The 112,213-nt window shown below is 45.7% G+C and overlaps 1 protein-coding gene across 1 annotated transcript; it reads right to left on the bottom strand.

The window, feature by feature from the left end:
- Window positions 1-42,358: 42,358 nt before the first annotated feature.
- LOC122928519 (E3 ubiquitin/ISG15 ligase TRIM25-like) lies at window positions 42,359-95,149 on the bottom strand. The gene is made up of 5 exons (XM_044281441.1): window positions 94,128-95,149; window positions 63,595-63,802; window positions 48,335-48,467; window positions 44,425-44,520; window positions 42,359-42,409 (listed from the first exon to the last, which is right to left on the bottom strand). The coding sequence occupies exons 1-2, from the start codon at window positions 95,023-95,025 to the stop codon at window positions 63,765-63,767; spliced, it is 936 nt and encodes a 311-aa protein (XP_044137376.1). The 5' UTR covers window positions 95,026-95,149; the 3' UTR covers window positions 42,359-42,409; window positions 44,425-44,520; window positions 48,335-48,467; window positions 63,595-63,764.
- Between the last annotated feature and the right edge of the window lie 17,064 nt (window positions 95,150-112,213).

Raw genomic sequence — 112,213 nt, 5'->3', positions numbered from 1 at the left:
TCTGTTATTTCTGTTTGCTGGATCCCAGGTGACCCTGACTCCCTCCGTATCTTGTGTAGGGAGCCGGTGGTCGTGTCCCCTCACTATTGTAGGGTGCTCAGGGCTTTATAGTCAAGGTTCGTGGATATGCAAACCTCCACCATTCGGATCTTTGCATAGGCTGAGCAGCCAGGGAAAGTGCCAGGTCTTCTGCAGGGGTCTCCCTTGGTTCCTTAGTTTTTGGATCCAGCGAGTCGTTTATAAATGTTGCTTTGCCGTGTTTCCTGTACACCGTCCGTGACATTATAAGCCGCCATAACCGTCTCAAGCATGGATCCGGTTTCACTTTTGGCTGAACGCTTCCAGGGTCTTTCATTGGAGGTAGCTGATCTCCGTAAGACTTTTTCTCAGCTTCAAGTGACCGGTTCAGCTTGCGTTCATGGAGTTTGTTCTGAGCCTAAGATCTCGCTCCCGGATACGTTCTCCGGGGGTAGTGAGAATTTTGTGCGTTTTAGAGAGGCTTGCAAACTCCATTTTCGCCTTCTTCCCCACTCCTCTGGTGATGAGGAACGGAGGGTGGGGATCATTATATCGCTGCTCAGAGGTAACGCTCAGTCCTGGGCCTTTTCGCTGCCGGAGGGGGCACGGCCTCTCCGTTCAGTGGATGAATTCTTTTTAGCCCTGGGTCAGATATATGATGATCCGGATCGTATTGCTCTGGCTGAGTCTAAACTATGTCTATTATGCCAGGGTAAACAATCCGCAGAAATATACTGCTCAGAATTTCGGAGATGGGCAGTTGATACTGGTTGGAATGATGCTGCGCTCCGAAGTCAATTTTGCCACGGTCTTTCAGAGGGATTGAAAGATGCATTTGCCTTTCATGAGAGGCCTATTTCTTTGGACTCTGCTATGTCTCAGGCCGTTCGTATTGACAGGCGTCTTAGAGAGAGAGGAGAGATGTCTCCTTCCTGTCATACGCAGTCCCAGGACAGTGCAGCGGTCCCGCTCTGTGCGCAGGGGTCTCAGTCGCTGTCAGCCCCTTCTGAGCAGGAGCCCATGCAGCTGGGGTTGATTGCTTCTGACAATAGAAGATTCAGCTCGCATGGGAGGGTTTGTTTTTGTTGTGGAGGTATAAATCATTTGGCAAATATTTGTCCCTCTAGGAGATTCAGGCAGTTTTCTGGGAGTAATAAAGAAACAAACAGGAAAAAATCTTTTAAAAATGTTCCGTCTGTTACTATTGGCAGGGTTGAGGTGGAAATTGAAGGTTTTCCATTTGCTTGTAGTTCCCGTTTTGTCCTGCCAGCTAGGGTGGCGCTAGAGAGCAAGAACATTTTTTGTGAGATTTTTGTGGATAGTGGAGCAGCGGTTAATCTCATTGATAATCAATTTGCGATAACTCATGGTTTCCAGGTGCGCACTTTGGGAAAGAATATTCCTGTTTTTGCTATCGATTCCGCTCCACTTTCTCAAAAATCATTAAAGGGCATAGTTCACAATATCCGTTTAATTGTGAGTGATGCTCATGTTGAGGATGTGTCATGTTTCGTCCTTAGCGGTTTACCCACCCCTCTGGTGTTGGGGCTGCCCTGGCTCACTAAGCATAACCCCACCATTGATTGGCAAGCGAGGCAAATAAATGGTTGGAGTGACTTTTGCAGAGAGAATTGCCTCATGACATCTGTTTCTGAGGTTGCTACTAAGACTGTACCATCTTTTCTCTCTGAATTTTCGGATGTCTTCTCTGAGAGTGGAGTTCAGGATTTGCCCCCGCACAGGGAGTACGATTGCCCTATTAATCTCATCCCAGACGCCAAGCTGCCTAAATCTCGTTTATACAATCTTTCCCAACCTGAGAGGATCGCTATGCGTGCTTATATCTCTGAGAGTCTGAGAAAAGGACACATACGACCCTCGAAGTCACCTGTTGCCGCTGGTTTTTTCTTTGTTAAGAAAAAAGATGGTTCTTTAAGACCTTGTCTGGATTTCAGGGAGCTGAACAATATCACAATTCGTGACCCTTATCCGCTTCCTCTGATCCCGGACCTATTTAACCAGGTTGTTGGGGCTAAAGTCTTTTCCAAATTAGATTTAAGAGGGGCATACAACCTGGTCAGGGTCAGAGAAGGGGACGAATGGAAGACGGCCTTCAATACCCCTGAGGGCCATTTTGAAAATTTGGTTATGCCTTTTGGTTTGATGAATGCCCCAGCCGTTTTTCAGCATTTCGTGAACAGCATTTTTATCATTTGATGGGAAAATTTGTATTGGTGTATTTGGATGACATTTTGATTTTTTCTCCCGATTTAAAAACTCATAAGGAACATTTACGTCAGGTCTTGCTCATCCTGCGGGAGAATAAATTATATGCGAAACTGGAAAAATGTGTGTTTGCGGTTCCAGAAATTCAATTTCTGGGGTTTCTTCTCTCCGCTTCTGGTTTTCGCATGGACCCCAAGAAGGTCCGCGCTGTGCTTGAGTGGGAGCTTCCTGAGAATCAAAAGGCACTGATGCGTTTTTTGGGCTTTGCCAATTATTACAGGAAGTTCATTTTGAATTATTCTTCTATTGTTAAACCACTCACTGATATGACCAGAAAGGGGGTAGATTTTTCTTCTTGGTCAGTAGAGGCGCGTAAGGCTTTTTCTGATATCAAGGAGAGTTTTGCTTCCGCTCCCATCTTGGTGCAACCTGATGTTTCTTTACCCTTCATAGTTGAGGTTGATGCTTCTGAGGTGGGTGTGGGGGCGGTCTTGTCTCAGGGTTCCTCTCCTGCCAAATGGCGACCGTGTGCCTTTTTCTCAAGAAAACTCTCCTCCGCAGAGAGAAATTACGATGTGGGAGATAGGGAATTGTTGGCCATCAAGTTGGCTTTTGAGGAATGGCGCCATTGGCTAGAGGGAGCCAGACACCCTATTACCGTATTTACTGACCATAAAAATCTGGCCTACTTGGAGTCAGCCAAGCGTCTGAACCCGAGACAGGCCAGATGGTCGTTGTTCTTTTCTAGGTTTAATTTTGTTGTCACGTTCCGTCCTGGAGTTAAGAATGTGAAGGCAGATGCCCTGTCACGTTGTTTTCCGGGAGGCGGGAATTTTGAAGACCCGGGTCCCATTTTGGCTGAAGGTGTGGTGGTCTCTGCTCTTTTTCCTGAATTGGAGGCAGAGGTGCAGGCAGCCCAGTCAGAGGCTCCTGATCTTTGTCCTCCTGGGAGGTTGTTTGTGCCTCTCGCTTTAAGACACAAGATTTTTAAAGAACACCACGATACGGTCCTTGATGGGCACCCGGGGGTAAGAGCCACACTGGATCTCATCGCTCGGAGATTCTGGTGGCCTGCGCTTCGTAAGTCGGTTGAGGGTTTTGTGGCAGCCTGCGAGACTTGCGCTCGTGCCAAAGTCCCTCATTCACGGCCATCAGGTCCTCTCCTTCCCTTACCCATTCCTTCCCGTCCTTGGACACATCTCTCCATGGACTTCATAACGGACCTGCCTCGTTCCTCGGGGAAGACTGTGATTCTGGTGGTGGTGGACCGTTTTAGCAAAATGGTGCATTTCATCCCTTTTCCTGGTTTGCCCAATGCTAAGACGCTGGCGCAGGCATTTGTTGATCACATTGTCAAATTGCACGGTATTCCTTCAGACATAGTCTCTGATAGGGGCACGCAGTTTGTTTCCAGATTCTGGAAGGCTTTCTGTTCTCGCTTGGGGGTTCGGTTGTCATTCTCTTCTGCTTTCCACCCGCAGTCGAATGGCCAGACAGAGCGCGTCAATCAGAATCTGGAGACATATCTGCGCTGTTTTGTGGCGGAGAATCAAGAGGATTGGTGTTCTTTTTTGTCCCTTGCTGAGTTTGCTTTAAATAACCGTCGTCAGGAGTCCTCAGATAAGTCACCATTTTTTGGTGCATATGGGTTTCATCCACAGTTTGGGACTTTCTCGGGAGAGGGGTCTTCTGGTTTACCTGATGAGGACAGATTCTCCTCGTCTTTGTCATCTATTTGGCAAAAGATTCAAGATAATCTAAAGAGCATGAGTGAGAGATATAAGCGTGTGGCTGATAAGAGACGTGTGCTTGGTCCGGACCTGAATGTTGGTGATCTGGTGTAGTTGTCTACCAAGAATATCAAATTGAAGGTTCCCTCCTGGAAGTTGGGTCCTAGGTTTATTGGGCCTTACAAAATCCTGTCTGTCATCAATCCTGTTGCATACCGTCTTGATCTTCCTCAGACTTGGAAGATCCATAATGTTTTTTATAAGTCCTTATTGAAACCTTATGTTCAACCCATTGTACCCTCGCCTTTGCCTCCTCCTCCGATTATGGTTGATGGGAATCTTGAATTTCAGGTCTCTAGAATTGTGGATTCTCGTCTTGTCCGCGGTTCTCTTCAGTACCTTGTTCAGTGGGAGGGGTATGGTCCTGAGGAGAGGATGTGGGTCCCAGTGACGGACATTAAGGCCTCTCGTCTCATCAGGGCTTTCCATAGGTCCCATCCTGAGAAGGTGGGTTCTGAGTGTCCGGAGTCCACTCGTAGAGGGAGGGGTACTGTCACAACCAGACAGCTGAGAAGCTCTGACAGAGGCCTTTCAGAACCTCCTCCTTGAGTTTCTGTGTTGTGGTATTCAGCTCCTCCTCTCGTCAGCCTCTCTCAGCTGTCATGTGTTGGACTAATTGCTTCCCTTTAAATTCTTCCCCAGAAGGCTTTTCTGGGCGGCTTATACTTCTTCCTGGAGTGTGTGTGCACGCTGACTCTGTCCTCCTGTTTGCTTCAAAGCTAAGTATTGTACCTTTATCGGTAATTATCTGTTTGCTGGATCCCAGGTGACCCTGACTCCCTCCGTATCTTGTGTAGGGAGCCGGTGGTCGTGTCCCCTCACTATTGTAGGGTGCTCAGGGCTTTATAGTCAAGGTTCGTGGATATGCAAACCTCCACCATTCGGATCTTTGCATAGGCTGAGCAGCCAGGGAAAGTGCCAGGTCTTCTGCAGGGGTCTCCCTTGGTTCCTTAGTTTTTGGATCCAGCGAGTCGTTTATAAATGTTGCTTTGCCGTGTTTCCTGTACACCGTCCGTGACAATAATAGGCCTCAAATTTATAGTCAGCTAAATCTGTGGTTACTGCTGTGCCTGTATTAGTGTAATACGGTACCTAAATAGATAGCCAGATAGTGTTAGGTGTCTTTAAAAAAAGGCCTGAATTTGAATTCAATACATTGGGCCAAATAATATTTTTGTTGTTGTGGTGAACGATAACAATGAGGTAAACATCTAGTAAAGGACGCGGACATGGTCGTGGTGGTGTTAGTGGACCCTCTGGTGCTGGGAGAGGACGTGGCCATTCTGCCACAGCCACACGTCCTAGTGTACCAACTACCTCAGGTCCCAGTAGCCGCCATAATTTACAGCGATATTTGGTGGGGCCCAATGCCGTTCTAAGGATGGTAAGGCCTGAGCAGGCATTAGTCAATTGGGTGGCCGACAGTGGATCCAGCACGTTCACATTATCTCCCACCCAGTCTTCTGCAGAAAGCGCACAGATGGCGCCTGAAAACCAAGCCCATCAGTCTGTCACATCACCCCCATGCATACCAGGGAAACTGTCTGAGCCTCAAGTTATGCAGCAGTCTCTTATGCTGTTTGAAGACTCCGCTGGCAGGGTTTCCCAAGGGCATCCACCTAGCCCTTCCCCAGCGGTGAAAGACATAGAATGCACTGACGCACAACCACTTATGTTTCCTGATGATGAGGACATGGGAATACCACCTCAGCATGTCTCTGATGATGACGAAACACAGGTGCCAACTGCTGCGTCTTTCTGCAGTGTGCAGACTGAACAGGAGGTCAGGGATCAAGACTGGGTGGAAGACGATGCAGGGGACGATGAGGTCCTAGACCCCACATGGAATGAAGGTCGTGCCACTGACGTTCACAGTTCGGAGGAAGAGGCAGTGGTGAGACCGAGCCAACAGCGTAGCAAAAGAGGGAGCAGTGGGCAAAAGCAGAACACCCGCCACCAAGAGACTCCGCCTGCTACTGACCGCCACTATCTGGGACCGAGCACCCCAAAGGCAGCTTCAAGGAGTTCCCTGGCATGGCACTTCTTCAAACAATGTGCTGACGACAAGACCCGAGTGGTTTGCACGCTGTGCCATCAGAGCCTGAAGCGAGGCATTAACGTTCTGAACCTTAGCACAACCTGCATGACCAGGCACCTGCATGCAAAGCATGAACTGCAGTGGAGTAAACACCTTAAAAACAAGGAAGTCACTCAGGCTCCCCCTGCTACCTCTTCTGCTGCTGCCGCCTCGGCCTCTTCTGCTGCTGCCGCCTCGGCCTCTTCTGTTGCTGCCGCCTCGGCCTCTTCCTCCGCCTCTGGAGGAACATTGGCACCTGCCGTCCAGCAAACAGGGGATGTACCACCAACACCACCACCTCCGTCACCAAGCATCTCAACCATGTCACACGGCAGCGTTCAGCTCTCCATCTCACAAACATTTGAGAGAAAGCGTAAATTCCCACCTAGCCACCCTTGATCCCTGGCCCTGAATGCCAGCATTTCTAAACTACTGGCCTATGAAATGCTGTCATTTAGGCTGGTGGACACAGACAGCTTCAAACAGCTCATGTCGCTTGCTGTCCCACAGTATGTTGTTCCCAGCCGGCACTACTTCTCCAAGAGAGCCGTGCCTTCCCTGCACAACCAAGTATCCGATAAAATCAAGTGTGCACTGCGCAACGCCATCTGTAGCAAGGTCCACCTAACCACAGATACGTGGACCAGTAAGCACGGCCAGGGACGCTATATCTCCCTAACTGCACACTGGGTAAATGTAGTGGCAGCTGGGCCCCAGGCGGAGAGCTGTTTGGCGCACGTCCTTCCGCTGCCAAGGATCGCAGGGCAACATTCTTTGCCTCCTGTTGCCACCTCCTCCTACTCAGCTTCCTCCTCCTCTTCTTCCACCTGCTCATCCAGTCAGCCACACACCTTCACCACCAACTTCAGCACAGCCGGGGGTAAACGTCAGCAGGCCATTCTGAAACTCATATGTTTGGGGGACAGGCCCCACACCGCACAGGAGTTGTGGCGGGGTATAGAACAACAGACCGACGAGTGGTTGCTGCCGGTGAGCCTCAAGCCCGGCCTGGTGGTGTGCGATAATGGGCGAAATCTCGTTGCAGCTCTGGGACTAGCCGGTTTGACTCACATCCCTTGCTTGGCGCATGTGCTGAATTTGGTGGTGCAGAAGTTCATTCACAACTACCCCGACATGTCAGAGCTGCTGCATAAAGTGCGGGCCGTCTGTTCGCGCTTCCGGCGTTCACATCCTGCCGCTGCTCGCCTGTCTGCGCTACAGCGTAACTTCGGCCTTCCCGCTCACCGCCTCATATGCGACGTGCCCACCAGGTGGAACTCCACCTTGCACATGCTGGACAGACTGTGCGAGCAGCAGCAGGCCATAGTGGAGTTTCAGCTGCAGCACGCACGGGTCAGTCGCACTGCGGAACAGCACCACTTCACCACCAATGACTGGGCCTCCATGCGAGACCTGTGTGCCCTGTTGCGCTGTTTCGAGTACTCCACCAACATGGCCAGTGGCGATGACGCCGTTATCAGCGTTACAATACCACTTCTATGTCTCCTTGAGAAAACACTTAGGGCGATGATGGAAGAGGAGGTGGCCCAGGAGGAGGAGGAAGAGGGGTCATTTTTAGCACTTTCAGGCCAGTCTCTTCGAAGTGACTCAGAGGGAGGTTTTTTGCAACAGCAGAGGCCAGGTACAAATGTGGCCAGCCAGGGCCCACTACTGGAGGACGAGGAGGACGAGGATGAGGAGGAGGTGGAGGAGGATGAGGATGAAGCATGGTCACAGCGGGGTGGCACCCAACGCAGCTCGGGCCCATCACTGGTGCGTGGCTGGGGGGAAAGGCAGGACGATGACGATACGCCTCCCACAGAGGACAGCTTGTCCTTACCCCTGGGCAGCCTGGCACACATGAGCGACTACATGCTGCAGTGCCTGCGCAACGACAGCAGAGTTGCCCACATTTTAACGTGTGCGGACTACTGGGTTGCCACCCTGCTGGATCCACGGTACAAAGACAATGTGCCCACCTTACTTCCTGCACTGGAGCGTGATAGGAAGATGCGCGAGTACAAGCGCACGTTGGTAGACGCCAGGGGCTGACTGGCAACTTTTGGCCCAGGGGGCAAGTAACACCCAGAGGCCCACTGAGCCCCCCTCCTGCTTTCCCATTTCCCCTGCCTCCTCCTGACCCCCCCCCCCCTTGCCACTTTCGTCAGCCATGTAAATTACAACACAGGAAAGCTAAATAAACTAGGGATGCTCCGATATATCAGCCGCCGAAACATATCAGCCGAAAATGGCATTTTTGGTATAATGCCGAAAGTGTCATTTTCTGGCTGATACAGTGTTGCATCCGTGTATTCTCTCCTCCCCCCTGGGCGCTGCTCTGTGTCCGAGCAGGGGGGGGGGGGAGAAACTGTGTCAGCCGTCCGAGCGCTACGGGAGGAGAGCGCAGTGAGTGGCCGACGTCTCCTCTCCACAATGCTCAGCCTCCTGTCTCAGATTGGCAGAGTGGTGTGTGGGCAGAGACAGCTTGCAGTGCTGTCCCAGGAGGTTGAGCTCTCCTCTCCGCACCGCCTGCTCAGCCTCCTGTGACATTGTGTCAGGAAGCAGAGTGAGGCACAAACACGCAGTGATCACTGAGTGTTTGTAAATAATTAAGAACCTAACATGTTTACTGTGTTCCCAATTATGAATAAAAAGAAAGTGATATACAGGTGTGTTCATTCATAGTTGTAATTATAGTAAACACACTCTGTCCTCATGTTCTGAATGAACAGAAACTCTCAATATAGAGGGTTCCTGTTCATTTGTAACAGGGGATACAGAAATAGAGATTGAGGACTTTGTGTCCTCAATTGCTTTTTCTATTTTAAAAGGGAAATATCAGGGGTCTGTTTAGACCCCTAATATTTCCCCGAAGCCCCTAAAAGTAAAGTAAAAAATCAAATTATTTAATAAAAAATGAATGAAATTAAAAGTTTATGATGAATGTAATTTAAAAAAAAATTCTGTTTCGGCTTGACTATTTTTGTTTCGTTTTGAAATTTGCTTTTTGGTGCACTTCTAAACAAGTCACACTGTAAGACTTTAAAATAAATAGAGAACTTTAATCCGATATACAGAAGCAAAACATAAATTAAAAGGACATGCATTTCTTGAATTGTTTTTTTTTTTTTCACACTAGCAAACAAACATGAGAACATATTTTTTTTCAAATAGTTAAGTGCATATTACAACTGCTTAGTGCAGAACATATTATGATGTATTGCATACACCATACTAACATTTGGAGAGGTATGTTTTTCTCTAAAATTTCAAACCGTTAGCAAAGACCTCATCAAAGGAGAGGTCTTCCGAATTTTTTCAAGAACATCTGGAAATTGAACAAGTTCCAAAAGATCTCTTTCAACTGACATTATCATAAGGGCATCAAGAAGTTCTTGCCCCATGGTGGCTCTTAGGCGAGTCTTTATAAGTTTTAACTTACTAAATGCTCTTTCACATGCCACTTGAGTATATGATAGTGTTAGCAGGTATTCATAAACAACAGAGAGATTTTCATAAGCAGTTGAAAAAAGATTATATTTTACAAAAAATCGGTGACAGCAAAGAAAACATTTGTTACAGGACTTGCATTTTGTTTCTTGTTCCATGGTATCAACTTTACAGGAGCCCCAGTCCTCATCATCAGCATCAGTATTACGGGATTATTATCCAGATAATCATCATCATCATCATCTTCTTGCTGACAGCTAATAGGAACTATGTTTACCTTCCCGCTCTCATGTTCTCTAAGATGTGGGAACAAGTTGGCAAAACTCTGTAGCTCAGTTTTCCGACCTGATTCATCCACGTTTGCCAATTGAGAAATTCTTTGTAGTGCTCCTGCCTCTAACACATTTGGATCTTTTCTGATTTTGTCAAAGAAACGAGGATCCAAGTATTGGGAGTCCTGAACTAATTGTTTGTTTTCAGAAAATCGCTCATCCAGGCTTCCAATGATCTGATCCAGAATTGGTCTAAAAACTTCAACTCGAAAACGTTGGGTTTCACTAATAGGACGTTCATCAATTGAGGATTCGCCAGGCATACGCTTTTTTCGCCCAATTCTTCTCTCTTGTAGCTCTGACTCAACTTCCAGGGAATCAAGGCCCTCTCTTTCTATGATTAGGTCATTTATTTTTTTGCAAACTGCTTTGCTTTCTCTTTTATATAAGAAAACTCAATTTTTTTTAGTTGGTCAACTGTACTTTCCACCATTCTCCACGCAACCATAAAGTCAAGACCACTTGTTTGAAGATATCATGAAACAGGGCCAATAACATCAAAAATAGCCAAAAATAGATGTGCAGTTAAAATGGTCTTAAACAAACATAGGTTTTCTGACAGAGAAGAAGCCTCTGAAGTAGTCTTTGAATCAGACTGTTTGAACTGTGAAATCAACAATAACACTTCTAAAGTGTCCAAAAATAGTGAGTGTTTTTCTCCAAATAGCCAGTGGAGGGCTTTATCTTTGGCCCACCATCTTGTCTCCCCAATTTTTTGCAACCTGAGAAGTTTCTCATGCCCACATCTCTTATCAAGCTGATCCCTCCAGACATTCATTCTCTTGTGAGAGTCCCCAATAAATGTTGCTAGGCGATGTAGAAGACCAAAAAAAGTTTTTGCCTCTAAAACATCACAGCAGTCAGATATGCACAGGTTTAAAATGTGACTATAGCACCAAATGTAGACAGCATTAGGCACTTCCTTTGCAATCTGAGCACGCAACCCCACATAAGCACTTTTCATGTTTGCTGCTCCATCAAAAGACTCTCCTGCTATTTTTTTGTAATCCAGTCCAAGAATTTTAAAACTTGACATTAAAAGTTCATTGAGTCCTCTTCCAGATGTATCTTTTACCGGTAAAACAGAGATGAGACGTTCCTTAACAGATTCCTCTTTTACATATCTAACAACCACAGTAGCTTGGTCAACTACTCCAACATCTTGTGTAGAATCTACTTGGATGCTAAATCTCTTTTCACCAATTTCAGACACTATTGATGACTTCATGGTCTGAACGATTGCCATAATAACTTTTTTTACTGTGTTATATGACAAAAATGTCACAAGTGATCCACGGCCAGCTGTCTGTTTTCCCAGGAGTCTTCTCTGTTTTTTACTCTTTTCACTTTCAGAAATGCATTTCTGAATGTGATTTTTAAGCGGAACGTCATAATTCGAGAGAAATAAAACCATTTCTAGAAAGTTTCCATGGTTAATTTCAGCATTGTTCAAATTATATAATGATTCATTAGTTCCATGGGCACGAAAAGGTAATCCTTGTTTTGCTAGCAGTTTAACAATATCAAAGATTCGTTTCATTACTTCTATGTTTTGAAGTATCTCCTTCTTTCTTTTTAAAGCATGTGCCTGGTTTATCAATGTATCAATGCCTCTGCTCTTTGTTATAGTAAAATATGTGTTCACAGCTTCACGGTGAGTTTTTGATATCTCATGTTTGTTAGTAACCTGATAACAATGCCTAAAATTTGTACACCCACTAGTGAACGATGAAGTGGAATTTGAAAATGCTATGCAGATACTGCAAAAAAAAGCTTCAAGCTTTCTATTGTTTACTCTGCAAGTAAGCCATGAACGCCTAATACGATCTCCATTTGGATTTCTACGGAAATAAAAATCGATTTCTTTAAAGGGTTTCTACCACTTCGGTTTCACATAATTAGGTGTCAGACACTAGCGATCCGCTAGTGTCTGCTCTGCCCAACCATCCTAATATAATTGCTTTTGGGGCAGCCGTTTTGCTAAAAAAAGAAGTTTTATTAATATGCTAATGAGCCTCTAGGTGCTATGGGGGCGTCATTAGCACCTAGAGGCTCCGTCTACCTTCAGAAACTGCCGCCACCCAGCGCGTCCCTCCAGCCCGCCCATCTCCTCCTGAATGCGATCCTCCTTGTGAGCGCCTGTATTCTGCGCATGCGCAGTGAATGTCTGACCGCTTCCTTGCTGAGACACCTCCACTGCGCCTGCGCGATGACGCCATAGTGCTCCGAGGAACAGGCGCAGTGGAGATGTCTGAGCAGGGTAGCTGTCAGACATTCACTGCGCATGCGCAGAATACAGGCGCTCACAAGGAGGATCGCATTCAGGAGGAGATGGGCAGGCTGGAGGGACGCGCTCGGCGGCGGCAGTTTCTGAAGGTAGACGGAGCCTCTAGGTGCTAATGACGCCCCCATAGCACCTAGAGGCTCATTAGCATATTAATAAAACTTCTTTTTTTAGCAAAACGGCTGCCCCAAAAGCAATTATATTAGGATGGTTGGGCAGAGCAGACACTAGCGGATCGCTAGTGTCTGACACCTAATTATGTGAAACCGAAGTGGTAGAAACCCTTTAAAGGGAAGGCCTTCACAATCGGTAGTGCTTGGTTGCACTGGATGCATTTGCACAAATGTAATTTTTTCTGCCATGGAACATGTAGAAGGAAGACTAAAGAGAGTTTTGGTGGTGTCAAACTGAACATCAGAAGATGCAGACTCTTCTTCTGTTCTACCGCTTTCTAAATCATGAACGCTTGTAGCTTCAGAGCAAGGAATGGGTGATTGTTCTATAATAGTCATTTCAGAACTGCTTTCAAAGTCCAACTCCTTCTCTATTAAGCTACTTGGACTTTGTGTTCTCAACTCCTCTTCAACTAGCACATCTTGCCTCACTGGAAGCCTATCTTGGTCTGTGCAAACCTCTGTTGGTCTTTCTTTTGGTACTGTTGCACCATGACCCTACAAAAAGTCATATCAAAATTATGAACATTATGAGCAGTGCAAAAGGCTGCCTACCCCTGCTTTACAACTTCTAAACTTTCAACTCACCACTGCAAATGATAATTTCATTTGCTTAGGATCGTTTCCTGCTATGTCAAGCTCTTTAGCCCTTTTCTCGCGTATTTTTTGAGCTCCACTTTTTTCCTTGCTTTTTGATGGTATGCTCTCCATATTTATCAATAAGGAATGAACTAAACGGTTTGCTGGACATCAAACAAATAAAAGGGAGTAACAATTAGGACAGGAATAAGGGCTTTATAGTACATATCCAAAATACAAATTAAAGCTTCATATATGCCAATCATCTAAGGTGACCCGAAGGTGAGGGCATGCTATGCCAGTGTGCTCCCACAGGTGTAAGGGCACCACCGCACAAGCATTACTTACTGGAGCGTTGGGCATCCAGAGCAGGCCTTTGCAATGGAACCCTAAAGCTCAACACACACCTTACAATCTAATTGTACAATTTCCTTTAGATCTACTAACAACAAAGTTTGCAAACTAATGTGGCATACAATGTGCGGTGTCACTGAAAAACGTAGGGGGTTCACTAAGGACCCAAAGGATTAAGCTGAACATTCGGCTGTTCACTTTCTGCTGTTTGGCCCCTGAGAGAATAGCCCGTACAAAAGTGAATAAACTGACGAATGTTTGCCTCAGCAGACCCAGATGTTGGATCGGCTGAGCTAACCAGAATACTCCCTTTGGTTCAGCCAAAAGTCCTGAGGCTATTCAGCTTAACTAAAGGGGAAGTGAAGGGAGACAAAGCAATAAAATTAGCCGTACAGGTCTGAAGTGAATAGTCGAAGAAGCTTCAGCTTCCTTCATTTCGGGACAGGTATTTATTTTGCAGCTTATTAAATAACACCCTCAGTGATAAAGGAGTATGATGTAAGTCATGTGGGGATAAAACAAAAAATTAACTCCTTAGGGTGCAAAACAAATCTGCACCTCAGTTGCAGATAATCACCATAAAGGGTTAATTTGTATAGTAATCTACTTTATTTGATTTTGTTTTTCTACATTTTAAAAATACCTCTCTGTCAGTGTTGACCGGAAGAAGGGGTAATGGTAGGGGTGGGCGATATAGACGATACATCGTCAGTAAAGACATCACCAATTAATAAAGTTAAAGTTACTGATTAGTTTATAAATGTATTCCTGTGAGCGTCGGGGGAAGGGGGGGGGGGGAAATCTGTGGATGGCACCGTTTAGGGGAGGGGGGGGATATCTGTGGATGGCACCGTTTAGGGGAGGGGGATCTGTGGATGGCACTGTTTAGGGGAGGGGACTCAGCTCCCTGCTGTTGCGTACACAAAGCACAGGGCAGCAGGGAGAGTGTAAAGTCATATTCACCCTAATAGAGCTCTATTAGGGTGAATATGACAAGGGTTCTAGCCCTTAAGGAGGCTAATAGTTATAAAATAAAAAGTAAAAAAAAAAAAAAAAAAGTTTAAACACAAATATAGAAAACAATATATCGCGATATATATCGCACATGCTTAAAATTATATCGCAATATAGATTTTAGGCCAAATCGCCCACCCCTAGGTAATGGCATGTCAGAGTTTTAACTAGAGGTGCACCGAAATAAAAATTTCAAAACCGAACAGAGGTGTGACGTAGAGATCAGTAAGAAAGTCCAAAGGTCATACAAAAAGAACATGGAGTTACTGTTACTCCTTTTCGTTCTTCATTCAGGTGTTGTTCCCTCTTGTCTTTCTCTCCTGGTAGTTGGGGCCTGGGGGTCAGATGAATGCTTCAGCAGCCTCTAGCAGCCGAGCTAAATGCTCCTGCAGCTTCCTGTGGTGTCACTGTCTCCTCCCTTCAGGTCCCCGGATCACTTCAGAGCCTGCCAATGGTAGGTGGGCAGTCTCCCTCCCAGCCAATAGTAGCAGAAGTGGGCGGAGGGAGCTGCCGTGGCCGCAAAGGAGCCCGATCAGAGACACGCGCATTTGGGAAGGCAGCATGTTCTCGCCAGCCGCTGAAGTAGCAGAGTGGCCGAGAGGAGCTGGGTGACACTAGTGTTTGCACCGACGGGGGCCATTTATAGAGGCAACAGTAGGGTGAGCACATTTCCTAACTGCCATTCAGGGACACTTATTTTCACAAGTGCACGGTCACGCTACTTGGCCGGGGAGGAGCCACACACAGGACAGTACTATGCGATGCCGATCTGATTCGGAGATCGCATAGTATAAAGAAGTGACTATCACCAGGGCCGGTTCTAGGTTAACTGGGGCCCTGGGGTAAAAAACAATAAGGGGGCCCCCACATGACACTTGACTTTTGCAGAAGAAACGGTATATTGTGTGGCACGGTATATGCTATATGTGTATAACAAACATATTTCATATGAAAACTTACAATTACTTGGCTTGACCCTTGGGGATCTTGGACACCTCCACACTTTGGCCGCGGCTCGGCGGAGCTGATGTGTTTTATCCTAATGAGAAAAATTTCATAATGAGGATTTGGAGAAGAGGCAGAGGGATAGCAGAGCAGGGAGAGGCTGGTGCTGTTACTAGGGGGTCATACCATGGGGGAGTAATAAAGCCCACCATAATGCCCCCTCCCCAGTAGTAATAATTCTCCTTATAATAGACAGTGCAAAAAATACCCCCTTGTAATGTCCCCAGTTGAGCCAATGTCCCCATAGTGCCCCCTATAATGTGCCAGTAGCCATAGCCCCCTATAATGTGCCAGTAGCCATAGGCCCCCATATAATGTGCCAGTAGCCATATGCCCCCATATAATGTGCCAGTAGCCATAGGCCCCCATATAATGTGCCAGTAGCCATAGGCCCCCCTATAATGTGCCAGTAGCCATAGGCCCCCCTATAATGTGCCAGTAGCCATAGGCCCCCCTATAATGTGCCAGTAGCCAAAGGCCCCCATATAATGTGCCAGTAGCCATAGGCCCCCATATAATGTGCCAGTAGCCATAGGCCCCCCATATAATGTGCCAGTAGCCATAGGCCCCCCTATATTGTGCCAGTAGCCCATAGGCCCCACTATATTGTGCCAGTAGCCCATAGGCCCCCTATAATGTGCCAGTAGCCCATAGGCCCCCTTTAATCTGCCAGTAGCAAGAGGCCCCCCCTATAATCTGCCAGTAGCCACATAGGGCCCCCCTATAATCTGCCAGTAGCCACATAGGGCCCCCTATAATGTGCCAGTAGCCAATAGGCCCCCCATAATGTGCCATCAGCCCATAGTCCCCCTATAATCTGCCAGTAGCCATAGGCCCCCCTATAATCTGCCAGTAGCCATAGGCCCCCCTATAATCTGCCAGTAGCCATAGGCCTCCATAATGTGCCAGTAGCCATAGCCCCCCCCATAATGTGCCAGTAGCCATAGCCCCCCCTATAATGTGCCAGTAGCCATAGCCCCCCCTATAATGTGCCAGTAGCCATAGGCCCCCCTATAATCTGCCAGTAGCCATAGGCCCCCTATAATCTGCCAGTAGCCATAGCCCCCCATAATGTGCCAGTAGCCATAGGCCCTCCATAATGTGCCAGTAGCCATAGGTCCCCCATAATGTGCCAGTAGCCATAGGTCCCCCATAATGTGCCAGTACCCATAGCCCCCCCCATAATGTGCCAGTAGCCATAGGCCCCCCTATAATCTGACAGTAGCCATAGCCCCCCCTAATGTGCCAGTAGCCAGATAGCCCCCCCTATAATGTGCCAGTAGCCACATGGGGCCCCCCTATAATGTGCCAGTAGCCACATAGGCCCCCCTATAATGTGCCAGTAGCCATAGGCCCCCCATAATGTGCCATCAGCCCATAGTCCCCCTATAATCTGCCAGTAGCCATAGCCCCCCCTATAATCTGCCAGAAGCCATAGCCCCCCTATAATCTGCCAGTAGCCATAGCCCCCCCTATAATCTGCCAGTAGCCATAGCCCCCCTATAATCTGCCAGTAGCCATAGCCCCCCCTATAATCTGCCAGTAGCCATAGGTCCCCCATAATGTGCCAGTAGCCATAGGCCCCCCATAATGTGCCAGTAGCCATAGCCCCCCCCATATAATGTGCAAGTAGCCATAGCCCCCCCTATAATGTGCCAGTAGCCATAGGCCCCCCTATAATGTGCCAGTAGCCATAGGCCCCCCTATAATCTGCCAGTAGCCATAGCCCCCCCTTATAATCTGCCAGTAGCCATAACCCCCCCTATAATCTGCCAGTAGCCATAGCCCCCCCTATAATCTGCCAGTAGCCATAGGTCCCCCATAATGTGCCAGTAGCCATAGGTCCCCCATAATGTGCCAGTAGCCATAGGCCCCCCTATAATCTGCCAGTAGCCATAGGCCCCCCACTAATGTGCCAGTAGCCAGATAGGGCCCCCCCACTAATGTGCCAGGAGTAGTAGCCAGATAGGGGCCCCCCTATAATGTGCCAGGAGTAGCCAGATTGTGCCCCCCACCCCCCTCATAAAGTGCCAGCCCAGTAGCCAGATAGGGGGGGGCCCCCTATAATGTGCCAGGAGTAGCCAGATTGTGCCCCCCTGCCCCCCACCCCCCTCATAAAGTGCCAGCCCAGTAGCCAGATTAGGGGGGCCCCCCTATAATGTGCCAGAAATAGCCACTAGCCAGATTGTGCCCTCCTGCCCCCCACCCCCCTCATAAAGTGCCAGCCCAGTAGCCAGATTAGGGGGGGCCCCCCTATAATGTGCCAGGAGTAGCCACTAGCCAGATTGTGCCCCCTGCCCCCCACCCCCCTCATAAAGTGCCAGCCCAGTAGCCAGATTAGGGGGGGCCCCCTATAATGTGCCAGGAGTCGCCACTAGCCAGATTGTGCCCCTGTGCCCCCCTGCCCCCCACCCCCCTCATAAAGTGCCAGCCCAGTAGTAGCCAGATTAGGGGGGGGGGCCCTATAATGTGCCAGGAGTAGCCACTAGTCAGATTGTGCCCCCCTGCCCCCCTCATAAAGTGCCAGCCCAGTAGCCAGATTAGGGGGGGGCCCCCTATAATGTGCCAGGAGTAGCCACTAGCCACATTGTGCCCCCCTGCCCCCCTCATAAAGTGCCAGCCCAGTAGTAGCCAGATTAGGGGGGGGGGCCCTATAATGTGCCAGGAGTAGCCACTAGCCAGATTGTGCCCCTGCCCCCCACCCCCCTCATAATGTACCAGCCCAGTAGTAGCCAGATAGGGACAGAAATAAAGAAAAAATAAAATAAAATGTCAGTCAGACTTATACTTACCTCCCTGCTTCTCTGGAATACTCCGGTCCCGCCTCCAGCCAGCACAGATGCAATCACTTTACGGCAGCGCAGCGGCTCAGTTAGGCCGCAGGACCGGCGCAGGTGGCGCGATGACGTCATCGTGCCGATGACGTCATCGCGCCGCCTGCGCCGGTCCGGCGGCCTGTCTGATAGGCTGCCGGCAACACGCCTCCCCTGCTCCCCGTCTCCCTGGCTTAAAGTGGCTGTTTATTCCGGCCCGGCCGGCCGGCGGGCCGGGACAGCAAGCCAGGGAGACCCAGGGGGCAATTGCCCCCCTGCCCCCCGGCCCAGTCCGCCCCTGGTAGACGCGCTACTGAGAGCATTCCCAAATGTCACAGGGGAACAAGTGGAAGCCCAAGGCCAAGGCAGAGGAGGAGCAAGAGGTCGCCAAGGCAGCTTTGTCACGGCCAGCTCCTCTGAGGGCAGGGTTAGCATGGCAGAGATGTGGAAAAGTTTTGTCAACACGCCACAGCTAACTGCACCACCACCTGATACGCAACGTGTTAGCAGGAGGCAACATTTCACTAACATGGTGGAACAGTACGTGTGCACACCCCTCCACGTACTGACTGATGGTTCGGCCCCATTCAACTTCTGGGTCTCTAAATTGTCCACGTGGCCAGAGCTAGCCTTTTATGCCTTGGAGGTGCTCGCCTGCCTGGCGGCCAGCGTTTTGTCTGAACGTGTATTCAGCACGGCAGGGGGCGTCATTACAGACAAACGCAGCCGCCTGTCTACAGCCAATGTGGACAAGCTGACGTTCATAAAAATGAACCAGGCATGGATTCCACAGGACCTGTCCATCCCTTGTGCAGATTAGACATTAACTACCTCCCCTTAACCATATATTATTGTACTCCAGGGCACTTCCTCATTCAATCCTATTTTTATTTTCATTTTACCATTATATTGCGAGGCTACCCAAAGTTGAATGAACCTCTCCTCTGTCTGGGTGCCGGGGCCTAAATATATGCCAATGGACTGTTCCAATGTTGGGTGACGTGAAGTCTGATTCTCTGCTATGACATGCAGACTGATTCTCTGCTGACATGAAGCCAGATTCTCTGTTACGGGACCTCTCTCCTCTGCCTGGGTGCTGGGCCTAAATATATGACAATGGACTGTTGCAGTGGTGGCTGACGTGAAGCCTGATTCTCTGCTATGACATGCAGACTGATTCTCTGCTGACATGAAGCCAGATTCTCTGTTACGGGACCTCTCTCCTCTGCCTGGGTGCCTGGGCCTAAATATATGCCAATGGACTGTTCTAATGTTGGGTGACGTGAAGCCTGATTCTCTGCTATGACATGCAGACTGATTCTCTGCTGACATGAAGACAGATTCTCTGTTACGGGACCTCTCTCCTCTGCCTGGGTGCTGGGCCTAAATATATGACAATGGACTGTTGCAGTGGTGGCTGACGTGAAGCCTGATTCTCTGCTATGACATGCAGACTGATTCTCTGCTGACATGAAGCCAGATTCTCTGTTACGGGACCTCTCTCCTCTGCCTGGGTGCTGGGCCTAAATATATGACAATGGACTGTTGCACTGGTGGCTGACGTGAAGCCTGATTCTCTGCTATGACATGCAGACTGATTCTCTGCTGACATGAAGACAGATTCTCTGTTACGGGACCTCTCTCCTCTGCCTGGGTGCTGGGCCTAAATATATGACAATGGACTGTTCCAGTGTTGGGTGACGTAAAGCCTGATTCTCTGCTATGACATGCAGACTGATTCTCTGCTGACACGAAGACAGATTCTCTGTTACGGGACCTCTCTCCTCTGCCTGGGTGCCTGGGCCTAAATATATGCCAATGGACTGTTCCAATGTTGGGTGACGTGAAGCCTGATTCTCTGCTATGACATGCAGACTGATTCTCTGCTGACATGAAGACAGATTCTCTGTTACGGGACCTCTCTCCTCTGCCTGGGTGCTGGGCCTAAATATATGACAATGGACTGTTGCAGTGGTGGCTGACGTGAAGCCTGATTCTCTGCTATGACATGCAGACTGATTCTCTGCTGACATGAAGACAGATTCTCTGTTACGGGACCTCTCTCCTCTGCCTGGGTGCTGGGCCTAAATATATGACAATGGACTGTTGCAGTGGTGGCTGACGTGAAGCCTGATTCTCTGCTATGACATGCAGACTGATTCTCTGCTGACATGAAGCCAGATTCTCTGTTACGGGACCTCTCTCCTCTGCCTGGGTGCTGGGCCTAAATATATGACAATGGACTGTTGCAGTGGTGGGTGACGTGAAGCCAGATTCTCTGCTATGGGACCTCTCTCCAATTGATATTGGTTAATTTTTATTTATTTTATTTTTATTCATTTCCCTATCCACATTTGTTTGCAGGGGATTTACCTACATGTTGCTGCCTTTTGCAGCCCTCTAGCCCTTTCCTGGGCTGTTTTACAGCCTTTTTAGTGCCGAAAAGTTCGGGTCCCCATTGACTTCAATGGGGTTCGGGACGAAGTTCGGATCGGGTTCGGATCCCGAACCCGAACATTTCCGGGAAGTTCGGCCGAACTTCTCGAACCCGAACATCCAGGTGTCCGCTCAACTCTATTTATGAGCTGTCAAGAGTTCAAAGAACAGGGCTACAGACTGGGCAGGCAGCTCAGCAGGGTGACAATACTCCAGGTGAACAGAAACTGACTCAGATGCACTCTCAATTAACCTTTGTGGTAGAACTGCTGACATTTTTTAAATACTAATTAAAAATAAATTATTTTGAGCCCAAACTTAGTATAATGTATTAATCAAAAAATTGGTCCATACATAGTCCATTGTCATGTGCATCATTTTAGCCAATCACAGGATAATATGACTTGTCTGTCATAAGATTGGTAGGATGCCTGATCATCAAGGTGCTTCTGGAGACAATTCTGCATGGTATAGAAGTTTGCCATCCCATAACTAGGGTACATTACCTCTCGCTGACACTGGGATGTGATGAATTAGTCTTCTTTGGGTGAATCTATAAAATTTTTACTTCCTTTCCAGCCTTCGTGTTAAAATATATGAACAATAAAATTGAAGTAAAGGATATCTTTCTCTCTAGTTGGAAAGCAAAAACCTACAAGAAATGTTGTAGATTCTGGAGATATCCGAGGCACCGTGCAATAAATCTGGGTCACATGCTTCTGGTGACAGCAATGTCACTGCTACCTATATATCTCTTATTTGTAATAAAGACCAAGCAATACATAGTCATGTCCCTTTAACCACCTCCGGACCGCCTAACGCACGGATGCGTCCGGAAGGTGGTTGATTCATTCCTCCTGGACGCATCCGTGTGTCATCTCGCGAGACGCGAGATTTCGGTCACAGCCGGCCCGCGCATGCGCATCGCGGGCCGGCAAAAGTTAAAGGAGCATTTCGTCAGCAACCTGCCAGCCAATGATCGCGGCTGGCAGGTTGCTGATTTTTAAAAAATCCAATCAGAAGCCACATAGCAGATCATATTAGTAAATATGATCTGTTATATGGCTGCCCTGCTCCTCTGCTGGTCCTTTTCGTCGGTTGGATCCAGCAGAGCAGCAGGCTTCACAGTGAGTACACCAAACACTACACTTTAGCCCCAGATCACCCCCCTGCACCCCAATTAACCCTTTGATCACCCCTTTGTTCGCCCCTGTCAATCACTAGTGAAAGGAAAAAAGTGATCAGTGCAAACTGTCACTTTTTTTTCCCCACTGGTATTGACTGATAGGTTTTAGTATAGTTTAGGTCCCTTGGTTAGGTAGTTTAGGGATCAGTTAGCGCCCAGCCCACCGCACCGCAGTCCCTTATTCGCCGATTAGCGTATCGCTAATCAGCATTTGTACTTTTATAGTATCTGTAAGTGATCAAAACTGATCACGCTCAGATCTATAATAGTATTAGTGTCACTTTAGTTCGCCCTCCACCCAAAACGCAGTGTTTGCCCGATCAGGTCTGATCGGTCGCCCACACGTGCGTTCGCCCACGCCCGCCCCACCGCAGTTACAAAAAATATATATTTTTTGATCACTGCACATTCACTTTACACGTGATGCGGCAATAAAAAAATCAGTTTTGATATTTTTTATCAACCGCAGCGGCCTCCGGTTCTTCGCTAGCCTCCCATTTGTAAGACAGGCTTGCTTTTTTTCTTGGGTAGTCTCAGGGAATACCCCTAAATTTAGTTGCCCAAATGTCAAACGGGGTATTCCTCTGAAGAGGCCTACAGGCTTCTGACCCAGTCGGATGAGGAATGGGAACCCTCATCTGATGAATCTAGCGGGTCAGAATACGAACCTGTAGAAAGCAGTGGCTCTCTGACCCAAAGTTCGGACGAGGAGGCTGAGGTCCCTGATAGCACCAGGCGTACCCGGCCCCGTGTCGCTAGACCGCAGGTTGCGCAGGATCCGCTTCAAGAGCAGCAGAGTGGGGCTGGTGCTGTCGGATTACGTGGTGAGGCATACACCAGCAGCGCAGCCCTTCCTGGACCTAGTACCAGCACTGCCGTAGAACATGGTGAAGTAGCGAGCACCAGAAGGGCAGTTGAAGCTGGTACGGTGGCATGTGCAGTAGTTACCCCGTCGCAGCCACCGCAAAGACGTGCCCGTAGAGCCCCTAGAATCCCTGAGGTGCTGGCAACCCCTGATTGGCAGTCCCCAACTTCAGCCGCACCTGTAGTTCCCCCTTTCACCGCCCAGTCTGGAGTTCGGGTTGAGACAGCTCAGATCGGTTCGGCCCTGGGATTTTTTGAGCTGTTCTTGACTGCGGAGCTCTTAGACTTAGTTGTGGCAGAAACAAATCGGTATGCCACACAATTTATAACCGCAAACCCGGGAAGCTTTTATGCCCAGCCTTTCCGGTGGAAACCAGTCCAAGTTTCCGAAATTAAATTTTTTTTGGGCCTTCTCCTCAACATGGGTCTAACTAAAAAGCATGAATTGCGGTCATATTGGTCCACGAACCCAATTCATCACATGCCCATGTTCTCTGCTGCTATGTCCAGGACACGATTTGAGACCATCCTGCGTTTCCTGCACTTTAGCGACAACACCACCTCCCGTCCCAGAGGCCACCCAGCTTTTGACCGGCTCCACAAAATTCGGCCCCTCATAGACCATTTCAACCAGAAATTTGCAGATTTGTATACCCCAGAGCAAAACATCTGCGTAGACGAGTCCCTAATACATTGGCTTCAAACAATACATCCCAAGCAAGCGCGCCCGGTATGGGGTCAAATTGTATAAGCTCTGTGAAAGGGCCACAGGCTATACCCACAAATTTTGTGTCTATGAGGGAAAAGATCAGACCCTGGAGCCGGTCGGTGGCCCTGACTACCTGGGGAGCAGTGGGAAGACAGTCTGGGATTTGGTGTTACCCTTATTCGGCAAGGGGTACCATCTTTATGTGGACAATTTCTACACAAGTGTGGCCCTCTTTAGGCATTTGTTTCTAGAACGGATTGGCGCCTGTGGCACCGCGCGAACTAGTCGCGCGGGCTTCCCCCAACGGCTCGTTAGCACCCGTCTTGCAAGGGGGCAGAGAGCCGCATTGTGTAACAAAGAACTGCTCGCGGTGAAATGGAGAGACAAGCGTGACGTTTACATGCTCTCCTCCATTCACGCAGACACGACAATACAAATTGAGCGAGCAACCCGTGTCATTGAAAAGCCCCTCTCAGTCCACGACTATAACCTTCACATGGGAGGGGTGGACTTCAATGACCAGATGTTGTCTCCGTATTTAGTTTCCCGCAGAACCAGACGCTGGTATAAGAAGGTGTCTGTATATTTAATTCAATTGGCGATGTATAATAGTTTTGTTCTCTACAGTAAGGCTGGGAGAACACGATCCTTCCTCAAATTTCAGGAAGAGATCATCGAGAACCTCCTGTATCCAGGAGGTTCCATGGCCCCATCCACCAGTGTAGTTAGCCGTCTACACGAGCAACATTTCCCCAATGTCGTTGCCGGTACCTCAACCCACCCGTCACCCCGAAAAAGATGTCGTGTCTGTAGCAGGAGTGGAATAAGGCGTGACACCCGCTATTTCTGTCCAGACTGCCCTGACCACCCTGCCCTATGCTTAGGGGAGTGTTTCCGGAAGTACCACACACAGGTACACCTAGCATAGGGATCACATCTCACCAGGACAGGCACACAGGGCTATTAGGGCCCATTCACATACAACTGCTGCAAACGTCTCCTTTCACCTGGGACAAAGTGCATAACGCACTTCGCCACATCTTTGGGCGATTTGCGCTTTGCACATTGACCCATGGGGAAGGAGATGTTTGTTCTATAAAGGTAAAAAAAACAAAAAAAAACACCAGTAAGCAAAAAGGTTAATGTTTAGTTCAAAAAGCTAAAGTTTATATGTTCTGTTCCAAAGTTAATAAAATTATTGCGTTGCGGCCTGTTTTTTTTTTTTTTTTTTTTTTTTTACCTTCCAGGTGGACCAACCGATCGACTAGCTGCAGCACTGATGTGCAGTCTGACAGAAGCATTGCGCTGCTGTCAGATTACACGCAAGTCGGTGTATGCGGCGCTGCAAGATGAGATTTCTACTCTGCAGTAAAAGATACGTTTGCCAAGGCATACGAGCTGAGGAAGAGGCGGCGTTCCTATGCTTTGGCAAACACTTTGTATATATATAAAAAAAAAAAATCCCGGGAATGATTTATTCATCCACATCGATTGATGCGAATGGAGAAATCGGGTTTGCCAGGGCATACGAGCTAAGTGGGTATGGATGTTGGGCGGAGCTCCTATGTCCTGGCAGACGCCTTTCCCCTCCTTTTTTTTTTTTGGCAGAGATTTTTTCATCCACATTGATCGATGCGAATGAAGAAATCTGTGCCGTTAATTTTTTTCTTTCAGCCCAGAGGCTGAACGGAAAAAAAAATCTCATTACCTGTATGCTCAATATAAGGAGAATAGCAGAAACTCCTAATGCTGGCCATACATGTAATGATTGTGGAGACCCTCAAATGCCAGGGCAGTACAAACACCCCACAACTGACCCCATTTTGGAAAGAAGACGCCCCAAGGTATTCGCTGAGGAGCATATTGAGTCCATGAAGGATTTAAGTTTTTGTCCCAAGTTAGCGGAAAGTGAGACTTTGTGAGAAAAAAAAAAATCTATTTCCGCTAACTTATGCCAAAAAAAAAAAAAAAAAATTCTATGAACTCGCCAGGCCCCTCATTGAATACCTTGGGGTGTCTTCTTTCCAAAGTGGGGTCACATGTGGGGTATTTATACTGCCCTGGCTTTTTAGGGGCCCTAAAGAGCCAGAAGAAGTCTGGGATCCAAATGTCTAAAAATGCCCCCCTAAAAGGAATTTGGGCACCTTTGCGCAACTAGGCTGCAAAAAAGTGTTACACATGTGGTATCGCCGTACTCAGGAGAAGTTTGGGAATGTGTTTTGGGGTGTCATTTTACATATACCCATGCTGGGTGAGATAAATATTTTGGTCAAATGCCAACTTTGTATAAAAAAATTGGAAAATTTGTCTTTTGCCAAGATATTTCTCTTACCCAGCATGGTTATATGTAAAATGACACCCCAAAACACATTCCCCAACTTCTCCTGAGTACGGCGATACCAGATGTGTGACACTTTTTTGCAGCCTAGGTGGGCAAAGGGACCCACATTCCAAAGTGCACCTTTCGGATTTCACCGGTCATTTTTTACAGATTTTGATTGCAAACTACTTCTCACACATATGGGCCCTTAAATTGCCAGGGCAGTATAACTACGCCACAAGTGACCCCATTTTGGAAAGAAGACACCCCAAGGTATTCCGTGAGGGGCATGGCGAGTTCCTAGAATTTTTTATTTTTTGTCGCAAGTTAGTGGAATATGAGACTTTGTAAGAAAAAAAAAAAAAAAAAATAAAATTTTCCGCTAACTTGTGAAAAAAAAAAAAAATTCTAGGAACTCGCCGTGCCCCTCACGGAATACCTTGGGGTGTCTTCTTTCCAAAATGGGGTCACTTGTGGCGTAGTTATACTGCCCTGGCAATTTAGGGGCCCAAATGTGTGAGAAGTACTTTGCAATCAAAATGTGTAAAAAATGGCCTGCGAAATCCGAAAGGTGCACTTTGGAATATGTGCCCCTTTGGCCACCTTGGCTGCAAAAAAGTGTCACACATGTGGTATCGCCGTACTCAGGAGAAGTTTGGGAATGTGTTTTGGGGTGTCATTTTACATATACCCATGCTGGGTGAGATAAATATTTTGGTCAAATGCCAACTTTGTATAAAAAAATTGGAAAATTTGTCTTTTGCCAAGATATTTCTCTTACCCAGCATGGTTATATGTAAAATGACACCCCAAAACACATTCCCCAACTTCTCCTGAGTACGGCGATACCAGATGTGTGACACTTTTTTGCAGCCTAGGTGGGCAAAGGGACCCACATTCCAAAGTGCACCTTTCGGATTTCACCGGTCATTTTTTACAGATTTTGATTGCAAACTACTTCTCACACATATGGGCCCTTAAATTGCCAGGGCAGTATAACTACGCCACAAGTGACCCCATTTTAGAAAGAAGACACCCCAAGGTATTCCGTGAGGGGCATGGCGAGTTCCTAGAATTTTTTATTTTTTGTCGCAAGTTAGTGGAATATGAGACTTTGTAAGAAAAAAAAAAAAAAAAATCATAATTTTCCGCTAACTTGTGACAAAAAAAAAAAATTCTAGGAACTCGCCGTGCCCCTCACGGAATACCTTGGGGTGTCTTCTTTCCAAAATGGGGTCACTTGTGGCGTAGTTATACTGCCCTGGCAATTTAGGGGCCCAAATGTGTGAGAAGTACTTTGCAATCAAAATGTGTAAAAAATGGCCTGCGAAATCCGAAAGGTGCACTTTGGAATATGTGCCCCTTTGGCCACCTTGGCTGCAAAAAAGTGTCACACATGTGGTATCGCCGTACTCAGGAGAAGTTTGGGAATGTGTTTTGGGGTGTCATTTTACATATACCCATGCTGGGTGAGATAAATATTTTGGTCAAATGCCAACTTTGTATAAAAAAATTGGAAAATTTGTCTTTTGCCAAGATATTTCTCTTACCCAGCATGGTTATATGTAAAATGACACCCCAAAACACATTCCCCAACTTCTCCTGAGTACGGCGATACCAGATGTGTGACACTTTTTTGCAGCCTAGGTGGGCAAAGGGACCCACATTCCAAAGTGCACCTTTCGGATTTCACCGGTCATTTTTTACAGATTTTGATTGCAAACTACTTCTCACACATATGGGCCCTTAAATTGCCAGGGCAGTATAACTACGCCACAAGTGACCCCATTTTAGAAAGAAGACACCCCAAGGTATTCCGTGAGGGGCATGGCGAGTTCCTAGAATTTTTTATTTTTTGTCGCAAGTTAGTGGAATATGAGACTTTGTAAGAAAAAAAAAAAAAAAAATCATAATTTTCCGCTAACTTGTGACAAAAAAAAAAAATTCTAGGAACTCGCCGTGCCCCTCACGGAATACCTTGGGGTGTCTTCTTTCCAAAATGGGGTCACTTGTGGCGTAGTTATACTGCCCTGGCAATTTAGGGGCCCAAATGTGTGAGAAGTACTTTGCAATCAAAATGTGTAAAAAATGGCCTGCGAAATCCGAAAGGTGCACTTTGGAATATGTGCCCCTTTGGCCACCTTGGCTGCAAAAAAGTGTCACACATGTGGTATCGCCGTACTCAGGAGAAGTTGGGGATTGTGTTTTGGGGTGTCATTTTACATATACCCATGCTGGGTGAGAGAAATATCTTGGTCAAATGCCAACTTTGTATAAAAAAATGGGAAAAGATAAAAAATCATCATTTTCCGCTAACTTGTGACAAAAAATAAAAAGTTCTATGAACTCACTATGCCCATCAGCGAATACCTTAGGGTGTCTACTTTCCTAAATGGGGTCATTTGTGGGGGTTTTCTACTGTCTGGGCATTGTAGAACCTCAGGAAACATGACAGGTGCTCAGAAAGTCAGAGCTGCTTCAAAAAGCGGAAATTCACATTTTTGTACCATAGTTTGTAAACGCTATAACTTTTACCCAAACCATTTTTTTTTCCCAAACTTTTTTATTTATCAAACACATGTAGAACAATAAATTTAGTGAAAAATTTATATATGGATGTCGTTTTTTTTGCTAAATTTTACAGCTGAAAGTGAAAAATGTCATTTTTTTGCAAAAAAATCTTTAAATTTCGATTAATAACAAAAAAAGTAAAAATGTCAGCAGCAATAAAATACCACCAAATGAAAGCTCTATTAGTGAGAAGAAAAGGAGGTAAAATTCATTTGGGTGGTAAGTTGCATGACCGAGCAATAAACGGTGAAAGTAGTGTAGTGCAGAAGTGTAAAAAGTGGCCTGGTCATTAAGGGGGTTTTAGCTAGCGGGGTTAAAGTGGTTAACAAAGCCCAACCCCTGCTGATACACTAATTAAACATGGTGGCTATCTAAACCCTACAATTTAGTGCTTTAGTATGAACTCACAATTGTGTCCACAAAAATATTACTACAAAGTGGCATGGAAAAGAAGCACTTCTTGCTTCTTTGGAGTTATAGTGTACCACATGATCCTTTAGCAGCAGGCATAACAGAAAGAACGTATTAGGTGGAGAAACTTCCATTAGAAACATTTTAGAATTTTTGGTTGTTTTTCATTTCAGTAGTACTATAGCATTGAAAATTAAATGCAAAACACTGCCCTTCTAAAAATCCCCATATAGATAGGCAATCTATGTCAGTTTACTGCTGCTGTGAGGAGGAAGATATTATCTGCAAAGTAATCATCGTTATAATAGGAGGTGTAGAACTTAGAATGACAGCTCTAATGTTCTCTTGATAGGACTAGAAAAAGAATCCCACAGATCAGCACTGCATAGATTAGTGTAATGTGTGATGCTCTGATTGAGTCACAAGCCCTTTCCTCCCAGTGATGGCCTGACTGAGACCATCGCTGGAAGAGGAAGTTTAAATGCCAGGACAGGAAGGGCAATACTAAAAAATTATATTCAGAAAACCATACACCTATTTTGTTTTTAAAAAAAATTACCATGTGATAACATAGTAACATAGTTTATAAGGCCGAAAAAAGACATCTGTCCATCCAGTTAAGCCTGTTATCCTGCAAGTTGATCCAGAGGAAGGCAAAAAAGAAATCTCCTTCCCAACTCCAATCAGGCAATCAGAATAACTCCCTGGTCTCTCTTGAACTCTTTTAGTGAACTCACCATCACCACCTCCTCAGGCAGAGAGTTCTATAGTCTTACTGCTCTTACAGTAAATAATACTCTTCTATGTTTGTGTACAAACCTTCTTTCCTACAGACGCAGAGGATGTCCCCTTGTCACAGTCACAGTCCTGGGGATAAATAAATGATGGGAGAGATCTCTGTACTGACCCCTGATGTATTTATACATAGTTTTTAGATCTCCCCTAAGTCGTCTTTTTTCTAACGTGAATAACCCTAATTTTAATAATCTTTCAGGGTACTGTAGTTGCCCCATTCCAGTTATTACTTTAGTTGCCCTCCTCTAAACCCTATCCAGCTCTGCTATGTCTGCCTTGTTTACAGGAGCCCAGAACTGTACACAGTACTCCATGTGTGGTCTGACTAGTGATTTATAAAGTGACAGGACTATGTTATCATCACGGGCATCTATGCCTCTTTTGATGCAACCCATTATGTTATTGGCCTTGGCAGCAGCTGCCTGACACTGTTTTTTACAGCTTAGTTTGCTGTTCACTAAAATTCCTAGGTCCTTTTCCATGTCAACGTTACCCAGTGTTTTACCATTTAGTATGTATGGGTGACTTGCATTATTCCTTCCCATATGCATAACCTTACATTTGTCAGTGTTAAACTTCATCTGCCACTTATCTGCCCAAGCCTACAATCTATCCAGAACCCTCTGTAGCAGTATACTGTCCTCTTCCATGTTAATTACTTTACACAGTTTAGTGTCATCTGCAAAAATTGATATTTTACTGTGCAAGCCTCATTCATGAGTGTGTACCATTAATAATCAACCTCTGTTTTCTATCACTGAGCTAGTTACTTACCCACTGTTGTGGAAAAATAACATCTTCTCCCAGTCCAAGCATTCTCATTTTATATACTAACCTTTCATGCGGTACAGTGTCCAATGCTTTGGAGAAGTCCAGATATACGACATCCATAGATTTGCCGCTGTCAAGTCTAGAACTTACCCCCTCATAGAAACTGATTAAATTAGTTTGACATAACTGATCCCTCATGAAGCCATGCTGATATGGCGTTATTTGCTTATTTTCATTGAGGTACTCCAAGATAGCATCTCTTAAAAAATCTTCAGTTTACCCACGACAGATGTTAAACTTACCTATATTTTCCTGGCTCTGTTTTTGGACCCTTTTTGAATATTGGCACCACATTTGCTATGCGCCAATTCTGTGGAACACTCCCTGTCAGTATGGAGTCCTTAAATATCAGAAATAAGGGTCTGGCTATGACATTACTTAATTCTCTTAGGATACGGGGGTGTATGCCACCTGGTCCTGGCAATTTGTCTATTTTAATCTTTTTAAGACGCCGCTGTACTTCTTCCTGGGTCAGACAGGACACTTTTAATGGGCAATTTACTTTTACATTCTGCATTTCATCTGACAGTTTATTTTCCTCAGTGAATACAGTGGAGAAAAAAATATTTAATAGATTTGCTTTCTCCTCATTGCTCTCTGCAACTCCCCCCACTATAATTGCAGGGCTCGAGTCGAGGGGGAATGGGTGGGAACGGCGTTCCTGCACTTTTTTCACAGCAGGAACGCCGTTCCCATTCACACGGCCGGCGCTTCCATAAGGCAGACCAAGAGGCTTCCTTAGGACGCACTCTGCACAGAGAGAGAAAGGGGTGGGCGGAAAAACAAACCTTTTTTTTTTTAATCACTTACTTGCCAGCAGCGCTGCCGGGCGCCCTCCCCAGCCAGTGTTCACTCTAAGCCACAGATAGGAGCAGGAGGCTGCTGATTGGCCAGTATCAGCTAGCTGCCCTGCCATTGGTCCATCCTTTCACACTCCCTTCTCTCTGGAGCTGAACACAGCAGGAGGCAGGCGTTCTCACAGTGGACCATGTGACCATGAAGGAGCATGTGACCAGTGACGTCACAGACCTCCTTCTAACAAATCCATTCTAGCATCTACCCAGCATGTATGGCAGGGCTCTGCTGAGCAAAGACCATGTGCCCAGGTGAGGTGACCACAGAAGTGCCCTGGCATCTGTCTGCTGCTGGAAGCTCAATGTGGAGCTTTATGAATGTAAAAACTAATACCCAAGAGGCTAAAGAAAACCCTGCTTAAAAACCCTAATCTTAACACATAATGTTCATTTTATTGCAATTTACTCTAACACCTAAAGGGATTTTTTTTAAAGCTTGCTGTTTCTGTAGATGACCTTATGTTGATAGTAGTGTTAATAGAGTCTCAAAAGTCTGTAAAAATAGGGTAACTGCTTTTATAGACCCTTGAGACTCTATTAACACTACTATAAACATAAGGTCACTAGAGAAAGAGCAAGTAAAATTATTTTTTTCATTTAGCTGTTAAAACATAACTTATTTGATTGCTTGAACACCTAAAGGAAAACAAATTAAAAGCCTGCTGTTTCTCAAGATGACCTTATGTTGATAGCAGTGGTAATAGAGTCTGAAAGGTCTATAGAAGCAGTTACCCTATTTTTACAGACCTTTGAGGCTCTAATAACACTACTGTCAACATAAGGTCATTTAGAGACACAGCAGGTTTTTAAAAAGATTTTTCCTTTAGGTGTTACAGCAATCAAATGAAAGTTATGTTTTAACACCTAAAGGAAAAACATAATTAAAAAAACATGCTGTTTCTCTAAATGACCTGATGTTGATAGTAGTGTTAATAGAGTCTCAAAGGTCTGTAAAAATAGGGTACCTGCTTCTATAGACCTTTGAGACTCTATTACCACTACTTTTAGCATAAGATCATCTGGAAAAACATCAGGTTTTTTAAATTATTATTTTTTATTTAGGTGTTAGAGCAATGAAATGGAGGGGGAGAAATGTGACATGGGTGAGGATGGGGTTACATGATGGGCCGGAGACAATGTCTGTAGTCTGTCTGTGCCATGGACGGGGAGAAATATGACATGGAGGGCTGATGGCTGACATGGGGGTCTGATCTGAGGCATTGGGGCTGTGCCTGCGAGCTGAGGTCTAATTAACATTGCGGGTCTGACCTGAGGTGGAATGAAAAATATTGTTTCCTATTATCCTCCTCTAAAACCTAGGTGCGTCTTATGGGCCGGTGCATCTTATAGGGCGAAAAATACGGTACTTGCTTGCTCCTCCTCCCAACCTCCCCTGCCCTTTGCGTACGCCGCGCGCCGTGACGTCACACGGAGGCATTTGGGTGAGTTCCCACACTTTTTTTCCCAGGACTTGACCCCTGTAATTGAAGAACATTTTAGGGTTAGTTTTGCTCTCTTTGGCAATTAATCTCTCGGTCTCTAGTTTGGCTGATGCTTTCTTTTTGTCATTTATTGCTTTCTTTACAGTTCTATTTATCCACAATGGTTTTTTTCTTGTTCCTTAACCTTTTATTCCCATAAGGTATGTACCTCTCACAATTAGAATTTAGGATGTCACAATTTCCCAGGTGTCCACCGACCTGCACATCTGTTGCTCTGTCAGGTCTATTGGTTAATACTAAGTCCAGTTTGGCCGTCCCTCTAGTCGGGTTCAGAACTAGTTGGGAGAGGTAATTGTCTTTGGTTATTGCCAAGAACCTGTTTCCTTTATGAGATATACAGGTTTCAGTTTCCCAGTCTATATCTGGGTAGTTAAAGTCCTCCATAATAGTGACCTCATTATGATTTGCCGCCTCGTCTATTTAGTTTAGTAGTAGATTTTCTGTGGACTCTGGTATATTAGGTGGTTTATAGTAAACTCCTATTAGTATTTAATTATTGTTTTTGCCTCCATGTATTTCTACCCACAGTGACTCCACATGTTCATGTCCCTCACTTATATCTTTCTGGAGTGTGGGCTTTAGACAGGACTTTACATAAAGCCAGACCCCTCCCCCTCTCCGGTTTTGACGATCCTTTCTAAACAGGCTGTAACCCTGTACGTTAACCGCCCAGACATAACGATCATCCAGCCATGTCTCAGTTATTCCCACTATGTCATAGTTCTCCTCACACATCACTAATCCCAGTTCACCAGTTTTATTAGTCAGGCTTCTGCCATTAGTATACATACAATTAAGAGGTTTATGTATATGTTTTACCCTACACCTTTCCTTCTGAACTGTTCTAGTCCCTCCTTCCATTCCTCCCCCATTCCCATTACCTTGCTCCCATCTCTATCTGCACTATCTTCCCCTCCTATAACGTAATTACCCTCCCCCCAGTCCCAGGTTTAAACACTCCTCCAACCTTCTAGCCATCTTCTCTCCCAACAACTTATTATGGAAGTTTACCTTAAAGGGCTCATGCACACGGCCGTATTTTCTTTCTGTGTCCATTCCATATTTTTTTTGCAGCCCGTATGCGGAACCATTCACTTAAATCGGTCCGCAAAATAAAACGGAAATGACTTAGTGTGCATTCTGTTTCCGCATGTCCGCAAGTCCTTTCCGCAAAAAGATAAAACATGTCCTATTCTTGTGCAACACGCCAGACCTGCAGGGTATAGCGACGGTGAGGTCACGGTTATGGGCAATCGAGGGTTGCTCACTGTATTGGAGAACCCTGGGCAGGCATGTGGCAGTGAAGGAGAGGTAGACACGGTTCCTCTGGGGCACACTCTGTATGTAGGGACCAGGCCTGATGGTGAATGAGGTGCCCTGGATGTTACGGGTATTTTGAGTGCCTGGGGCAAGGTCCCTTTAAGGTTCGTGACGCCAGTGCCTTTGACGGTGGCACACCGGTTGATAGTTGGAATAAGTGAGGTACACAGGTGGTGTAGTGAACCAAATGTTGCTTTACTTAACAGTCCAACTTTGTACATACAGATGGTAACACAGTCTTTTAGATCACAGCTTTACAAGCAGGCTTATTCCACAAGATGGCAGGTATTGATCATGCAAGTTACTCAGAGGGTAAATCCACAATGCACTCAGAATCAGGTTGTACCTTTCCTCAGAAATAGCGTACACTGTTCTTTCTAGAACTCCTGTCTGGCTTTCTATCCCAAGGCCCGGATGCCTAAATGGTGGCTTAAATCCTTGGTAAAATATATATATCTTCCTCTCGTATTAAATCCTTGCTTTGCTTCCTAATGCATCTGTCCATCAGTGTTACTTATCTTTGCTTGTAATATCCTTGTAATATCCTGACTTGTCTGGTGAAGGACTGTGGGTTTCTCCCAGGAGGTTCTGTCCTGCTACTGGGGTATCTCAACTGAGCTAAGCTTAGCCTCAGGAGCTTCAGGCTGACGAGGTAACTCCTCTAGTCCCCTGGAATGAACTCGGTCTCCAAGCAGGCTGTACTTCATCTGGTGCAGCTAGAAACCAGGACAGCTCAGCTGCATGTCAGGAGGAGGCCCTCAGCATATCCTGGGCTGGTGCCTTCTCACTTCTGTCTCCACAGACTCCTGACTATGACCTAACCACTCCCTGTCTGGGCCTGGACATTTATACTAGGGGCTCCCTATCTCCCTCTAGTGTCTGGGAGGCTAAATTACACCCAACTAGGCCTGCTATTGCATCATACAGGGGAACATTGCATATAAAAACACATTAGAACATACATTAAATGCACAATTAAATATAACATTTCTGTCCCTTGTGAGTAGGAGTAACGCGCACACCAATTGACCCTTGTGTAGTGCCCACCCCTACCTAGTGGGACACTACATACCCCCACGCTATGACGTTGCCCGCCCTCGGCGCAACATAAAAGGGGCCCTGCCCAGCTGGATACTGCACCTGTAATAGAAAAATAATGCAAAGCAGGAAAACACATCTACATTTGCGAAAAATACATTATATGTATATATCAGGCAGTTCCACTGGCTAAGGAGCAAGTTCGGTGAAAAAGGGGCGTCGTTCTCTTCTCTCAGGATCATGTAAGGGAACAGGGGCGCTGACCTGGCACAGCGTAACAATAAATACCAGGATAGTCCATAATAATACTTTAAGTGCAAAGTGTCCATAATAGAACAGTAGAAGAAATGTAAAACAATTAAAAGTTCTTGGAGGCTCAAAGAACAAACATGAGTCCGTACCCAGGTTCCTTTCTTTAGCAGAAGCAAGTATTAAAGTCAGCTAGGCGAGAGGTATAGGATCACAGAGGCTCGCATATAGTGGAGTCCATCTCTGGGCACATTTCTTTAAAGTAGTAGCAAAATCTCAGAGGCTCTGGTGCATTAGAGTCTATCCCTGGGCGCATTCTTTTCAATTTGAGTTGCACAATAAAATGACAGCACATAAAATAGTCCACATTATTTAAATGGCATATATAAAACTAGTGCTGCAATACCCTTAATCAACCTGACAAGGGGGTGAAAGGGTTAAAGGTGCAACATTCACAAAATAGGCACAACTGGGATTCTTATTCACTCTGAGAAAGCAGGCAGGAGGTCCTGTAAACAAGATGGCCTTGCTGCACTTGGTATTTCAGTGGTTTTCCGCCTCCACTGAGCCGTGGGTAACTGGCAGCAGCAACAGAGGGCCAAAACAACGGACTCCTGTCCTGAAAGGGTTAAATACTCTTCGATAGGGTCCCTTAGCAAAAAGAAATCGAACAAGGGCCTAGCAGGCCAATTCACAGGGGCAAGTCATATCCACTAGGCGTCTCAGTGGTGCTCCCTGGCTCCATTTGTAGACTGGGCCTGTACTGAGGATCAACAGGCGGATGTGCCCACAACACAGTATTGGGGGGCAACTGCAGCATGAATGGACCCCTAATAGGTATTGGCCCCATAGGCCTAGGGGTAATCAGAGTTGCTGACCGCACCGGTGCAGGCATGGCAATTGGAGGTTGCTGCACTGGCCTGGGTACCGCTGCTGCAAGCGGTCCGGTGGGTTCCTGGACGACTGGCTCTGTGCGCCGGTGCACAGCGTAGGAAGACCTCACCGCAGGTGCTGACACTAAAGAGGGCCGGCTGGAAGGGACAGATACTCTCACCTCAGACCCGGAGACGTCCGAGTCCTTAAGTCCTTTCTTTTTCAGGTCAGGTGGAGTCTGGATCCTGGCGGAGGCAATCTGGCGCAGCTCCCGTAGTTTCTTCTCCAGCCGCACAATCTGGTCGTCCAGGCTTTCGGAGTCGGGATCGCTGTCCTCCGCTGTCGCCGCTGGCACTTGTAAGGTGAATGGCACGTGCTGCGCAGCCGCTGCAGGTTCAGGTGAGGCGTCCGCTTTTCTTCCTCTTCGGATGTTGTCCAGGGCAGCACGGAATCTCTCGGCATCCTGCAGTTCACGGACAGTTTTCTCCCTGCGAGGCAGCTCAGGTGAGGGCCATGGGCTTACCCTCTTCTCCACCACTGTTGGTTGCCAAAAGACATTCGGGCCAATGAAGGAGCCCCGTTCTTGGAAGGCATGATGGGCCGGTTCTGGAGAGCGCACAGGTTCGCGCTCGCAGCCAGGGTGGTCCTCATCAATGTCCCAGTCCTCCGTTTTCTTTTTAGGACGGGACACAGCAGTGGCGTAGGGGCCTCGCAGGCCCTCAGCGGGGGTGAACTCGACTCCCTCTCCCTCGCGGAGGTTATGCAGATGCTCTGGGAGGTAGCTCCGCTTGACGGACCTCCGATTAACATATAAGTCTCTGTCGGTAATATAGTCCTTTATGAAACCGAAGCCTCGGTCCTTGTCAAAGGCCACAACCAACCCCATTCTCCTTTCCAGGCGGGGTTGGGTGTCAGTGTGGCATTCGTGAACGGTCTTTGCCAGTTCTTCATAGTATATTTTAGTCTTGGTTGTCTTCTTTATTGCGGCCTCACGGATCTCTGCCATCAACGCTGACCACTTAAACGAGGGCTGGAAAAAGTCTCTCCAGGAGCCATAGTAGGTCTCCGGTTGCGTCCTCGGTGGCGGGCAGGCGGGTCTCTCCGATCCCGGAGAGTAGGCCGGTGGAGCGTCCTCTTGCTCTACACCAGTACAGTTCATTTTTAGCAAATCGGGCGCAGACATCCCAGGAGAGCAGTCTTCACTCTTCAACATGCTCGATCCTTCTCTGGAGAGCGACAGGGTGGCGCCAACAATTTCAGACAGATCCTCCCATTGCACTGGGAGGCCGCCCCCCAGGTACTCCAGTATGGGGGAGTCGGAGTCCATTTCAGCAGACATGCAAATGTCCAGACAGGGCGGTGGCGCCGACATATAGCCTTCCCGCACTTTTCAGCAGAAGGCGCCAATTTTTACCGCCAATTCAGTATGAAGATGACGCAGCAAACAAATCCAATCAAGCTAAGCGGCCATCTTTGTGCAAAATCGCTGTCTATTCACTGACAGCAAGCGGTGGCTTAAATAAGCAGAAAACAGTCCATACAATACAATCTTCACACCGCAATTATCACAGTTCACTTTGGCCCAGCAATTTTCAATAAAGCAATTAGGGCTTGTCACTTTAAGGCAATTAACAGCACACAGTTTTTGTATCCGCAATGGCGCAGGAATGTTCGTATCCTGTTCGTGACGCCAATTTATGCAACACGCCAGACCTGCAGGGTATAGCGACGGTGAGGTCACGGTTATGGGCAATCGAGGGTTGCTCACTGTATTGGAGAACCCTGGGCAGGCATGTGGCAGTGAAGGAGAGGTAGACACGGTTCCTCTGGGGCACACTCTGTATGTAGGGACCAGGCCTGATGGTGGATGAGGTGCCCTGGATGTTACGGGTATTTTGAGTGCCTGGGGCAAGGTCCCTTTAAGGTTCGTGACGCCAGTGCCTTTGACAGTGGCACACCGGTTGATAGTTGGAATAAGTGAGGTACACAGGTGGTGTAGTGAACCAAACGTTGCTTTACTTAACAGTCCAACTTTGTACATACAGATGGTAACACAGTCTTTTAGATCACAGCTTTACAAGCAGGCTTATTCCACAAGATGGCAGGTATTGATCATGCAAGTTACTCAGAGGGTAAATCCACAATGCACTCAGAATCAGGTTGTACCTTTCCTCAGAAATAGCGTACACTGTTCTTTCTAGAACTCCTGTCTGGCTTTCTATCCCAAGGCCCGGATGCCTAAATGGTGGCTTAAATCCTTGGTAAAATATATATATCTTCCTGTATTGTATGGACTGTTTTTACCGCCAATTCAGTATGAAGATGACGCAGCAAACAAATCCAATCAAGCTAAGCGGCCATCTTTGTGCAAAATCGCTGTCTATTCACTGACAGCAAGCGGTGGCTTAAATAAGCAGAAAACAGTCCATACAATACAATCTTCACACCGCAATTATCACAGTTCACTTTGGCCCAGCAATTTTCAATAAAGCAATTAGGGCTTGTCACTTTAAGGCAATTAACAGCACACAGTTTTTGTATCCGCAATGGCGCAGGAATGTTCGTATCCTGTTCGTGACGCCAATTTATGCAACACGCCAGACCTGCAGGGTATAGCGACGGTGAGGTCACGGTTATGGGCAATCGAGGGTTGCTCACTGTATTGGAGAACCCTGGGCAGGCATGTGGCAGTGAAGGAGAGGTAGACACGGTTCCTCTGGGGCACACTCTGTATGTAGGGACCAGGCCTGATGGTGGATGAGGTGCCCTGGATGTTACGGGTATTTTGAGTGCCTGGGGCAAGGTCCCTTTAAGGTTCGTGACGCCAGTGCCTTTGACAGTGGCACACCGGTTGATAGTTGGAATAAGTGAGGTGGTGTAGTGAACCAAACGTTGCTTTACTTAACAGTCCAACTTTGTACATACAGATGGTGACACAGTCTCTTAGTTCACAGATTTACAAGCAGGCTTATTCCACAAGATGGCAGGTATTGATTATGCAAGATACTCAGAGGGTAAATCCACAATGCACTCAGAATCAGGTTGTACCTTTCCTCAGAAATAGCGTACACTGTTCTTTCTAGAACTCCTGTCTGGCTTTCTATCCCAAGGCCCGGATGCCTAAATGGTGGCTTAAATCCTTGGTAAAATATATATATCTTCCTCTCGTATTAAATCCTTGCTTTGCTTCCTAATGCATCTGTCCATCAGTGTTACTTATCTTTGCTTGTAATATCCTGACTTGTCTGGTGAAGGACTGTGGGTTTCTCCCAGGAGGTTCTGTCCTGCTACTGGGGTATCTCAACTGAGCTAAGCTTAGCCTCAGGAGCTTCAGGCTGACGAGGTAACTCCTCTAGTCCCCTGGAATGAACTCGGTCTCCAAGCAGGCTGTACTTCATCTAGCCCCTTGGTGCAGCTAGAAACCAGGACTGCTCAGCTGCATGTCAGGAGGAGGCCCTCAGCATATCCTGGGCTGGTGCCTTCTCACTTCTGTCTCCACAGACTCCTGACTATGACCTAACCACTCCCTGTCTGGGCCTGGACATTTATACTAGGGGCTCCCTATCTCCCTCTAGTGTCTGGGAGGCTAAATTACACCCAACTAGGCCTGCTATTGCATCATACAGGGGAACATTGCATATAAAAACACATTAGAACATACATTAAATGCACAATTAAATATAACATTTCTGTCCCTTGTGAGTAGGAGTAACGTGCACACCAATTGACCCTTGTGTAGTGCCCACCCCTACCTAGTGGGACACTACACTTGTCCGTTTTGTGGACAAGTACAGGCATTGTTACAATGGATCCGCCAAAAAAAAAAACATGGAACGTAACGCGGATGTCTTCCTTTTTTTTTGTAGATCCATGTTTTGCGGAGAGCAAAATACATACGGTCATGTGCATATGCCCTTTCATTATTCTTTATTCATAATTATACTCTGTATGCTTACAGCTTCATACACACAACTTGTTTTGTTATTGTATTTCTTAATTCATTTACATATAAGAAAATCTGTACAAAAAGTCTCTCAGAATGTCTGGAATACTACCGGAAAAAGAGGGCACCTCCCAGAATCTTGGAAGAGTTGGCAAATCTTTTGGGTGCTGCAGATGCCTCCTGGCACCTCCCGGAGATCATCCCTATGTGCGATGCCGGGATACTGCTTCATCACACACAGACCACACACAATGAGGTGTAAATTGAATGTGACCTGTATTAAAATAGGCATGGCATATAAAAAGTGGGCGTATATTGCCAGTACAAATTTGGTGTGTGTGCTGCACACCACTACTTCCCAGTAGCCTCATATGAAAAGTTGTCAAGTATGTGTATGCATTGATAGGATGAAAAAAATATTTACTATGATTTAAAAATGGTTTATTTTACAATAAGTTTTTCATGTGGGAGACAGTAGTTCAGAGGAGGTGCTGTATTTTTTTCTTTTACAGGTAAAGCATGTATATAATACATATAAAAAGACTTTACAAATAAATTTGTGGAGGGGCAAATGCATCTTTCCATTCTTCATAGAACTGTCCTGCAAACCGAACCACAAAAGGTGCAGATTATGCAAATTTGCATAAAAAGAGGCATTTCTGAAAACAGAATGTGTCATAATGTTGAGCTAGTGATTGGTGCCGAACATGTTTTCTCTAGAGGACATGGAGTTCATCTGATTACTCTTTGGTGATTTTTGTATTTCCAAGGTGCCAAGGTCACATTCCAGCATCTCTCGAATCCAGTCATTATCCAGAGAGCCGTCCACAAACTCCTGAAGACTGATGACAGCTGAAAGACAAGAAGACAAGTGAATGGGGTCAAGTTGTCACCACACACCTAGCAAGCCCTGTCTTTCTTCTAAATGTGAGGGAATTTTAGATCTCATAATGGTATGTGGATAAAAGTTGGAGATTAAGTTCTAAAGACTTTTTCCGTGACTTTACAATTGATGACCAATATCAGAGGTGGTCACCCCAAGAAATCTGCTGTTTTCATGAGCTTCGGTATGAGAACCAGGCATGGGAGTGAATGAGCCCTGTACACTATGTAGTGGCCGTGTCTGGTTACTGCAGGTCTGCTCCCATTCAAGTGGCCACAGCTACTACACAGTGTACAGAGCTGTTTAGTTCCAGTGCCAGGTTCTGGCCCACAGCGGCCCTTCAAACAGCTGAATCCTGACATCTCCACCAACCTGATATTAATGACCTATGCTAAGTATTGGTAGAGGAACAAACCAGTTTCTGAGAACAAAACATGCTATACCTTTTAACTTTGTCACAAGAGTAAGTGTTAAAGAGTCTTTACCATTTTGGTCTCTGTCCAGGCTAATAAAGATACGATTTGTGCACTCCTCTGCCGTCAGTGGATTGGCATTTGTTATTGAAGCAGCAACGCTCATTTTATACACTGCCTGTAAGGAAGATGATTTCTTATAAAGCATGATCACCATTGTATACCTATGACATCTGAGAGCACAATTTTATACAAAAAATATCCCCCAAGTTAGGGGAGTAGCTATACATAGGGCAGCGGTAGTGGTAACCCCAGGGTAGGTTGGGGCCCTGTTACAGATATTAAGTTGGGGACCAGGAACTTCAAATTACACCACTGGTTGTGATAAAAGATGTCATGGCCTCTAACCATGCAGGAGCTTAAAAGGGGTATTCAGGTTAGATAAAATCATCCCCTTCTGTTGGGACCCCCACCGATTATTAAAACAGGGTCTTCATACCACGTGGAGCCCCCCAAAATAATCGGAGCAGCCGAACAGGCATCCATGTGGCGGCTTCATTTATTTCTATGAGAGTTCTAGAGATAGTCAAGTGCAGTACTTGGTATCTCCATAACGCCCTATAGAAATTAATGGAGTGGCAACGTGCACTCCTGACCTGCCGCTACATGTATTGTAGGAGCCTCCATGGGGCCCCTGTTCTTGTGATCGGTGGGGGTTCCATCAGTAGGACCCCACCAATCTAAAAGTTATCTTATACTGTGGATACCCTTTTAAATGCAAGCTGGTACAATGCGCAAACAACATAATTTACAAGGTTTCTTTTGATACTTTAAGAGTAGGCAGAGAAGCCACCATTGTTTTGAGGTGTCTTGTATAGGGTCGTTTTGGCACCTCCATATAGTTACATTGAAATGAGACACTAAACCATCAATGATTTTCACAAACCTTCATGATATCTAACATCTCAGATCGAGTGATGGCCCCATCTTTGTCCTTGTCATATAACTTGAAGGACCACTTGAGTTTGTCCTCAGGAGTTCCATGAGCAAGCATACTGATTGCTGTGACATATTCCCGGAAGTCCACTATTCCATCCTGTAACCAATGAAGTGACCGAGCTCATCAACCAAATCGCAAATTATTTAATACAAGGTGGAAATTTAACAGTGTCTACTCAGAGCTTTATTTGCTTTCAGAGCTCTACCCCTTTCAATCACCGATGAACTTCCACAGTCAAAGTGCCTTGCTACCTTTAAGTTAATGTAAATGAGGGTCTTTCCTTTGTTTACATTCCTATAAATGTAATTCCCCTGACCTGCTGAGACTTCCTGCTGTGAAGGGCGAAGGGAGCTGCCTCATAGCTCAACCTCTGGGCTGTACTAGAGACATTACCCTGAGTGATGCCTTGAAACTAAAGCCTGTATTATGCCAGGCGATTGTCGGGTCAATCATCGCTAGCGAGCGTTTGTATGAATGCTAGTTAGTGATGATCTGGCAGTGTAATACTACCAGCGATTATCCGCTGGAGCAAACGCTCATTCATCGGACAATCTAAATCTTTTGACAGGTTTAAAAATTATTGTTTGCTGGCGGCAGATCGTGGTGTCTAATCATGGTCTGCTGCCGCCAAACAACTGCGATGGTATAATGATCGCTCCTCCCCATGCTGTGGAGGAGATCCCTGCCTGTAATAGCAGAGGTGTCCTCTGGTAGCAAGCAGGCGATTTCCAGGAAGGAACACTTCATTCCTGACAATCGCCAGCAGAATTGGACTGTCTAATACAGCCTTTAGACAATAAGTAGATAACAAGCAGCATAGATAATTTAGGTAAGGCAATATTTGGACAGTGGATGATGTTGTTCAATGGCTTTTCCACGGCAACTACCCGTGGAGCAAGAGAGACAGATGCTGAATTTCTTCTGCTTCTCAACCCACACTAAAAGTACTGCATTTAAAGAGGACCTTTCACCTCTCCTGACATGCCTGCTTTACTAGCTTCATGCATTCCCCATGTAGTAACAATTCTGGGGCATCTATTCTTATGGCTCTATGTGCCATTACTTTCTTATTTCTACTAGAAGTTATGAATGGCTAGTCGTCTGCAGTAAGGGTACAGAGGGGAGGTAACCAGTTGGGGGGGTGTACCTGCACAGTCTGACAATGGCAGCACTGATTGGATAGAGTCAGTCTGTGCAGGTACACCCCCACAATTACCTCCCCTCTGTACCCTTACTGCAGACTGCTAGCAATTTATTCATAACTTCTAGAGGAAATGATAGAGGAATAGGACAACATAGAGAGATAAGAATAGATGCCCCAGAATTGTTATTTCATGGGAAATGCATGAATCTAATAAAACAGACATGTCAGGAGAGGTGAAAGTTTCCCATTTGACTGCAGCCTTTGCTAGAAGAAGCCCCCTACATAGAAATATTTAGAGCTCTAGATGAGTTGAGTAGCTATTTAAAGTGAGCTCTATCTAGTGGTGACTGCAAGTAGCCTAAATGTTATTGTTTTCTGTGTGACAAAAATTGGAAGCTCTGTGTGTGAAAAACAAAGCTCTAAGGAGTAAGGCCTCATGCACACGACCGTTTTTTTTTAAGGTCCGCAAAAACGGGGTCCGTAGGTCCGTGATCCGTGACCGTTTTTTCGTCCGTGGGGCTTCCTTGATTTTTGGAGGATCCACGGACATGAAAAATGAAAAAAAAATCTAAGTCAAGTTTGCCATTGAAATGATAGGAAAAAACGGACACGGATCACGGACACGGATCACGGACGTGGATGACAATCTTGTGTGCATCCGTGTTTTTTCACGGATCCATTGACTTGAATGGGTCCGTGAACCGTTGGCCGTGAAAAAAATAGGACAGGTCATATTTTTTTCACGGCCAGGAAAAACGGATCACGGATGCGGCTGCCAAACGGTGCATTTTCCGATTTTTCCACGGACCCATTGAAAGTCAATAAGTCCGCAAAGAAAACGGAAAACGGCACAACGGCCACGGATGCACACAACGGTTGTGTGCATGAGGCCTAAATGTGTGTCTTGTTATGAGGCCCTGCGATTTCTTTACATACACCTGGATGTTACCCATGATGTGATGCTCACCTGAAGACAGCTGTCCAGGGATCAGGGATGAACTCTGTAGCCCTGATTCTGGTTGGCTTTGTAGACCTATTATCGCCCCTTTTTTAGTGTCTGGACCTGTAGGTGATGATAGTATGTTGTATTCAGTGGGAGCTTTAAGAGTGCTTGTGCACTGCTCAGGTAGAATTCAATGTTTTATGCTGTTATTTAATTTTTTATAAACCCTACATTTATTTCTCGTTTACCCTTTTTAACATGTGCTCGCAAATAGTATATCATATTGTCTCTCGGGCTAATCCTGACTAACAACCAGCAGGACTATACACCTAATTTATTATTCTAGTATTGTTATCACATATTGTACATATAGATTAAAAGCTTTTTCCTAAAGAGCATTCATCTCAAGCAATAGAACTTCTATGGCTTTAAAAAAAATGCTAGTGTTATAGATCCATAGATTCTGATTTCCTGTATGATAGCCAGAATTAAGGGTTAATAATTCAGTTTCATCTTCAGTAGTTCTGTGCACCAGAAAATTAAAACCATGCCAGCAAGGGAGCTGGTGTAATGTGCACTAGTTTTCTGGGGTAAATATTGGAAAATGTGTCAGGCCACGGGTGACTGCCCTATGGCCCACTCCTTCCCCTACCACTTTCTGTAAACACGGGTTTATGGAAAAAAGCACAAAGTTGCAAATTTTGGTGCTAAACGGCATTTGCGTCAAAATTTGCGACATTTGTATGCCAGAAAACTGGTGTACAATAATGATACATTCCCCCCAAAGTGAGGAGACAAGCCAAAGTTCATGACCACAAATTTCATAAGGTTCACAAAGTCAAGAGTTGAGTCAAAGGCTGGCATCCATATATTCCTCAGTGTCTGACATTAAAAGTAGCATTGTTTAATGGTCTGGGATTAGGCAAGCAAATGTAGAGTACACAGCGATCTTGGGAGAATAATTTATGGCTGTTACCAATTAGACTCTATCTTGGTATTGTTCATAACTCTGTAGAGAAAAGCAACGTGAAGAGAGGGCAGTGTGTATAAATGGTAGGGTTACCAATTGACTTGACACTGAGGACTCCACATGTATGGAGGAATGCTAGTGGTTTGTAGGAAAAGTAGGGCACACAGCATTTAGAGGGTACCTATTGGCAAGACCTTGTTGAACCAGGCATACTGTCTGATAGGGATGATCCTGCGGCTGCAGAAGAAAACATTACTTAGGTGTTGAAAATCCATTGCATTATTCCAGTGAAAAAATACTTTTATTGTATAAGAAAATTAGGGCTTCAGTACTCTGAGGGACGGGTGCTTAATTCCTCTGTTTTCCACACCCCTTCTCCATGAATCACAGTGCTAGGCACCAGCATCCTCTCCCCTAGTCATTTGTGTGCACCACAGTTTTGGCGCATGCACAGTAAGCATCTGTTCAGCAGAAGCAGATGTACAGTACTGCACATGTACAGAAATTGTGGTGCACAGTGTCAGCGCTCTATTATAGCCTCAGGTGATGCCTGGCCCTGTCAGTCAACTGAAGTTGAGTATGAAAAGCAGAGGACCTGAGGTGTGCCGAGTGGTTGGGAACCACCCCTTGCTGCAATGAACACATAATTTATATATAGAATAAAAGTCTGTTTTCAAAGGAATGGTGCAATGGATTTTGCCATCCAGATATCGTATGCCAAGTTCAATAGGTCTTCTTTAAGTTAATGTTTATTGATCCAATAGGCACCAAAGGTGGTCGGTAGGTTTTTGAAGGTCTTGCCTTGAGCACCAAGAATGTTTGTCATTACCCTGAACCACAGGACTGACTACTAGAGAAGAGCGAATCGAAGCTGACGAAGTGGAATTCATTCTGAATTTCAGGAAAAATTCGATTCGCAATGAATGCTAATTTCCTCGCGCTTCGTGGTAACGAATCGCATTTTTCCTAAAATGGCTTCTGCACGTGTAAAAACATGGGGCAAGGAACTCTGGGAAGGTGGGATCACCCATATTGACATGTCTGCATGCAGCCAATCAGCAGCAAGCCAGCCCTGTGATGTCACAGCCCTATAAATACGGCAGCCATCTTGGATTCAGACATTTTCCAGCGTTCTGAGTGCAGGGACAGACGTGAAGCTGTCCTGCCCGGCCAGTAGTGTGGCATCAGAGTGGGTGTTTAGTGCGGCGGAGGGCATAGTTACCCCAAGGAGAACTCGCCTTTCCACCCAAAATGTGGAGAGACTGACCAATATGAATCAGGCGTGGATGAGCCAGGATTTCCACCCACCAATGCCTGATGCATCTGATTAGATCATTCATGCCGCCTCACCCAAACCTTCAAAAAAGAGACTGGTTTCTTCTGGCTACCTGCCTCAGCTACTACTCTGATGCTGCCATGCGCCTGATGCCACACATCTGATGCCAAGTGCTCCGTCTTTCAGCCACCTTCGTCAGCGGGTACTTGTATTGCCACCCACCGCCCCACTCTGTCACCGGGTCACTTTGTGGTCTCCTGATGCTGCTGCCATCTCTGCACTATGTCACCTTGCCACTCTGTGGTATCCTGATGCTGCTGCCATCTCCACACTATGTCACCTTGCCACTCTGTGGTATCCTGATGCTGCTGCTGCCATATCTACACTTTGTCACCTTGCCACTCTGTGATAACCTCCTGATGCTGCTGCTGTTGCCACCTCCAAACTCGGTCATTGTGCCACTCGGTGGCCTTCTCCTAATGCTGCTGCTGCCACCTCCAGACTCTGTCATTGTGCCACTTGGTGGCCTCCTCCTACTAATGCCACCTCCAGACTCTGTCATTATGCCACTCGGTGGCTTCCTTATACTGCTGCCAACTCCAGACCCTGTCATTGTGCCACTCTGTGATCGCCTCATGCTGCTTCCACCTCACCACTATGTCATAGGTCCACTCTGTGGACTTCTCATGCTGTTCCCACCCTCCCCACTTTATGACTGGTCCACTATTTTGGCTTTTGGCCCGGCTGACATAATCTTTTTTTTGACTTTCCTTCTGATCTGTAAGAAGGAAGGAAACATGAGACGCACAATGGATCCTGTCTGTGTAGCAGCTGTAAGGCCTAAATGGCCCCATCAGAATTGGCTTATGATTTGGTAACCAAAAGCAGTAGTGGGTACAAAACACAGAAGACATGAAAATATTCCATTCACGTGTCATCTCTGTTTTAGATCCACTCCTGTTTTTTTTGGCATTAGCAATACTGATGGATTATTGAGCAAATGCTGACCGAGTGAAGGCGTATGCTTCACAGACAGGATCTGTTTTTTGGGGGGTTACTGTTCTGATGGATCAGAGGAAGGGCAAATTAATCAGTGACATCAACACAAACTTACTACTGACACCCTCTCCACTCTGTCAGGGGGGCTCTACTTGTATAAGCGTTTAATAGAACAGGTTCTGTAGACATCTATGTGGAATCAGCTGACGACGGTGTAAAAGTAGTGCGCTTCCTCTTGTTGCTAACATCGACCTGTAAGGCTGAGTTGATACATCAGTTATTTGGTCAGTTTTGGCCCCGTGACTGCCCAAATAAGTGAAGTATGCAGTGATTCTAAGAGCGACGCCTGTCATCTGCATGTCATACGGACTCACAGTATTATTTCACTACCACAGCAGAATCCCTATGTGTGTTACTGCAAGGCACAGTGTTCCACACCCCTATAAAGGCTCTCTGCAGCCAGGAAATAGCTGTTTTGTAACGTAATTCGCCGCAAATAAATTTGCATCGAAGCAAATCTTTTCGAAAAATTCGGTGAACCGGCCGAATCGAATTTTTTAGAAATTCGCTCAGCTCTACTGACTACCTAGTGACTATTTTGTCTACACATGCAAAGGTCAAAGAGCCTATTTTTCCAAAGTATATAAAACATGTTGTCATGAAACATGTTTGAATTCTATTTCTCTTACCCCATTGTTGTCCAGAGTTCGGAATATCTGTTCAGCATATTCTGAGGATTCATTTCCCACTGTACAATCACAGAAATACTTTCTAAATTCGTGAAGGGTGATGAGACCACTAGGACATTCCTGGACGAATTTTCTACAAATGGACAAAAATGCATATGTTATCTCTAGTGTAAATTCCGGAACTAAAAGACCTGGCCCTGTATCTTTTATAGATACCTAAGGGAACGTGAAGAATTTTAGCTTTGTATCAGAAAAATGGAGCTCCCAGAATGTTATAGAAACCAGCCTCTCCTATACAGTAGGAAAGTTTTAATTTATCATCTCTGGTGGTGAACGTGTAAAACCCTAGAGTGGAGGGAGATGCACACCAACTAGAAGACTAGTATAGACCCATACAGAAGCAGATGTCACAAGCCAGCTTTTTACATTTAACGGGTTTAATCCAGCTTTCACAGGATTTTCTTGGGGAGAGAGCACCTTAATCAGCGTGAGGAGACTTATAGGCCATACATGCTTCGCTGGAATTCTAGAAAGAAAGGAATGCAAATAAGCTCTTAACGAGCTCTGCTTCTCAGATGTAAGGCAGCTATACTATAAGTCAATGTTCAACCCCTTAAAGGGAGTCTGTCACCAGATTGTGACCTTATAGACCGCTTACATAGCGCTCTAGCATAGCAGTCTATGATTCTAATGGTACCTTTGATGTTTGCTTGTGAAGTTCCCCCAAGGCAAAAACAGACTTTTATTCAAGGGATCGCAAGTGCCCAGGGAGGGGTTCACCTCGTTGGAGCCCAGGCTGTTCTGCCTCTTTTCGCCATATCCCCACCCCAGCCTCTTCCTCTGCCCGCCCCGCTCTTCCTTTGTGTCCTCCTTCTCTGCAGCGAGATCCTGCACCTGCGCTATCCATTGCTTGGCCGGGGCATGCGCACTGCGATGCCCATTGTGGGTGTCTCTGGTCCGCCTCCCCGCCGATGTTTCTCACCGTTGGCCGGCGCATGCGTAGTAGCTACTGCGATGCCGTGCCCACAATGGGCATCGCAGTGCGCATGCCCCAGCCAAGCAATGGATAGTGCAGGCGCGGGATCTCGCTGCAGAGAAGGAGGACGCAAAGGAAGAGCGGGGCGGGCAGAGGAAGAGGCTGGGGCGAGGATATGGCGAAAAGAGGCAGAACAGCCTGGGCTCCAACGAGGTGAACCCCTCCCTGGGCACTTGCGAGCCCTTGAATAAAAGTCCGTTTTTGCCTTGGGGGAACTTCACAAGCAAACATCAAAGGTACCATTAGAATCATAGACTGCTATGCTAGAGCGCTATGTAAGCGGTCTATAAGGTCACAATCTGGTGACAGACTCCCTTTAAATAGACCTTGAGACATGACTCTGATATAAAAACAAAAAGCCAGCACCTCATCTGCAGACAGCGGTTTGGGGGGTGATTACCCCTCATCAGTGCAGAGCAGAGAATACTGGTTTAACTGGATGAGAGGCCTAAGTCAGGATTTGGGGGTGATTACCCCTCATCAGTGCAGAGCAGAGAGTACTAAGTCAGGATTTGGGGGTGATTACCCCTCATCAGTGCAGAGCAGAGAGTACTGGCTTAGGCTACTTTCACACTCGTGTTTTGGTTTTCCGTTTGAGAGATCCGTTCAGGGCTCTCACAAGCGGTCCAAAACGGATCAGTTTGCATTCTAATGTATTCTGAATGGAAAAAGAACCGCTCAGAATGCATCAGCTTGGCTCAGTTTGCATCAGTTCAGTCTCCATTCCGCTCTGGAGACGGACACCAAAACGCTGCAGGCAGCGTTTTGGTGTCCGTCTCCAGAGCGGAATGGAGACTGAACTGATCCAAACTGAGCCAAACTGATGCATTCTGAGCGGTTCTTTGGTGTCCGTCTGATGAAACTGAGCCAAACGGATCAGTGTAAGTCAATGGGGACGGATCCGTTTTCACTGACACAATCTAGCACAATAGAAAACGGATCTGTCCTCCATTAACTTTCAAGGGTGTTCAAGACGGATCCATCTTGTTTATGTTAAAGATAATACAAACGGATCCGTTCTGAACGGATGCAGACGGTTGTATTATCTGCACAAAACACGAGTGTGAAAGTAGCCTTAACTGGGTTAGAGGCCTGTCAGGATTTGGGGGGTGCCTTAATCGGCAGGAGGAGACTATCGGCCATCCATACTCCTCTTGAATTCTGGAAAGAAAGGGATGCAAATGAGCTCTTAACAAGCTCTGCCTCTAATGCCACCAGATGTAAGGCAGCTAATCCTATAAGTCTCCTCACTCCGATTAAGGGGCTCTCTCCCCAAGGAGAGATAGAACCCCCCCAAATCCAGACTTAGGCCTTTCACCCAGTTATTTTACATCCTAAAATAAAACCTTAGGCCTGCCATGACTGTATGCATTTCAGGCCGTGCTAAGAAAAGTAGAAATATACCGTATTTTTGAACTATAAGACACACCAAACTATAAGATGTACCCACCATTTAGAGGAAAATAAGAAAAACAGTATTTTTAATCAGACCTCACATCAGACCCCCAATCTTCATCAGATCTCAGAAGAGACCCCCATTCTTCATCAGACCTCAGATTATACCCCAAAATCAGACCCCCAAGCTCAATCAGCCTCAGATCAGACCTCCTAAACTCCATCAGCCTCAGCTCAGACCCGCATTAGCCTCAGATCAAACCCCCATTAGCCTCAGATCAGACCCCTATCAGCCTCAGCTCAGACCCCATCGGCCTCAGCTCAGACCCCCATCGGCCTCAGATCAGACCCCTCTATCAAACTTAGATCGGACACCTCCATCATCCTCAGATTGGACCCCCATGAGACCTCACATCAGACATTAAAATAAATATATTAACTTACCTCTTCTGCTCCGGATGGCGCTGCCACTCTGCAGATACACTCACCCTCCTTAGTCTTCATCCGGACCCCGCTCTGCGCTCTGTCCTGACGTCGCACAGCGTCAGGTCATAGTGCGCGCCTACGTGCGCTATGCCCTGACGCAGTCAGTCAGGACAGAGTGAAGAACAGGGCCCAAGAAGACCAAGTAGGGTGAGTATAGCCAGCGCAGCTTTTCACTCACAACTCCCAGCGCCTCTCGCATGGTGATAACCGCTTCCATAATGGAAGTAGTCATTAACATTCCGACTATAAGACGTCACTTTCCCCACTTTTGAGGGACAAAAATGCGTCCTATTTTTCCATTAAATAAAAAAAAAGTAAAAAACACCCACCCACACATATGTGATATTGCCATAACTGCAGCGTAAAAAATAAATAAAAAATAGCAATGGAATTCCTTTTTTCCATTTCCCTCCTTCAAAAAAAACTAACTTTTAGTTGATAAGTCCTCTCATCCCACAAAATTAACCTATGGCTCTTGAAATGCTGTGATGTACAAAACTATTGTTTTATCATAAAACAAAAAGGTAGTAAAAAACAAAACTGTAATCATACTGACCCATAGAATACCCCTAGAATGCTAGATATTCCGCACAGTAAACATTGTGAATATAAAGTGCAGAAAAACAATAGCGGCAAAAAAAATGAATCAGTAAGTCATTAACCCATAGAGGACCCTCGCTGTACATGTACGGCTCTGGTGGACATGACTTAAGGACCAGCGTCGTACATGTACGGCGGGCTGATCGGGTGGGTGCAGGACCTGCTCCTGCCCGATCAGCAGCACGGATCCGGCAGTCACTGACCTCTGACCGCGGCATGCAGAGGGTTTGCAGAGGGTACGGTTGCTTTCCGCAACCGTACCTTAGGCTGGGTCTCACAGGCAGGCTGTCAGCTTTTATGCATATACAGCAATATACAGTACAGACCAAAAGTTTGGACACACCTTCTCATTCAAAGAGTTTTCTTTATTTTCATGACTATGAAAATTGTAGATTCACACTGAAGGCATCAAAACTATGAATTAGCACATGTGGAATTATATACATAACAAAAAAGTGTAAAACAACTGAAAATATGTCATATTCTAGGTTCTTCAAAGTAGCCACCTTTTGCTTTGATTACTGCTTTGCACACTTTTTGCATTCTCTTGATGAGCTTCAAGAGGTAGTCACCTGAAATGGTTTTCACTTCACAGGTGTGCCCTGTCAGGTTTAATAAGTGGGATTTCTTGCCTTATAAATGGGGTTGGGACCATCAGTTGCGTTGAGGAGAAGTCAGGTGGATACACAGCTGATAGTCCTACTGAATAGACTGTTAGAATTTGTATTATGGCAAGAAAAAAGCAGCTAAGTAAAGAAAAAGGAGTGGCCATCATTACTTTAAGAAATGAAGGTCAGTCAGTCCGGAAAATTGGGAAAACTTTGAAAGTAAGTGCTATTTGACCATGAAGGAGAGTGATGGGGTGCTGCGCCAGATGACCTGGCCTCCACAGTCACCGGACCTGAACCCAATCGAGATGGTTTGGGGTGAGCTGGACCGCAGAGTGAAGGCAAAAGGGCCAACAAGTGCTAAGCATCTCTGGGAACTCCTTCAAGACTGTTGGAAGACCATTTCAGGTGACTACCTCTTGAAGCTCATCAAGAGAATGCCAAGAGTGTGCAAAGCAGTAATCAAAGCAAAAGGTGGCTACTTTGAAGAACCTAGAATATGACATATTTTCAGTTGTTTCACACTTTTTTTGTTATGTATATAATTCCACATGTGTTAATTCATAGTTTTAATGCCTTCATAGTCATGAAAATAAAGAAAACTCTTTGAATGAGAAGGTGTGTCCAAACTTTTGGTCTGTACTGTAGGTTGGATTGTAATGCATTGTAGAGGGGATCAGACCCCAAAAGTTGAAGTTCTAGAGTGGGACAAAAAAAAAAAAAAAAAAAGGTAAAAAAAAAAAAGTTTCAAGTAAAAAAAAGAATTCCCAAAATAGAACACAAAATTGTAAAGACAATAAAAGAAAAAGAAAAAGAAAACCAGACATATTGGGAACCAGACATATTGGGTGTTGCTGCGTCCATAATGACCGGCTCTATATAAATATCACATGATCCACCCCTTCACCTGAACGTTGTAGAAAAAATAAAATAAAAACTGTGCTAAAACAATCATTTTTTTGGTCACCTTACATCACAAAAGTGCAACACCAAGCGATGAAAAAGGCATATGCCCCCCAAAATACTACCAAACAAACGGTCACCTCATTGCACAAAAAATGAGCCCCTACATAAAAAAATTTTAAAAAATATGGCTCTCAGAATATGGAGGCACTAAAACATGATTTTTTTTTGTTGTTTAAAAAATGCTTTTATTGTGTTAAAAGTGAAAAAATTAATAAAAAGTATACATATTAGGTATCGCCGTGTCGGTAACAATCAGGTCTATTAAAATATCACATGATCTAACCCCTCAGGTGAACACCGTAAATTTTTTTTTATAAAAACTGTGCCAAAAAAGCGATCAGAAAGTCAAACGCACCTTAAAATAGTAGCCATCAAATCCATCATCTCATCTCGCAAAAAATGAGACCCTACATAAAACAATCACCCAAAAAATAAAAAAAAATATGGCTCTCAGAATATGGAGACACTAAAATATGATTTTCTTTTTTGTTGAAATTTTTTTTTTATTGTGCAAAATTTAAATAAAATAAAAAGTATACATATTAGGTATTGCCACGTCCGTAATGACCTGCTGTATAAAAATATCACATGATCTAACCCCTCAGGTGAACATTGTAAAAAAAACGCCTACCTAAGAAGACAATCGCCCAAAAAAACAAACAAACTATGGCTTTCAGAATATTGAGACACTAAAAAAAATCAAGGCTTTATTATGTAAAACTGAAACAAACAATCAGAAAAAGTAGTCATGTTTGGTATTATCGTATCCGTAACAACCTACTCTATAAAAATAACACATGAGCTAACCTGTGAGATGAACATTGTATATTACAAAAAAAACTTTTTTTGTTACCTTGCCTCACAAAAAGTGTAGTATAGAGCAACTAAAAATCATATGTAACCTAAAATAGTGCCAACAAAACTCCCATCTTATCCCATAGTCTCCAAAATAGGGTCACTTTTTTGGAGTTTCTACTCTAGGGGTGTATCAGGGGGTCTTCAAATGTGACATGGCAACTTAAAATTATCCCAGTGAAATCTTCCCTCCAAAAACCATACAGCGTTCCTTTCTTCTGCGCCCATCTGTGCGCCCCTACAGCAGTTTATGACCACATATGGGGTGTATCTGTAAACTACAGAATCAGAGTAATAAATATTGAGTTTTGTTTGGCTGTTAACCCTTGCTTTATTACTGGAAAAAAATTTATTAAAATGGAAAATCTGCCATAAAATTGAAATTCTGAAATTTCATCTACATTTTCCTTTAATTCTTGTGGAACATCTAAAGGGTTAACAAAGTTTGTAAAATACGTTTTGAATACCTTGAGAGGTGTAGTTTCTAAAATGGGGACATGTATGGGTGATTTCTATTATGTAAGCCCCCACAAAATGACTTCTGACCTGAACTGGTCCTTAAAAAGTGGAGTTTTGGAAATTGTCTGAAAAATTTCAAGATTTGCTTCTAAACTTCTAAGCCTTCTAACGTCCCCAAAAAATAAAATGATTTTCACAAAATGATCCAAAACATAAAGTAGACATATGGAAAATGTAAATTACTAACTATTATATAAGGTATCAGTATCTGTTTTAAAAACTGAGAAATGTAAATTTGGAAAGTTGCTAATTTTTCCAATTTTTTTGTAAATTTTTATTTTTTTATAAAAATGAAATATATTGACTGAAATTTACCACTCAAGAAGTTCAATGTGTCACAAGAAAACATTCTCATAATGGCTTTGATAAGTAAAAGCGTTCCAAAGTTATTACCACATAAAGTGACATATGTCAAATTTCCCAAAAATTGCCTGGTCCTTAAGGTGAAAAATGGCAGGGTCCTGAAGGGGTTAAAAAATAAAATGTGTCCCGCATAAAAAAAAAGCCTTCATACAATTACATGAACAGAAAAAATAAAGCTTGCGTCTCTTGGAATGCCACAACACAGAAGAAAATAACATTACAAAAATACATATTTGGCATTGCTGTAATCATTCGACCCATAGTTTATAGAATAAAAGTAGCACATCAGTTATGTCTAAATGCAACAACACAAAAACGACCCTAAACCACCAATGCCAATAATAATATCATTAAGTACGGTAAGTGGCCCAGATATTCTATGGGCTGTCCTGACTTATCTGGGCCTTTTATATATTTGTCACGGACATTCCCGCGACAGGTAGCAGGAGATCTGTGAGACTGGCAACACGTGGTTTGATCTGACATGTTTTCCGTTTGGATCAAATGACGTCTGTGTTGTTTCTGGTGCTTGCTACACCTTCTTTCCCCAGGTGTGGCTATTAGGGTCATTTAACCTTCTATATTTATAGTTGTTTCTCCCACAATATCTTTGGATAGATTGTGGTTGGATCTCGGCTGAGTTCCAGATGCTTCCATTGCTCCTTTGAAGTCAAGTCTTTCCTTTCCTCTTTGTATTTTCTTTGGGTTCTGTGTGTTGCATTTCCCTATCGTTTGTATTAGGCCTGAAGGAGACAGCTGTTCACCCTTTCTTTTGGAGGAACAGGTAGTCACTTCCCTGCCATTAGTACCAGGGTCCTATAGGGCTTAATAGGACTCTAGGTATTCCTGCGTATGAACTCACCTACCTTTGGGGTCTGTTCATACTGGTAGTCAGTCAGTATTTTAGTTAGGGTTTTCACTAGGAGGTGTCCATTTTCCTTCCCTAGTTCTCAGGCCTGATTCCCTGTTCCCCCCTTCCCTCCTATGCTCGGAGTGGTGTTTCCCTCCCACACCGAAGCAACAATATTCTGCATGCTGTAAGCAAAATTTATCTGGATGCTGCATTTTTTTGTTTTGTTCATCCAATGGTGTAAACACATATTGTCTGAGCACTGTAAGTGACATTTATCCAGACTACTTATGAAACAATTCTTTTGGGTGCTGTGTTGTTTCTGCTCACCTAGGCCAGGTCCCTAACTGCCCAGCTGACGGGCTACAAAGATTTAGTGGAAACATTGGATGTTGCCTCTTTCATCTCTGCCAAACAGCTTAGAGGGCTCAACAGTTGAATGGCCAAATCAGACAAATCATTTTCCAGCAGAATAAAAACAGACAATGAGGATGACAGCATACAGAACTAGAGAAGTGTACAAAATATCCATACATACAGTATAGTATCCGGAAACCCTTAATTCAAAAGGCTATGACATCCATAATGATAAAGGATCAGCCATTTCTACTGCTGCTTGGCCACACAACATGGACTTCTTTGCAGCTCTGGGGTCCTGGTTCATATATTCGCCAACAGGCAACATTTACACAGAGTTTGTATGCTCTTCCAATGCTGGATTGGGTTACCTACAGGTGCTATGATTTCCTATTAAATTAGCCCATATATATATATATACAGACGTGGACAAAATTGTTGGTACCCTTTGGTCAATGAAAGAAAAAGTCACAATGGTCACAGAAATAACTTTAATCTGACAAAAGTAATAATAAATTAAAATTCTATAAATGTTAACCAATGAAAGTCAGACATTGTTTTTCAACCATGCTTCAACAGAATTATGTAAAAAAATAAACTCATGAAACAGGCATGGACAAAAATGATGGTACCCCTAGAAAACACAGAACATAATGTGACCAAAGGGACATGTTAATTCAAGGTGTGTCCACTAATTAGCATCACAGGTGTCTACAACCTTGTAATCAGCCATTGGGCCTATATATATGGCTCCAGGTAATCACTGTGTTGTTTGGTGATATGGTGTGTACCACACTCGACATGGACCAGAGGAAGCAAAGGAAAGAGCTGTCTCAAGAGATCAGAAAGAAAATTATAGACAAGCATGTTAAAGGTAAAGGCTATAAGACCATCTCCAAGCAACTAGATGTTCCTGTGAGTACAGTTGCACATATTATTCATAAGTTTAAGATCCATGGGACTGTAGCCAACCTCCCTGGACGTGGCCGCAGGAGGAAAATTGATGACAAATCTAAGAGACGGATAATCCGAATGGTAACAAAAGAGCCTAGAAAGACTTCTAAAGAGATTCAAGGTGAACTTCATGCTCAAGGAACATCAGTGTCAGATCGCACCATCCGTCGTTGTTTGAGCCAAAGTGGACTACATGGGAGACGACCAAGGAGGACACCATTGTTGAAAACGAATCATAAAAAAGCAAGACTGGAATATGCCAAACTACATGTTGACAAGCCACAAAGCTTCTGGGAGAATGTCCTGTGGACAGATGAGACAAAAATCGAAGTTTTTGCCAAGGCACATCAGCTGTATGTTCACAGACGAAAAAATGAAGCATATCAAGAAAAGAACACTGTCCCTACTGTGAAACATGGAGGAGGCTCTGTTATGTTCTGGGGCTGCTTTGCTGCGTCTGGCACAGGGTGTCTTGAATCTGTGCAGGGTACAATGAAATCTCAAGACTATCAAGGAATTCTAGAGAGAAATGTACTAGCCAGTGTCAGAAAGCTTGGTCTCAGTCGCAGGTCATGGGTCTTGCAACAGGACAATGACCCAAAACACACCGCTAAAAACACCCAAGAATGGCTAAGAGGAAAAAATTGGACTATTCTAAAGTGGCCTTCTATGAGCCCTGACCTCAATCCTATTGAGCATCTTTGGAAGGAGCTGAAACATGCAGTCTGGAAAAGGCACCCTTCAAACCGGACACAACTGGAGCAGTTTGCTCATGAGGAGTGGGCCAAAATACCTGCTGAGAGGTGCAGATGTCTCATTGACAGTTACAGGAAGCGTTTGATTGCAGTGATTGCCTCAAAAGGTTGCGCAACAAAATATTAAGTTAGGGGTACCATCATTTTTGTCCATGCCTGTTTCATGAGTTTATTTTTTTACATAATTCTGTTGAAGCATGGTTGAAAAACAATGTCTGACTTTCATTGGTTAACATTTATAGAATTTTAATTTATTATTACTTTTGTCAGATTAAAGTTATTTCTGTGACCATTGTGACTTTTTCTTTCATTGACCAAAGGGTACCAACAATTTTGTCCACGTCTGTATATATATATATATATACATACATACACTCACCTAAAGAATTATTAGGAACACCATACTAATACGGTGTTGGACCCCCTTTTGCCTTCAGAACTGCCTTAATTCTACGTGGCATTGATTCAACAAGGTGCTGATAGCATTCTTTAGAAATGTTGGCCCATATTGATAGGATAGCATCTTGCAGTTGATGGAGATTTGAGGGATGCACATCCAGGGCACGAAGCTCCCGTTCCACCACATCCCAAAGATGCTCTATTGGGTTGAGATCTGGTGACTGTGGGGGCCATTTTAGTACAGTGAACTCATTGTCATGTTCAAGAAACCATTTTTCCAGTCTTCAACAGTCCAATTTTGGTGAGCTTGTAGCCTCTTTTTCCTATTTGTAGTGGAGATGAGTGGTACCCGGTGGGGTCTTCTGCTGTTGTAGCCCATCCGCCTCAAGGTTGTGCGTGTTGTGGCTTCACAAATGCTTTGCGCATACCTCGGTTGTAACGAGTGGTTATTTCAGTCAACGTTGCTCTTCTATCAGCTTGAATCAGTCGGCCCATTCTCCTCTGACCTCTAGCATCAACAAGGCATTTTCGCCCACAGGACTGCCGCATACTGTATGTTTTTCCCTTTTCACACCATTCTTTGTAAACCCTAGAAATGGTTGTGCATGAAAATCCCAGTAACTGAGCAGATTCTGAAATACTCAGACCGGCCCGTCTGGCACCAACAACCATGCCACGCTCAAAATTGCTTAAATCACCTTTCTTTCCCATTCTGACATTCAGTTTGGAGTTCAGGAGATTGTCTTGACCAGGACCACAACCCTACATGCATTGAAGCAACTGCCATGTGATTGGTTGACTAGATAATCGCATTAATGAGAAATAGAACAGGTGTTCCTAATAATTCTTTAGGTGAGTGTATATATTTATATTGAATAGGGAAATCAACCTTTGAACTTCACTAGGCACAGAGACTCATGCACAGAGGTCACACTACATTTTTTCTCAGCATTTTTGAGGAGTATTTTTGGCAGCGGAGTACAAAAGTTGCAGTAACTTAAATACATAGGGCTACATAACGTTAAGAGGTTGCTATTTATGCAGGGAAACAATTACTAGTCTCCTCTAGAACAGCCTTCCATGCATAAATAGCAAGTGTAGACCATTTTAAATTTATCTGACATACACTAAACATAAGACCACTTTCACCACAACAGAGCCATACACAGTGCTGCCAAAAAAGAGCCATACATAGTGCTGCCATAACAGAGCCATACACAGGATTCCCATAATAGCACCGTCATGACAACATACATAGTGCTTCCATACCAGTGCCACACACAATTAGGGCAGCTCTCTGGTAGGTGCTGGGAGACTTTTGTGCCACTTGGGATATTTGCCAACTCATACAGGAAGTGTTCATTGTTTCTGGGAGCCTCTCGGACGTTTCAGAAGAATTTGCAAGTGTGATGTTCTACCATATGTTTGTGTGGGTTTCCTCTGGGTACTCCAGTTCCTCAAAAAATTGTAAACTCAAAGTGGGAATAAGGAGTGGTGTGAGAGACAGCAATCTATGTACAGCACTGCGGAACATTTAAGCACTATATTAATGAAGAAAATACTAAATAAATGTGGGATCAATGGGGTTTAGTCATTGGTACTCTACAACTGATGAGAAAGCAGGCCACTGCATTCTGTGGGGTTCAGTATCGAACATAATGCCCAAACCAGAGTGTATGGTAAAACGACAAAGGGGTTGTAGCACTCTACCACAGTCTCATTTTTTGTGATTTGTCAGGGTTCCACCAGTCCTTCATACGCATGAGCCTTTTTTCAAAGCATAAAAGTGCCTGTACAGGCGTCTATGGCGCCTGTACAGGTGTAATTGCGACCTCTGTGTAATATGGTGTTGCTACATAAGGAAAGAAAAAGAAAGCAATCTCAGCGAGCACTGCTAACAAGAAGAAACAAAATCACAGTGTAATAATAGATAAAGTCAACACATATTTTTAGTCCCCTGGCCTCAAAAAAAAATCTGTCTTGCCATCTTACCCTTGTTACATTCAGGTCTGTGGCATTTACCCCGACCAATAAAGGACTGCAGTATAAAATCCCTTCAAATTAGAGATTTGGGATGATTCTAGTTCATGGAAGATCTCTTCTGCAATGTCTCTTTAGCCCAGGGTAGAGTTCTCCTTGAAAATCAGTTTTGTTGTCATTAAGCAATATATGGTACATACAAAAAATTACCTATACCATTCATGAAGCTCCAAAACGTAAATTCCATTCTTCCGTGGTATCGACGCCACTTGACCCATCATTAAGCAAACATCAGGAAATTGGTCTCAGCCCTGACCCGCCCCAGAATTTATACAAGCTTACGGATTAATGTCTGTGCATTACCCCAATTACATTGCAAGTAGTTAATCTACTCAGACGTGCTGCCCCGACGCTAATGTGATTACATGTACTATAATCCACTTTAACTATAAAACAGCATGGCCTGTACACTAACTGATCCCAAACATCTCTGTAAAGAAAACATATATTAGATATTATAGCAGTTTACTGCTTATTGTAAAAGGTGATGACTAGGGATGAGCGAATCGACTTCGGAAGAAGCATCTGAAGTCAATTCGCTCATCCCTAGTGATGACCACCGGGTCTTAAATTCAGGTTAATTTCAAGGAAAGTTTCTTCATCTGATGTTACATGGAGGACTTTCCTACCGGAGGCCAATGATGTCCATACTTAAAATATTTGGAATGTAAATTTATAAATATCTTATTTGTAAGGGCCCCTGACCCATTCCCTATCCCGCTGATCCAGGAGGCCTAGTCTGATGAAGAATCCATCTGTATGCCAGCATTTGCATAGGCTAGAAGCCGATACACTGTGGACCTTAAAAGTCTAGGATAGGCTCTTCCAGACAGGAGTTCAGTTGAAGGAGCATAAGGAACAACCAAACCAGAAAGTGGCCTGAAAAGGCCTTACCACCTACAAATGCCTTGAGACAACCACACATGTAAAAGTGAACACGATGGCTGGCAGTATGAATACATCTCATTTGAAAACTTTTAAATTAAGGTGAATGTGCTAAAAGGAGTAAAAGAAGAAGTGGTTGCCACATCCCTAAGCAATTTTCAGGTGCCCATTGGGTCACTGAGGTCACTTCACACTTTGGGTCTTCTAACTAGTCAACCTAATGGTATAGATCACGTGGCCAGAATTGCATACAGAATCTGTGTATACTTAGGTATAAACCACTTTGTGTATGAAGTACTGGCTATTACCGATGCTCCCAGTCCTAACCACTGAACATATACTACATTTGATCTTAGCTCCCATGATGCCTCATCTCCAACTCGTTTATAACTGTTCTTCACTCTGGGTAGAGTATAGTGTTAAAATATCTGTAAAGAGTATAGTGTTAAGCGCGAATATTCGAATCGCGAATATCGTCACTTCAAGAATTTGTGAATATTTAGAATATAATATATTCGTATTTGCGAATAGTGTTGATCGTGAATATTCTAATCACGAATTTATTGCGAATTTATCGGGAATATCAGCACAATAGGAAAGTTGCCTACCCCTTAGTGTTGATTAGTTGATTGATTCAAATTCTCGAATTTGTGAATTTATGGCGAATATTCGGCCAAAAATTGGCGAAATATCGCGAATTCGAATATTGCCTATGCCGCTCATCACTAGTAGAGTATACATTGCTGTCACAAGGCTTTGGGAAATAAATGACATGGAGATGACAACGTAGAAACCATACTTTAACAGTGAATACAAGAGGATCAAAGCCCATATGAATGGCTTTGTGCGGTCATTTTAAAACATCAGTGCAGAGACCGCAGCTGGAAGAGCGTGGGACCCGCTGTCAGTGAGAGCAGGGCTCCCCATTGAGAAAGCAGGGATGGTTTTTCAGGAACTGGCAATGCTGCTTTTTACTCCGGTCTCAGCGGTTATGTGATTGCTGGGGATAGGAGTCTGTGCGAGCTGCTGGGTTTCATCAAACCCAGATCAGCTCTGCAGTGAAGTTGTACAGCCCTGTGCAACCTCTCTGGGGGCCAGGGATGTAGCTATATACGGGAATTAAAATCAATGACTGCTGTGGCGCTCAAACAGGGGAAGGGGGAACAGTTATTGTTTTAGAATGTATACAAAAGTCAGAACATTCAGATGTTAAAGGATACAAATACATATATGGGTTCATTTATCAAACTGGTGTAAAGTAGAACTGGCTTAGTTGCCCATAGCAACCAATCAGATTCCTCCTTTCATTTTCAAAAAGAACCGTCCAAAATGAAGGGTGTAATGTGATTGGTTGCTATGTGTAACTAAGCCAGTTCTACTTTACACCAGCTTGATAAATTACCCCAATAGGGTTATCATAAAATCCTACGAATCAGTTCAAAACAGAAATGAGAAGTTTGGTAGATGGTGCAAGGCAAATTACAACTTAGGCTATAGGGGAAGCAGAGAAAGCAGCTGCTTTGGAGACCAAACTCAGAAAGGGTCCACCCAGGATAAAGAGTAAAAGATTTTATTGTCAAGGCCCCTCAACAGTATTATACAATGACATTATATACAGTGACACTGTAGGAAACGGCAGGGCTTTGTCTGAGAGAGATCTTGACTAGCTACTGGAGTGGGGGTTGCAAAGAAGTTGCTGGGGGGGGGGGGGGATGTGCAGCCCAGTCACTTGTAATTACATCACTGCTGGGGGCTGTATTTCTCATGTAACGGTGGCTACTATGTCAGCCCCAGTTACAGGAGAAATCAGTAATACATTTTTAAAAATATAATGTTAAATGCCCATGAAAGGTCTTGTATGACCTTTAGTACGGGCACAAAGTGTAAAAAAATAAAAAAAAATAATAATAAAATAAAAAACATTGCCACACACTGCACCACAGTATACCATGTATCAAAATGACCATTATGAAAAGGAGACATAAAAAAGGAGACATTGTGCTATTAACAAAACAAATGAAACACATGAAAAACTGACTATTTCCCGCTTTTTAAGATGGTCCTCTTGGTTATAAGATACTAAAGAAGACATTAAAATAAAGCCCCCATATATCACTGAAAAAATGCACAAAAATGATTTACATAACTGAACAAGAAAAAAGGCGTATGTACTGAAAAAACTGAAAACGCACCTGGTCAGGGAGGGGGGTAAATTGCCTTGTCTAGAACTGGTCAATCATGTCATACAGATGGGAATTTGAAGAAAACATTTTTAGGAGTTTTTACAGGGGCCTTTTTTGCCCGGCTTCCAGTTTTCATCCACTGGATGCTTCTGTATTCATTGTTGTCAGTTTTGTCTGGTTCATTGCAGAGCACTTGGGTTCATGTGCAGGAACGATCCTATTAAAGGAAATGACACTCAAGTTAATAAGGACATGACATGGAAAAGGGACAAACTGTGTCAACACAAGTTCGGAGCAGTAATACGATTTATGGAGGGATAATGCGATTATTGAAACACGTAATTTTGGAAAATCTTTACGCTCTTCTCTGATTAGTACTTTCCTTATTCATTCAACAACCAGAAGGTCTGAATTAAAACCACTTTGGAACTGGCATGCTTATTTTAAAGGGGCGATTGGAATAAGCAGCTGCCAGATACCCCTTATTTGTTGCAAGGATCCATTTGTTGCAAGGTCTGCTGATGCTGGGTTAATACAGGATTATCAACTAAAATATACTCTGCTTGCTTAGGGCGCATTCACGTCACTGTTTTACATAGAAAACAGAACCACCAGAAAACAGAACCAACAGAAAACAAACCAACAGAAGAAATTCATTACTTTGAGCATCAGTTATGCTCAGTTGGCATCAGTTTGCACAAAAATAACTGATCCATCTTTTTTGAGCATCAATTATTATCAGTTTGGATCAGTTTATGTCAGTTTCGTCAGAGATTCGTTATTTTAGACGGGAGAAAAAGTCCTCCTTTGTAAAATAACGGATCTCTAACGGAACTAAGAAAAATGGACGCAAACTGATCATAATGGAGGGTCAAAATGATGTATCCATTTTTGAAAAATGGTTCTGTTCTTCTGAAGAATGGAAGACATGTTGTAGTTTTATTCCGGCTGTCTCTCGGCATGTTTGCGTGCTGCCGCCGTAACTCCGGCCCGCCCCCATTATAGCCAATGGGGCCAGAGCGACAGCACGGATACGACAGGCTGTTCACCCGCCGGAACAGCCTGCCGGAGTTCCTTGCTGCTAGTGTGAAAGTACCCTAAGGGCTGTTTCACACGAGCGGATGCCGTGCGTGACATCCGCTCCGTGAATGACAGCCAAGACCCGATGCGGACAGCAGAAGCACGGAGCAGTAACATGACTGATAATGCTCCGTGCCTCTCTGTGATCTCTTTACTGCGAAATCACAGTGACAACTTTCTCACTGTGAATTCGTAGTAAAGAGATCACAGAGAGGCATTATCAATCATGTTAATGCTCCGTGCTTCTGCAGTCCGCATCGGGTCTTGGCTGTCATTCACGCAGCGGATGTCACGCACGGCATCCGCTCGTGTGAAACAGCCCTAAGGCTACATGGCGACAAGTTACACCATTGACAATCATTACGAAAAATGTTGTGCAACATTGGTGTGGTATGAACCTCACGCAACACATGTCGCAGTGTATTTGTACCCTTTTTTCTTGCGCGACTTATTGTCGTGCAGCACATGTCGCTGTGTAGCCTTGCACCATCTGCCAAACTTCTCATTTCTGTTTTGTACTGATTCATAGTATTTTGTAATAAACCTATTGGGGTAATTTATCAAACTGGTGTAAAGTAGAACTGGCTTAGTTACCCATAGCAACCAATCACATTACACCCTTCATTTTGGATAGCTCCTTTGGAAAATGAAAGGTGAAATCTGATTGGTTGCTATGGGCAACTAAGCCAGTTCTACTTTACACCAGTTTGATAAATGACCCCATATATATGGGAGTCCCAGGCTTTGAGCTGTGCGCTACGATTGGCCAGCGCTGCAGCAAGGGACAACCCTAATACAAAAACTGCCCAGTACAACAGAGGGAACTGCAGACACCGGAGCCTATACTGGGCGAACAGAGTGGCGCCCAGACATACTAGTAAGTGCAGGGGGACCCCTGGGCGCCGCTCTGCCCACTGATATAGTTAGGTTTTAGTTTTTAAACTAGTGAAAGGTCCTCTTTAAATTAAATGTTCTGGACTGACATTCTGCTGTTTGGCCACAAGATTTCTAACACAGCTACAGACTGAACACATATCTCCATATTCATGAGAGGTGGGGTTTTTACACAGAGTCTGGGGAGAGTAGAAGGAAGCAGCCATCTTAGAGGAAGCTAGACTGAGGAACTGTGTGAGCGGAGAGAATCTGACGGCATCCAGGTGTGAGAGCATCCCTCAGTGACCAGAGCTGCAGCTAAGTGAAGCTGATCGTGTTCAAGACCCTGATCCTGTCTAAAGGAATGAGGATTGCTGCCAGGAACAATGATGAGAGCAGAGGAACAAAGCAACATACACTGCGGTACTGCATGCTTGTTGGAGAGACATGGAGGCAAATGACACCACTCCCTCTCAACCATATGTGATTAGATAAATAAAAACACTGACAACATGAGTAGGGTTATTGGCTATGCTCAGGTCCCTTTACCTGACCCATTAGCTTAACTACCCCCACGTCCCATCCCTAATAACCACACACAGCCACTGTTTGGATTAAATCGGCCACAGCAGCCGTTCTTTATTAAATAATATAAATAACATGAACAAACATAAACATTTGTATAAATATATAACTGACGAGGGAGGTCCTAGAAGCCGCCTAACTGCACCTTAAACAACCACAAACCACCACGGCTATTCCATCTTGCCCCCAGCCGCGTACCACAAGCTCGGGGACACCAACTGACGGACGCCGTACCAAGCCAACCAGGTGCCCCAACTCTGAGAGTCCAGCCCCACCATTGAGGCCCTCTCATTCACCGTTACCATCCAGTAGCCCCAGCTTCTATGACCTCCTCCCGCCACGACTGCCGCGACAAACGGAACATCATAAGGAAAACCCCTACCCTAACCCAATATCCTCCCCCCTCATTTTTTTTTTTTTTTTTTTTTTTTTTTAGAATACCAATATCCGACTTACTATGAATACATATATATATATATATATTTTTTTTTTTTTGGTGGTATCACCAATATATATAGAACAGCACCCCCTTGAATCATCGAACCCTAAACCCTAGGGGCGGGAGGGTGGGAGATGCCGGCTCCTTGCTGCTTGACAAAATGGCGGGCGCTACCTCGCCTCACCCTTCCTTAATCTCGCCACTCCCTGCCTCTTCCTGGCCCCTCCCCCTCCCCAGCACGTCTCTCCGTTAACCCTTGCCTACCCTAGCCCTCGCTATCAAAACCCCTCATGCCGGCCTTCCCTGAAGCGTACCGCTCCGTCCGGCCTCACTTGAGTAGGGTTATTGGCTATGCTCGGGTCCCTTTACCTGACCCATTAGCTTAACTACCCCCACGTCCCATCCCTAATAACCACACAGCCACTGTTTGGATTAAATCGGCCACAGCAGCCGTTCTTTATTAAATAATATAAATAACATGAACAAACATAAACATTTGTATAAATATATAACTGACGAGGGAGGTCCTAGAAGCCGCCTAACTGCACCTTAAACAACCACAAACCACCACGGCTATTCCATCTTGCCCCCAGCCGCGTACCACAAGCTCGGGGACACCAACTGACGGACGCCGTACCAAGCCAACCAGGTGCCCCAACTCTGAGAGTCCAGCCCCACCATTGAGGCCCTCTCATTCACCGTTACCATCCAGTAGCCCCAGCTTCTATGACCTCCCCCCGCCAACAACGCGCAGCTTGACCGAAACCTTAAGCTCGCGAGTTCCGCCACACCCGGAGGGCCCTCTCAATACCTCCCTGCAAATCAAGGGACCACAAGTCAATGCCCACCGCATTAAGGTGGACCCCATCCTGTCTCCAAAAACCTCCAGTCCCTGCTTCCAACTCAGGGTGCCGCACCACCACTGCACCATGCTTGGCACAAAACCGCCCAATTACCCGGTTCAGTTTAATCCTGGCCTTATTGAGCTTGTCCACAGATCTCGCCTCTCTCCAGACCTTCCTGGGCACAATGTCAGACCAGACTGTGACCACTGATGGAAAAAGGGACCATAAACGCAAGAAATCGAAACGAATATCCCTAATCAATTCCCTGCAGGGACGGACCCCAAGGTCATTCCCCCCAACGTGTAACACCAAGACATCCGGGGCCCTATCCAGCCTAACATGACGATGAACCTCCTGAAGCACACTACCCCACAACATACCTCTACGCCCGATCCATCTCACTATGGCCATCCCACGCTCAAACCCCAACTGACGCCCATTCTGTCGGACGTCCGCCCGCAAGGCCCCCCAGAAAACGAAGGAATGGCCCAAAATCCACACTAACAACGGGGCGTCACCTGCAAAGACAAGACAAAGATGTTAGCACAGCCCTAAACCGCCCCTAAACGTACATACAGCCGAAAACGCTCCGATTCCCACCTCCCAATACGTTTGATCACCTCATCCCGTACCCCCAAACGAGCAGCCTCCGTGGCAGCCCCAATTCTGAAGGAATGACCCGTATATTTGGCAGAGTCCATTCCCAGATTACGTAAGCATTTCTTAAAAACTGCCACAAATTGAAATCGCGATAGAAAGGAACCATCCTTGTGTCTGAGAAGCGGGCCAGCCGCGACATCGGCCCCTCCTAGAAAATCCCGCAAACACCGTACCGGACACAACAAACATCCCGGCACCTCAAACAAGGAAATAAAACAACCTCTCCCTTCCCGATCCATTTTGGAAAATCTCAGAAATATCACCACCCTGTCGTCATATAAACTGACATCCTCCCTTCTCAGACCCCCCTCCCTCCGCACACTCGCACACACTAACTCCCCCAAACGAAAGGCCCCGAAAAAGGCCAGCGCAAAAGCTAATCTGAACAGTCTCACCTCCCAAACCGAATGACACACTGCAGACACCTGCTCCCCCAACTGCAATAACAACGAAAAAGACACAGGGAGACGTGAATCCCTGACGCGCTGAAACCTTCTATACCCCTTCAGAAGTTGCCGAACCAAAAAGGACTTAGTAACGTCCGGGTAATTCCGCAATTTGAATCCAAAGGCCAGGCCTGCGATGCAGCCGTTGATCTTGTTTTCTCGCATGGCCAATGAAAAGCAACAACGGAATTTCCCCGGCCAGCACCTCGACCCCCAGGTCAGTACACCACCGCTGCCACATACTCCAAGCCTTATCGTACATCCTCCAAGTGCCCTCACTCAATGACGCCTGCAATAGAAACGCTAAGGTACCTCCAAGATCTCCCACAACGACTCCGGACACACCATCCCGACCTGACTCGCCTCCGGGGCCAACTGGCGAAACCGCTCCCACTGCAAACGAGAAAGTGCGTCAGCTATGCAATTAGAAGAACCAGGAACATGCACCGCAAACACCCAAGCATTCAGGGACAAACACCTCAGGACCAACTGTTGCAGCAGGCAAACGACTGGGGGAGAAGAAGCCGTTACGCTATTGATGGCTTGCACCACGCCCAGGTTGTCACAATGGAACCTAACCTTCTTGTGCCTAAACTTCTCCCCCCAGAGCGTGACTGCCAACACAATGGGAAAGAGTTCCAACAACGCCACGTTCTTAACCCACCCCTTCAGCACCCAAGACTCCGGCCACTCACCCGCACACCATTGTCCCTCACAGAAGGCCCCAAAACCAACACCATCCGCAGCATCCGTAAACAATTCGAAATCGAAGGCATCAACAACACCGCCCATAACTAATGCTCTGCCGTTAAACTGTTGTAAGAAAGAATCCCAAACCTTCAAGTCCCCTTTTAACTCCCTGCCTAGCCTAATAAAATGATGCGGAGACACAACCCCCCCAGTCGCAGAAGCCAACCTCCTACTAAAAATGCGGCCCATCGGGAGGATCCTACATGCAAAATTCAATTTGCCCAATAAGGACTGCAGGTCCCGCAGGCGAATCTTTTTAGCCCCCAATGCGGCCGCCACTCCTGCTCTCAAGTCTGATACCTTCTCCACCGGTAGCCTACACTTCATCCGCTGCGTATCAAGGACAATACCCAGAAAACTCAGCTCAGTAGTCGGCCCCACCGTCTTATCCACCGCCAACGGGACTCCGAAACACTCAAAAACAGACTGCAGTGTTGATAACAGCAACGAACAAACCCTAGATCCTCCCGCCCCTAAACACAGGAAATCATCCAAATAGTGAATGATAGAATGACAACCTGATTCCTGAACAACCACCCACTCCAGGAAGGAACTGAAACGCTCAAAATAGGCACACGATATGGAACAGCCCATTGGCAAACACCTGTCCACAAAATAGCCGCCATCCCAAAAACAACCCAGTAAATGCAGACTATCCGGGTGGACCGGTAACAATCGGAATGCCGCTTCAATGTCACATTTTGCCAACAGGGTACCCGGACCCAACCTCCTTACCCATTCCACAGCCGCGTCAAAGGAAGCATAAACCACGGAACAAAGCTCCGGGTCAATGCCCTCATTGACCGACGCTCCCTTAGGGAATGATAAATGGTGGATAAGCCTAAATTTATGCGGCTCCTTCTTAGGGATTAAACCCAAAGGGGAGACACGCAAATTACGGATGGGTGGCGTAGCAAACGGACCATCCATCCTTCCCAGAGAAACTTCCTAGCTAACTTCTCTGCCACTATGTCCGGGAACTCCAATGCTGAGCGCAAATTCTTCCGCTTCTCCGTCGCTGGTACCGGGTGAGAGGGAATATGAAAACCAAACCGAAACCCTAAACACAAAAATTCCGCTAACTCCCGGTTCGGATATCTATTTAGATGATCCACCATCCTTTCCACTCGTACCTGGAGTCAGCCCCTTTTGCAAAACTATCCCCTCCCCTTTGTCTGCCCCCTCTAAAACATCTGCTAGCCCCATGGCCACCGCCACACACTGAACATTCATGCCTAAATTTACATTTCTGGCCGAATTTACAATTTCCCTCATTGAAAAGGAAGCAGAAACCCCTCCCAACTGGGGGTGCCCCTGTACCTTGCTGCACCCCAGCCCCTGACTCGGTCCGAAAGGACTGACCACTCCTACCTGGCGCTGTCACCCTCATCCATAACGCGATGTCTTTATGGTCCCATCTCATATTGGGGCGGACCGCTTTCCTTTGACGAAACTGCTCGTCATAACGTAACCACCCCGATCCCCCATACACCCTATAGGCCTCCCCGATAGCATCCAGATAACAGAACAAAGGGGAGCAACATTCGGGACTCTTCTCCCCAATAACACTGGCCAAAATAGCAAAGGCCTGCAGCCAATTACTAAATGACCTGGGGATAAGGCGAAAACGACGTTTATCCTCATCCTCTTTCCTTACACCATCCTTCTTTACCATGTCTAGATTGAACCGTTCCAATGGGAGCAGCGAGAAAATCTCTACATATTCTCCCTTCCAAATTTTTTCGCGCACCTCAGCCTTCAAATGCGCTCCCAGGGGACCCTCAAAGCAGACATACACTTCCCCTTTAGCCGCATCATCTAACCTGGGCCTATCCTCCTCACCTCCCGCCTGCGTCTGCACTGACACTGCCTCCGCCATACCCGTGCTCGCTGTCTGCGGTATATTGCTATTTCCTGTCCCCAACCCCCACGCTGTTAAGGGGGTGGCCCCCCCTCCACCGCTATCCTGACTAACCCCCGCTAAACCACACAGCAAGCGCCCCAAACCCCCAATAATATCACTATTGCTCCCACCCGCATTGGGCGCCCCGTTAAATAAAGATATCAATGTTCCCAGTGATGTCTCACCTAGCTGCCCGGGTGCTGTGAGCCCGGCAGCCGAAGATCCGGATTCCTGACGGACGGCTCCTGGATCCGCGACGGTCCTGGTATGGTCACTGGCGCTGTTCGCATGCTGCGCCCCAGCCGGATCACTGCTGGGCGCGTTAGGGATAACTCTGGGAAGCCCTCTGTCCTCCACGCTGTCCGGACCAGCAGGGAGCTGTCCGCTCGCCGCAAAAGGCCTGCGCATGTCCCTGTCCTCCACATACGCAGCCTCACGCCTGTCTTCCCGCCCAAGAGGCCTGCTCTGGGGAAGGGGGGCATCCAGAGCAACCTCGTCCTCCTCCTCTGAAGGTGGTGAATCTTGGCAAGGCCTGCGCCCGTCCCTGGCACCGCCAGGCGCAGCCTCGTATGCCAATAAAGGGGCTCATCCTGTAAGGGCCTGCGCCGGGCCGCCCTGGCCGGCCGCGCAGCCCCGCCGCCGCCTCTGCTGCCGCTCCCACGCTGAGCAGGCCTCCGCCTCCCAGGGACAGGAGGGGATCCCGCAGCACCTGGTCCGGATTCACTTGACGCTGCAGCGTTGCGCTGAGGGGGAGGCCCCGCAGCCTCCTCAGGGTCCCGCCGGACATATGGATTCCTCCCACGCCGGGGGGCCGTAGGAGCGGGAATGCTGGAAGGCCCCCGGCGTGGAGGGTCCCTTGTGGGGCTCCTGACACGGCGCCGGACCCGGGGGGGTAGATCGGGGCTCAGGCGCGCCGGCGGCCATGCCCGCCGCGACCGTGTAGCCATGGGATTGGGGCTAGCTGTACCCCCCTCCGCTCCCCCAAGCAAATCCGTCACCTGCTGTGCTAGCCAGTCTGGGCCCCTGGTGACCGCCGCCTCTCTCAGACGCCGCAGCATCGCCTCCACTGCATCCGACATGGCAGTATGCGATGCTGCAGAGATGCCGGCTCCTTGCTGCTTGACAAAATGGCGGGCGCTACCTAGCCTCACCCTTCCTTAATCTCGCCGCTCCCCGCCTCTTCCTGGCTCCTCCCCCTCCCCAGCACGTCTCTCCGTTAACCCTTGCCTACCCTAGCCCTCGCTATCAAAACCCCTCATGCCGGCCTTCCCTGAAGCGTACCGCTCTGTCCGGCCTCACTTTTTTCTTAGTGGAATAGAAATGGCCGAAGTGCTTTATTAAGGGTAACCAAAATTAAAACCAATAAATAATTTAATTAATTAATTAATAATTAAAACCATAAACCATAACAATAAATACCAATTTCAAACCATCCATATAGACCAAGATCCACTCAGCATCAGCTGAGCGATACAGCCCCTCTAATAAAGCACAGCGACAAATAGCACAAAATTTAAGGGAGAGAGGGCGGGCGCTGTCCAGATCCGCGACGACTGCCCTGATGTAGCGGCGAACCTGGAAATATAAAGGGGACAAATTTCCCGCCTTGCGGGCAAGAACAGATCACAGAGCTGGAAATCTCCCCCAGCAACAGGATAACAACCAATCAGCAGCTCCGCTTAAGTTGCCATCCAGAAACTCAAACTTAAACAGAACCAGCTCTAACCGGATTCATCTTCTTGAGGTAAATTCACCTGAAAAATAAGGCGGTAAGGGGAAGAAAAAAGGGGGAGAGGGGGGGGGGGGTAGAGAACACAAACTGCCTAATAATCTTGCCATAAAATATGGGGTCATTGCCCCCATGTGTCCCCCAAGGTAATCGCTCTGGTGGGCCCTTACATTTGTTCTGTTCAGAGTCACTAGCGGTTGCAAAGCAGACACGGGTCGGTAAGATCGTGCATGCACCTCATCACAGTGTTGGCGCCTAGGGACTGAGACCATGCCTGTAGTTAGTTAGGGTCTCTGTTTGTGTTAGGCCACAAGTGTTCCTACTGTTCATTGTAAGGACTCCATAACTTAAAGTGACTTTTCACATTGTAGAGCTGATAAAATTCCCACAAACTCAAGCCAGGCTGGTGTTTTGCACAGAAAAAAATACTCAGGCACGTGCTACAGGACCAGTTATAGGAGCAAGAATACTGTAGATCTGTGTAAGATTGTAAGTTGTTGTGCTGCATCGTAGGCTAGCCTCTACCACACACCCATACAGTGATTTTTGTTCTTTTAGGGTAATAACAGGTAAGGTGTGGGGGTTTAGTTGTGCCCACCAAGTAGGTAAATTACTGCTACAGTTTTGTTTTTTTACTACCATTACTGGTTTGAACTGAACCCTTTTCATTAGGCCTCATGCACATAACCATATTTTTTGTTCACATCCGACATTTGTCTGCATGTTTTGCATATCAGATGTGGACCCATTTATTTCCATGGGGCTATTAAAGGCTCGGACTGCACACCGTGTGCTGTCCGCGTTTCATGTCCCTTGTCCGAATTGGTACAAGAATAGGAATAGTGTGGGACATGCGGACTGGGAATGTGACAGGCTCACACGGACAGTATCCATTTTTTGCAGATGTGTGGTTTGCGGACCACAAAACGGCGAGTTGAATGCGAGGAACTTGCAGCGTGTCAGTGAGAGTGGACATCTAAAACCGTTGCCTCCTTTTTTACTATGAGTTTCATCGTGGTAACGCGGTAAGATCCCACCAGGTGCTAGTCTCTTTAATCAGCAATTTTTCCAGTTGTGGCATCTTTATTTCTGAGTCCTCATTGATGCAGTCAATCTTAAATATACTGACCATTTTTGCTCGTCTCTCATAACAGCCAGTAATTGGTCTCAGATTCCATTGACATCCGAAGATACACTTGCTAGAAAAACTTAACGGTCAGCTCACCAGCTCCTGGTCAGAATCCATGAATGTGTGTAGCTCCAGCCATAGCACAATCACGACAGAGGAAAGTCCAGCACTGCATAGAGTAAAAGACTTCCTTCCTTTAAATTGTTAGGTGGTTCTGCTGGGTACACCCTCTGCACTTTGATTGACAGGGCCAGGCAGGTGTGATGATGTTTACACTGCCTGTCCCTGTCAAAGTGCAGAGGCCGCAGCAGTTGCATAGAGAGCAGAGGCTCTAGGTGTAATGGCAACGCCCCAGTTGCTCCTATAGTTTCATTTGCGGCTTGCTATTATTCACTTCTATGGGAGAGGCGGGGATTAGCGCTTGGTGGTGGACGGACCCCGGGAAATCTGGGGTCCTCCAGCCACAGCACTCCCCGTTCCGTTCTCGATATAGGTGCGGGTGGTCAGTTGGGAGGTTTCCAAGTTTCTTTTGTTGGGAGGTTGCCAAGTAATAGCAATTTGGTCAATGTTTTCTACTCTTATTTTTTATGGGTTTTACCATATGGTGTAAGGCCTCATGCACACGACCGTTGTTTTTTGCGGCTCGGGTGCGGACCCATTCATTTCAATGGGGCCGCAAAAGATGTGGACAGCACTCCGTGTGCTGTCCACATCCGTTGCTCCGTTCCGAGGCTCCGCAAAAAAATATATAGCATGTCCTATTCTTGTCCGTTTTGCGGACAAGAATAGGCATGTCTACAATGGGCCGCTTATTCCGTTCCACAAATTGCGGAAGGCACACGGACGGCTTCCGTTTTTTTGCGGATCCGCGGTTTGCGGACTGCAAAAAACGGAACGGTCGTATGCATGAGGCCAAAATAACATAATAACTCTATTTTACTGGCATATGATTATGATGATACCAAATTTTCATAGATTTTATATTTTATTACTTTTACACCATTAAAATTATTTTATAGAAAAAAATTTAATTATTTAAAAAATCCTGTGTCGCCATATTCCAGGAGCTATAACTTTTTTATTCTTTTGTCAATGAAGGCTTGGTTTTTGCAGGATGAGCTGTAGTTTCTATTGGTGTCATTTTGGGCTATGGAGTTCATTGTGCAAGGTAAATAATAAGATAACTTTATTCTGAGAGTTGATATGATTATGACTAGAGATGAGCGAATTTCCGGTTATGAAATTCATTTGCGATTTGTTTACTGGTAAAAGGTGAATTGCGTTATGGATTCCGTTACCAAGGACCATAACGCAATTCTATAACGGAATGCCTTTAGAGGCATTCCGTTATTAATTCGGTCATAATAGAAGTCTATAGGCTGCATAACGGATTCCGTCCCTTTTCCGTTATGCAGGAGAGGACTCCCCTGCATAACGGAAACAGAACGGATCCATTATGCAGCCCATAGACTTCTAAAGGCATTCCGTCATATAATTGCGTTATGTTCTGTGGTAGCGGAATCCATAACGCAATTCACCTTTTACCAGTAAACGAAGCATGAACGACTTTCAAAATATAAAATTCGCTCATCTCTAATTATGACTAATGTTAAATCAAAGTTCATGAAGTGGACTTAGATACGAATTTCAGAGAAAAGTTGATTCACTGCAAAGCCAAATTTTCTCGTGCTTCATGGTAACAAATCGATTTTCCCTAAAATGGGGTAAAACATAAAAAAAATCATACTCACCTCATCCATTTGAGCGTGAAGAGCCCGCCACAGCCATCTTGATTGAAGATCCCGCGTATGATGTCACCACACCAGCCAACATGATGACATCATCACGAGCCGTGCGAGATTTTGCGGTGGATCTTCAATCAAGATGGTGGTGGCGGTGTCACGGAAGGTGTACAGGAAACTAGAAGACACAAAATGAAGATCCGACTGACTGGATCCAAAACTAAGGAACAAAAGGGAGAGCCCTGCATCAGACCTGGCTCTCTCCCTAACTGCTCAGCCTATGCGAAAATCCCAATGGTAGATGATCGCATATCCTCGTACCTCGACTGTATAACACCTGAACACCCTATAATAGTGAGGGGACACGACCACCGGCTCCCTACACTTGATACGGAGGGAGTCAGGGTCACCTGGGATCCAGCAAACAGGAAAACACGAAAGAACGAACAAAACTTATCTGTAGAAGACTCAGAAGTAGGATCAGCATGCACACACTCCAGGAAGGAATATAAACCGCAAAGTGATGCAGTATGGGGAGGGATTTAAAGGGATGCAATCAGTGCAACTACATGACAGCTGAGAGAGGCTAACGAGATGAGAAAATGAAAGCAAAACAAAAGGAACCTCAAGGAGGAGGTTCTGAAGGACGTCTGTCAGAGCTTCTCAGATGTCTGGTGGTGACAGGCGGGCTCTTTGAGATCAAATGGATGAGGTAAATATGATTTTTTTAATTTTTTTTATTACAGGCTTAAATATTAAAGTCTGATGCCACGATCATGAATGCGGCATCTGAGGGTACAATGACTGGGAGCGGCGCAATTGCCTGTGTTCCCTGTCATTGCACCCACTATTTACAAAGAAATGGACTTCGTAATGAATCGAATTTTCCAGAACTACGCTCAACACTAATTAGCTAGCGCCTAGACGGGGAAGTGTTTGTGTTTGTGCTGGTGCTGAAGTGCCAAAATAAAGCACCGTTTGAACGTGAGCCCCCTTGTCAGAGGAGAAGTCTGTGATTGCGACCCCCTGAGAGAAAGCGATCCCTTACAATTGGTGGAGGATGCGGGGATGCAGCAAGTTGCTAAGGGCATGTGTCCATGCTAAAAGGGCACAATGTTGTTGCTAGAGGCAACAGAAAATTAAAAGGCAAAGTGTCGCTAAGGGTGATGGCATGACAAAAAACATGTGCCTCTGAAAGTTGTATTGGAGAAATTTAAAGGGCTGGAAGCCAATGTCTGGATAAGGTCTCATGCACACGACCGTTGTTTGGGTCCGCATCCAAGCCACCGTTTTGGCGGACCGCAAAAAACTGCACGCCCGTGTGCATGAGGCCTAAAGCTTATGTTGCAAATCTGGACACTTTTGCTGTGTTGCAAGGAAATCTTGCGATGATTTAAAGGGCCGGAAGCCCAAGTGAAAGAGACTGACCTGTGGAGGAAAACATTTTTTTTGGGTCACTATGGAATCCTTTGTGGAAGTTGCTGAGGCTGGGTGGAGCCCATCAACTGCAAAAACTATTGCTCGGAGTGTTGCCAGCTGGAGGACTGTGCAATGGAGGATCATTTGATCAGGAGATTTGACAAAACATGTGAGAGGTCCTGCGAGTTGCTAATTTTAGATACCCGCCAACAAGTGTCTCGGGTCATGCCCGACGTTCTGGACTTTCTGAAGAGGGGGCCAGAGACAGATACTACTGGGTCTCTGACCTTTGTAACGGACTATGGCTCTGTACAGTGGGAGCTCTTGAAATGTGAGACCCTGGAGATGGAATTCATACTGGGCAGAGACTTTCCGTTTTGGCAGCTATGGAGTGGAGAAAGTGCTTCAAATTGTACGGTTGGAGAATCTGAGGAAAGGTCTTCAGCAGAGTGTGTGACTCGTCAGCTTGAGAAGGAAGACTGGATTCAAGGCCAAGGTGTTTCCCATGGCAACGGCTGCACTGAGGAGACTGCATGTGATCGTGTGACCAGGAACCAAGGGCTGGAGGTTCCTAACATCCAGGAGAAGGATGATAACCACTGTGGAGATGTGTGTGTATAGCACTTTGAAGCGCCGAACCCGTGACATCTGTGGGTAAGAGCATTCCTGTTATGGTGTGTGTGACGGAAAATGTGATAGTGAGCAAGGCTCTGGAGGTTGAGCATGTTGCTGACCAGTGCCCTACTACCTCAGAAGCCATGAACTGTGGTGTGAGCAAGCGGCAGTCGATATGTGCCGAGCCAGTAGGTGTTAAGACACCAGAAATAGAGACTGCGACAAAAGTGTGTGACATTGTGGTAAATGGCAGTCCAGTCCAAGCGTTGTTGGACACAGGGAGTTAGGTGAGCCTGGTACATGCCAGCTTGGTAGATGGGGACTATGTGGTGGACAAACAAGTGAGTGTGATCGACATACATGGGGATAGCAAAGTGTATCCTGTGGCTCTCACCGAGTGTGAGACTCCAGTGGGAACTGGGACTTATGAACTTGGTGTTGCAAAAAGGCTCATGCATGATGTAATGTTGGGCCGTGATTTCCTCTTGGTTGGGAGTTGTGGGGAAGAGGAGACACTTTTGCAGCAAGTGACGAAACTCCCGCAGAACCTGTACCTGTCCCTTTAAATGATAGTGTAAGGGAAATGACCATTGAAAACAATGGTGCAGAATGAATATGTGAAGTTAATTGAAATGCATAATGAAAATGTGGAGTTATGTGAACTATATGATAATGATGACACCCCTTTTTCTTTGCAGGCTGTGATCGGGGAAGAAGCTTCTCCTGCTGGTAAAAATGTATGTTATTTGACAATGCTGATTGATAATGTTGGTAGCACACAGCTGAGGGAACCTACTGTGGTAAATGTGAAGGAAAGTGTGGCAGTGCTAGAAAGTTTACTGTAAAAAAAGATTTATCGAACTCAATTCGCTCATCCTTAGTGGCCACACATAGTGAGATTGAGAATGTGTCGCAACCAATTCCCACTGAAAAAGCAGAAGAGGCGGTTCACGTCCCGAAGTCTGCTCTGGGTAAACAGCCAGTCAGGCACCTGAACAGAAGGCTGACTCCCATAAAATAACCTACAACAAAACACTAAGGCTAATTAGCTATAAAAAATTAAATTTTATTCAAACACATATTAAAAAACATTAAAAAAAGAGATGACAAAAGTATAAATACTAAGTGCCGTACATCCCTGGGAGATGTGAATCATGGGTATGATGCTAGGAAGGATATAGGGAGAGGGCACTTAATGACCTACTGAGTGGGCATCAATACATCTAAAACAAAAGTGCAAAACAAGCCCTATTATACAACAGAGGCAGTATCCCTACCCTACCAATAAATGCCAAAAAGTATATAATGTATCTAAGTAACCACATATTGGGTATGTGGTTAATTATATACATTATATACTATTTGGCATTTATTGGTAGGGTAGGGATACTGCCTCTGTTGCATAATAGGGCGTGTTTTGCACATTTTCCACTTTGCACTTTATACAGCGCTGCCCATATTTATTCATATCCCTGGCAAATTTTGACTTAAAGTCACTTTTATTCAACCAGCAAGTAATTTTTTGACGGGAAATGACATAGGTGTCTCCCAAAAGATAATAATACGATGTACAAGAGGCATTATTGTGGGGAAAAAATACATTTCTCAGCTTTTATTTACATTTGAGCAAAAAATACAAGATGTTCCTCACTGTGGAAAATCTCAGAGGACGTGGTCGGAAGCCAAAAGTGACACCTGTGCTGGCCAGGAGGATAGTTAGAGAGGTGAAAAAGAATCCAAGGATCACCACCAAGGCCATCCTGGTGAATCTGGGCTCTGCTGGTGGCAATGTCTCAAGGCAGACAATCCAACGGACACTGCACAATGCAGACCAAGGAGGATGCCACTTCTCCAGATAAGGCACACAAAAGCTTGCTTGGCCTTTGCAAAAGCTCATCTGGACAAAGAAGAAGACTTCTGGTCTTCTGTGTTATTGTCAGATGAAACAAAAATGTTATTATTTGGTCACAATGATGTTTCCTTCATTTGGCATAAAAAAGGAGAAGCCTTCAACCCAAAGAACACCATCCCCATTGTCAAACATTGTGGTGGGAACCTAATGCTTTGGGGGTGTTTTTCAGCCAATGGACCAGGGAACCTAATCACAGTAAACGGCACCATGAAAAAAGAGCAATATATGAGGATTCTCAATGACAACACATCAGGCAGTCTGCAGAGAAACTTGGCCTTGGGCACCAGTGGACATTTCAGCATGACAATGACCCAAATCACACAGCAAAAGTGGTGAAGAAATGGTTAGCAGAAAATAACATTAACGTTTTGGAGTGGCCCAGCCAGAGTCCAGACTTAAATCCAATTGAGAATCTGTAGAGGGAGCTAAAGATCAGGGTGATGGCAAGAAGACCCTCCAACCTGAAAGATTTGGAGCTCATCGCTAAAGATGAATGGGCAAAAATACCTGTGGATGCAGTACGCAGACCTGAAGGGTATTGCGATGTGAGGTCACGGCTAATAGGCATACGAGGGTTGCTCTGGGTTACTCACAGTTTGTAGGGGGACCCAGGGCAGGCGTACAGCAGTGATGGAGAGGCTGGCACAGGGGTCCTCTGGGGCACTCTCTGTATATAGGGACCAGGCCTGATGTTGGATGAGGTGCCCTGGATGTTGCAGGTGTTTAATGTGCCTGGGGCAAGGTCCCTTTTAAGATTTGTAACGCCAGTGCCTGTAACGGTGGCACACCGATTGATAGTGGTAATAATTGAGGAACACGTTGTTGTTGTGAACCAAAACTTAATTTACTGGAAACAGTTAACTTTGTACAGTCTTTTGTAAAGTTCCATATGATAGCAGCAGATATAAGCAGGCTTTCACAACAATGACAGGTACAATGTTCTTTGCAAGATACTCAGAGGGTAAAAACAACACTTACAGACCAGGCTGCACTTTTCCTCAGAAATCCTGTGCACTATTCCTCAGAACTCCTGGCTGTGTCAATCCCAAGGCCCGTATGCCCTAATGCTGGCTTTATCCTTGGTAGAAAACTTCCTCAGGTATATATCCTTGCTTTGGGTGAATCCTTCTGCCCTTCAGCTCCTTTGTCTAGCTGGGATACTGGCTCTGCTCTGCTTATGGGAACTTGGTTTCTCTCAGGAGGCAAACCCTTCTCCTGGTGTAAATCTTCTGAGCTAACTATGGCTCAATATCCTGAGGCTGGCTAGTCTACTCTCACTGGCCTCCTGGTGGCATACAGAAGCCTGGACTATCCAGTTGCATGTCAGAAGCTCCCTTCAGCTGTTGCCTAGCTAAAGTCCACACTTCTTCTGACTCTACACACCTCTCCCTGAACAGGACCCGACTATTTATATTAGGGGTTCCATAGCTCCCTCTTCTGCCTAGGAGGAGGAACTACACCCTAACAGGCCTGATACACAAACACACAGGGAAATGCACATAAAACCATATAAAAATACATTAAAATGGACTGTTAAATACGATGCCACTGTTCCACAGTAGATGGAGAACAACGTGGCCCAATTGACCCTTGTGTGGTGCCCACATTTTCCTAGTGGGACACTACATGGAGACATGCAAAAAGCTGGTCTGCAATTATAGGAAGCGTTTGATTGCTGTAATAGCCAAAAAAAGGCTTTTCTATTGATTATTGAGAAGGGTTTGAATAATTTTGGACTGGACACTTTTTGCTCAAATGTAAATAAAAGCTGAGAAATGTTTTTTTTTTCCACAATAATGCCTCTTGTACATCGTCTTATTATCTTTTTGGAGACACCTATGTCATTTCCCATAAAAAAATTACCTGCTGGTTGAATAAAAGTAACTTTAAGTCAAAATTTGCCTGGGGTATGAATAATTATGGGCAGCACTGTATGTATTGATGTCCACTCAGGTTATTGAGTGTCCTCTCCCTATATCTTTCCTAGCATCATACCCATGATTCACATCTCCCAGGGATGTTGACTTCTTGCCAAAATGTGCTCCTTCTGCTGGCATTAGGTTAGAGTGATTTGCAGAGTATGCTTTCTCCCAATCATCCTGGATCCAGTACGACAGTCCTGGATTTCAACAGATCTCCTGAGGTCCAGGGAGGGCTGCAGCATGTCCCGATTTCAACTGTATCTGTGTCAGCTCCCTGCCCACTTGGCGAGAAGGAGTGACATCATTGCGCCTGCTGAACTGAGCAGGAAAGAGCATAAGGTATAGGCTGGGGATCATTCTTGCCCTATGCACTCTCCTGCTCAGCTCAACAGGCATGATAATGTCACTGCATCTTGCCTGATGCTGGGGAGCGTACAATGTTCTCAGTTCATTGGGGGAATGGGGCTAGGCAAGTATTATGATTTTTTGTTTTATTAATACTACAGCCTTCACTTAGGGGACATTCTAATGTGTAGGGCACTAAGGGGGCATAACTACTTTGTAGAGGAACTAGGCATTCTCATATGGAATGGGCACTAAGGGGGCATTCTACAGTGAATAAGCATAAGTGGGGCATTCTATTGTGTGGGAGCATTAAGGTAGCATTCTACTGTTAAGGGGGCCCTAAGTGGGCATTATATTGTAAAAGGGAAACTAAGGGGGAATTCTACTGTGAAGGGGTCACATGGGCGAGTTTTCCACGTGGATGCGATGCGTGAGGTGAATGCATTGCACCCGCACTGAATCCTGACCCATTCATTTCTATGGGGCTGTGCACATGAGTGGTGATTTTCACGCATCACTTGTGCGTTGCGTGAAAATCGCAGCATGGTCCTCTTTGTGCGTTTTTCATGTAACGCAGGCCCCATAGAAATGAATGAGGTTGCGTGAAAATCGCAAGCATCCGCAAGCAAGTGCGGATGCGGTGCGATTTTCACGCACGGTTGCTAGGAGACGATCGGGATGGAGACCCGATCATTATTATTTTCCCTTATAACATGGTTATAAGGGAAAATAATAGAATTCTGAATACAGAATGCATAGTACAATAGGGCTGGAGGGGGAAAAAAAAATATAATAATAATTTAACTCGCCTTAATCCACTTGATCGCGCAGCCCGGCTTCTCTTCTGTCTTCTTCTTTGCTGTGTGCAGGAAAAGGACCTGTGGTGACATCACTCCGGTCATCACATGATCCATCACCATGGTACAAGATCATGTGACGACCATGTGATGACCGGAGTGACGTCACCACAGGTTCTTTTCCTGCACACAGCAAAAAAGAAGACAGAAGAGAAGCCGGGCTGCGCGATCAAGTGGATTAAGGTGAGTTAAATTATTTTTTATTTTTTTTAACCCCCTCCAGCGCTATTGTACTATGCATTCTGTATTCAGAATGCTATTATTTTCCCTTATAACCATGTTATAAGGGAAAATAATACAATCTACAGAACACCGATCCCAAGCCAGAACTTCTGTGAAGAAGTTCGGGTTTGGGTACCAAACATGCCGATTTTTTTGGGTACCAAACATGCCAATGTTTTGCACTCGCGCAGAAAAATCACGCATGTTCCCGCAACGCACTCGCACCTTTTCCAGCAACGCCCGTGTGAAAGGGGCCTTAGGCTTTTCAAAAATTGGGCGGTATGAATTTTGGGGATCTACAGGAATGCAGTTTCATGAATGCCTATGATATTAATTTAGCATTCTACTGTGAAGGGGACACTAAGTGGGCATTCTACTATATAGGGGCATTCTACTGTGTGGGGCACTATAGGGGCATAACTACTGTGTGTGGGAACTAAGTGAGCATTGTATTGTGAAAGGGCCACTAAGGGGGCATTCTACTGTGTGGGGGCTTTAAGGGGGCATACAGTAACTACTGTGTGGCGGCACTGAGTGGACTGGGCAGGATTGGGGCGTGGCATGTATAGAAACACAGTAGACCGAGTTAAAGGCGCGGCTTATAAAAAAAAAAAAATTGCCTGATATCGTCCCTCTTTAGCCTTTTCAAATGTTGGGCGGTATTAATTTTGGAGATCTATAGAAATGGAGCTGCATTAATGCTTAGGACATTCTTTAAGTCTAAGGCCCCCTTCACACAAGTGAGAGCTGGATGCGATGCAGCTGCTTTATTACTGCTATTTATTACTGCTTTTGGGGTATGGCTTATAGCTTCAGTTTCTGGACTCTGGGCTAGCTGGTTGTTGGATCTCGGTTGAGCTCCTGGCACTGCCTTTGCCCCATGTGAAGTTAAGTGTCGTCTTCCCTATTTGTATTTTGTTTATTGTATTTCCCTGACTTTTGTATCTAGGCCTGAGGGAGACTCCTGTTCATCCTTCTGGTGGAGGAATAGGTTGTCTCAAGTCCTGTTACTATACCATGGCCCTACAGGGTGTGTTAGGGCTCTAGGTTCCTGTGAATGAACTTTACTACCATCGAGGTCAGTTCATACTGATAGTTAGTCAGGACTTGGATCAGGGTTGTTCCTTTATTTTTTTTTATACTGTAGATTTTTATTAGCACATAGCGTGCAGATTTTCAATAATACCGATAGGAAAAAGGGGAAAAACATGAGTCATTTGGCAACCAACAAAATGGGAACATGCACAAAAAACATTGCGTACATTGCGGATTTGGCTGCAGTACATAGTGAGAGGAACAGCCTGGAGGAGTGCTTGTTCAACCCTGGAGGTGGTAGGTTAAGTAAGTAGACCTTTGGGTCTAGCGGTACGGGGGATCCAAAAAGGGAATGAGCCATATCCCTCACCTCACGCCAAAATGGGGTGATACTGGGACATGTCCAGAAAATATGGTACAAAGGACCCACGTCGTTCAAGTACCGCCAGCAGACAGATGGAACAGTGGGTTTTATGGAATGTAGGAGTGCAGGGGTATGGTACCAGTGCATTAGCAGTTTATACTGTGTCTCCTTATACGTGGTGCAGATAGATGACTGGGCTGCCCTATTCCATACAGTCTGTCAGGCACTGCGAGAAAGAGGCAATCCGAGGGCAGTATCCATATATGCATGATGTGGGATCTCGCTCTCCGGGAATGTGGCCAAAAGGCGGTAGATGAGAGAGATAAGACCTCTCATTCCAGGGTTACTCACGGTTTGAAGATAAAACCGAGTGTCAATTATTTGAAGTTTGCAGGAGACTCATGCAGAGAAGGACGTGGTGAAAAAGAACGTGGTGAGGATATCACTGGTGAATATTCCAGGGAAACGCAGCATAGGGGTCAAAAGATTAAAAAATTGGTAACACCTATTTCTTCCTATGCGTCCCTTCCTTAACCTCAGCCCAGGGACACCCCTTAGTGGTAGGGGTTCCCTGTCCTCGTCCCTTGTCTGTATACCCCTGTACAGCCCTACCTTAGTAAAAGAAGGGGGATATAAATGGCTATAATGATGCTGAGTATATAGAAGTATCCCACTAAAGGACAACCAATGTATAAAAAGACAATTTCCCGGCGCAGCATATCCCCAGTCAGTAGATATTACGACCGGTTCGTCAGGGGATAAACTATACTTAGCTTTAAGTCTCACGATTGAGGGACACTAAGTGATAGTCTCTATCAGGACCCTCTGGGAGACTTGAGCCAGGATGCAGGCTTTTGGGATGTCAGGTGTCTGCGTTAAGAAGGGTCTACAGTTAGCGCAGTCCTGAGGGTCTTTACCCGTCTTGTGGATGACTACAATAGGGAATGACAGCATGGGGAACCTAGTAGAAATGAGTTGAGTAAGGCCAGGAGGTGGGGGGAGAGTTCTGATTGAAACGTTTTGTAGTACAGGTCTGTGAACCTGTCAGGTCCTGGGGATTTGCCTAGGTGGAGAGCTTTAATCACATCCCTTAGTTCCTCGGCTGATATGGGGCTGTTCAGAGAGGTGACCGCCTCCGGAGAGCTTGGGCAATTTACAAGAGGATAAGTAATTCTGTATGCGGGTTAGAGGGGGTGGGTGTGAGTGTTTATCTGCAAGATTATACAATTTAGAGTAATAATCAGGAAAGCATAGAGCAATCGCATCAGGGTGGTATTGGGGACAGCCAGCTGTGTCTTTCACAGCCTGAGGAGCACGTTTGGAGGCAGCATCCTGTAATTGACATGCCATGATAGTGTGGGCTTTATTCCCTTTTTCGTAATATCGCTGCTTGGAGCAAAGCAGCATGCGTTCCACAGTATGCATGGAGGCATCTTTTAGTTTCGCCCGGGCCTCCACAAGGAAAAGACTTGGCGTATGGCTTAGTCAGGATTGTAGCGAAGTATTTATGCTGTGAGGTCCCAAACCTGAAGTGTTCTATTTTTTTTTTTAAGTCGCAAGGCCAGTGCAATACATTGGCCCCGAACTACCGCTTTATGGGCTTCCCAGAGCACAGCCCGGGACAAAACAGAGCTAGTGTTTTTTCGCTAAAGAACGTGCGGATGTATCCCCCAATGTCCGCGCAGGTGAGCAGTGATTTCAGTAGGGAGTCGTTTAAGCACTAATGACAAGTGCGTTGTTGTACAGGTTGAGAAGAAAAGGTGAGGGTGACAGGGGCGTGATCCGACCAGGAGATAAGTTCAATGGAAACATCGCAAATCATCTTCAGGGTCAGAGTATTGCCAAAAAAGTTATCTATCCGGGTGTGCAGTTTATGGGGGAAAGAATAGAAGGTAAACATTCTACCTGAGGGGTTGTCCACCCTCCACAGGTCCTAAACGGCAAAACGCCTGATCACGCTACGAAAGTTCCTAGCCAGACGGCACTGGAACGGGCACTGGAACGAGAGCGGGGGGGGGGGGGGGGGTTGAAAGGAGGGACAACCGGTCAGCATTTTCGGAGATAAGCATATTAAAATCCCCATCCAGGATCCAGGCAGCCAGAGGCAGACCTTGGAGTTTGCATAGGACCTGACGCACAAACGGGAGCTGGGAGGTGTTGGGGGCATACACATTACAGAGTACGATGGGGTGATCCTGGTAAATCCTTTCCAGAATTACATAGCGGCCAGTGGGGTCTATGCGGGAGAAGGAGGCTGATAACAACATGGCAACATCTGCCTTTCGACGACTATGATTAGCTAAGAAGGCATGCGGATAGTAGTGCTTGGAAAAGCTAAAGGATCCTGTCTGGTCGAAGTGGGTCTTCTGAAAAAAGGCCACATCTGCCCGTAGGTTGCAAAGCTCCCGGAGCACCAAACGCCTCTTGGCATTAGAGCCCAGTCCCTTGACATTCAAGGTGACACACCTAACCATTGAGGTGGGGTGAGTAGCAAAGTGTCTTACCAGCTATGAAGGTAGTAGCAGAAGCGCGGGAGGTGACCACTTCAGGGAGGGGGGCCTCTTCCAGACTGCTCTCTGTGGGGTAGGAAAGAGTGGGAGCAAGGGAAAGACACGGAGGAGGGGGATGGGATGGGGAGGATGTAAAATGATAGGGAGTGGGGGAAGACACTGACACCACAAGACTTCACAGAAACAAACAGTAAACTATATCTGTAGAATAAACTGACTAAAAAAAGTCTGAGAGGGGAACGACCCCGCCAGACCAATAGCCAGCAAGGCGGACTCACTGAGCACCACTATCTGGGGAACGAACCAGTCACGTCCCGAGAGGGGGAAGAGACAACCTGATCAAAACCAATAGGTCAGGAACAGAAAAAGGAAAAACTATTGTGACCAACAGGCGGCGACTATGCCACTATCACATCTTCCTAGGCCTTGAGTGGGCAAAAAACAGCAAAGTCCCCAAAAAGAGACAAAAAAGAAAATGTCTAGGTACGCCGACGAGTCCATCAGCGATGGGGAATTGTTCCTCCGGGTTCAACTCAATCTAGGTGAAAGGGACGCTCCTCTAGGGTCAGCAGTCCTCAATTTAGGCGAGGGCAGTCAACGTCTTTTGTGGCCTCCCGTCACCTGTCAAGCAAATGGGATGGGCAGGGATGTCGTGGCAATCTTCCAGTCAGAGAGGTCAGGTACTGGCAAGTCCAGCACAACACAGAATGGGCCGAGGTCAGCGTAGGAGCATAAAGCCACAGTGCGCCCATTTATCCGGGTGTTCAGGGAAAAGGGGAACCCCAGCGGTACGAGATCTGATGGTCCCTCAGGGTATCCAGCAAAGGGGGAACGTGGTGACGTTTCTGCTGCGTAATCCACGACAAGTGATGGAAAAGCTGGACCTTAGCCCCCGGAAATACACAAATCGGGAGTCCCTGGCTTTCATCATGATTGCCACTTTCCGGGTGAAGTCGTGAACGCAGCAAATAATGTCCCTGGGTTGGGGGGTGGATCCTTTGGGTCAGAGAGCTCTGTGGGCCCTGTCCAGCTTAGTGGTATGAGATGGGGAGTCCCGCATAATTTTGTTGAAGACCGCGTCCAGGATTCCCTGTATGTCCTCCTCCCCTGGGGGCTCCGGGAGGCCATGAATTCTGATATTATTCTTCCTCCCACAATTGTCTAAGTCCTCTGTATGACGCTGCAACTTGCGGAGACCTGTGACTTGTGAGGACACTGAGGCATGGAGTTGAGAGACACAGGACTGAGTGACCTTGTGATCTTTCTCTATGGTCTCCACCCGGGTGGCAATAGAGTGTAGGTGGCGCCGAACTGTGGAGATTTCATAGCGGCATGTTGCCGTGACCTCTGTAACCAGAGCCTGGAAGTCCCCTTTAGTGGGCAACTGGGAGAGTATGAAAGCCCAGCCCAGGGGGGAAAGGCCGCTATAGGTGCCGTGGTCAGAGTATGGGGAGTGTGCAGGGGTAGGGCCAGCGTACTGCTGCATGGAGAGGGTAGCCCCTATGTCATCCTCAGGTTCCAGAGTGGAGATGGAGGCAGAGGGCACTGCCACTGCATTGGGCACATCTGGGGGTCCCTTTCTGCAAGGAGAGAAAGGCGGGGGGAGGATGGCTGAAGGAGTTCAGAGTAACACCACTGGGCACTGACCTTAGGGGGCCTCCCCCGTTATCTGTGGTTTGGCACATGCAGGCGCCATCTTGGGATCGAGGGTTTCCTACTGGGCCCACGTCCAAGGCGACGGTGGAGAGGCTGTCTGGTCTCTATGGCCATGTTAGTCGGTGCTGGGAGCTCCAGCCTGGTGTCTCTCGGTCCCGTGCTTCACTGCAGTGCTGAGGGAGCGCTTCTGCAGGGGCAGCCAGGTCGGGCGGGTTAAGATGGCGGCGCGCTCTGTCCTGAGCGCAGGACGATGTCCTGAAGCATTCCTCGGTGGAGGGGGTTCGGAGAAGGTATGGCCCCCTGTGGTGGCTTCTTGCCCATGTGGGGGTCTGTGCTGTGGACTCAAGGCCCCTAATGGTGCAGAATTGTAGCGGAGCTTGGCGATCACGCGTCCTTCTCCATGAGCTGCTAGGCAACGCCCAATGGATTAGGGTTGTTCTAGGAGGTGACCTTCTCCTTTACCCTAGTTTCCAGGCCTAGTTCCTATCCCCTTTCCTCCTGTGCTCGGTGTGGAGTTTTCCACCCACACCGCATCCGTGACATTAGCTCCAGGCAGCAGGCAAGATGGTTGGCTTTTTAATAGGTGTATATTTCAAGCAGAAGAAAGTCGTGTTAAAGGGAGTCTGTCACCACTACCTGCTTCTGCAAGTCTAAAGAAAATAACAAAAGTACCATTATATTCATGTATAGGTGTGCTACAGAGCCATGTAAGCGCTGTATATTGTCATATAGTGGTGACAGACTCCCTTTAATAATGAATAAGTAAGAGATGGGTGGACTTGATATGAGAAATATGAGCAGAGTACAACCATTAATGGATTCACACTGGTCACCTTATGTCCGGTTGATATTTTAACTTTAGTGATTATTATGGTGTACCGGAAGCGTAATATTTTTGAGGGAACGTGAATAAACGGTTTACAACACACATGGGTCAAATATGACATGTTTTTTTCTTGTTGGGTCAACGTTGGAAGTTTTGGCTTTGTAGCTGCAAGGTAAGTCTTTAGGTGATAGAGCCATCTGTTATATGACAAGTGGTTTGTCATTGAGTCAAATTCTACTCACAGCACAGATGACCAGAACGCTCACATGCCATGTTTTCTTATCATTGATTTTTATTGTACATAAATCATAATAACAATAAGTCAGTCATTGATCAGTAGCGTTTAATATCAAAAGCACATAATGATAGGTGTGAGGTGCAGGAGAGAATTAGGGTGGCCGTACTCCTTCAATAGCTATTCTTCCCCACTTCTCCATAAACGTACAATCATACACGGCTCTGCCAAGCATGGATGTGTTTTCAGTAAGGGAAAGGCAGAGCTAAATTTAAAGGGCTTCTGTCACCCCCCAAAAGTCATTTTTTGTTTTTGAGCTACTTAAAATCCTTATACTGCGATTTTTCACTATATAGTGCTCTTACCCTTTTTCATTCAGTAGTTTCTTTAAAAACGGCACTTTTATAATATGTAAATTACCTCTCTACCAGCAAGTAGCAGCCGCATCCTGCTTTAAAAAAAAACGCCCCCTCCTCCTGTTGATTGACAGGGCCAGCGAGCGCTCTCGTTCCCCTGGCTAGCCCTGTCTGCGTTCTAAATCTCGCGCCTGCGCCGTACCGGTCTTCAGTTGGCGCAGGCGCACTGATAGGAGGACGCTCGCTTGGCCGCTCCTTCAATGCGCCTGCGCCGATGATGTCTCATCTACACCCGGCGCAGGCGCACTGAGGAAGGAGCGGCCGAGCGAGCGTCCTCCTTGCCTACAGGCCGAGTGCATGCTGTCATTTTTTTTTTTTAAACTTCTTTCTGGTTATGACAGAGAAATTGAACTTTTACTTACCAGCTTTTTTTTATGGTAAAAGAAAAGATGGAAAATAAAAGTTAAAACTTTCTGCCATAAGCAAAAGTTTAACTTTTCTGCTATAAGCTATAAAATAATTTGCTTAGTAAATGTCTGGAAGAAGGCCCCTCCCTAAGGCCTCATGCACAGGACCGTGACCGCGGATCCGCAAAAAATGGAAGCCGTCCGTGTGCCTTCTGCAATTTGCGGAATGGAACAGGCGGCCCATTGTAGAAATGCCTATTCTTGTCCGCAAAACGGACAAGAATAGGACATGCTATATTTTTTTTGCAGGGCCTCGGAATGGAGCTCGGATGCGGACCCAAACTAATTAATGGAATGCGTGCACGCTGGAAGAACACACTGACACACACTGTTAAGTTGGAGCACTTCCAAGATTCTCTCTTTTAATAGGGCGGGGTGATGCCTTATATACGAACTACGGTCGTGTGCATGAGGCCTAACCCATAGCAAATGAAAGGACTACACAGCTTCATTGCACTGAAGTGAATACTAATGAGGCCTCATGCACACGACCGTTGTGTGTTTTGTGGTCCGCAAAACACGGATGGTGTCCGTGTGCGTTGCGCAATTTGCGGTACGGTATGGACAGCCTTTAATATAGCTGCCTATTCTTGTCTGCAAAGCACGGACAAGAATAGGACAGGTTTTTTTTTTTTTTTGCGGACCACGGAACGGAGCAACGGATATGGACAGCACACGGAGTGCTGTCCGCATCTTTTGCTGCCACATTGAAGTGAATGGGTCCGCATCCGGTATTAATCTTTACTTTGCATTTTTAAAGGTCTGCGCATGCACAGACAGGAAAGCCATATACGTTTTACACTTAATGCCTGATCCGGCACTAATACACTTCAATGTAAATTAATGCCGGATCCGGCAAGTGATCAGTATTTTTAGCCGGAGAGAGAACTGCAGCATGCTGCGGTATTTTCTCCGTCCAAAAAACGTAAGAGAACTGAACTGATGCATCCTGAACGGAATGCTCTCCACTCAGAATGCATTAGGATAAAACTGATCATTTTTTTCTGGTATTGAGCTCCAATGATGGAACTCAATACCTGAAAAAACTAAATCGCTAGTGTGAAAGTACCCTAAAACGGGTTGTGCCACTAATATAAATGTATCCCACCCAACAGATATCGCTGTTATATCACTTTACCTAAAAACCACCATTTATCAAAACAGCCCACCATTGTGTCCTGTGGTAAATTATTTTCCATTTCAGTTGCTGTTGGTTACGTCCTGTAGTGGAGCCTTTTTATAGAGGACGCACAAGTTCAGAGAACTTCTTCTCCACACACTCTGTGTGCAGTGTCAGGTACATGTCAGTTAGGAATGAATAAATAGATAGACAATAGATAGAGATAGGTACAGGGCGTAGCTAATGGCTCATGGGCCCTGGTGCACGAGTTCAGCTTGGGTCCCCCTTCCCTCAGTGCTTTGTGGCCAGGGAAGCACATAGGTCCTGATTTATCATTAACTCAAGTCAAAATAATTGAGTGAAAAATTCTCAAATTTTTGCGCAATCGCTAAAACTGCGCAAAAATGTGAGACTTTTATTGGCTCTGCACTATGCTCGCCAGTTTTCTGAAAGTGGGCGTGTTTTCTTATGTAAATAAATCTCTAGATAGATTTACTATTGCGACAATTTAAAAAGTCGCAAAAAATTGTGCAATTTCACTCCAGTGGAGGTCCATGCTTATCTTATGCGACTTGTTAATAGAACATGCGACTTTATCGTAAAGACGTGCGACTTTTGTAAAGCTGCTTACTGACTGATAAACTGCTACCGTCAAACCATATTTATCACAGTATTAAAGGGCCGTTCATAAATCTGACTTTGGACAGATGTAAAAGTGGAGTAAGATGTAATTGTAATGATAGATCTGGCCCATAGTCTTCGTGCTGTCTGAAGCAAAAATTTTAACTACACCCCCCCCCCCTTTCCTGCCAAGCCAAATACTTGACCTAACCCCTTCCCTCCCACCAGAGGTGTAACTTGACCAGCATGCACTTTCTATAATGCCAGTGTCTTATGTGGCACAAGGGTCTTTGGGCCCCCTCAGGCTCCTGGGCCCAGTAGCGACTGCTACCTCTGCACTTCCTAAAGCTACGCCCCTGGATAAATAGATAGTGCAAAATGCATTATTGTTTATCTATCTAACAAATGAGCATTTTGAATATGTGAAGATTGAAAATTAACTGGTTAGTGTCATATAGCTGTGGATCACAGTGTCAGGAGTCAGGACTCATCTCACTGCCCTAAGGCACGAAGGGACAGCAGTCTCATGACAAACCAGTAGCATTCGAGTATGGCAGGATAAGAGAAAAGCAAATGAGGTGAAATTGAAAAAAACAAAAAAAAAAACAAAACAAAAGATCCAAGGAGCAACAGGAGCTGGAGTGTTTGATGAAAAACTTTAGAGTGAAAAGTACTTTATGGCACCATCCCTTTAATATACACATAATGCAGCATGAAGCTGTCCCGAAAGAAGAAAAATTCTGGTTGGCAACCCTGATCTTGCCCAGGAAAACAGGGGAAGCTGTATTGCATTCAAATTGTCGGGAGGGAAGCGTTCCTTCCTGGCAATTGCCTGCTCGTTAGTAGAGGAGACCACTGCACTGATCTCCTCCACAGTATAGGGAGAATAGATTGCTAATGCCATCTCTCATCCCCATATTGACTTGTTGTTTGCCAGCAGTAGATTGTGATTAGACAACACGATCTGCCGGCAAGCAATGATTTTTTAAGCCTGCTTAAAAACCTGGATTGCCTGATAAACAAGAATCTGCTCATTCATCGTGTAATCGGCGGCAGTATTATACTGGCAGACCGTTGCTAATGGGTGTTCCTATGAACCCTCGTTAGTGATGATCTGGTACATTATCGGACAGTCTAATACAGTCTTTACTCCAAGAAGAGTTGGCAAATCTCCTAGTCATTCCTGTTAGGCCTCATGCACACAACATTATTTTTTTGCGGTCCGCAAAAAGGGGTTCCGTTGTTCCGTGATCCGTGTCCGTTTTTGTTTCCATGTGTCTTCCTTTATTTTTGGAGGATCTCCAGACATGAAGGAAAGTAAAAAAAAAATCAAAGTCAAGTTTGCCATGCAAATGATAGGAAAAAAACGGACGCGGACGCGGATGACAATCTTGTGTGCCTCCGTGTTTTTACACTGAACAATTGACTTGAATGGGTCCGCGAACCGTTGTCAGTGAAAAAGGTCATATTTTTTTTTTACGGACTTGAAACGCGGATCACGGACGCGGATGACAAACAGTTCATTAGCCGAATTTTACACGGACCCATTGAAAGTCAATGGGTCCGCAGAAAATCACGGAAAAAGGAACAACGGACACAGTGGTGTGGGGTCACATGAAGGAGGACCTACCGTTTTTAAAACGCCGTCTGCGAACAGCTGTGTTGAAAGAGTAAATCTTTCTCAGCACTACTCGCTGACGCGGCTTAAGAGCTGCCGTTTCTGCATGACTGGGCATTTCTTTTAGATTTTTAGGTGAGATGGTCTGCAGATATGTGACTATATGAGATATCCCTGCATGTAAAATATCTGTAATTACAGCCACATCTACATCATGTGTCTTATTTCCCCCTATGTTCTCATCAGGATCACACAAGTCACCTGTGTCTGGTTCCTGTAAGACAGTCAGTGGATCAGTCATGTTACACAGCTCCTCAATGTGTCTCATCTTCCTGGACAGCTCGTCCTTCTTTATTCCCAGCTTCTCGATCATATCAGACAGTGACAGTGAGACCTGTTCTTCCTGCCTGGAAATGTCACTCAGGACCTTCTTCTCCAGGTCATCCAGCTGTCCCCTGATACCTTTAAACAGGGCCATGACTCTTTTTTCTTCTCCAGCTGCTTTTGCTAGGGCTTTTCCCCTGTGCTCCTCCAGACTTTTAACTCTTTGATCAGTTTCCATTCTGTCTGTGATGAGTTTCTGTAGAACATTTCTCAGTTTCTCCTTCTTCTTCTGAGAGGCCTCATCCAGCATCTCCACCCGGTGTCCCCGATGTTCTCCAGCTAAACTGCAAGACACACAGATACAAACCAAGTCCTCAGTGCAGTAATATTCCAGGATCTTCTTATGGACAGAACATTTACTGCTCTCCAGAGAAGTGCTGGGCTCAGTTAGGACATGTTCTGCTGACTTGCTGTGAACTCTCAGGTGATTATCACACAGAGAAGCCTCACACATCAGACAGGATTTAACAGCAGGTACAGGAGAGTGAATACAGTAAGTGCAGCAGATCCCAGTGACCTCCTTCTGATGTGATTGAGTAGACAGGAAACGTTCTGCTACATTATGTAGATTTATGTTCCTCTGCAGTGCAGGCCGCTCCCGAAACTCTTCTCTACATTCAGGACAGGAATAAACCCCAGACTCCTCCTGTGTATTCAGGACCTGATCTATACAGACCCGGCAGAAGTTGTGTCCACATCTCAGGGTTACAGGATCAGTAAAAGTGTTCAGACAGATGGAACATTCAAGCTCCTTTCTTAGACCAGCAGTCGCCATAGCTGACAGCAGAAGGAAGAAATGAAAGTAACATTCTCCAGTGAACACCCAGTGGGAGTGATCTTCATTTATCAGAAAGAGCTACAAGGGATGTTAACACCCTCGCCCTTCTAACAGGAAAAATACATATCCACTGGCTGCTATATATACACGCAAGTAGACAACTACGGTATGTTATGTAATTATTACAATGACAAGATATCTCATTGTATTGAGCTGCATGTAAAGAAAGTTAATACAAGGCACTTACCAATGTTGATATGGATTTGGTCAATCTCAGACCGTATGTGGTCATCTGCCATTGAGCCTAATTAATGGAATGCGTGCACGCCGGAAGAACACACTGACACGCACTGTTCAGTTGGAGCACTTCCAAGATTCTCTCTTTTAATAGGGCGGGTTGATGCCTTATATAGGACACACAACATAGGTTTACATAGGCAATGTGCTGTAGTACGTTTGGCAGTTCATGATTGGCTGGTTCCATATAAGTTGGTCTTCCCTTCCCAGGATTCTTGTCTTGTGTACACAAGGTGCAGTCCCAGATGGAGGAGTCATCTTAGTCTCTGTGAACTTTACTAGATGGAAGGGGGGAGAGAAGGAGCTGGCAGACATTTTAAATAAGGAATGTATAACAAGTGAAATCAGCATTTTATAATTCCCTCACAGTCCCCCCTTAAAATGCCATTTTACTGTCCCTAGATGAGTTGTCCTACCACATCTGTCTCTATGTGCCTAGGAACTCTTTGAATGCTGCACGTTAGACGAGTGATGGCTTGTCCATCACCCCCCTTGTTACAGACTTTTCTCATAGAAAAGTCAAATGTCTATCCCTCATGGTTGAATGACTCGATAATTAACTAGAAGTGACTGTAGGAGAGTGTAGGGTTTTTCTGTTTCTGTGTCATCATATTGGAAGAAGGTGGGTGTGGTTACCTCAACAGTCTTCTCCATCACCTTCCGGATACAAGGCAGGTCACAACACACTACTAATGCTAGGATAACCAGGATTATTAGAACCATAATCTCTATTTGGGCAAGAATCTTCTGCCACCCATTCATCCAACTAAAGTACTGGTCCCAGGGGTCTATAATCCCTGAGTTCTTTTTTTAGTTCTGTTGACAAATCCTCCAACTTTTTAATGGCTAGAGTGACCTACTCATTTGGACCAGTATTGTCTGTAATATACAGTACGCGCAGCATACACCAGCATCAGGAAGCATCTTACAGACCCCACCTTTCTCTGCCAAAACCATGTCTAGAGCTAGTCTATTTTGAAATGTCATCCGTGAGGTGGTTTCCAATTGTTCTGCTAGGCCTTTCAGAGCATCCCTAGTGTAGTTCACAAACCTATGCTGGTTGTAGTATATGTAATTTATCCAATCAACATTTTTATTAATGGTAATTATAGGAATTGAGGACTTAAATCCTGCCTTTACCTGATCTCTGGCTTTAAATTCATTTGGTACCCCCCTTGGGACTCCAATGGTATCTATATATACATGTGGATCAAAGCTTCCTCTTGGGGAAACTTCCCTTTTCCTTCGTTTATTTTCTGCCATAGGGGTCTTCTCTCCTAGGATGTGCAAGGGCATAATGGCCTTTGCTAAAGCACATTCACCAGTCCAGTTACCTTCTAACTGGGTTCTGATTTTCATATCCCATAGATCCAATAGATGTCACCAAGGGATTGCACCTGATTCTGTGTTTCTTCTCCTGTCAGGTTACTGTAGGTAGAACAGTACCCTATTGTAAAGTTTCCTAAGAACCTTTTCCCTTTCCCATAGTTTGTGTAACAGGTGTAATTACCGGGGTATATGGTCAGACCTTCACTGGGCTTTGAGGTTTTGGTAACTATGGGGTATCTAGCCTTCCAATCCTCACAGGCAGAGTGATTAGTTGAGGTGTTTGTGTAAAGACTAAGGAAGCAGCATTCTATATCCCGGGGAAAGTTCAGGAGTACTGTACCTAGTTGGGGAAATTCTCCTCCACCAGGGGAGGGCTTGCAGCCTTCGTCCTGGGGGGCAAATCCAGTCAAGTGGCCCATTTTTAGCCCCGCCCATTATTAAAAGCCCCTCCCACATATAATAGGCCACTCCCAACAAACGTTGTACAGCTGAAATTCTATTGTTGAGGCCTGTCTCTACACATCATAAGGAGAGGGGGGGGGGGGGGTCTGTCCTGGCTGCACTGCCTGCTTCACATTATACAATAGACAGCCGGCTACAGCCAGGAAGCTCCTCCACTCTCCTCCCTCCCCAGACCCTGCTCAAGGCCTGTGGTTCCCCCACCATCTGCCACCCGCCCGTGGCCTGCTGCCCCCCCTGGCCTTCCTCACCCAGCTCTGAATCCTCCTTCTGCAAATGGCAGGGGGAGGAGCCGGAGCATCTCCTCTCCTACATAGCGCCCCATACCTCTTACATCCAGTGATGTTGTAGACGTTCTCTTTCCTCATCTTCTCCATTCAGACCAGACCACCATGATGATTTTTCTGCCATCTCCTGTCTCTGCAGAGATTGACAAACAGACATTAGTTTCCCACATTTCCATCATCTTCACATCTTCTGAACACCCTTTCCTGCAACCCCCAATACTATACTGCAGGAACAATTCTTGGCACACAGTGCTCTAAAAAATAACTGCGCCCAGACACTAATAGTATAAAGATAATGTCCCCCAAAAATAATTGTGCTAAGCTGATACTATGCCAGGTTGCCCCCCAAAGTAACAGTGCCCCCCAAAATCCCACCAATAGAAATAATTCTCTGCCAGAGCACACTTAGTAGTAATAGTGCCCCTATAGTGCCCATACTAGTAATCATGTTCCTCATAGCCCCCCAGTAGTAGTAAAGCTCCCCATAATACCCCCTAGTAGTAATAATTCTCCCTATAATATGACAGTACATGAAATACCCCTGCTTAGTGCCCACAGTTGAGCTAATGTCCCCATAATGTATGCCAGTATAAAATACCTCTATACACTACGTGCAGAATTATTAGGCAAATGAGTATTTTGACCACATCATCCTCTTTATGCATGTTGTCTTACTCCAAGCTGTATAGGCTCGAAAGCCTACTACCAATTAAGCATATTAGGTGATGTGCATCTCTGTAATGAGAAGGGGTGTGGTCTAATGACATCAACACCCTATATCAGGTGTGCATAATTATTAGGCAACTTCCTTTCCTTTGGCAAAATGGGTCAAAAGAAGGACTTGACAGGCTCAGAAAAGTCAAAAATAGTGAGATATCTTGCAGAGGAATGCAGCACTCTTAAAATTGCAAAGCTTCTGAAGCGTGATCATCGAACAATCAAGCGTTTCATTCAAAATAGTCAACAGGGTCGCAAGAAGAGTGTGGAAAAACCAAGGCGCAAAATAACTGCCCATGAACTGAGAAAAGTCAAGCGTGCAGCTGCCAAGATGCCACTTGCCACCAGTTTGGCCATATTTCAGAGCTGTGTAAGAAACAGTCATGTAATGTGTCTAAGTTTCGTTATCCTGGTAAATTGTGTTAAAATTTAATGTATAATGCTATTCTAGTAATACAGATAAATGTAAATGCCTGCAGTATTCGTTTGGTCAGTAGATGGCAGCATAGGACCAATTTGCATTGAAGTTTGCCATAGAGAAAGTGTATTAATGTGGTAGTGGCTCTTTAAAACAGCAGTTAAGTGTTGAAGTGACACGCCCCTTATGATGTCAGCCTGCCTCAGAGTGAGCAGGAAGAATGAGGAAGAGGGACTGAAACTATAACGGCTGCCATCTTGGCTAGATAGAAAGCAAGTTCTGTGCTGTGTAAGACGTGTGTGGAGATACTAAAGGACGTTCCTGTGCAGCCAAGCTGTGTGAACTTCAGTCTAGAGACGGATGGAGTATAAAGAGACCGTGCATTTAGTGAAGCCAAGTTAAAAAGGACTGTGTGCAGCAGCTAACCTGTGGAGCTGACATTGGGCTGACTGGATTGCCCCAAACAGTAAAGAGACTCACAGTGCTGTCGAGGTACCGGACAGTCACTGTAAAATTCTGGATTATATCTATCTGGTTTTCCGGCCTGCTGAGGAGGACTTCTTTGTTGCGGATCCTGCGCTGGTTATAAAGGAAAAGGACGACATCGGGCCCCACCGCGCACTTCCACAAACTGTAAGAGGTCCACTTGGACCACTGGGATAAGGGGGGTGCGCACCCGCTTGAAAGTTAGGGTCAGTTAGGGATAGTTCCTGGGACTGCTATTCCTTAGTGTCCGCACCGCGAACACGGACACAGCAAAGGTGGAAATTGTTGTAGTATTTGACTTGAATTGTTCATACTGTTTTATTGTTAACCTGCTTTTATTAATTGATAGTAAATGCAATTTTCTTAATCTTGACTTCTGCGTACGCACTCTTTTCTGGTTGCGGAGTCATACCACCTGCCTTGCTCTCGGTTCACAAATTGGCGTAGTCGGCAGGATCCGCCTACCAGAATGGACGGCGACGCACCCGTTAGGAGGGATGGTGCTGGAGGAAGAATGCCAGCAGGGGCTGTAATGAGTCAGTTAGCAAAGTTTGATGGCAATAATATGTCTGTGAGTGTGTGGGCAGAGCAGATACGAATGGTACAGCGCATGTACCAGACCGCACCAGAAGTACTAGTAGAGCTAGCCATATTGACATTACAAGGAGATGCTAAGACTACAGTGATATTGCGGCCATTTGAACAAAGACAGACATTTGAGCAAGTTGTCCAGATTCTAGAGACTATTTATGGAGAAACCGCATTGCTGGGGTCCCTGCAGGCACGGTTCTTTCAGAGGGTACAAAAGGAGAATGAAAGTCTCCCTCAGTATGCAAATGCCCTACAAGAACTGCTCCGTGATATTCAAGGGAAGGAAAGAGGGGGCTCACCAGCCTTCTGTAACCCTGATCGGACACTCCGTGACCAGTTTGTTCTGGGGATCCGTGATGGCAGTTTGACTGTTGCTATGCAGGACTTTATACGACGGGAGACTGATGCTAAATTTCATGACGTACAGGTGGAGGCCATCTCACGTGCCAATAGTATGGTTCAGAAGCCTCAGACCGCAGTTGGAGTTACATTGTCGTAGGGGGCTAGCTCTGGCCCAGAAACAGTGGAAAAAGGGACAGTTAAAGAGATACTTACAGTAATGCAGAAATTGCAAGAGCAAATGGAACACCTACAAACCAATTGTAATGAGAATTCTATGAGAATTGCAGGCCTCCAGAAAACTAGAGACGAAGGGGTGGGCCGTTCACACCAAGAAGGTCAGAATCACCCACAACCCTACTGGAGGGATGAGGATAGGACCTACCGAAGGGGTCCCAATAATGTAGTACAACTCTCAGGAGAGAGCGATGGGGCTTACCGAAGGGGCCCAAACCGATGGCCAGAGCGACGGGAAATACGCTGCTGGGAGTGTGGACGCGTGGGCCACATTGCTGCTAGATGTCCAGAGCAGCGACAAGCTTATGAGAGACCGCCGTTAAAACTGAAATCCCCTCCTGCAGTAGGGCGGGCAGTAGGGGAAACTGAGGAGACTATGAGAGGAGAATGCCCTGAAGAGGATCTGATCGCTGCAAGTCCCATCATACAGATGGAATTGGAAGGTATTCCGGTTACCGGGATGATTGACACGGGTTCCCAAGTAACGACCCTGAGCAGAGACTGTTACGAACGGTATTTTCAGCGACATGTGAAATATGATCCCCATACATTCATACGAGTGGTCGCAGCTAATCAGTTACCAGTACCGGTGGTGGGAGTGGCCTGGATGAATGTCAGATTATGTGGCCAAGATATAGGCAAGAAAGGCATTGTGGTAGTACAGGAGTCACATGAAGTAAAGGTCCCTGTCATCTTGGGGATGAATGTGTTAAAAGAATTGGATCAGATTCTCTTTGAAAAGAAAGGTCACGGTTATTGGAGAGAAACCACTAGCCATCGGCCTACTCAAACGGCCTTCCAGCGGCTGGTCCGAACATGTGGCTTACAGAAAAGTTCAGATGCACAGTGTCCTCTTGCTCGAATTTCGGTCCCTCTGCATACAAAAGTTACGTTGCCACCCAGACGGGAGATGATAGTGTCCATGCCTGTAGGCACCTGTAGGAAACTAGAGGGCATAGCTGTGTTGATAGAACCACTGCCGACAGCCGGAAGAAGTGTTGATCCGCTAGTAGCCCGTTCCTTGGCAGTAGTCCGCAATGGGAGAGTACCCCTCCGATGTGTGAACACTCAGGATCAGAGTGTAGACCTAGCCCCAGGAAGGCTGCTGGCTAACCTCTATGTGACTCCGGAGGAAGTGAGGAAAGCGACCCCGATGCAGTTGAGGCCGGCTGAACGAGGTGAATGGGCCGTAACCGTGTCTATGGGGGAAGGCGAGAACCCCACCCTTAAATGGAATGGCGGTGCAATTCGAGAACAGATGAAGATAGAGACTTCTTCGTGTTCTCTGGAACAGATCCGGAAGGTAGATGAACTGTTATGGGAAAACCGCACAACCTTTGCACGTCATGCTGAAGATTTTGGATGTACAACAGGGATCTACCATGAGATTCCCACAGGAGACACCCTTCCAATCAGAGAGCGCTACCGACAAATTCCTCCACAGATGTATCAGGAGGTGAAAGAACTGTTGACCCAGATGCTGCAGGGTGGGATCATTCAAGAAAGCCAAAGTCCCTGGGCAGCTCCAGTGGTACTAGTAAGGAAGAAAGATGGGTCCATTCGGTTTTGCGTAGACTATCGAAAGTTGAATACCTGCACCGTACGAGATTCCTACCCCTTACCTCGGATTGAGGAGTCCCTTTCAGCACTAGGAAGAGCCCGCTACTTCTCCTCACTAGACCTGGCTAGTGGGTATTGGCAGGTGCCAATGGCCGAGAAAGATAAGGAAAAGACAGCCTTTATCTTGCCCATGGGACTATACGAATTTAACCGGATGCCCTTTGGATTGACAAATGCACCTGGAACGTTTCAACGATTGATGGAGAAATGTCTTGGTGACTTCAACTTTGAATTCACTCTCATCTACTTGGATGACATTATAGTGTACTCTGCAACCTTTGAGGACCATCTCCGCCAGTTGGGACAAGTATTTCAACGATTGCGGGAACATGGGCTCAAACTGAAACCCAGTAAATGTCGGTTGTTCCAATCTGAAATTGATTACTTGGGTCATTGTGTATCAGGAGAAGGGGTGAGGCCGTCAAGGGACAAGATAGCGGCTGTTCAAGACTGGCCGACACCGACTACCCTGCGAGAAGTGAGGGCGTTCCTGGGAGTAGCCGGCTACTATCGACGGTTTATTAAGGACTTTGCTAGAGTAGCAGCGCCACTTAATGCTCTCCTACGAGGCACCGCCGGGGGTCCGAAGAACCGGTCCGTGAAATGGGGCCCTGAACAGGAACACGCCTTCCAGGCATTGAAGGATGCTCTTACAACGGCCCCAATCTTGGCGTATGCTGATTACCACTTGCCCTTCCAGCTATATACCGATGCAAGCCTGTATGGTCTCGGAGCGGTGCTATCTCAGTTCCAGGATGGCCAAGAGCGTGTCATAGCGTATGCCAGCCGATCCTTGCGAGATTCTGAGAGAAACCCTGACAATTATAGTTCATTCAAGTTAGAACTGTTGGCACTGGTATGGGCCATGACTGAGAAATTCTCTGAGTATTTGACCGGAGCTGAAGTCTTAGTACTGACTGACAACAACCCATTGGCTCACCTGGAAAATGCCAAGCTCGGGGCTTTGGAGCAGAGGTGGATAGCCCGAATGTCTAAGTTCAATTACCGCATTAAGTATCGGTCCAAGACGGAGAACCAAAATGCCGATGGACTTTCTAGGGTAACTACCCAGGCCCCCAGCGGAGACGTGGATCATGAGTTGGAGCATGTGGAGATGCCTGACTTCAGCAGATTTTCACAAGCCTTGGTCACTGCTATGCAGTGTGCAGTGGAAGGGACCGAAACGGCTCCTTTCTTTGGCCCCTCACTACAGGAATGGGTGCAAATACAGCAGGCCCATGAGGGGCTGGCGAAAATGATCAAGTGTGTTGAGAAAGGCAAGAAGCCCTGTAAAGAGGAAAGAGAACGACTGACCCGTGAAATGCTATTAGTCCTGAGTCAGTGGGAAAAGTTAGAGATGAAAAATGGAGTGCTATGCCGAAAGGTATATCTGCCTTCTGAAATCGACATTTGTTACCAAATCGTAGTGCCTAGTGAACTGGCTCAATCATTGGCTCTTGAGGCTCATAATAAGAATGGACATTTTGGTCATGAGAAGACCTTTCGGTGGCTACAGCGACTGATTTACTGTCCAGCTCTCCGTCAAATGGTCGAAGAAGTATGTCATAGATGTCGAACTTGTGAGATCCATAAGGCAATAGAACAAAGAGCTCCCCTGCAAACCATAGTGACCCAGGAACCTTTAGAGATCGTCATGATAGACTACCTAATGGTGGGCCCATCCAACAGTGGGCACCAGTACTGCCTCGTAATGGTGGACCACTTCACCAAATTTGCGGTGGTGACCGCCACCAAGGACCAGACCGCTGAGTCAGCAGCTCGAGCCCTATGCCAAGATTTCATCCGAGTGTACGGGTGTCCACAACGCATCCACTCTGACCAAGGGGCTTGCTTTGAGGGACATGTAATGAAAGAAGTTCAACGTATCTACGGGATAAAGAAGTCGCACACGACTCCATACCATCCCCAAGGAAACGGAGCCTGCGAACGATTTAATAGAACTCTGCTACAGATGATGCGGACTTTGGAGGAGGACAAGAAGTTACAGTGGCCTCAGTTCTTGTCTGAGATGGTGTGGGCCTATAACAATCAGGTCCATTCTACAACGGGGTATTCTCCTTATACTCTCCTCTTTGGACGGTCTGGGCGAAGTGTCGGAGAGTTACAGTTAAATGATGTGGATGGGTTCCCTCCAAGAGATCCAGCCTCCTGGGTGCGAGCACACCGGCAGAGACTTGAGACAGTTCATCGATTGGTGCGACAGCGTCTGCAAGAAAATTCTCATCCTGATAAGACCCCGGTGCAAAGGGCACCATTGCAGCCAGGTGACCTGGTGCTGGTACGTGTCAAGAAGCCTCAAGGAAAATTGGAAAGCAGGTGGGAGGCTGTGCCATATCGTGTAGTTGCCCGCAAGTATGCAAATGGGCCTGTGTACGAAGTTCAGAAGGAAGGAACTGATTGTGTCCGAGTACTTCACAGAAATATGTTGCGCCTGTGTCAATCTGAAGAAGCAAATTGTGATGGAACTGATAATGTCAACGAGCTCCCACAGTCCGAGACTGGTGGTGTGGAATGGGCTTACGATGATGAGGATGATTGTTGGCCAATCCCCGCTCCTGAGGATGTTCCACCTGTGACTAGTGTGCCCCCAGCCTGTGCCCCCTATGATGCGGAGTCTGCTGGTCCTTCTCAGCCTATGGCTACAGTACCCCAGAGTATACCAGTGGTTCTCAGACGCACCACTAGACCAAATGCTGGCATTCCCCCTGTTCGGTATGCGCAGGACGAGTTTATTTGGCCTGCCATACAACGGTACATTACCACTCTACATATAAGAGTACAGCCCTCTGGATATTCAGTCATTGGCAGGGACTGCCAATCTTAAAGTGGGGGGGAATATGTAAGAAACAGTCATGTAATGTGTCTAAGTTTCGTTATCCTGGTAAACTTGTGTTAAAATTTAATGTATAATGCTATTCTAGTAATACAGATAAATGTAAATGCCTGCAGTATTCGTTTGGTCAGTAGATGGCAGCATAGGACCAATTTGCATTGAAGTTTGCCATAGAGAAAGTGTATTAATGTGGTAGTGGCTCTTTAAAACAGCAGTTAAGTGTTGAAGTGACACGCCCCTTATGATGTCAGCCTGCCTCAGTGTGAGCAGGAAGAATGAGGAAGAGGGACTGAAACTATAACGGCTGCCATCTTGGCTAGATAGAAAGCAAGTTCTGTGCTGTGTAAGACGTGTGTGGAGATACTAAAGGACGTTCCTGTGCAGCCAAGCTGTGTGAACTTCAGTCTAGAGACGGATGGAGTATAAAGAGACCGTGCATTTAGTGAAGCCAAGTTAAAAAGGACTGTGTGCAGCAGCTAACCTGTGGAGCTGACATTGGGCTGACTGGATTGCCCCAAACAGTAAAGAGACTCACAGTGCTGTCGAGGTACCGGACAGTCACTGTAAAATTCTGGATTATATCCATCTGGTTTTCCGGCCTGCTGAGGAGGACTTCTTTGTTGCGGATCCTGCGCTGGTTATAAAGGAAAAGGACGACATCGGGCCCCACCGCGCACTTCCACAAACTGTAAGAGGTCCACTTGGACCACTGGGATAAGGGGGGTGCGCACCCGCTTGAAAGTTAGGGTCAGTTAGGGATAGTTCCTGGGACTGCTATTCCTTAGTGTCCGCACCGCGAACACGGACACAGCAAAGGTGGAAATTGTTGTAGTATTTGACTTGAATTGTTCATACTGTTTTATTGTTAACCTGCTTTTATTAATTGATAGTAAATGCAATTTTCTTAATCTTGACTTCTGCGTACGCACTCTTTTCTGGTTGCGGAGTCATACCACCTGCCTTGCTCTCGGTTCACAGCTGCAACATCACTGGAGTGCCCAAAAGCACAAGGTGTGCAATACTCAGAGACATGGCCAAGGTAAGAAAGGCTGAAAGACGACCACCACTGAACAAGACACACAAGCTAAAAAGTCAAGACTGGGCCAAGAAATATCTCAAGACTGATTTTTCTAAGGTTTTATGGACTGATGAAATGAGAGTGAGTCTTGATGGGCCAGATGGCTGGATTGGTAAAGGGCAGAGAGCTTCAGTCCGACTCAGACGCCAGCAAGGTGGAGGTGGAGTACTGGTTTGGGCTGCTATCATCAAAGATGAGCTTGTGGGGCCTTTTTGGGTTGAGGATGGAGTCAAGCTCAACTCCCAGTCCTACTGCCAGTTTCTGGAAGACACCTTCTTCAAGCAGTGGTACAGGAAGAAGTCTGCAAGGTAAGAAAAACATGATTTTCATGCAGGACAATGCTCCATCACACGCGTCCAAGTACTCCACAACGTGGCTGGCAAGAAAGGGTATAAAAGAAGAAAATCTAATGACATGGCCTCCTTGTTCACCTGATCTGAACCCCATTGAGAACCTGTGGTCCATCATCAAATGTGAGATTTACAAGGAGGGAAAACAGTACACCTCTCTGAACAGTGTCTGGGAGGCTGTGGTTGCTGCTGCACGCAATGTTGATGGTGAACAGATCAAAACACTGACAGAATCCATGGATGGCAGGCTTTTGAGTGTCCTTGCAAAGAAAGGTGGCTATATTGATCACTGATTTGTTTTTGCTTTGTTTTTGAATGTCAGAAATGTATATTTGTGAATGTTGAGATGTTATATTGGTTTCACTGGTAAAAATAAATAATTGAAATGGGTATATATTTGTTTTTTGTTAAGTTGCCTAATAATTATGTACAGTAATAGTCACCTGCACACACAGATATCCCCCTAAAATAGCTAAAACTAAAAACAAACTAAAAACTACTTCCAAAAATATTCAGCTTTGATATTAATGAGTTTTTTGGGTTCATTGAGAACATGGTTGTTGTTCAATAATAAAATTAATCCTCAAAAATACAACTTGCCTAATAATTCTGCACTCCCTATAGTAAACAAAATGAAGACAATTCTTAGCCATCACTTCAATCCTCAGTTTAATTATTTTATTCCCTATATATCCAGCTTTCTTAGGCTGGGTTCACACGGGCGTGTCCAGATTAGGTCCGCATGCGTCCCGGTGTATTGCGGCAAACCCGCGCAATTAGGTACGCAATTGCAGTCAGTCTTGACTGCGATTGCGTTCCGATGTTCAATTTTTATCGTGCGGGTGAAATGTGTTTTGCATGCGCGTGATAAAAAACCGACTGTGGTACCCAGACCCGAACTTCTTCACAGAAGTTCAGGTTTGGGTTCGGTGTTCTGAATACAGAATGCATAGTAAAATAGCGCTGGAGGGGTTAAAAATGGACCATGTTGTTGGAGCATGTGATCTGACGTCACCACAAGTCCTAGCCGGTAATTCATCATTAAAGAAGTAAAGAAGAGACCGGGAACTGCGCGATCAAGAGGAGAAGGTGAGTTAATTTTTTTTATTTTTTTAACCCCTCCAGCGCTATTTTACTATGCATTCTGTATTCAGAATGCTATTATTTTCCCTTATAACCATGTTATAAGGGAAAATAATACAGTGAATAGACTGTCACCTAGTAACCTTGCGATTTTCACTCAGCCCCATTTACTACTATGGGGCCTGTCCTGCGTTAAAAACGCAGAATATAGAGCATGCTGCGATTTTAAAGCATTGAAGAAGTGATGCGTGAAAAAAAAACGCTCATGTACACAGCCCCATTGAAATGAATGATGCTGGATTCAGTGCGGGTGCAATGCGTTCACCTCCCGCATTCCACCCGCGCGGAAATCTCGCCCGTGTGAACTCAGCCTTACTCTCTTGTTTGAGGTGGCACCAAGGGCAATCTATAGGATCTTGTCCAGCCTCTCTTTCTCGCTCTTACACCTCCTTTATTGACTGGCCCTGGGGTTCCTCCACCTGACTATAAATGTTCAATCTAATTACCTGAAGGTTTGGGGCTACCGGTTTAATAAAATTAACCCTATGTCTGGTTTCGGGTATTCCCCTTAAACAACCTTCACTAATCCCCAGCCCTCCTTATTTCCCCGCTACCACTTATTTATGGCGCGTATATTTTCATCCCCGCTACCACTTATTTATGGCGCGTATATTTTTATCCCCGCTACCACTTACTTATGGCTCGTATATTTTATTCCCACTACCACTTACTTATGGCGCGTATATTTTATTCCCGCTACCACTTACTTATGGCTCGTATATTTTATTCCCGCTACCACATATGGCGCGTATATTTTATTCCCGCTACCACTTATGGCGCGTATATTTTATTCCCGCTACCACTTACTTATTGTGCGTATATTTTATTCCCGCTACCATTTACTTATGGCGCGTATATTTTAATCCCTGCTACCACTTATTTATGGCACGTGTATTTTTATCCCCGTTACCATTTATTTATGGCGCGTATATTTTTATCCCCGCTACCACTTATTTATGGCGCGTATATTTTATTCCGCCACCCTCTCTTAAACCAGAGACAGTCTTACTACTTAACTTCTGGTAAGGACTCTTTGTATCGCCCTCACTGGCGGACTCGGAAACAGCAGACAATATACACACAAATCAACCGGCAGATGACCCTTAATGACAGGTAGGTTCAATGTAGACTCTGAGCAAGTACATTTACCTGTCTTTGGTGACCTTCAACAGCCGGACAAGACTACGACCCCACCGAACCACACACAGTCCCTGTTTCAGGCGCCAAACTGATATGGATTTGGTTAATCTCAGACCGTATGTGGTGATCTGCCGTTGAGCCTAATTAATGGAATGCGTGCACGCCGGAAGAACACACTGACACACACTGTTCAGTTGGAGCACTTCCAAGATTCTCTCTTTTAATAGGGCGGGGTGATGCCTTATATAGGACACACAACATAGGTTTACATAGGCAATGTGTTATAGTACATTAGACAGTTCATGATTGGCTGGTTCCATATAAGTTGGTCTTCCCTTCCCAGGATTCTTGTCTTGTGTACACAAGGTGCAGTCCCCAGATGGAGGAGTCATCTTAGTCTCTGTGAGCTTTACTCGATGGAAGGGGGAGAGAAGCAGCTGGCAGCCATTTTAAATACGGAATGTATAACAAGTGAAGTCAGCATTTTATAATTCCCTCACAATGTATTGTTACTATCCATATTGCTTGCTTTGCTGGCTAGATCCATTTTTCCATCACATTATGCACTGCTCATTTCCATGGTTATGACCACCCTGCAATCCAGCATCGGTGGCCGTGATTGCACACTATAAGTAAATGTACCGGACACTCTGGTGACCTGTACTATGGGAGCTCACATATGCTGGTGCTTTTTTCTATAGTGTGCAAGCATGACCACCACTGATGGATTGCAGGGTGGTCGTAACTAGGCTTGAGCGAATCGAGCTTTGGATCATAGATCCGAAGTCGATTCGTTTAAAAACTTAGTTTTAATGCTGTCCGGAGACCTGTCTCAGTACAGCATTAAAATGTATTGCCTCCGTGTAGGCAAAATTGCTTTCAGCAGAAGCCGCTCCAGACTTCTGTGAATGAATTCGGTAATCACTTCTGCATCTCTAAAGACATTTAAAATTAGCAATCCGCAGTCGGATTTGGTACTGAAGTAACAGCCGGCACCAAACCCGACTTCGGATTGCTAATTTTGAATGTTTATAAAGATGTAGAATTGATTACCAAATTCATTCACGAAAGTCTTGCGCGACTTCTGATGAAACCAATTTTGCGTACACTGAGGCAATACATTTTAATGCTGTACTGAGACGGGTCTCCTGACAACATTAAAACAAAATGTTTGAACTAATCAACTTCGGATCTATAATCCAAAGCTCGATTCGCTCAACACTAGTTGTGACCATGGAAACGAGAAGTGTATAATGTGATGGAAAAATTAATTCAGGCAGCAATATGGATAATAACAATACATTAGTAAGTGCCTTGTATTAACTTTACATAATAAATGCTATTTGCTGAAGTAACACAACCCCTTTCATATATATATATATATATGCCGCATTCCCCAGGTCAAGCCACTTTTGAACCAGAAACAGCGGCAGAAGCGCCTGACCTGGGCTACAGAGAAGCAGCACTGGACTGTTGCATGTCATTCGGAAATCAAGGTGCCAGAGTCTGGAGGAAGACTGGGGAGAGGGAAATGCCAAAATGCCTGAAGTCCAGTGTCAAGTACCCACAGTCAGTGATGGTCTGGGGTGCCATGTCAGCTGCTGGTGTTGGTCCACTGTGTTTTATCAAGGGCAGGGTCAATGCAGCTAGCTATCAGGAGATTTTGGAGCACTTCATGCTTCCATCTGCTGAAAAGCTTTATGGAGATGAAGATTTCATTTTTCAGCACGACCTGGCACCTGCTCACAGTGCCAAAACCACTGGTAAATGGTTTACTGACCATGGTATTACTGTGCTCAGTTGGCCTGCCAACTCTCCTGACCTGAACCCCATAGAGAATCTGTGGGATATTGGGAAGAGAAAGTTGAGAGACGCAAGACCCAACACTCTGGATCAGCTTAAGGCCGCTATCGAAGCATCCTGGGCCTCCATAACACCTCAGCAGTGCCACAGGCTGATTGCCTCCATGCCACGCCGCATTGAAGCAGTCATTTCTGCAGAAGGATTCCCGACCAAGTATTGAGTGCATAACTGAACATAATTATTTAAAGGTTGACTTTTTTTGTATTAAAAACACTTTTCTTTTATTGGTCGGATAAAATATGCTAATTTTTTTAGATAGGAAATTTGGGTTTTCATGAGCTGTATGCCAAAATCATCAATATTAAAACAATAAAAGGCTTGAACTACTTCAGTTGGTGTGTAATGAATCTAAAATATATGAAAGTCTAATGTTTATCAGTACATTACAGAAAATAATGAACTTTATCCCAATATGCTAATTTTTTTAGAAGGACCTGTATATGTATGTGATATATACTTGTACTAATCCCTGTGTATAGTGAGGCCATGTACAATATCTCACAAAAGTGAGTACACCCCTCACAAATTTTGTAAATATTTTATTCTATCTTTTCATGGGACTACACTGAAGAACTGACACTTTCATACAATGTAAAGTAGTCAGTGTACAGCTTGTATAAAAGAGTAAATTTGGTGTGCCCTCAAAATAACTCAACACACAGCCATCAATGTCTAAATCAATTAGCCATTTTCCCTCCCTGGTGTCATGTGACTCGTTAGTGTTACAAGGTCTCAGGTGTAAATGGGGAGCAGGTGTGTTACATTTGGTGTTATCGCTCTCACACTCTCTCATACTGGTCACTGGAAGTTCAACATTGCACCTCATGATGACACCAAGATAAACTTATTTGGTTCAGATGGTGTCAAGCGTCTGTGGCGGCAACCAGGTGAGGAGTACAAAGACAAGTGTGTCTTACCTACAGTCAAACAGGGTGGTGGGGGTGTTATGGTTTGGGGCTGCATGAGTGCTGCTGGCTGTGGGGAGCTACAGTTCATTGAGGGAACCATGAATGCCAACATGTACTGGGACATACTGAAGCAGAGCATGATTCCTTCCCACATGATAACGACCTCAAACATACCTCCAAGACTACCACTGCCTTGCTAAAGAAACTGAGGGTAAAGGTGTTGGACTGGCCAAGCATGTCTCCAGACCTAAACCCTATTCAGCATATGTGGGGCATCCTCAAACGGAAGGTGAAGGAGCGCAAGGCCTCTAACACCCATCAGCTCTGTGATGTCGTCATGGAGGAGTGGAAGAGGCAACCTGTGAATCTCTAGTGTACTCCATGCCCAAGAGAGTTAAGGCAGTGCTGGAAAACAATGGTGGCCACACAAAATATTGACACTTTGGGCACAATTTGTCCATTTTTACTTAGGGGTGTACTGACTTTTGTTGCCAGTGGTTTAGACATTAATGGCTGTGTGCCGAGTTATTTTGAGGGCACACCAAATTTACACTTATACAAGCTGTACACTGACTACTTTACATTGTATCAAAGTGTCAGATCTTCAGTGTTGTCCTATGAAAAGCCCTGTGAGTTATATGCCTTCAGACCGGATATTGTTGTGTGAAGCTTTAATAAGAGATGAGAACTGCATTGTAATTTTGTGCAGAAATTCCCAATGAATATGTAACAAGGAAGGGATTAATTGCCACAAACTATGCCGTGCTGGGCTGATTCAGGGCGTAGCATAGGAGTCATACGTGGCCGCTGATGGGTGAATTAGGGCTATTGTTCATTGTACCTCTCTTCAGTTGCAGAACTGCAAGGGTTAACGTTCTTGTGCTCTGTAAGCTACAGTGAGGTTGTTTCCAATTGCTCATAGGCTATATAAGCTGTGCTGAATTTCTGATTCCTTGCCTGATTAATTGGTCTCAATAGACCTTGCTAGGTGTATCTAGCTTGCTAGAGCCTGTAAATATATATATATATAATCCATTTGTCTGCTTGTTTACTGATCTCTGCCTGATTT

This window comes from Bufo gargarizans, chromosome 2 (genome assembly GCF_014858855.1).
Source record: "Bufo gargarizans isolate SCDJY-AF-19 chromosome 2, ASM1485885v1, whole genome shotgun sequence".
Lineage (NCBI taxonomy): Eukaryota > Metazoa > Chordata > Amphibia > Anura > Bufonidae > Bufo > Bufo gargarizans.
Note: the sequence above shows the minus strand (reverse complement) of the source record. Positions and strands in the feature narration are given on the sequence as shown.

Excerpts from the sequence above, each read along its gene's own strand:
- LOC122928519 (XM_044281441.1), bottom strand. The coding sequence starts at position 95,025 with ATGGCGACTGCTGGTCTAAGAAAGGAGCTTGAATGTTCCATCTGTCTG. Across the intron at positions 63,803-94,127 it reads CTTACAGGAACCAGACACAG|GATCGTTCCTGCACATGAAC; the intron begins GTGACTTGTGTG and ends TTCCTTTAATAG.